The sequence below is a fragment of the Gorilla gorilla genome, chromosome 20 (assembly GCF_029281585.2).
Source record: "Gorilla gorilla gorilla isolate KB3781 chromosome 20, NHGRI_mGorGor1-v2.1_pri, whole genome shotgun sequence".
Classification (NCBI taxonomy): domain Eukaryota; kingdom Metazoa; phylum Chordata; class Mammalia; order Primates; family Hominidae; genus Gorilla; species Gorilla gorilla.
This window is the reverse complement of record NC_073244.2, coordinates 58,652,260-58,780,147: the sequence shown is the minus strand read 5'-3', so window position 1 is coordinate 58,780,147 and position 127,888 is coordinate 58,652,260. Positions and strand designations below refer to the sequence as shown.

The window sequence follows — 127,888 nt, the reverse complement described above, 5'->3', positions numbered from 1 at the left end:
ACCCAGGAGGTGGAGCTTGCAGTGAGCCAACACAGTGCTACTGCACTCCAGCCTCGACGACAGAGTGAGACTGTCTCAAAAACAAAAAACAAAAAAAAATTAGCCGGGCGTGGTGGTGCACGCCTGTGATCCCAGCTACTCAGAAGGCTGAGGCAGGAGAATCGCTTGAACCCGGGAGGCAGAGGTTGCAGTGAGCCGAGATCACGCCACTGCACTCCAGCCTGGCGACAGAGTGAGACTCCATCTTAAAAAAAAAAAAAAGGAAATAACTAAAGTCAGCATATTTTAAAAAGTAATAATAATAAAATAAAATTAGCCAGGCATGGTGGCACATGGTCCTAGCTACTCAGGAGGCTGAGGCAGAAGGATTGCCTGAGCCAAGGAGGTCGAGATTGCAGTGAGTTATGATCCTGCCTTTACACAGTGAAAGACTCTGCAACACTCAAAGTGATCAATCAGCAGGGTGCAGTGGTGCACCAGCACTGGGGAGGCCAAGGTGGGAGGATCACTAGAGGCCAGGAGTTCAACGCCAGACTGAGCGACAACAAAGTGAGACCCCTGTCTCGAAAGGAAGGAAGGAAGGAAGGAAGGAAGTCAAGGCTGGGCACAGTGGCTCACACCTGTAATCCCAGCACTTTGGGCGGCCGAGGCAGGTGGATCACCTGAGATAGGGAGATCGAGACCAGCCTTGGCAAAATGGTGAAACCCCATCTCTACTAAAAATACAAAAATTAGCCGGGTGTGGCGGCACTGGGCCTGTAATCCCAGCTACTTGGGAGGCTGACTCTGGAGCCTGGGCAACAAAGCCAGGCTCTGTGGGGAGGTGGAGGGGTGGGGGGAAGAAAGAAAGAAAAAAAAAAGGAAAAGTAAACAAGAACATGCATGAATCTTGCAAACATTAGGCTGCATAACAAAGGCATACAGACACCAAAGAGAACATATTTCATGGTCCATTTATATGAAATTCTAAAACAAGCAAAACTAATCTCTGGTGTTAGAATTCACGATAATGATTACCCTGAGGGTAATTAGGGTAATCAGGGTCAGGAAATGGGGCTAAGAACGTTCTGTTTCTCCACCTAGGTGCTGGTTACATGGAGTTCTGCACTTAAGAGTTTGGGAGGGGCCAGGTGCAGTGGCTGACTCCTGTAATCCCAGCACTTTGGGAGGCCAAGGAGGGTAGATCACTTGAGCCCAGAAGTTTGTCACCAGCCTGGGCATAATAGTGAGACCCCTCCCATCCCCATCTCTATTAAAAAAAAAAAAAAAAAAAAAAGCTGGGCGCGGTGGCTCAGGCCTGTAATCCCAGTACTTTGGGAGGCGGAGCTGGATGGATCACGAGGTCAGGAGATCGAAACCATCCTGGTTAACATGGTGAAACCCCATCTCTACTAAAAAAAAATACAAAAAATTAGCCGGGCGTGGTGGCATGCGCCTGTGGTCCCAGCTACTCGGGAGGCTGAGGCAGGAGAATGGTGTGAACCCAGGAGGTGGAGCTTGCAGTGAGCCGAGATGGCGCCACTGCACTACAGCCTGGGCGACAAAGCGAGACTCCATCTCAAAGAAAAAAAAAAAGTACCCACCTTGATCCTGAAAGAAAACAAAACAACAGCAAATCAGCAATAGAACAATCTTGAGCATGGAAAACCAGACTCCCTGAAGTCAGTGTGAATGAAGCTGAGATCAACCACATTAAACATTTCATGTGGCCGGGCACAGTGGCTCACGCCTGTAATCCCAACACTTTGGGAGGCCAAGGTGGGCGGACCACATGAGGTCAGGAGTTCAAGACCAGCCTCGCCAACATGGTAAAACCCCGTCTCTACTACAAATACGAACAAATTAGCCGGGTGTGGTGGTGGACACCTGTAGTCCCAGCTACCCAGGAGGCTGAGGCAGGAGAATTGCTTGAACCCAGGAGGCAGAGGTTGCAGTGAGCCGAGATCGCACCATTGCACTCCAGCCTGGGCAACAAGAGTGAAACTCTGTCTCAAAAACAAAACAAAACAAAAGTTGTACTCACTTTTTTCCCACATTTATATGGAATGAAAACTTGCCAATTTATTCTGGCCCTAGGTCTACTGCCAGTATAGCATTCTTTTTTTTTTTTTTTTTTTTTGAGACAGAGTCTCGCTCTGTCACCCAGGCTGGAGTGCAGTGGCGCGATCTCGGCTCACTGCAAGCTCCGCCTCCCGGGTTCACGCCATTCTCCTACCTCAGCTTCCCTAGCAGCTGGGACTACAGGCGCCCGCCACACCCGGCTAATTTTTTGTATTTTTAGCAGAGACGGGGTTTCACCATGTTAGCCAGGATGGTCTCGATCTCCTGACCTCATGATCTGCCCGCCTCAGCCTCCCAAAGTGCTGGGATTACAGGTGTGAGCCACCGTGCCCGGCCTAGTATAGCATTCTTACATGTTACGTATAGTGGACTTGTCATACTTAATATGTGAACAGAATTTATTGGCAGTGTGGCAAATATTATAAAACCTAGTGTTTAATGTACTTGCGAAGAGTTTCCTTGTAGTAATAACTATAGAGTTTAATAATAAGTAAACTCCCCTTAACAAAAACCTCAACCTTATTACTATCCCATTAACGACAAGCAAATACATTAAAAAAAAAAAAAAAAAAAAAAGCTGGGCGCGGTGGCTCAGGCCTGTAATCCCAGAACTTTGGGAGGTTGAGGCGGGCGGATCATGAGGTCAGGAGATCGAGACCATCCTGGCTAACACAGTGAAACCCCATCTCTAGTAAAAATACAAAAAAAAAAAAAAAAAAATTAGCTGGGCGTGGTGGCGAACGCCCGTAGTCCCAGCTATGTGGGAGGCTGAGGCAGGAGAATCGCTTGAACCCAGGAGTTGGAGGTTGCAGTGAGCCAAGATCACACCACTGCACTCCAGACTGGGTGACACAACGAGACTATTTAAAAAAAAAAAAAAAAGGCCAGGTGTGGTGGCTCACACCTGTAATCCCAGCACTTTGGGAGGCCGAGGCGGGTGTGGGTCGCCTGAGGTCAGGAGTTCTAGACCAGCCTGGCCAACATGATGAAACCCTGTCTCTACTAAAAATACAAAAATTAGCCAGGCGTGGTGGCGTGCGCCTGTAATCCCAGCTACTCGGGGGACTGAGGCAGGAGAATCACTGGAACAGGGAGGCAGAGTTGCAGGGAGCCGAGATCACACTCCAGCCTGGGGGACAGAGCCAGACTCTGTCTCAAAAAAAAAAAAAAAAAAAAAAGAGGGCCAGGTGCGGTGGCTTATGCCTGTAATCGCAGCACGTTGAGAGGCCAAAGCAGGTGGATCACGAGGTCAGGATTTCAAGACCACCCTGGCCAAGATGGTGAAACCCGTCTGTAGTAAAAATACAAAAAAATTAGCCGGGCATGGTGGCGGGCGCCTGTCATCCCAGCTACTCAGGAGGCTGAGGCAGAGAATTAGAGAATTGCTTGAACTTGGGAGGCAGAGGTTGCAGTGAGCCGAGATCACACCACTGTACTCCAGCCTGGGCGACAAAGCGAGACTGCGTTTCAAAAAACAAAAAAAAGAGTCTGGGAGCTTCAGGACTTCAAGGCTGCAATGAGCTCTGATCGTGCCACTGCATTCCAGCCTGAGCGGCGAGGGAGACCTTGTTCCTAAAAAAAAAAAGCATTGGGGGGCTTTAGAGAAGTGTGTAACTTATGCTACAGCTTAAATAATGGTCTCAAGAAATCAAAAAATAAATTTTACAAGTTCTAAAATAATCATAAAAAATACTTTGTGTTTATCTGTGAAATGGAGTTAAATTCTACGGTTAGTACGCAGTGGCTAAGGGCGGACTTGAAGATCTCCCAGGAAATTTGATAATCACGCCGGCGGACACGTTTCCCACTCTCCACCAGGGGGCGGTGCGGCGCACTCCCTGCCGCTTGAGACAAACGGGCACGCATATTCATTCAACAAACCTGAACCCATGAGAACCTACTTTGTGCCGGGCCTCCTTCTAGTTTCCCGATCTGTGAAATGGGAATTAGAATGTCCCTGCCGCCATGGAGCTCACTTTCTCCAGAAGACAGACAACAAACAGCTAAATAAAGGAATAGGTAGAGGCCAGGCGCGGTGGTTCAGGCCTGTAGTCCCAGCACTTCGGGAGGCTAAGGCCAGAGGATCGCTTGAGGCCAGGAATTCGAGACCAGCCTGGGTAACATAATGAGACATCCCCCCCCATCTCTACAAAAAAAATTAAAATTAGCCAGGCGTGGTGGTGTGCACCTGTGGTCCCAGGTACTTGGGAGGCTGAGGAAGGAGGATCATTTAAGCCCAGGAGTTGGGCACCTGGGCAACATAGTAAGACCCTCTCTTTAAAAATAAAATAAATAAAATAAAATAAAATAAAATACAAAATAAAATATAAAATTTAAAAAGGCCTGGAGTGGTTTGAGACCAGCCTGAGTGACATGGTGAGACACTGTCTCTACTAAAAATACAAAAATTAGCCGGGCATGGTGGTGCAGGCCTGTAATCCCAGCTACTCAGGAGACTGAGACACAAGAGTAACTTGAACCCAAGAGGCAGAGGTCGCAGTGAGCTGAGATTGTGCCACTGCCCTCCAGCCTTGGCGACAGAGCAAGACTCTGTCTCAAAAATAAATAGAACAAAATATAAAAGAAATTAAAAAGAAAAAAATTAGCAGGGCATGGTGGCACACACCTGTGGTCCCAGCTACTCAGGAGGCTGAGGTGGGAGGCTCACTTGAGCCCAGGAGGTTGAGATTACAGTGAGCTGTGATCACACCACTGCTCCAGCTTGGGCAACAGAGCAAGACACTGTCTTAAAAAAATAAGGCCATGTATAGTGGCTCATGCCTATAATCCCAGCACTTTGGGGGGCGGAGGCAGGAGGATCACCTGAGCCCAGGAGTTATAGACCAGCCTGGGCACCATAGGGAGACCTCATCTCTACAAAATAATATAAAATTAGCTGGCCATGGTGGCACAAGAAGGTAGTCCCAGCTATTCAGGAGGGAGGCTGAGGTGGGAGGTTTGCTTAGGCCTGGAAGGTTGAGGCTGCAGTGAGCCATGTTCACACCACTGCACTCCAGCCTGAGTGACAGAGTGAGACCCTGTCTGAAAAAAAAAGAAAAAGGCTGGACACAGTGGCTCATGCCTGTAATCCCAGCACTTTGGGAGGCCGAGGTGGGTAGATCACGAGGTCAGGAGATGGAGACCATCCTGGCTAACTCGGTGAAACCCGTCTCCACTAAAAATACAAAAAATTAGCCAGGCCTGGCGGCATGTACCTGTAGTCCCAGCTACTCAGGAGGTTGAGGCAGGAGAACGACGTGAACCCAAGAAGTGGAGCTTGCAGTGAGCAGAGATCATGCCACTGCACTCCACCCTGGGCAACAGAGCAACAAGACTCCATCTCAAAAAAAAAAGGGGGGGCCAGGCGCGGTGGCTCATGCCTGTAATCCCAGCACTTTGGGAGGCCGAGGTGGGTGGATTATGAGGTCAGGAGTTTGAGACCAGCCTGACCAACATGGTGAAACCCTGTCCAACATGGTGAAACCCCGTCTCTACTAAAAATACAAAAATTAGCCGGGCATGGTGGCACGTGCCTGTAATCCCAGCTACTCAGGAGGCTGAGGCAGGAGAATCGCTTGAACCCAGGAGGCAGAGGTTGCAGTGAGCTGAGATCGTGCCGCTGCACTCCAGCCTGGGCAACAGAGCAAGACTCCATCTCAAACAAACAAACAAACAAACAAAAAAAAAAAAAAAAAAAAAAATATATATATATATATATATATATATATAAATCTTGAATCCTACCACAGCTCTTGTCTCTGCTTCCTGGATCTATGGATGGTCATAAGGATGTAACCAGGTCATGTATGTAAAGCTCTAAATCGGCACGGAGCCTAGCACACAGTAGATGAACTCAGAGAGCTGCCATGATGATGATGATGACAATTGGTCTCTCAGAACCTTCATCCTTCTGGCTGCCCCCTAAACTCCTCTCTGTCCCTCACATCCACATCCAGTACCTCAGCCAATCCCATCCGCTCGCTCTCTCTTTCTTTCTTCTCTCTCCTTCCTTCCTTCCTTCCTTGCTTTCTTGCTTTCTTGCTTGCTTTCTTTCTTGACAGACTCTCGCTCTGTCACCCAGGCTGGAGTGCAATGATGTGATCTCGGCTCACTGCAACCTCCCACTTCCAGGTTCAAGTGATTCTCCTGCCTCAGCCTCCCAAGTAGCTGGGATTACAGGCATGCACCACCACACCCAGCTAATTTTTGTATTTTTGGTAGAGATGGGGTTTCACCATGTTGGCCAGGCTGGCCTCGAACTCCTGTCCTCAAATGATCCTTCTGCATCGGCCTCCCAAAGTGCTGGAATTACAGATGTGAGCCACCGCGCCCGGCGGCAAATAGCACTTTTTCAAAGACACCATCCCTCAACACTCCTGACGGCCCTTCCCTGCTTCCTTTTTCTACTTGAAGTTTCGCTTTGTATTGTTACTGTGTTCTCGTGGTGTGTGGTCTGCCACAGACCAGAGTGTCAGTCCCATGAAGGCAGGATTTGTATGCGTTTTGCTCACAGCTGTATCCTCATGCCTACAACTGCACCAGCGCCTGGCACAGGGGAGACTCTGTTGTAATTGCTGAATAAGTGGATATAAGAATAAATGGGGCCAGGCGTGGTGGCTCACGCCTGTAATCCCAGCACTTTGAGAGGCCGAGGCGGGTGGATCACGAGGTCAAGAGATCGACACCATCCTGGCCAACATGGTGAAACCCTGTTTCTACTAAAAATACAAAAATTAGCCAGGCATGGTGGCAGGCGCTTGTAGTTCCAGCTACTCAGGAGGCTGAGGCAGGAGAATCGCTTGAACCCGGGAGGCGGAGGTTGCAGTGAGCCGAGATCGCGCCACTGCACTCCAGCCTGGGCGACAGAGCGAGACTCCGCCTCAAAATATATATATGTATAGTCCATCTCCCCTGGTGGTTGTGAGGATGAATTGGGTTTGTATTTGCAGGCTTCCTGAGCTGGCGACATCGTCTGGTGCAAAGGTGGGCTTTTTGCGCGGCGCCTGTGCTTCCGCCTTCTGCCGCTCGGGGGCAGCAGGCGTCCGGCGGATTCGCCCGCGCGGCCGGGCCGGGAAAGGAGCGGGGGCAAGTCCGCAGGAGGAAGCTGATGAAATCCTGGCCAACTCGCAGTGAGCTCATCCCGCCTGGGCGCCTCCGGAAGCCACGGGGCCGCCCGGCCTCCGCCTGGCCCTAGCGATAAAGCTCTCGTGCCGAACCAGGGCGGGAAGTCCTTCCTGAAGTCTGCCCTGCGTGGGGCCTGCTGCCAGAAGCCTGGGCCGGAGGGGAGGGGCGAGGACGAAGTAGCGAACCGTCCCCTGGCTGTCTTAGAAGGATGAAAAGTGAATTCTGAGCCTGGCTGTGGGAGTAAGAGAGAGGGCATCGGGGAAGGGGGGGGGAGACAGAGACAAGAGGTGGGAGAGACGACAGGAAGAAGAGACAAAGGTGGGGAGACTGAGGCAGAGGAGGGAGAGAGAGAGAGACAGAATCCAGGAGGGACAGCTGAGAGAGTCAGATGGAGCGACAGAGACAGAGATGGGGGAGACAGAGACACGGAGAGATAGAGATGATGGAGACAGAGACTGGGAGAGACAGAGATGATGGAGACAGAGACTGGGAGAGACAGAGATGATGGAGACAGAGACAGGGAGAGACAGAGATGATGGAGACAGAGACAGGGAGAGACAGAGATGGCAGAGACAGGTAGCGGAGAGAGACTAGGAGAGACAGAGGTGGTGGAGACAGAGACGGGGAGAGACAGCAGTGGTGGAGACAGATGGGAGAGACAGATGGAAGAAACAGAGGGGATATAAGAGACAGAGACAAAGGCAGAGAGATCTACAGGGAGACAGAGACAGGAGAGATAAACATGGGAAAGAGAGAGACAGAGAGACCCAGCGAGTGGCAGAGATAGGGGAGTCAGGAGCGACGCAAGGGCGTGGGAGATGGAGTCAAAGTAGGGGGTCAGAGGTGCCGAGCTGGAGGTGGGGGAGACGGGGCGAGGGGGCCGGGGAGGGGCGCTCGGGGCGGGCCTGCGAAATCGGGGCGGGGAGGGGAGGGGAGGGGCAGGGCGGGGAGGGCGGGGAGGGGCCCGCCCCGCCCTCCCCGCCCACCCAGCCCCCAGCCCGGAGCCCCGCGGCTGCGGCGCGGGCCGAGTCTCCAAGTTACCAAGTTACCGCAGGATTCGGGAGCTTCTCACTGGCGCGGCCGCGGCCAATCAGAGAGCAGCGCCGCTGTTCTCGGGCAGGAGGCCTGGAGACACGCGCACCTTCCCCCGACACCCAGCGAAGCGCGCTGACATACAATCACAGCGGCGCGCACACACACACACACCGTCCCAGGGACGAGCAGCGTCGCCCGCCGCACATACACAATCACAATGACACACACAGCGACAGACACACAGGTCCCAGGAACACGCAGACACACAGCATCACAGAGACACACAAAATATCAGTGACAGCCGGGCACGGTGGCTCAGGCCTGGCACGGTGGCTCACGCCTGTAATCCCAGCATTTTGGGAGGTCGAGGCGGGTGGATCACTTGAGGTCGGGAGTTTGGGACCAGCCTAACCAATGTGGTGAAGCCCCGTCTCTACTAAAAATACAAAATTAGCTGGGTGTGGTGGCATGCACCTGTAGTCCCAGCTACCTGGGAGGCTGAGGCAGGAGAATCGCTTGAACCCAGGAGGTGGAGGTTGCAATGAGCCAAGATCGCTGCCACTGCACTCCAGCCTGGACAACAAGAGCAAAACTCCGTCTCAAAAAACAAAACAAAACAAAAAAACAACAACTCAGTGACACAGACAGTCCCAGGACACATAGCACTCCCCAGACCCACAACCACAGGCACACACAGTGCTGCCCAGGCACACGCAATCTCCATGAGGTATGCACAGGCCCTTGAACACACAACATCACCCTGACACACACAGTATCAGTGACATACAATCAATACAGTGACACTCATAATCCCACAACCAATTGGTCCCAACACACTCACTAGATCACAGTGATGCAATCGCAACAGTGACACATTCAAGCACAGTGAGAGACAATATTGCATACACACAATCTATTAGACACACAGTTCCATGGACACACAACATCACCCTGACAAACACAACCACAAGGACACACAACCACAGTAACACACAGCATTGCACATGCACATACTGTCGGTGATACACAGTCCCACAGACAGGCATTTCAGACACAGTCATAATGTCACACACACACACACACAATCCCACCGTGCACCACATTGTCCAGGCACACACAATAACAGTAGTATGTATGCACATCTTCCCCTGACACCCAGCACAGCACATGGGCATACACTATCACAGTGATACATACACAGTCCCAACACCCACAAGACAAGTACCACTGACACACTCAGTGACACACACAATCCCATATACACACAGCATTGTATACACGTACACACCATCACCATGACATACACACACAACCCCAGTGACACACAGCATTACACAAACACATCCAACCATGACAACAGAACAGTACAGTGACATAGCACCTTCACAGATCTTCCCCCAACACATCACTCTGACACATACACGATCCCAGCGTCACGACACAATCACATGGGCACACACATCTCACTGCCAGACCAGCATGCTGCACAGAACCACACACATCATACCATCATGATCACACACAGCACACCAGAACATCACACAATTGTACACTGACACACAATCACATTGTCACAGCAGCCAATGACATGTAGCATTGTGACAAATGTAGCATGCTGACACACCATCACACTGACACACAATCCATCAAGTGACACACAATAGCACACACTGACACAACCCCACCGTAATGTGTGAACCCCCTAACACAACAGCACACTGACACAAATCCACAGAGGACTCCAGCACACACACACGTAGTCACACAAACACCCAACCCCCGCACCCCTGCCCTTGCCCCAGGAAGCTGTGTTAGATGTGGGACGGTGGGGGAGGGATGCGCTGTGTGTGTGTGTGTGTGTGTGTGTGTTTGTGTGTGCGCCAGCGCAGGCTGTGCCTCCCCCTCCCAGCCCTTCCCCGGGGGCGGGGCCGTGCGGCAGCCGCTGTTACCGGGTAAACTTCCCCGCCCCCCCCCCCCAGCGCGGCCATTAGTCAACCCCCCCCAGGATGATGTCATCGCCTCATTCTGGAGGCTGAGTAATCCTCAACTCCGCCCCGCCAGGTACCAGGGTAGGGGCGGGCCGCACCTGGGCTCACCAAGTCTGGAGCTGGGGTCTGGAGCTGCAGGCGGCTCTGCCTTGGGTCTCCCGGGGAGGGAGGGGACTGAGGAATTGGGCCTCTCTGAAGTGGCCCAGCCATGCACGTTACGGTCTCTCGAGGCTGGGGGCTCCCAGTCTGGATCCACGGGGCCAAGTAAAGGTGCTGCAGGGCTGGATCTTCCAGAGCTGGGGGTCTGGGACTGGGGAGGGCCCCTCAACCTCTCCACTACTCCCTCCTCCCCGGCCACATCACTGTGAGGGGCTGGGTCGCTTGGCCAGGTGTCTGGGGAATCAGAGACACGGGGCTTGGACTTCTGGGGTCCTTGGCACTATGAGGCCTGGGACCCTGGCGCAGGGTGGGGGGTCGGTGCCAACAGGTAAGGAAAGCGGCTCTGAAGTCAGATGCCCACGTCCTGGGAGATCAACCACCTGGACCCTGGGGAAAAGGGCTCAGAGGGGTGGGAAGTGGGCAGGTCTGCACCTTGGAGCTGGGCAGGTGGTCCCACCTAGGTAAACTGGACACCTGAGGGTCTGGTGACTGTTAGGGACAGGAGTGTCTCCCAGCATCAATGTGGTGAGGGCCAAGATGCCCAGGAGCTCTGTAACATCTCAGGGTCGGGAGCCCAAAGGCCTGAGTCCGTGTTTCTTGTGGGAGTGGGATGTTCAGCCCTAGTTTTCCTGGGATCAGACATGACTGTGTCCCCTTCTGGGGGGACCCTGAGTTCTTGTGTCCCGGGGCTTGGACATCTGCATCTCCTAAGAGGAGGGGGCTCATATCCTTGTTTTCACGGGTCCAGGCATGCCTGGGTCCTTTGGGGGTGCAGTGACACCCCTATTTTTATAAGGCCAGGACGCCTGGGTTCTTTTCTGGGAGGGAACTTCAACCGTTATGTTCAAGAGCCACGATACCTGCGGGGCGGGGAGCGGGGGGGGCGGGAAACAACCAGTCCTTGTCTTCACGGAGTCAGGATGCTCAGGTCTCCTTGTGGGAGGGGGACCCTTGGTGGCACAAGGCCAACTCCAGGGTGCCATTCTGGGGGTAGGAACAGAATGCACAACCCCGTTTCCAGCCCATCCCAACTGCCCATCCTCACCCGAGAGTGCGGGACAGGGGAGCAGGGAGGTGGATGGTGCACAGCCCGGGTATCACCCCAGCCGGTCGCAGGTTTGCAGGCCGCGCGCCCGGCAGCTCCCCGGGGCCCGGCTCCCCGCCCCCCGCGCCGAGGGCTCCCCCAGATCCGGGCGGACGCGGCGGTGGCCAATGAGCGCGCTCGCCGTCTCCGGGAGCTGGGCCGGCTCTGCCCGCCTGGCATTGGGCACGCGGTGGGCAGCGGCGGGCGGGGCCTGGGGGGTCCTCGCGCCTGGTTGGGCCAGGCTTGTTGCTGGGTAACGGGGCGGCGAGTTTCCCCTGGCAACGGCGGCGGGTACCGCTCACTGGCTGGCCGGGAAGGAGGGGGGGCGCGGGCGCAGGCAGGCCCCGCAGACCCCAGCAACAGCGCGCGGCCCCCGCCCCGCCGGGAAGCGGTAACCTTCACACGCGCGCCGGCCGCTCGGACCCTGCGGACGCCCGCGCCCCCGCCCAGCCCCCACCCGGCCCCGGTCCAGCCTCCCGGCCTGCAGGGCCGGCCACACCGAGGGGACCTGGGAGACCCCTTCCCCACCGCGGAAAGCCAGGACTCAGGCCCTGCGGTGAAAAGTTAAGTCCTTCCCAACTCCCTCTCCCCAGGCTGCGAAATCTACTTGCCCAGAATGGCAGACAAGATCTTGGAGACGAGACGGTTTTAGGTCTGCAGTCAACCAGCTCTATTTTGTCTCACCAGCACTTCACATCCGGCTTACTACCTCCGGGCACTATTCTAAGTATGTTACAAATACGAACTCATTTTATCTTCACAATATTTTTGGTCCTGCCTGTGCAGATCCCTTTTGGACAGTGAGGGAAACTGAGGCACAGAGCGGAGAAGCTGCTTGCTCAAGGTCATCATTTGAACCCATGTCGGAGTTATCGTTCCTCTGTGCTGTGAGCCCGTGGGAGAGGCATTAACACTCAAAATACGAAACTGCAGAGAGTCAAGAAAACACACTCGTGGATGGCCTGCGGACCACCAGTTTGAGACCCCAGCCTCAACATGAGCATCTGTGCAAATAGACACGAACTGCCCTCCTCCCAGAAGTAGACCTGGGCATCCTGACCCCATGAACACAGGGACTTGCTGTCTCTCCCCAAACTGGATTCAGGCATCATGGCTTTTGAACACAGGGCTGATGATCCTTCCCAGAAGAGAATGCAGGCATCTTGGCCCCATAAAAATAGGGGTCCTGGGCTGGGCTCAGTGGCTCACGGCCTGTAATCCTAGAACTTTGGGAGGCCTAGGCCGGTGGATCACCTGGTGTCAGGAGTTCAAGACCAGCCTGGCCAACATGGCGAAACCCTGTCTCTATTAAAAATACAAAAATTAGCCGGGCATGGTGATGCACACCTGTAGTCCCAGCTACTCAGGAGGCTGAGGGAGGAGAATCGCTTGAACCTGGGAGGCATAGGTTGCAGTGAGCCAAGATCGCACCACTGCACTCAAGCATGGGTGACAGGGCAAGCAAGACTCCATCTCAAAAAAAATAAAAATAAAAAATAAAAATAAAAATAAAAATTAGCCAGGCATGGTGGCACATGCCTGTAGTCCCAGCTACTCAGGAGGCTGAGGCAGGAGAATGGCTTGAACCAGGAGGAGGCTGAGGCAGGAGAATGGCTTGAACCAGGAGGAGGCTGAGGCAGGAGAATCGGGAGGCATAGGTCGCAGTAAGCCGAGATCATGCCACTCTGCACTCCAGCCTGGGTGACAGAGTGAGACTGCGTCTCAAAAAAAAAATAGGGGTCCAGGCCGGGTCCAGTGGTTCATGCCTGTAATCCCAGTACTTTGGGAGGCTGAGGTGGGAGGATCACTTGAGCCCAGGAGTTTAAGACCAGCCTGGGCAAAATGGTGAAACCTCATTTTTACTAAAAATACAAAAATTAGCTGGGCGTGGTGGCACAGGCCTGTAGTCCCAGCTACTCAGGAGGCTGAGGCAGGAGGATCACCAGAGCCTGGGAAGCGGAGGTTGCAGTGAGCCAAGATCACACCGCTGCATTCAAGCGTGGGTGACAGAGTGAGACCCTGTTCTCATAAAAGAGGCGGAGGGGGCCTTAGCTAGAGGTTTCCTTGCTTGGATTCTCAGAGAGTCAACGGACTCCCACACTGGTAATAGTAATGACAAGTAACATATATTAAACATCCATCATGCCCCAGTACTTTTATTGTTTAATTTTTTTGTTTATTTATTTATTTATAAAACAGGGTCTTTTCATTTTATTTATTTATTTTTTTGAGACAGAGTCTCGCTCTGTCGCCCAGGCTGGAGTGCAGTGATGGGATCACAGCTGTCTGTGGTCTTGTCCTCCTGGGCTCCAGCCATCCTCCTTCCTCAGCCTCCCAAGTAACTGGGTCCACAGGTGCACACCACCACGCCTGATTATTTTTTAAATTTTTTGTAGAGACGGGGTCTCACTATGTTGCCTAGGTTGGTCTAGAATTCCTGGGCTCAAGCAATCCTCCTGCCTCAGTTTCTCAGAATGCTGGGATTACAGGCATGAGCCACTGTGTGCCTAGCCGTGTTTTATCTTTATTCACATTCTGACTGCACATCCTATGAGGTAGGGACCTGTGCTGTCTCAACTCACAGATGAGGAAACTGAGGCACAGAGCTGTGACCACTTCCCCAACATCACCCACAGGTGGCAGAGGGTATTCTAAGTCAGGCCATCTGGACTCACAGCCCACAGTCTTTCATGAGGGCTGCATGCGGGCTTAGGAAACCAAGGCAGGCGAATGGGTTCAGGCCACGAGTTCGAAACATGCCTGGGCAGGCAACACAGTGAGACCTCATCTCTACAGAAAATTTAAAAATTAGCCAGGTGTGGTGGTGTGCACCTGTAGTCCCAGCTACTCGGGAAACTGAGGTGGGAGAATTGCTTGAGCCTAGGAGGTGGAGGCTGCAGTGAGCTGTGATCATCAGCTGTGATCATGCCAGTGCACTCCAGCCTGGGCAACAGAGCAAGACCCTGTCAAAAAAAAAAAAAAAAAAAAAAAGAGGCAGCCCTTGACCCACCCACAAACTTCTTTTTCTTGCCCACAAGGGTTTTGTGTTGTTGTTGTTTTGGGGGCGGGGGTCGGTTTTTAATTTTTGAGACGGAATCTTGCTCTGTTGCCCAGGCTGCAGTGCAGTGGCGCGATCTCGGCTCACCACAACCTCCGCCTCCCGGGTTCAATCAGTTCTTCTGCCTCAGCCTCCAGAGTAGCTGGGATTACAGGCATGTGCCACCACACCCAGCTAATTTTTGTATTTTTAGTAGAGACGAGGTTTCGCCATGTTGGCCAGGCTGGTGTTTTGTTTTGCTTTTGAGAAAGGGTCTTGCTCTGTCGCCCAAGCTGGAGTGCAATGGTGCGATCACGGCCCACTGCAGCCTCAACCTCACGGGCTCAAGCGTTCCTCCCACCCCAGCCTCCCCAGTTAGGTTTCCGCATGTTGCCCAGGCTGGTCTGGAACTCCTGGGCTCAGGTGATCCACCCATCTCGGCCTTCCATGATACTGGGATTACAGACGTGAGCCACCACGCCCAGCTGTGGGGAGGATTTTGACTAGTGATAACGCTTATGGCCAAACAGACTCTTGGCCTCTCCCCATCTTTTCTACCTCCAGCCACCAAGCCAGATTCCCACTATCCTTCACACTCATTTTCTTCTCAAAAGAACATTATAGGCCAGTGTGGTGGCTCACACCTGTAATCCCAGCATTTTGGGAGGTCAAGGAGGAACGATTGCTTGAGGTCTGGAATTTGAGACCAGCCTGGGCAACATAGTGAGACCCTGTCTCTACAAACAAACAAACAAATAAAGAACATTCCGGGGCTGGGCACGGTGGCTCATGACCATAATCCAGGCACTTTGGGAGGCCAAGGAGGGAGGATCACTTTAGCCCAGGAGTTTGAGACCAACCTGGGCAACATGGTGTGACCCCATCTTTACTAAAAAAAGAAAAGAAAAGAAAAAAGAAGAAGGAGAAGAAGGAGGAGGAGGAGGAGGAGGAGAAGAAGAGAACATTCCAGGCTGGGCGTAGTGGCTCATACCTGTAATTCCAGCACTTTGGGAGGCTGAGGCAGGTGGATCACCTGAGATCGGGAGTTCGAGACCGGCCTGGTCAACATGGTGAAACCCCGTCTCTACTAAAAATACAAAAAAAATTAGCCAGGCGTGGTGGTAGGTGCCTGTAATCCCAGCTACTCAGGAGGCTGAGGCAGGAGAATCACTTGAACCCAGGAGGTGGTGGTTGCATTGAGCAGACATTGGGCCACCACATTCCATCCTGGGTGACAGAGCGAGACTCTGTCTTAAAAAAAAAAAAAAGAACATTCCAGTACATCTGGCCTCCAAGTATCTACCCTGCAATGGGCAGTCTGGACATTGATCAGTGAGTGAGAGGTGTGAGGTACAGGTGGGACCATGAGCTAGCAGAGGGCTAGAGACTGCCCCTCTCTCAACTTCATCACTGTCAAGCAACAGGAAATACTGACAATAATTAGTTATACAAGTGATAATAGTTAACACTTATTAGGCACTTACTATATGTCCAATACTGCACTAAATGACTTCCAGTGTGATCTCATTTAATAAGTGTCTAAAGCAGCATTTCTCAAACGTCTTTGAACTCGATCTACGGCCAGAAAAATACCTTCCTTGTAACCTAATATGTATTCACTATACATCAATAAAATTTCCACAAAATATTACTTTCCGTTGACTTCATAATTTTTCAAAATTATATTTTGTTTTGTTTTTTTAAGAGGGAGTCTGGCTCAGCACCCGGGCTGGGGTGCAGTGGTGCGATCTCGGCTCACTGCAACCACCGTCTCCCCGGTTCAAGTGATTCTCCCATCTCAGCCTCCTGAGTAGCTGGGATTACAGGCATGTGCCATCACACCCGGCTAATTTTTGTATTTTTAGTAGAGACGGGGTTTCACCATGTTGGCCAGGCTGGTCTCGAACTCCTGACCTTAGGTGATCCACCCACCTCGACCTCCCAAAGTGCTAGGATTATAGGCGTGAGCCCCTATGCCTGGACTCAAAATTGTATTTTGTAGTGGTTTTTTTTTTTTTTTTTTTGACAGAGTCTTGCTCCGTTGTCCTGTTTGGAGTGCAGTGGCACGATATCTGCTCATTGCAACCTCTGCCTCCTGAGTTCAAGTGATTCTCCCGTCTCAGCCTCCCAAGTAGCTGGGACTACAGGTGTGCGCCACCAATTTTTGGCCAACTTTTATATTTTTGGTAAAGACGGGGCTTCACCCTGTTGGCCAGGCTGGTGTCGAACTCTGGACCTTAAGTGATCCACCCGCCTCGGCCTCTCGAAGTGTTAGGATTACAGGCATGAGCCACCGTGCCCAGCCTGTAGTGTATTTTTGTTGTTGTTGGCGTTTTGAGACGGAGTTTTGCCCTTGTCGCCTAGGCTGGAATGGAATGGCGTGATCTCGGCTCACCGAAACCTCCTTCTCTTGGGTTCAAGCAATTCTTCTGCCTCAACCTCCCGAGTAGCTGGGATTACAGGCACCCACCACCATGCCCGGCTAATTTCTGTATTTTTAGTAGAGATGGGGTTTTACCATGATGGCCAGGCTAGTCTCAAACTCCTGACCTCAGGTGATCCACGTCCCCCGGCCTCCCAAAGTGCTAGGATTACAGGTGTGAGCCACCATGGCCGGCCTGTGGTGTATTTTTTTTTAAACTCTGGTCAAAGCAGTCATGCACACCTATAATCCCAGCTACTAGGGAGGCTGAGGTGGGAGGATCGCTTGAGCGCAGGAGTTTGAAACCAGCCTGGGTAACACAGCCAGAATCTGTCTCAATTAAAACAACAACAAAACCTCTTGTCTAGGTCAGTAAAATTGCAGGTAGAAGTTGTGGTAATACAAAATTGTGTACTTTTATCACCACTTACACACCAGACACCTAAAAAGAGTGAATATTCTTGTGTCTAAATACATCTCAATAAAGCGCAAGTTGGTCAGGATGTGAATGCATCTTACTGAGTAAAATGCATTAAGTCAGCCAGGCATGGTGGTTCACACCTGTAATCCCAGCACTGAGGGAGGCGGAGGCAGGAGGTTTGCTTGAGCCCATAAGGTCAAGACCAGACTGGGCAACATAGCGAGACCGCCCATCTCTACAAAAAAATAAAAATTAGCTGGGCGTGGTGGTTTACACCTGTAGTCCCAGTTACTTGGGAGGCTGAGGCAGGAGGATCTCTGGAGCCCAGGAGTTTGAAGCTGCAAGGCTATTGTACCACAAGGCTATCTATTGTGCCACTACACTCCAATCTGGGCGACAGAGTGAATCTTTTATCTAAAAAAAAAAAGGCTGGGCCAGGTGCAGTGGCTCACGCCGTAATCCCAGCACTTTGGGAGGCCGAGGAGGGTAGATCACGAGGTCAGGAGATCGAGACCATCCTGGCTGACATGGTGAAACACTGTCTCTACTAAAAAATACAAAAAATTAGCCAGGCATGGTGGCAGACGCCTGTACTCCCTGCTACTGGGGAGGCTGAGGCAGAAAGGCCTGAACCTGGGAGGCAGAGCTTGCAGTTTGCCGAGATCGTGCCACTGCACTCCAGTCTGGGCGACAGAGCGAGATTCCGTCTCAAAAAAAAAAAAAAAAAAAAAAAAAAAGCTGAGTGCAGTGGCTCACACCTGTAATCCCAGCACTTTGGGAGGCCAAGACGGGCGGATCCCGAGGTCAGGAGTTCGAGACCAGCCTGGCCAATATGGTGAAACCACATCTCTACCAATAATACAAAAATTAGCTGGGCATAGTGGCGCACACCTGTAGTCCCAGCTACTAGGGAGGCTGAGGCAAGAGAATTGCTTGAACCCAGGAGGCGGAGGTGGCAATGAGCTGAGATCGTGCCACTGAACTCCAGCCTGGGCGACAGAGCGAGACTCTGTCTCAAAAAAAAAAAAAAGTAAGATCCATGTTAAGTGATGTCATATGTCATAATCCATGGTTTACTCATGACCCACAGTTTGGAAAACACCAGGAAGAAGGAAGGGAGAATGAATAATCGGGGAAAGCGAAAGAGGGGGGAAAGTGAAAGAGGGAGGAAAGCTGAGGAGTTCCCAATGTTGCAAATGGGGAGATTTCATGTGAGATATAGATTACCTGCATTTCTTGGGGGAGCTAAGAGTGTGTACTTGGAGGCAGTCAAGTTTGAGAAGTCTGACATCGTTACTCAGCCAGCCCCACGCTAGGCACTGGAAGGTGAGTCACTCTGGTGAGGCGATTGCGATTGGGTGAGACCCAGCAAGGATGGAAAGTGTAGAGGAGGAGACAGGAGTCCACGGCTTTGGAAGAAGGAAGGACAAAACTCACCAAACCAGAGCAGGGCAGGAAGTAACAATGAGAAACTGAAAAAAGAAACGGAATGGAAAGCTATGAGACAGGATGAAATTTGGCATGGGGTCTGCCCAGGCATGTCCATGCCAGGTGCCCAGGGCTGCTTCCGCGACGTGGGTCCCCTGCCAGATTTGTGGTGAGTGCGGCCAGGTGTGCATGCTCCGACGTGTGTGCAGTGGGCCAGTTAGCAAGAAGCTGTCACAGGTGTGACTTTGTGACATGTGTCGGTGGTCAGTTTCTTCTATGTCTGATTTGGTTTGTGTCTCTGAATGTCAGTTTCTTTCCTTTATTTTTATTTTTATTTTTATTTTATTTTATTTTTTTTATTTTTATTTTTAAGACGGAGTTTGCTCTTGTTGCCCAGGCTAGAGTGCAATGGCACTATCTCAGCTCACTGCAACCTCCGCCTCCCGGGTTCAAGCAATTCTCCTGCCTCAGCCTCCCAAGTAGCTGGGATTACAGGCATGTGCCACCACGCCCGGCTAATTTTGTATTTTTAGTAGAGATGGGGTTTCATCATGTTGGTCAGGCTGGTCTCGAATTCCTGACCTCAGGTAGTCCACGCACCTTGGCCTCCCAAAGTGCTGGGATTACAGGCGTGAGCCACCGTGTCGGGCGAATGTCAGTTTCTGATAGTTTTAATGTGTTAGCTGTGAAATTGTGTGAGTGCATTTGTGTATGTCCCTGTGGGAGTGTGATTTGAATTTGGCCGTGTATCCAGGTATCCCTGTAACAGGTGTCTGTGTGTATGTGTGTGTCCCCTGTGCCTATCAGCAAGTTTGTGTTTCCTGATAAGCACTCCGCCTATGTCTGTGTGGTTGCACCACCGTGTGTGGTGTGGGTGCCTGTTCGGTAGGGTTGTTTGTGAACACAGTTTGTGGGCCCAGGTGTGATCATCAGTGTGGGTGTTTGTGCAACTGTGTGTGGCCCTCTCATTGTGTCCGTCTGCTTGTCCAGGGGACCCTGTTAGTGAGTCTGTGCATTTCCGTCTGGGTGTGTGTGTGAGCCCCATCAGTATGTGAGTGTGTGTGCTCATGCCCCTGTCCATGGTGTGGATTTGCGAGACTGTGGCCTTGTGTCTGTGAGTACATCCTCTGGGCTCTGCCTGCACGTGACTTTGTGGACCCTGGAACGCCCGTCGGTCGGTCTGTGTACGCATCGCTGGTGGTGTGGATCTGTGGGTCCCAGTCAGTGTGTGTGTCCGACTGTCCCGGTGTCTGGGCGATCTCCCCACACCCCGTCGCACAGAGCCTGGGTCCTCCTCGCCTTGGGCTAGGCCCTGCCCCGTCCCCGGCTGCAGGGAAACCCCCGGCGCGGAGGTAGGGGGGGCGCGGCGCGCGCCTGCAAGTCCTGACTTGTCCGCGGCGGGCGGGCGGGACCGTAGCGTCACGCGGGGGCGGGGCGTGGGACCCGCCGGGCGGGGGCGGGGCGGGGCGGGGCGGGGCGGCTTTGGAGCGGGCCCGGGATCCGCCGGGCGGCCTGAGACGCGGCGCGAGCCACATGCGAGCGGGCGCCTGGCGGCGGCGGCGCTGGCACCAGCGATCCCAGCAGCGGCGGCCACGACGCGGACGCGCCTGCAGCCCGGGGAGCGGCAGCAGCCACAGCCACAGCAGCCGCCACTGCAGTTAGAGCGGCAGCAGCAGCGACAGCTACAGCAGCAGCCGCCGCGGAGAGCGGCGCTTGGCGGGCGCGCCCTCCTGAAGGAAGCCGCCCGCCCCCCACCGCCGCCCCCTCCGGCGTGTTCATGCCCCCGGGGTGAGTGTGCGCGCCCCGAATCCTCTCCGGCGGCGATCGGCCAGGCCGGGTGGACTCCCTGGAGGAGGTGACAGGAGTGCAGGCGGAGAGCAGTGTGGGCGCCCTGCCTCCCCACACCGCGCCTCTCCAAACCCCGCGAGGGACCCTGGGCTAGGGTCGCCGGGTGAGAGGCGGCTCGGCGTTGGGGCGCCGGTCTGGGCGCACAGGTGCCTCGGCGGTCTGGCGGGTTTGTTTACAAACAATGGGGTGCGGGCTCGGCAGCGCCCCCTGGCGGCCAGTGCGGTCCCGGGGAAGAGGGTCGACCCCCGGGGTGCCCCAGCCCCCAAAGTCCGGGAGGGGCGGGGGGGCGGCACGGAGGGGCGGCCACACCCAGGGCGCGCGCCCGCTGGGGGCGGCGACGGGGGGCGGCTCGCGGGCCGTGGAGTCTGCGGCTCCTGCGGGCGGGGGCTGCGCCCCAGCAACAGCCGGTTATTGGCCCCGCGCTCGCCTGGCGGGCGGGGCGGGCGCACGTGGCGGCGGTGGGGGGGGCTGTGACAGCGGAGGGGGGTGTCTGGGACCGCCGTGGGAGCGCGCGTGTGCGGGGTTGTGGATCTGCAGGTGTCTCGCCTGGGTGTGTGCGCGTGTCTGGCTCCGAGTTTGTGCTGGGTTCTGCAGGGAGTGGTGGTGTCGATCCGGAGGAATGTTGGGGTTTCTGACCCGTCGGGGTGTCTGCGTGAGTCCCCGCGCCTGTTTGTGTGGGGTTCTGTCTGTGGGTGCCCTGCTTGTGGGGTGGGTGGACCTGCGTGTGTTGTCGGTGAGAGTTGTCTGTGTGTGCTGTTCCGGGGTGATACTGGGGGTCTGTGTTGCCTGCGTGTGCTGGGGTGTGGAGGTTGTAGTGTGTGTGTGTTGCTGGAGTGAGCTGTTTGTGTGTTTATGTGTGTGTCTTGCCCGAGCGTGCGGTGTGTGTGCTTGTGTCTTGCCTGTGTGTTTCTGTCTTGGCTGAGGCCGTCTCTGTATCTCCGGGGCATGTGTCTTTTGCCCAGCGTTTGTGATGCTACGCCTGCTAAATGCAAATGTCTGTTTTCTGTCCAGGTGTCTGTGTGAGTTGTCAGGTGTGTGTGCGTGTGTGTGTGTGTGTGTATGTGTGTGGTAGGGGGTTGTTTCGGTCTGGGTTTGGCTTCTGTGTCTGGCATCAGCGTCTGGGATTTGAGGACCCAGGATCTGTGGGGTCTATGCAGTGTAGACGGTGGGTGTTGCTGGCAGCCTCTGGATGGGGTTGTGTCTGAGCCTCTGTGTGTGTGTGTGTGTGTGTGTGTTGGGTCTGAGGGGCTTGTCACTGTGATCGGCTGGCTCATGTGTGTCATGTGGGCTGCGTGTGTGTAGTGTTTATGTCAGTCACGTGAGACCAGTGTTTTCTGTGGGTGCGCTAGGTGTGTGTGCTGCTGGGCTGTGTGAGATTAGAGTTAGCTGTAGGGTTTGTGTGTGTGTGTGTTGCTGACAGTTGGTGATGATGTTTGAGGGTTGCGTGAGGAGGGTGGGTTGGTGTCTGGTGGTGTGTTGAGGTCTGATGGCATGTGTCTGTGTGTGCCTGATTTACGTGTGTCCTGAGAGTTGGTGACATGTGGTGTGTTTTGGGGGTGTTGATGTATGTGTGTCCGTGGGTGTCTGTTTTGTGTTGATATGTGAGTCCAGAGGTGTGCAGGTCTTATCTCTGGAGTGTGTGTGTGTGGAGAGGGGCATGTTTGGGAACTGAGGCAGTGCCTAGCTTGTGTGTGTGTGTTTGTGTTTGCAAAGGCTGCATTGTGTTTGCATGTGCCCCTGGGCATATCAACAGTGGGTCAGTGTGTGAGACTTTGACAGTTTGGATGTGTGGGGATGGATTGTGCCAGCCAGTGTGCGCAGTATGTAGAGTGCTTGTGATGGTCTGTCTGGATGCTCCTGCTTTGGTCGGGGTGTGTGTGTGTGTGTGTGTGTGTGTATTGTGTGTACTGAGTAGTGATGTCCGAGACTGGGGCCATCTCAGTGTTTGTGTGCAAGTGGGAGGTGGGGTGGGCGGTCAGGCTGGCCAGTCCCGTGTGAGTCCTTGTGTGTGTGCTGTGGGGGCCTCGCTGTGCCTCACTGCCCTCCCTGTGTGCCAGTCGCTGTGTTGGGAAAGTTGTCCCCACCAGCCCATGCTGTGAGTCCCAAGTGGAGTGAGTTTGTGTTGTGGGACTGTCACAGCCCTCATACACACACCTGCTAGACCCCTCCATCCGTCCTGTGTGAGCCCTGTCCTTGCTGTGAGAGCCGTCCTGTGCCCCCTGTCCCTTCTGTGTGCCCATCACCGTATGCACGGGAGGCTCTCCAGGCCAGCCAGGACCCGGTGGTGTCATCCCCCGGCTGGGCGTGTCTCTGTGGGGCCATCACCCCCTCCGCATGCACACACACCTCCACTCTTCTCCATCTGGGTCCTAACCCCGGGTAGGCTGGAGGTACAGTGGGCCCTGGTACTTCCCTGCTGACCTGCTCCTCCTCCCGTGTCCCGCAGGCCCCAGGGAGCGCCATGGCCCGCGCACGCCAGGAGGGCAGCTCCCCGGAGCCCGTAGAGGGCCTGGCCCGCGACGGCCCGCGCCCCTTCCCGCTCGGCCGACTGGTGCCCTCGGCAGTGTCCTGCGGCCTCTGCGAGCCCGGCCTGGCTGCCGCCCCCGCCGCCCCCACCCTGCTGCCCGCTGCCTACCTCTGCGCCCCCACCGCCCCACCCGCCGTCACCGCCGCCCTCGGGGGTCCCCGCTGGCCTGGGGGTCCCCGCAGCCGGCCCCGAGGCCCGCGCCCGGACGGTGAGTGCCCGCCCCGCCCCCGGGGTGATAGGAGCCGGGAAGAGAGAGGGCTGGAGACTCGGAGGAACTGGAGAAGTGGGAGAGGACGGGGGGAGGTGGCGGGCCCAGCCGGGCCACTGGGAGGGTGTGGCCAATGTGGTCTTTGTGTTGCAAGAAGCAGGAAGACGGAGGCTGGGGGTGGAGGGGGAGGTCAAGTGGGAAGTCCCTCCTGGAATCTGACTGCAGTCCCCGAATTGCAGCCCACTGTCTCTTCCGGGCCTGGGGCAACAGCTGCATCCCAGCTCCCCTCCCCCAGTCTGGGTCCTCTAGACCCCCTGGAGGATTCCTGTTGCAGGGAGAGTGGGCCGAGCGGGAGGACTGTCAACTCTGGCCTCTGGGGAGGGGTCGAGAGGCCTTTTGCCTTTATTTGCATCTCTTTGGCCAGCGCTGTCCTCAGCAGTCCCGGCGGAGGAAGGAGAGGGGGAGGGGCCATTGTGTTGGGAAAGTCCCCTCGGGGAGGTGGGGGAGTCTTGGGGAGGGAAGGGTTAAAGGTCCCCTGCCTGATGCGCTGTTAACCCTGTGGTGCCCGTGGAGCCCCATCCCTGCCGGCAGGCGCTGTAGGGAAAGTGTGTCCTGGTTTCCCATCCCCCATCTTGTCCCGGCAGCCCAAGGGGAGCGAGGAAAGAGAAAACTTCCCTAACTCAGTTCCTGGAAGCCCTGGAAGGGGACACCGATTTCAAGGCCAAGGTCACAGATGTGGAAACTGAGGCCCTGGCTGTAGGCCTTAGGGAACCCTCAGGCCAGGACCTGGTGGGACGGGAGGGCAGGAGCCTCCTAGGGCGCTCAGAAGTGGGGGCGGGGGCAGGAAGGCATCTCCCGCGTCCCAGCCCCCCATGCCCGCGCTCTGAAGCTGCCACAGTCTCTGGCCTTCTGGTCTCTAGGCCTCTGCCACATCCGGAGGTGTGGCTTCCCTGTGGTTGGACACGAGAGGGCAGGAGACCTGAGGCTTGTGATCTGGGTGGGGTCAGTCACTGTATCCCTGTGTGACCTTGGGATACTCCCTAAGGGCGGGCCTCAGTTTCCCTGCCTGTCACATGGAAAAGGCAAAATGTGGCCCCTTTGGGAAATAGAGGTCGTTAAGCCTGACCACCCTCGGGGTCACCTGTCTGGCCGTCTACCTTCCACACTGACAAGAGCCGTGGGGACGTAGCTGGCCAGACAGGTGACCCCAGAGCGGCGTCCCCAGGTACTTCTTGCTTTCTGGTGCCTGTGGAGGAGAAGCTAAGAAATTGACTCACCAGCGATGGGATCACTAGAAATGAGGCGGGGAGCAGTGGCTGGGAAAGAGGGAAGCAGGCCGGGACACCTCGAGGCCTGGAGGGGTGGTGGGTGCTGACCGCGCCCCTCTGCCTCTCCAAGGTCCTCAGCCCTCGCTCTCGCTGGCGGAGCAGCACCTGGAGTCGCCCGTGCCCAGCGCCCCGGGGGCTCTGGCGGGCGGTCCCACCCAGGCGGCCCCGGGAGTCCGCGGGGAGGAGGAACAGTGGGCCCGGGAGATCGGGGCCCAGCTGCGGCGGATGGCGGACGACCTCAACGCGCAGTACGAGCGGCGGGTGAGTGCTGGGGGTGGGGTAGACGGCAGGTGGGACTTCCCGCCGGAGGAGGGGGCGGCAGGCGGCCCCCGCCAGATGTGCGGCAGCTGCTGCCCTGCGCGGCTGGGTCCCTCCGCGGACAGGCAGGTGGGGGGTAAGTGGGTGGGGGGGAATCGCGCGCCCGCAGAGCCGCCCAGGGACTCCGCGCCGCGGCTGGCATAGCCGGAGCCTGAGCCAGAGCCAGGGCCAGGGCCAGGACCGGGGACTAGGCCGCCAAGGAGTGGAGCTGCGCGCCCGTGGCCCGCGGCCGCGGGGACTGAGGGCGGCGCTGGGCGGCGCGGCTCATATATCCCGGGCTATTTATAGCCGGTGAGTCAGCAGCCGCGCCGCGCCCGCCCCCTGCCGTCCCTCTCGCGCGGCCCGCGGCGCCACACAGTTTCCCGGGCGCCGGGGCGGGCCGGGGACCGCAGGGGTGGGCTCGCAGCCCCGCCCCGCGGGAGGCCCCGCCCCCCAGCCCCTGGCACGGCCTCGATTTTTTAAAACAAATACTCGAAGCCCACAGCAGAGAATGGGAAATCACAAACATCATGCGCCCACCAGCCAGCTCTGTTCAGTTTGAACATTACACCCGCATTGCTTGCTTATTAAGAAACCAAACAAAACCGCAGAAACCCATGTGGTGAAGCTCCTTACTCTCCCCATCCCTTCCCCCTCCTTGCATCCAAAGGAAATCTCTCGAGTTGGCCTCTCTCAACCCCTGCAGGTGTTGCTTTTACTCCGTATTTACCAGGCCAGAACCAGGGCTTAGAATCATGGGGCATTCTTAGCTTAGCGTATATGACATAATTTTTGTTTCTCCCCAGAATTCCTTTTTCCCTCAATATTAGGCTTCAGATTCACCATATGGGCAAAAGAGCTTCCATTCATCTATGTTCAGCCAGGCACTGTGGCTCACTCCTGTAATCCCAGCACTTTGGGAGGCGGAGATGGAAGGACGCTTGAGCCCAGGAGTTCCAGACCAGCCTGGGCCACATAATGAGATCCCCGTTGCTACAAAAAATACAAAAATTAGCCGGGTGTGGTGGCGCGGGCCTGTAGTCTCAGCTACTTGGGAGGCTGAGGTGAAAGGGTCCCTTGAGCCAAGGAAGTCGAGGCTGCACTGAGCCATGAAGGGTCACTGAACTTCAGCCTGGGGGACAGAGCAAGAAAGACCATCTCAAAAAAGAAACAACAAATACAGCCATTTTCGGCCTGGTGCAGTGGCCCACGCCTGTAATCCCAGCCCTTTGGGAGGCGGAGGCAAGTGGATCACTTGAGGTTGGGAGTTTGAGACCAGTCTGGCCAACATGGTGAAACCTCGTCTCTACTAAAAATACAAAAATTAAGGCCGGGCGTGGTGGCTCATGCCTGTAATCCCAGCACTTTGGGAGGCTAAGGAGGGCGGATCACCTGAGGTCGGGAGTTCGAGACGAGCCTGACCAACATGAAGAAACCCCGTCTCTACTAAAAATACAAAATTAGCCAGGCGTGGTGGCGCATGCCTGTAATCTCAGCTACTCGGGAGGCTGAGGCAGGATAACTGCTTGAAACCGGGAGGCAGAGGTTGCGGTGAGCCGAGATTGTGCCATTGCACTCCAGCCTGGACAACAACAGCAAAAATCTGTCTCAAAAAAAAAAAAAAAAAGAAAAAGTAGCTGAGCATGGTGGCGCATGCCAGTAATCCCAGCTACTTGGGAGACTGAGGCAGGAGAATCTCTTGAACCCAGGAGGTGGAGGTTGCAGTGAGCTGAGATCAGGAGATCATGCCACTGCACTCCAGCCTGGAGGACAGAATGAAACTGTCTCCAAAAAAAAAAAAAAGTCATTTTCACTGCTACATAGTATTCTGTTGGATAAACATAGTATCCTTATTCATTTTCTCATTGATGGATATTTAGGATAGATATGTATTTTTATGTTTAGAGACAGGGTCTCACTGTCTCCCAGGCTGGAGTGCCGTGGTTCAATCACAGCTCCCTGCAGCCTCCAACTCCTGGGTTTAAGGGATCCTCCCGCCTCAGCCTCCCAAGTAGCTGGGACCACAGGCAGGTCCACCATGCCTGGCTAATTTTTATTTTATTTTTTTGTAGAGATCAGGTCTTTTTGTGTTACCCAGGCTGGTCTCAAACTCCTGGCCTCAAGTGATCCTCCTGCCTTGGCCTCCCAAAGTGCTGGAATTATGGGTCTGAGCTACCTCACCCAGACTATTTTTAAATATATTTCAGATTTTATTTTATTTATTTATTTTTTGAGACAGAGTTTCGCTCTTGTTGCCCAGCCCAGGTTGGAGTGCAATGGTGCAATCTCGGCCCATTGCAACCTTCACCTCCCGGGTTCAAGTGATTCTCCTGCCTCAGCCTCCCAAGTAGCTGAGATTACAGATGCCTGCCACCATTCCCAGCTAATTTTTGTATTTTTAGTAGAGACGGGGTTTCACTATGTTGACCAGGCTGATCTTGAATTCCCGACCTCAGGTGATCCACCCACCTCGGCCTCCCAAAGTGCTGGGATTACAGGTGTGAGCCACTGCGCCCGTCCATTATTTATTGCCTTTTTTCCTCTCCCAATCATGCATATTTCCGGGTGCGCTCTTATGTTTCTAGAGTAGGTACCTGGGCGGTCTGCCCACCATCCACCTTACTAGGTGATTGCTAGCTTTCTCACCAGGTGGCACCCACAGCAGTGTGACAGTGGTGGGTTTTGTAACTTACGCCAATCCGATGTGCCTCCTTTGCCACCATCTCCTGGCCCCAAGAGTTGCTAGGGAGTGTTGAGGAGGCTGGGCTGGTACCAGGCGACTCACTACCAGGTAGCATGAGGATGATGAGGATCATTTGACCTTCTGTAAAATGAGTTTCTCCTTCCCCTGCACCTGAAGGGAAGGAGGTTAGGTGGTCCCCACTTAGCACAGAGCCTGCCTGTGGAGCTACAGGGAGTGGCAGAGGATTGCAGCTCTCTGTACACTTTTAAAAAAAATTTTTTTTGACACGGACTCTTGCTCTGTTGCCCAGGCTGGAGTGCAGTGGTGCAATCTTGGCTCACTGCAACCTCCGCCTCCCGGGTTCAAGCGATTCTCCTGCCTTGGCCTCCCGAGTAGCTGGGAATACAGGTGCGTGCCACCAGGCCCAGCTAATTTTTGTTGTTTTAGTAGAGACGGGGTTTCCCCATGGTGGCCAGGCTGGTCTTGAACTCCTGATCTCAGGTGATCCACCTGCCTTGGCCTCCCAAAGTGCTGGGATTACAGGCGTGAGCCACCTTGCTCAGCCATTTTTTTTTTTTTTTCGAGACGGAGTCTCGCTCTGTCACCCAGGCTGGAGTGCAGTGGCGCCATCTCGGCTCACTGCAAGCTCCGCCTACCGGGTTCACGCCATTCTCCTGCCTCAGCCTCCTGAGTAGCTGGGATTACAGGCATGCGCCACCAAGTCCGGCTAATTTTGTATTTTTAGTAGAGATGGGGTTTCTTCATGTAGGTCAGGCTGGTCTCAAACTCCCGACCTCAGGTGATCCGCCTACCTCGGCCTCCCAAAGTGCTGAGATTACAGGCGTGAGCCACCGCGCCCGGCCTGTATTTTTAATAAAGACGGGGTTCCACCATGTTGGCCACACTGGTCTCAAACTCCGGACCTTAGGTGATCCTCCCGCCTTGGCCTCTCAAAGTGCTGGGATTACAGCTATAAGTCACTGCGCCGGGCCTCTGTACTCTTTTTAGTATTGCCTTTAATTTTTACCAGTCGGGAGCCTTTCCTAGGACCTAGCCTCCTGCCTGCCCACTTCCTAGGATGTTGGAGCTAAGAGGGTCCTAGAGACCACCTTGTTTTCATCCTGCCACTGGAGAGAGGGCAGGGGTTTCACTCGGCGTTGCCTAGAGGTGCTTCTGTTGAAGCCTCTGCAATGGGGGGGTGAACTCTTCCCAGTTCTCCTCCTTCCACAGATTGTTCTAGAACTGCCAAGACTGTGGGCACCCTGCTCCTTTCTCCTCATCTTGCCAGCCCTGCAGGGAGGGGCAGGATAGGTTGCAGTCCATCCTTCAGCCCCTTGGAGGATGTCTTTCCCAAATGTACAACAGGGACGGGGCGGTCACAGCTAACGTGCCACGCACTCGCTTGGTGCCCACCTCTCTGCTGAAGGCATTCCGTGTTTGTCCTCTGCCTCCGGGTCTCATGTCCTGGATGAGGATGTGACCTCCGAGACATGGACATTAGCCCAGGCGGGGGGAGGAGCTGGAATAGGGTGGGCGAGACTGTCGCCTCGCTGCCCCTGGAGCTGACCATCCCCACTCCCATCACCATACTCAGTCCCCTGCTAACTGCCCCTTCTCTCTCTTTTCCCCAGAGACAAGAGGAGCAGCAGCGGCACCGCCCCTCGCCCTGGAGGGTCCTGTACAATCTCATCATGGGACTCCTGCCCTTACCCAGGGGCCACAGAGCCCCCGAGATGGAGCCCAATTAGGTGCCTGCACCCGCCCGGTGGACGTCAGGGACTTGGGGGGCAGGCCCCTCCCACCTCCTGACACCCTGGCCAGCGCGGGGGACTTTCTCTGCACCATGTAGCATACTGGACTCCCAGCCCTGCCTGTCCCGGGGGCGGGCCGGGGCAGCCACTCCAGCCCCAGCCCAGCCTGGGGTGCACTGACAGAGATGCGGACTCCTGGGTCCCTGGCCAAGAAGCCAGGAGAGGGAGGGCTGATGGACTCAGCATCGGAAGGTGGCGGTGACCGAGGGGGTGGGGACTGAGCCGCCCGCCTCTGCTGCCCACCACCATCTCAGGAAAGGCTGTTGTGCTGGTGCCCATTCCAGCTGCAGGGGTGACACTGGGGGGGGGGGGCTCTCCTCTAGGTGCTCCTTCACTCTGGGCCTGGCCTCAGGCCCCTGGTGCTTCCCCCCCTCCTCCTGGGAGGGGGCCCGTGAAGAGCAAATGAGCCAAACGTGACCACTAGCCTCCTGGAGCCAGAGAGTGGGGCTCGTTTGCCGGTTGCTCCAGCCCGGCGCCCAGCCATCTTCCCTGAGCCAGCCGGCGGGTGGTGGGCATGCCTGCCTCACCTTCATCAGGGGGTGGCCAGGAGGGGCCCAGACTGTGAATCCTGTGCTCTGCCCGGGACCGCCCCCTGCCCCATCAATCCCATTGCATAGGTTTAGAGAGAGCACGTGTGACCACTGGCATTCATTTGGGGGGTGGGAGATTTTGGCTGAAGCCGCCCCAGCCTTAGTCCCCAGGGCCAAGCGCTGGGGGGAAGACGGGGAGTCAGGGAGGGGGGGAAATCTCGGAAGAGGGAGGAGTCTGGGAGTGGGGAGGGATGGCCCAGCCTGTAAGATACTGTATATGCGCTGCTGTAGATACCGGAATGAATTTTCTGTACATGTTTGGTTAATTTTTTTTGTACATGATTTTTGTATGTTTCCTTTTCAATAAAATCAGATTGGAACAGTGGATACTCTTTCTGCTTGCCTTCCCTGCAGCGTGGCCTTGGAGAGGCTTCTGATCGGGGGCTCTGCTCTGTGAGCCCTGCTTGTGAGTGGGTGGGAGAGGTGGGCCCTGGCAGTTGTGGCTCCATCAGAAGAAAGGCTAAGGGGCCTGGGTTCCTCCAGACCGGGACACTCCTAGCCTTCATCATCCCCATTCCTGGTAAAAGTGAAGCTTGGCCTGGTGCCATGGCTCATGCCTGTAATCCCAGCACTTTGAGAGGCCGAGGTGGGTAGATCTCTTGAACCCAGGAGTTCAAGACCATCCTGGGCAACACGATGAAACTCCGTCTCTACAAAAATAAAAAAAAAAAAAATTAGCCAGGCATGGTGGTGTGTGTCTGTAGTCCCAGCTACTCAGGAGGCTGAGGCAGGAGGATCACTTGAGCCCAGGAATTGGAGGCTGCAGTGAGCGATGATCAAGCCACTGCACTCCAGCTTGGGTGACAGGGTGAGACCCTGTCTCAAAAACAAAATAAAAAGTGAAGTCCCCATGAGGTGTTGTAGGGGCGCTTGATATTTAATGGATGAGTGAATGACCCGTAACATATTCAGAGGCACCACTGTGATAAGTGCTTGGGATAGAGTCATGAGACAGACCTCGTTTCTGCCCTCACAGAGACAGAAAGGGACATCTGGCCTTGCACTGTGATCAGCCGTAGGCTGCCTCTCCAGCTGGAGGAGCACCTGGAGCTAAGATCACAGTGAGTCTCTGCACACTGCCCTGAGGCCTAACCAGGCTGGTCATAAGCGGCTGTGTTGAGTAAATGTAGAAAGGGTTGCTCCTACTGCCATCTTCTGCAAACAGGGCCATGGCCACACACTGCCCTTGAGCCCTTTCCCTGTGCTGATACCTGACTGGCAGAGACCTCAATGAGAAGCAGGGAGGTAGGCAGATCACCTGAGGTCAGGAGATCGAGACAAGCCTGACCAACATGGCGAAACCCCGTCTCTACTAAAAATACAAAAATTAGCTGAGCGTGGTAGCGAGTGTCTGTAATCCCAGCTACTGAAGAGGCTGAAGCAGGAGAATTGCTTGAACCTAGGAGATAGAGGTTACAGCGAGCCAAGATCCTGCCATTGCATTCTAGCCTAGGTGACAGAGCAAGACCCTGTCTGGAAGGAAGGAAGGAAGGGCATAATCCCAACACTTTGGGAGGCCAAGGTGGGCGAATCACCTGAGATCAGGAGTTCGAGACCAGCCTGGCCAACATGGTGAAACCCTGTCTCTACTAAAAATACAAAAATTAGCCAGGCGTGGCGATGCAAGCCTGTAGTCCCAGCTACTCGAGAGGCTGAGACAGGAGAATCCCTTGAACCCGGGAGGCAGAGGTTGCAAGTGAGCCGAGATTGCACCACTGTACGCCAGCCTGGGTGACAGAGGGAGATTGTCTCCAGAAAAAAAAAAAAAAGGAAAGAAAGAGAAAGAAGCAAGGTATAGGCCAGGTGTGGTGGCTCACACCTGTAATCCCAGCACTTTGGGAGGCTGAGGTGGGAGGATCACTTGCAGAGTTCAAGAACAGCCTAGAAACATAGCAAGACTCCATCTCCACACACACAAAAATAATTTTTTTAATTCGCTGGGCATGGTGGCACATGCCTATAGTACCCACTACTCAGGAGGATGAGGCAGGGGGATCATAGCTTGAGCCCAGGAGTTGGAAGCTACAGTGAACTATGATCATGCCACTGCACTCCAGGGCAACAGAGGGGGACTCTGAAGCAGGGTATATAATTACATAATATTTACAGACACAGGGTCAGTCCCAGCTCCACCCTTTCCCAACTATCCTTGCTGCTAAAGGGACACTAGGGGAAATGGCCCATCTGGATGGCCAGGGTGTGGTAACTGGGAACAATCACTTTGGAGAAGCATTTGATAAAACCGTGTGTTGGGATACGAATGCGTCCCCCAAAGTTCTTGGGTTGGAAATTTAACCTGCAGTGCTACAGATTTTAGAAGTGAGACATTCAAGAGGTAATTACGTCACCAGGGCTCTGCTCTCAGAAATGCACTAATGCCATGACCATGGAAGTGAGTTGAGTTTTCACGGGAATGGATTCCTTATAAAGAATGAGTTCACCCCTCTGTCTCAGATGAGATGCCTTCCGCTATGTTACAAGGAAGCCGGAAGACCCTCACCAAATACCAGCCCCACCATCTGGGACTTTTCAACCTTCAGATTTGTGAGCCCATAGATTTCTCTCTTTCTTTTTTTTTTTTTTTTGAGAGGGAGTCTCGCTCTGTCTCCCACAGAATCTCACTCTGTCTCTCAAGCTGGAGTGCAGTGGCACAATCTCAGTTCACTGCATCCTCCGCATCCTGGGTTCAAGCGATTCTCCTGCCTCAGCTTCTCTAGTAGCTGGGATTACAAGCATGCCCCACCATGCCGGGCTAATTTTTTTGTAGAAATGGGGTTTCACCATGTTGGCCAGGCTGGTCTTGAACTACTGATCTCAAGTGATCCACCTGCCTTGGCCTCTCAAAAGGCTGGGATTACAGGTGTGAGCCAGCGCGCCCAGACAGATTTCTGTTCATTACACGTTTCCTAGTCTGTGCAATTCCGTTACAGCAAGACAAAACAGACTAAGACATGGTGTCAAGATGAGAATGCACATACCTTGTGGCAGCAATAGCTTTTGTGGGCGTCCCCCTTAGAGGAACACGGGTGCATACAAGTATCCAAGTACTGGCAATGCACAAAACCATGTAAGTATCCAACAGCAGTTGGTAGGGTAAATAGTCCCATGTAGTGGCCAGGCCAGGTGGCTCACACCTGTAATCCCAAAATTTTGGGAGGCCGAGGTCAGGAGTTTGAGACCAGCCTGGCCAACATAGTGAAACCCCATCTCTACTAAAAATACAAAAATTAGCCAGGTGTGGTGGCATGCGCCTGTAGTCCCAGCTACTCAGGAGGCTGAGGCAGGAGAATCGCTTGAACCCGGCAGGTGGAGGTTGTAGTGAGCGGAGATTGTGCTACCGCACTTCAGCCTGGGCTACAGAGTGAGATTCCGTCCAAAACAAAAAACAAAAAACAAAAAACAATAAAAATACGGCCAGGCAGCCAGGCGCAGTGGCTCATGCCTGTAATCCCAGTACTTTGGGAGGCCAAGGCAGGCGGATCATGAGGTCAGTAGTTCGAGACCAGCCTGGCCAACATGGTGAAACCCCAGCTCTACTAAAAATACAAAAATTAACCAGGCATAGTGGCGGGCGCCTGTAATCCCAGCTACTTGGGAGGCTTAGGGAGGAGAATCGCTGGAACCCAGGAGGTGGAGGTTGCAGTGAGCCGAGACCGTGCCATCGCACTCCAGCCTGGGTGACAGAGCGAGACTCCATCTCAAAAAAAAAAAAAGAAGAAGAAAGATCGGCCGGGCGCAGTGGCTCACGCCTATAATACCAGCACTTTGGGAGACCGAGGCACGTGGATCACTTGAGGTCAGGAGTTCAAGACCAGCCTGGCCAACGTGGTGAAACCCCATCTCTATTAAAAATACAAAAATTACCCAGGAGTGGTGGCAAGCACCTGTAATCCTAGCTACTCGGGAGGCTGAGGCAGGAGAATCGCTTGAACCCAGGAGGAGGAGGTTGCAGTGAGCTGAGATCGTGCCATTGCACTCCAGCCTGGGCAACAAGAGCAAAATTCCATCTTAAAAATAAATAGGGCCAGGTGTGGTGGCTCCCGCCTGTAATCCCAGCACTTTGGGAGGCCGAGGCGGGCGGATCACGAGGTCAGGAGATTGAGACCGTCCTGGCTAACACGGTGAAACCCCATCTCCATTAAAAATACAAAAAATTACCTGGGGGTGGTGGCGGGCGCCTGTAGTCCCAGCTACTTGGGAGGCTGAGGCAAGAGAATGGTGTGAACCCGGGAGGTGGAGCTTACAGTGAGCTGAGATTGTGCCACTGCACTCCAGCCTGGGTGACAGAGTGAGACGCAAAAAGAATAAAAAATAAATAAATAATAAATAAATACAAAAATTGGCTGGTGTGGTGGTGGGTGCCTGTAACTCCAGCTATTTGGGAGGGTAAAGCAGGAGAATTGCTTGAACCCGGGAGGTGGAGGTTGCAGTGAGCCAAGACCACGCCACTGCACTCCAGCTTGGGCAACAGAGCGAGACTCTGTCTCAAAAAAAAAACAAAACTTTTTTTGTCTGATGTAATCACACAACAGAATAGTATACATCCATTAGCGGGAATGAACTAGAGCTTTACCAACATGAAGAAAAACAACAGATAATGATGAATAAAAATTGCAAGTGGCAAAATAGTGGGTACATGGGTATTTATTAGAACATTTAGCTGAGTGAGGTGGCTCCCGCCTGTAATCCCAGCACTTTGGGAGGCTGAGGTGGGTGGATCACTTAAGGTCAGGAGCTCAAGACCAGCCTGACCAACATGGTGAAACTTTGTCTCTACCAAAAATATAAAAATTCGCTGGCAAGGTGGTGGGAGCCTATAACCTCAGCTACTTGCTGGGAGGTGGAGGTTGCAGTGAGCCGAGATCACGCTACTACACTCTAGCCTGGGTGACAGAGTGAGACTCTGTCTCAAAAAAAAAAAAAAAAAAAAAAAAATGTAATCAAATACTTCAAGAGAAGGCAGGAAAGGAGAAACAGGGGAACAAAAGTGGGACAAATGGAAAGCAAATGGTAGACCTAAATTCAACCATGTTAATAATTCTAAGACATATTATGAGAAAGGGGAGCCAGTTATGGGAAGATGTCTCATCCTCTACCAAGGGATGGCATGCACTGCAGTGAAGGCGAAGCAGGGCGTTGGTCCGGGTGTGAACACTCTCTGCATGGCCTTTGCCCTGCTTACAAGTATTTAAGCATGGAGACAGAGGTTCTTTTTTTTTTTTTGAGACAGAATTTCGCTCTTTTTGCCCAGGATGGAGTGCAGTGGCACGATCTCGTCTCACCACAACCTCCGCCTCCTGGGTTCAAGTGATTCTCCTGCCTCAACCTCCCAAGTAGCTGGGATTACAGGCATGTGCCACCTTGCCCGGCTAATTTTATATTTTTAGTAGAGACAGGGCTTCTCCATGTTAGTCAAGATGGGGCTTCTCCATGTTAGTCAGGCTAGTCTCAAACTCCCAACTTCAGGCCTTGGCCTCCCAAAATGCTGGGATTACAGGCGTGAGCCACCACACCCGGCCTCCTTTTTTTTGAGACTGAGTCTCGCTGTGTTGCCCAGGCTGGAGTGCAGTGACATGATTCTCACTGCAACTTCTGCCTCCTGGGTTCAAGCAGTTCTCCTGCCTCAGCCTCTTGAGCAGTTGGAATTACAGACATGAGCTACTGTACCCGGCCACCTAGATGTTTTTTCTAAACATGATATTCTTCATGTTTATCCAGTTTGGGATTCACTGAGCCTTTAACATCTGTTTTTTTTTTTTGTTTTTTTTTTTATTTTTTATTGATCATTCTTAGGTGTTTCTTGCAGAGGGGGATTTGGCAGGGTCACAGGACAATAGTGGAGGGAAGGTCAGCAGATAAACAAGTGAACAAAGTTCTCTGGTTTTCCTAGGCAGAGGACCTTGCGGCCTTCCGCAGTGTTTGTGTCCCTGGGTACTTGAGATTAGGGAGTGGTGATGACTCTTAAGGAGCATGCTGCCTTCAAGCATCTGGTTAACAAAGCACATCTTGCACCGCCCTTAATCCATTCAACCCTGAGTGGACACAGCACATGTTTCAGAGAGCACAGGGTTGGGGGTAAGGTCACAGATCAACAGGATCCCAAGGCAGAAGAATTTTTCTTAGTACAGAACAAAATGAAGTCTCCCATGTCTACCCCCTTCTACACAGACACGGCAACCATCCGATTTCCCAATCTTTTCCCCACCTTTCTCCCCTTTCCATTCCACAAAACCGCCATTGTCTTCATGGCCCGTTCTCAATGAGCTGTTGGGTACACCTCCCAGACGGGGTGGTGGCCGGGCAGAGGGGCTCCTCACTTCCCAGCAGGGGCGGCCGGGCAGAGGCGCCCCTCACCTCCCGGACGGGGTGGCTGGCCGGGCGGGGGGCTGACCCCCCCCACCTCCCTCCTGGACGGGTTGGCTGGCCGGGTGGGGGGCTGACCCCCCCCACCTCCCTCCCGGACAGGGCGGCTGGCCAGGCGGGAGGGCTGACCCCCCCACCTCCCACCCAGACGGGGCGGCTGGCCGGGCGGGGGGCTGACCCCCCACCTCCCTCCCGGACGGGGCGGCTGGCTGGGCAGAGGGGCTCCTCACTTCCCAGTAGGGGCAGCCGGGCAGAGGCGCCCCTCACCTCCCGGACGGGGCGGCTGGCCGGGCGGGGGGCTGACCCCCCCACCTCCCTCCCGGACGGGGCGGCTGGCCGGGCAGAGGGGCTCCTCACTTCCCAGTAGGGGCGGCCGGGCAGAGGCGCCCCTCACCTCCCGGACGGGGCGGCTGGCCAGGCGGGGGGCTAACCCCCCCACCCCCCTCCCAGATGGGGCAGCTGGCCGGGCAGGGGGCTGACACCCCCACCTCCCTCCCGGACGGGGCGGCTGGCCGGGTGGGGGGCTGACCCCCCCACCTCCCTCCCGGACGGGGCGGCTGGCCGGGCGGGGGGCTGACCCCCCCACCTCCCTCCCGGACAGGGCGGCTGGCCAGGCGGGAGGGCTGACCCCCCCACCTCCCACCCAGACGGGGCGGCTGGCCCGGCGGGGGGCTGACCCCCCACCTCCCTCCCGGACGGGGCGGCTGGCCGGGCAGAGGGGCTCCTCACTTCCCAGTAGGGGCGGCCGGGCAGAGGCGCCCCTCACTTCCCCGACGGGGCGGCTGGCCGGGCGGGGGGCTGACCCCCCCACCTCCCTCCCGGACGGGGCGGCTGGCCGGGCAGAGGGGCTCCTCACTTCCCAGTAGGGGCGGCCGGGCAGAGGCGCCCCTCACCTCCCGGACGGGGCGGCTGGCCAGGCGGGGGGCTAACCCCCCCACCCCCCTCCCAGATGGGGCAGCTGGCCGGGCAGGGGGCTGACACCCCCACCTCCCTCCCGGACGGGGCGGCTGGCCGGGTGGGGGGCTGACCCCCCCACCTCCCTCCCGGACGGGGCGGCTGGCCGGGCGGGGGGCTGACCTCCCCACCTCCCTCCCGGACGGGGCGGCTAGCCGGGTGGGGGGCTGACCCCCCCACCTCCCTCCCGGACGGGGCGGCTGGCCGGGCAGAGTGGCTCCTCACTTCCCAGTAGGGGCGGCCGGGCAGAGGCGCCCCTCACCTCCCGAACGGGGGCGGCTGGCCGGGCGGGGGGCTGATCCCCCCACCTCCCTCCCGGACGGGGTGGCTGGCCGGGTGGGGGGCTGACCCCCCCACCTCCCTCCCGGACGAGGTGGCTGCCGGGCGGAGACGCTCCTCACTTCCCAGACGGGGTGGCTGCTGGGCGGAGGGGCTCCTCACTTCTCAGACGGGGCGGCTGCCGGGCGGAGGGGCTGCTCACTTCTCAGACGGGGCGGTTGCCAGGCAGAGGGTCTCCTCACTTCTCAGACGGGGCGGCCGGGCAGAGACGCTCCTCACATCCCGGACGGGGCGGCAGGGCAGAGGTGCTCCCCACATCTCAGACGATGGGCGGCCGGGCAGAGACGTTCCTCACTTCCTAGATGGGATGGCGGCCGGGAAGAGGCACTCCTCACTTCCTAGATGGGATGGCGGCCGGGCAGAGACGCTCCTCACTTTCCAGACTGGGAAGCCAGGCAGAGGGGCTCCTCACATCCCAGACAATGGGCGGCCAGGCGGAGACGCTCCTCGCTTCCCAGAATGGGGGGCGGCCGGGCAGAGGCTGCAATCTCGGCTCTTTGGGAGGCCAAGGCAGGCGGCTGGGAGGTGGTTGTAGCGAGCCGAGATCACGCCACTGCACTCCAGCATGGGCGCCATTGAGCACCGAGTTAACGAGACTCCGTCTGCAATCCCGGCACCTCGGGAGGCCGAGGCTGGCAGATCACTCGCGGTTAGGAGCTGGAGACCAGCCCGGCCGACACAGCGAAACCCCGTCTCCACCAAAAAAATACGAAAACCAGTCAGGCGTGGCGGCGCGCGCCTGCAATCGCAGGCACTGGGCAGGCTGAGGCAGGAGAATCAGGCAGGGAGGTTGCAGTGAGCTGAGATGGCAGCAGTACCGTCCAGCTTCGGCTCGGCATCAGAGGGAGACCGTGGAAAGAGAGGGAGAGGGAGACCGTGGGGAGAGGGAGAGGGAGAGGGGGAGGGGGAGGGGGAGGGGGAGGGGGAGGGGCGAGCCTTTAACATCTGTAAATTTCTGGCCGGTAGTGTTGGCTCACACCTGTAATCCCAGCACTTTGGGAAGCCGAGGCGGGTGGATCACTTGAGGTCAGGAGTTTGTGACCAGCCTGGTCAACATGGTGAAACCCTGTCTCTACTAAAAATACAAAAATTAGCTGGGTGTGGTGGTGGGCACCTGTAATCTCAGCTACTCAGGAGGCTGAGGCAGGAGAATTGCTTGAACCCAGGAGGTGGAGGTTGTAGTGAGCCAAGATCACATCATCGCACTCCAGCCTGGGTGACAAGAGTGAAACTCCGTCTCAAAATAAATAAATAAAAAGTAAAAAAATTACAAATTAAAAAATTAGCTGGGCGGCGTGCACTATAATCCCAGCTACTTGGAAGGCTGAGGTTGGAGAATTGCTTGATCCCGGGAGGCGGAGGTTGCAGTCAGCCGAGATTGTGCCACTGCACTACAGCCTGGGCGATAGAGTGAGACTTCATCTCAAAAAAAAAAAAAAAGAAAAGAAAGAAAAGTACCAGCCAGATGTAGTAGCTTACATCTGTAATCACAGTACTTTAGGAGGCTGAGGTAAGAGGATCACTTGAGGCCAGAGTTTAAGCCTGGGCAACATAGTGAGACCTCATGGCTACTAAAAATAAGTATATATATTTTTTGAGATGGAGTTTCGCTCTTGTTGCCTAGGCTGGAGTGCAATTGCTTGATCTCGGCTCACTGCAACCTCCACCTCCCGGGTACAAGCGATTTTCCTGCCTCGGCCTTCGGAGTAGCTGGGATTACAGGCATGTGGACCACACCTAGCTAATTTTTGTATTTTCAGTAGAGACGGGGTTTCACCATGTTGGTCAGGCTGGTCTGGTGACTCCTGACCTCAGGTGATCCAGCCGCCTCGACCTCCCAAAATGTTGGGATTACAGGCATGAGCCACCGCACCCAGCCAATAATTTTAAAAACATTAGCCAGGGGGAACATGGTGAAACTCCGTCTCTACTAAAAATACAAAAAAAAAAAAGGACGGGCGCAGTAGCTCACGCCTGTAATCCCAGCACTTTGGGAGGTCGAGGCAGGCGGATCACGAGGTCAGGAGATCGAGACCATCCTGGCTAACATGCTGAAACCCTGTCTCTACTAAAAATACAATAAATTAGCCGGGCGTGGTGGCGGGCGCCTGTAGTCCCAGGTACTCGGGAGGCTGCGGCAAGAGAATGGCGTGAACCCGGGAGGTGGAGCTTGCAGTGAGCTGACAGCATGCCACTACACTCCAGCCTAGGCAAATGAGCAACACTCCAACTCAAAAAAAAAAAAAAAAAAATTAGCCGGGGGAGAAAATTAGCCAGGTATGGTGGTGCCTGCCTGTGGTCCCAGCTACTCAAGAGACTGAGGTGGGAGACTCACTTTGAGCCCTCAAAATCAAGATTTCAGTGAGCCATGATTGCACACCACTGCACTCCAGCCTGGGTGGCAGAGTAAGACCCTATCACTAAAAAAACAAAACAGGCTGGGCACGGTGGCTCATGCCTGTAATCCCAGCACTTTGGGAGGCTGAGGTGGGCAGATCATCAGGTTGGGAGTTCGAGACCAGACTGGTCAATATGGTGAAACCCCGTCTCTACTAAAAATAGAAAAATTAGCCAGGCATGGTGGTGGGCGCCTGTAGTCCCAGCTGCTCAGGAGGCTGAGGCAGAGAAGTTGCTTGAATCCGGGAGGCAGAGGTTGCAGTGAGCTGAGATCACGCCACTGCACTCCAGCCTGTGCAACAGAGCATGACTCTGTCTCAAAAAACAAAACAAAATAAAAAACAACAAGAACCAACTCCTAAAATGCATTTTTATACTTGCTAACCCTGGAACTTGGCTTTGGGAAGTCTTTCCTAAGTGTGCACAATGTCACTCAGCAGCAGACTGATTCAATAGTTAATGGTTCACCTGTTTTGGTTATGGAATTTGATGCATGAAATACTGACAAGGATCTCCAAGACATATTGAGAAAAAAGCACATTGGAGAAAAATAGTTATTTATGAATATGTAAAATAGCAGCTAACATTGAGCAATTTTGATTCAAAGACTGATTTTTTAATCCCCACATATGAGGAATGTGCCACTATTCTACCCATTTTAGGGATGGGGTAACAGAAAGTAGTGTAGCGAGGGTCACATGGCTGAGTGGTAGAGTCTAGGTTTGAACATGGCAGTCTGGAAGGATTCACTCTCAACAGTTAACAGTGGTGACCTCCGGGGAGTGGATATGAAAGTGGATACAGCTAGGCTGGGCACGGTGGCTTACACCTATAATCCCAGCATTTTGGGTGCCAAGGCAGGTGGATTACTTTAGGTCAGGAGTTCGAGAGCAGCCAGGCCAACATGGTGAAACCCTGTCTACTAAAAGTACAAAAATTAGCTGGGCATGGTGGCGGGGGCCTGTAATCCCAGCTACTTGGGAGGCTGAGGCAGGAGAATTGCTTGAAACCAGGAGGTGGAGGTTGCAGTAAGCCGAGATCGCACCACTGCACTCTAGCCTGGGTGACAGAGCAAGACTCCGTCTATTAAAAAAAAAAAAAAAAGAAAGAAAAAAAGAAAGTGGATACAGCTAACATGTCCAAAAAGCATCTCATATTTCTCTCCAAAATGCAGTTTAGCTGTGAAGTCAGCTGCTCTTATTATGTGGCCAACATTGTGCTGACAGGCTGTGCCCTGCAGCGGAGAGGAATCTTCTCTTTATGCTTGTATATTGCTTGAATATTTTACAAGCTTAGGAACCAAATCCACCCACCCTTTTGGACCTAGTTGAAGGCCCTCTTTTATGAAGGCTAACATGATGTTTTCCAGTGACTACTGGTTCTCAGGGACTTGTGAAGGGAAGCCCAAAATCTTGTTCTCACTGAGCAAACAAGCCGTGCCACTACATGAATCTCTACTGAGTACCCCGCATCGCAGCTTTCCCAGTCAGCGCCATTTCCATCTCTCCCTTGCTTGTGAAGTGAGGCTGTTTTCTTATCTCCAGTATGGGTAGGAGAACAGCATCTATCCCCATGGGGTTGCTGTGGGGATTCCAACTCAAAGAACAAGGATTCTGAAAAGTACCAGGCAGGTTGCATGGGTATAATGACCATTAGCTGTTATCATTAAACTTACCACCTGCAACCTAAGCCATCTCTTCCACACCTGTAATGAGCTAATAGAACATATGTCAAGATAACTTTTTTTTTTTTAAGATGGAGTCTCGCTCTGTTGCCCAGGCTGGAGTGCAGTGGCACGATCTCGGCTCACTGCAACCTCCGCCTCCCAGGTGCAAGCGATTCTCCTGCCTCAGCCTCCTGAGTAGCTGGATTACAGCCACGCGCCGCCATGCCCAGCTAGTTTTTGTATTTTTTTTTTTAGTAGAGACGGGGTTTCACTATGTTGATCAGGCTGGTGTTGAACTCCTGACCTTGCGATCCACCCGCCTCGGCCTCCCAAAGTGCTGGGACTTTTTTTTCGAGACAGTGTCTCGCTCTTTCACCCAGGCTTCAGTGCAGTGGTGAAATCCAGGTCATTTCAGCCTCAAACTCCTGGGCTCAAGTGATCCTCCTGCCCCAGTCTCCCAAGCAGCTGTGACCACAGGCACAAGCCACTACGCTCAGCTATTTCTTTTTTTGTGGAGATGGGGTCTTGCTTTGTTTCCCAAGTTGGTCACGAACTCTTGGGCTGAAGTGCTTCTCCCGCCACAGCCTCCTACCATGCCTGACTAACTGCAGATGTTGAGATGGAGTGTCACACTGTTACCCGGGCTGGAGTGCAGTGGTGTGACCTCGGTTCATTGCGACCTCCGCCTCCCAGGTTCAAGTGATTCTCCTGTCTCAGCCTCCCCAGTAGTTGAGATTACAGGCACCCGCCACCATGCCCGGCTAATTTTTGTAATTTTAGTAGACAGGGTTTCACCATGTTGGCCTGGCTGCTCTCAAACTCCTGACCTCGTGATTCGTCCGCCTCAGCCTCCCAAAACGTTGGGATTACAGGCGTGAGCCACCACGCCTGGCCTTTTTTTCTTCATTTTTATGATTAATACAAACATCATGTGGCAGTTTATGAAATTTGTAGAAACTAGACATTTCTTGCCTGGGGCTGGCAGCTTTCCCCTCGATTCCTGAGGGGTCCTCTGGGTGACTTAATCTCTGCCGTTAGAGGTACAGGGTGGAAAAGTTTGAAGCTTCCGGGACGATTCTACAATTTTGTTTTTATCAATCCAGACCCACCTGCTCCCCCTTGTGACCAAGGCTGCACATTACAGTCAAGAGTATAATTAGCTCAGAATTTAAAGACCATGTGAAATTCATGCAGCAATGTAACTGCTGACCCTGACGCCACTGACTTGCACTAAAGGTGGCCAGACATGGATCCTTTCCGAAATGCAGCCCCTGTCCCACCTCCGGTGGGAGCAGGTGATGCAGGGTTGAGGAACAGAGGCCCTCCTGTAGTGAAGACCACTTTTCTCCCCGACTAACTGCTGCAGGATCAGAATAGGAAAGAGACTGATTTATTGAAACATCACACAATTTACATAAAGAAGAAACACAAGCAAGAGTGGGGTGAACTGGAACGCACTTTGGCTGCATCAAGGCAAACCTGGTCTTCCAATAAAAGCTCTGACCCGTAGCGGCTGTGGGACTTTTGGGGCATACTAAGCATCACTTTTGACTTCCCTTTATTATTATAATTCTTGCCACTGAAAATAGCCACTATTTAGCTGAATTATCCATCAGACAACTGGAGCCAGGAGCTTCTACACATTCTAGAATGTGAACAATTTAACTCTTGCTGCATCACCCAGAAAAAATGGTGGCAGGAATGGTGAGAGAGAGGAGGAATCTCTTGAGTTAGAGCCTCAGGTCTGAAAAGGCAACTGGTAGGATCATCCCATTCCCTCTCAGAAGCTTCTGAAGTGGAAGAAAAACAAGCAAATCCTAAAGCAAGTAACTTTATTATCATTCCTTTAAAAAGAACCAAAGAAAATTCACAACATATGTGAAACACAAACAGGTGTGGTTTAGGAGGTAAACAAAGGACCAACACAGCCCTGAAATGCAACAGCCTCTGAGTGACTTGGGCCGCATGTGACTGGGATTCTGTTAAAAGGGCAGGCTCCTCCCTCCTAGCCCTGAAGCCCCAGGAACCTGCCTTGAAAGACAAGCTCTCTAATACTCAACTTGCAGGGTCTCGCCCTAACATCCAAGACTTGGTAGCATCTCCTTTCTCCCAAAACCCAGCTGGAACTCAACTAATCCTAAACGAAAACTCAAGAACAGCACACCAGATGCCACCTGTTGTTTGTCAGGGTCTCAAACTCCAGAGGAAATGCATTTGCCTGTCATGGTTTTCCTCTCTAAGGGCACCTGTCTGAACTTGGAGCTGTGCTTCCACTGGTGCCTCATGGGGCCTGGGCCTACTCTCCACCTGAATTCACACTTTTCTCTATAAGATATCAGGTGGGGAATAAGTCCAAGAAGGTGGCAAGAGGCTCCCGAGCAACAGAGCGTGCTCATTCCTGGCAGGCATCTCCCACAATGCCCCAGAGGGCTGGCGAGGCCAGGACAGCATAAGGACAGAGAAAGGGCAGAGGGGTGCTTGGAAGTGCTCATCACTCAGGGGAGTTGGCAGGCCCAGGATGACAGGCAGCCTGAACAGTGCTGGAACAAAGACCCTGCACCCCTTGTCAAGCAGCTGCTGGTGATGGGAAGCAGCACGTCGGCACCACCTCCTTCGTTGCAGGAAATGTTTTGTATCGGGCCAATGACTTCAGTTTTCCTTGCCTGGAGATGCCTTCATGAAGGAAGGGGACAGAGAATACAGGCGGGCATGCTGCAGTTGGCATCTCTGGGGCTGCCAAGTCTTGAGTTCACTTGGGGCCAAGGCACTCCACAATCCCGTTCCCCTTCATGCCATCGAAGAAGAAGAAGTTGTTGTGAGGAGGGTCCCGCTGAGACAGGGCCTGGGGAGAAAAATGAAAAGAGGGTTTAGCTCAAGTGCTTTAAGAGGAATGGGGGAAAAAAAATTCTAAAAGCAGTCTAGGGCAGTGGTTCTTAACTGGGGTCGATTTTGCTCCCAAAGGGCTATTTGGCAATGTCTGGAGACAATTTTGATTGTCCTATCTCCTCGCTCTGTCCCTTACAAGCTGTGTGTCCATGGGGAGATTATTTAACCTCTCCAAACATTACCTTATTTTCCTAACATGAGATTAAGAAATGTATTTGCCTGGGTTAAACTATGTATCTCAAAAATGTAAAACAGGCCAGGGCCAGGCACACTCACACCTGTAATCCCAGCACTTTGGGAGGCTGAGGTGGGAGAATCACTTGAGCCCAGGAATTCAAGACCAGTCTGCGCAACATGGTGAGATCCCGTCTATATGAAAACTAAAATAGGTGGGGCGCAGTGGCTTACGCCTGTAATCCCAGCACTCTGGGAGGCTGAAGTGGGCGGATCACCTGAGGTTGGGAGTTGGAGGCCAGCCTGGCCAACACGGTGAAACCTGTCTCTACTAAAAATACAAAAATTAGCCGAGTATGGTGGCGTGCTACTTGGGAAGCTGAGGCAGGAGAATTGCTTGAACCCAGGAGGCAGAGGTTGCAGTAAACTGAGATTGCGCCACCGCACTCCAGCCTGGGCGACACAGTGAGACTCTGTCTCAAAAAAAAAGAGAAAAAGAAAAATGACATAAATTAGCCAGGTATGGTGATGCATGCCCAAGGTGCCAGCTACTCGGGAGGCTGAGGTGGGAGGATCGCTTGAGCCTGGGAGATTGAGGCTGCAGTGAGCTGTAATAGTGCCACTATACTCCAGCCTGGGCAACAGAGTGAGACCCTGTCTCAAAACAAAAAACAAACAAACAAAAAAAACCTTAAAACTAAAACAATGACTAACACTGTGTTGCACCACCATTGGGCAAACAGCAGAAATAATTATTCATGACTATTCAACTGAGAAAGGTGGCAGTTCTTAGGCTGTGGCCTTTATCACCTAAGGGGACACATTTAATCAAGGAACACACTGATGCAGAAGGGGGCTATTCCATGAGGACATAAAGTCGCTAGGCTTCCACAGGGTGGGTCAGGGCTGGGATCCAGAGGGCCTGGACAATGCTATTTAGCAACGGCAATGGTGATTATCTTGTGGGGTTACCAGACAGAGCACTTTAAAATACAAGAACCGGGCTGGGCTTAATGGCTCACACCTGTAATCCCAGCACTTAGGGAGGCCGAGGAGGGAGAATCACTTGAGCCCAGGTGTTCGAGACCAGCCTGCGCAACATGGCAAAACCCCGTATCTACAAAAAATAAAAAAATTAGTTGGAAGTGGTGGCGTGTGCTTATAGTCTCAGTGCCTCAGGAAGCTGAGGTGGGAGGATCACTTAAGTCCAGGGAAATCAAGTCTGCAGTGAGCTGTGATGGCGCCACTGTACTCCAGCCTGGGCAACAGAGAGCGAGAGAGAGGAGTGGGGGTGGGAAGGAGAGTGAGCACGTGGCCTTGTCTTTTGAGGCAGGGTCAGCCCCCGAAACAACATACTGAGTCTTGTATGCACATACATCTTTCTGAGAAAGGGTTCACAATTGTCACAAATTTTCAAACAGGTCCTTAACCCAGAAAGGATTGAAATTTCACCACAAGCTACCATTTAAAGAGGAAGACATCACCTAGGCAAGCTGCCAGGGCAGGGTTTAACGGTTCCCAGAAGCACCGTCCCATCATTCAAGAGGAAGGTGGGGCTACACATCCTGAACTGCTCCTCTTCAAACTCAGCACCAAACCCTTTTCATTTCTTCATCCATAAAACGGGGACAATCACATCTACCATATACAAATAGTGTTAGTCAGCTATTTTTCCAGGGAAATTTTATTTATTTGTAAATGTTTTTAATTTTTTGAGACAGGATCTTGTTCTGCTGCCCAGGTGGGAGGCACATTCTCGGCTTACTGCAACCTCCATCTCCCCAGCTCCAGATATCCTCCCACACCCTCTCGAGTAGCTGGGACTTTTGTAGAGATGAGGTCTCCTCATGTTGCCCAAGCTGGTCTTGAACTTCTAGGTTCAAGCAATCCTCCCAAAGTGCTGGAATTACAGGCATGAGCTACTGCACCCAGTCAAGGGAACATTTATTAAGCATCTACTCTATGCCAGGTATTCAGCTAGACATTAAGGATTCTGAGAAGGTCTCTGTCCACATGGAGCTTGGATCAGAAAGAAGTTTGCTTCTCTGGGCAAATAGGCAAATAAAAAGCACCTGCCTGCTAGAGTTTTGGTGAGAATGAAATGTGACTAGCCTTGTAAAGTGCCGAGCACATAGTAAATTCTTAGTAAGTAGGAGCTGCTATTAATAATAATAGGGCCAGGAGTCCTTTACCAATACTGGGGATGCCACCAACCTAGCCAGGTGGAAGGGTCCAACAGTACACAGGTGGAACTCTTAGACCCTCAAACCCAAGATACAGGAGATGGTACGTGTTTTACCATGAACCTGGGATGGCTGCTGCTTTCACTATCACCTCTCTTACCATAGACAGGGAGACCTGCCGTGGACGGTGGGGATGGAGAGAAAGGAAAACTGCTTTAAACCCAAGGAAGTAGACATGGATATAAAATAGGGTATCTAGAAGGACGTAAGAAAGGAAAGACGCAGAAGATGATTCCAAAGGAGCAGACTTGCGCTTGACCCATCTCCTAGTGTAAGCTTTCCATAGGTGCTCAGACAGTGCCTCAGGAGAGAAAGGTGAGTCTGAGGCCCTTGGACTGCAGGCCCCGCCTGCCAGCTGGCTGAAGGCTGACCAGTAATAAGTATGAAGGAGTACTGGGGATGAGAGCAGGGCATGGGGTGAACATGGGGCAAAAGGTAAAGTGCTTCCCAAGCAAGATGGGGTAGGAGGAGATTCCAAACACACCCAGCAACCAAGAATGCAGAGTACTCTGGCTATCTGGGATAAACAGAAACAAGATGCTGGGCACCAGCTGTCTCCAGCAGGCAGGAAGGAGGGGGCTGTGTGAGGATGGGGATGTGAGAAGCTACCACCAACAATGGGGTCAAGGCTACCTGCCCCAACCTCCAGTCTCCATCCCACATGAAAAATTTAGGGGGAGCCCCTCAATGGGATGTGCAGAAGTGAGGCTGACAATGCAAGGGCAGCAGCCCTGGGGTCCATGCAGTCTCTACATGATGGTGCCATTGAAGGCAACACCTGACGCATGACTGCCCCGTGGTGAAGAGGACAGGCTCAGAAACCAGACTGCCTGGGCCCACATCCTGGCACCACACTCACTAGCCTGGGCAAGCATCTTCTTTCCTGCACCTTAGTCTCTCTTTTATAAACCAGGGATCACAGGAGTTCCTACTTCATAGGGCTGGTGGGAGATGAAATGAGTATCCACGTAAAAAACACTGTCTTTGTGTGGCAGACAGTGGGCTTTCAGTAAGTCTTGTCTATTATTGGTGGTGTCGTCATTTTAGGCTACAAAAATATGTACATTCCCATTCTCCACTTAGAACATTCCCATTGCTGCACTCTTTCCTGCAGTTTGTCTACAGGGAGCCTCAGAATCCTGCTCAAACAGTCCTCTGGGTGGCCATTACCCTCTTCTCAGATTGGGCATATAAACTGTAATTTTCACATCACTCTGGGCTATGTATAAAATGTGAGCAAGGAAAGAGGTATGGCCATTGCACACTTTTCTTTCCCCTCCAAATATCTCCTCAGTGCCCATCACATAGAAGAAAGTTAGATTTGATCAAAGGAAGAATTTAGACCAGAGAGAAGGATCAGAAAAAAATAGACCAAAAAAAAAAAAAAAAAAAAAGTAGCCTTAGGAAAATGGTGTGACTAACAAATTGAGCCAAATGTCTCCAGAATTTACAGACCCCAGGAGAAAGTGTTAAGGGCTGGGCCTCCAAATTGTCCTCCTAAGCTCAAACATGACATGTACATGGACATGGCCAATCATTTAACCAGGCACGACTCTGCTCCATAAGAAAGAAGGAAAAAGCCTCACCGGAGTCCACTAAGGCAGCCAAGAACCTGCAAAAGGCAAATTTAACATCTTTGGGCAAATAGCAAAGTCTGCAAAGAATGTACAATATATTTGGGGGTATGGTATAGTTTTAGCAACCCAAATGTTCCAGAAGACCCTCAAAAGGCTGTGCTAGTTACTGGTTATGTGACCCTGTATGAGATGCTTCCCTTCTGAGAGACACACTAACATCTACCTAACAGGGTCACGGGTCATCATGTACAGAGCCTTGAGGGGCTCCTGGTGTGTTCATGGGGACACAGAAACTGATTTCTCTACAAATACCTACAGTGTGTAGTTAAAAAGACAGGGGCTTGGCCGGGTGCGGTGGCTCACACCTATAATCCCAGCACTTTGGGAGGCTGAGGTGGGAGGATCACAAGGTCAGGAGTTGGAGACCAGCCTGGCCAATATGGTGAACTACTAAAAATACGAAAATTAGCCTGGTGTGGTGGCGGGAACCTGTACTCTCAGCTGCTCGGGAGGCTGAGGCAGAAGAATCGCTTGAACCCAGGAGGCGGAGGTTGCAGTGAGTCAAGATCATGCCACTGCACTCCAGTCTGAGAGACAAAGTGAGATTCTGTCTCAAAAAAAAAAAAAAAAAAAAAAAAGCTGGGGGGGGCGGGCGGCTGGGTACACTGGCTCACGCCTGTAATTCCAGCACTTTGAGAGGCTGAGGCGGGCAGATCATGAGGTCAGGAGATCCAGACCATCCTGGCTAACACAGTGAAACCCCGTCTCTACTAAAAATACTAAAAATACAAAAAAATTAGCTGGGCGTGGTGGCGGGCGCCTGTAGTCCCAGCTACTTGGAAGGCTAAGGTAGGAGAATGGCGTGAACCCGGGAGGTGGAGCTTGCAGTGATCTGAGATCGTGCCACTGCACTCCAGCCTGGGGGACAGAGCGAGACTCCATCTCAAAAAAAAAAAAAAAAAAGGGAGGGCTTTGATGTCATGGTGATGAATAGAGATAAACTGTACAGAGGTTAAGAGCACAGGTTCTGGAGTCCCTTTCATGGGCCCAAGAGTCTTCCTCTTAAGTGGGGATCATGATAGTACTCACTTATAGAGCTATGAGAAGCAGAATCCCTGACCAATACAACAGGCACTGGATAACTAATACAGTTAGGGGAGAGCAGATCACACCTTCGAGGCACTATGGCCAACTGTGAGCTGAGCACAGAGCAGGCACTCCAAGGTCATTTGCTGAATGGCACCTGGATGGGCCAGAGAAAATGGGATGAGGTGGAAATGGGGACGGCATGAAACAAAGATGAATGGGGTGAGAGAAAGCAGGCAGCTGTCTAAGACAGTTTCCATTCTCTCTGTCAGCACATATACAAAGTCATGGTTAGCAATTTTCTGCTCCACAGTGATGTTTTACCTTCACAATTTCCTGTGCCAAAATCCCTCCAACCACCGCACACACTGGGGCCATCTCGGAGAAGCAGTACCTAAAAGAGAAGAAGACAAGGAAAATGGAGCACTGGGAACAGAATTGTGACCATGACATCTGGAGAAATTCAGTAGTAGGCTCTCCTGAATAAAAACAACTTCAAGCAGGAGGGCCCGATTCAGATAGCAGTGTTAATGCTGGCATCTAGGCATGAAAATGAAATCTGAGTCAGGGATTCATAAGTGGTTGGAAAAGACCTTTGAACTTTGGCAAGCAGAAATTCTTTCACAATACTTTTATTTTTACAAGTTAAAGGAAAGACTATATCTGTGCTTCCTATATCTGTCCTAGAGATATCAGATGTTTCAGCGCCCTGGTCACATTCTCGCAATTCTCTTCTTACCCATAATGGCCAGTGGGTTCTATATGCTATTCCCAGACAAATGTCAGGGAGCAGGCCTGTGTTAACATGTAGGAGGCAAGGGAAATTTGAGGCGTGAAATTAAAGTATGAGGGCAGAAAAAGTCTTCACAACCCACATAGAAACCAGCCCTTCTGGGCCAGGATGGGGCATCCAGAGGACAAATTTTAGATGACACAGTCACCTGCCCCTCCAAGTTACCCATCCTAGTAAGCAAATCACTTAATTCCACCACTTCCCCAAAGGAAGTGTGCTCTGCCAGCTTCTACTCCTGAACACAATGCTGTGTGCTCACCAAGCAAACTGGAACACAGACAAGTGAAAGGGAAAGCCTCCCTACAGAACTACCTCCAATCTCCCCAGTGTGGTGCACATCCTTCTAGACTTTTTTTGAGACGGAGTCTCGCTCTGTCACCCAGGCTGGAGTGCAGTGACGCGATCTCGGCTTAGTGCAAGCCCCGCCTCCCGGGTTCATGTCATTCTCCTGCCTCAGCCTCCTGAGTAGCTGAGACTACAGGCACCCGCCACCACGCCCGGCTACTCTGAATTTTTAGTAGAGACGGGGTTTCACCATGTTGGCCAGGATGGTCTCAATCTCTTGACCTCGTGATCGCCTCGGCCTCCCAAAGTGCTGGGATTACAGGTGTGAGCCACTGCGCCCAGCCCCTTCTAGACATTTTTAAAAGTGCACAATCTAAACGGGTATAATTAGGGCGGGCTCAGTGGCTGATGCCTGTAATCCCAGCACTTTGGGAGGTCGAGGTGGGCGGATCACAAAGTCAAGAGATCGAGATCATCCTGACCCACATGGTGAAACCCCGTTTCTACTAAAAATACAAAAATTAGCTTGGTGTGGTGGGGTGAGCCTGTAGTCCCAGCTACTCAGGAGGTTGAGGCAGGAGAATCGCTTGAACCTGGGAGGCATAGGTTGCAGTGAGCTGAGATCGCACAACTACACTCCAGCCTGGTTACAGGGCAAGACTGTCTCAAAAAATAAATAAATAAATAAATAGGTATAATTTTAAACCCAAATATTATCAACTATTACTCTTCTGTTCTATAACCTATTGAGGGACATTTAAGCTGTTCAACACTGTAATCATACATCTTGACAAAGACACAGGCGTGGAAATAATTCCTTAAGACAAATTTCTAAATATAGCAATGCTAGTTTTTCATATGTATGCCAAAATGCCCTCCCAAAAGGCTGTATCCATTCCAATCCCAAGAGCTGTGTCCAAAAGCACCTCCGGCTCCTTACGCCCTGGCCAGGACCAGCACATTCCCATTTTGTTCATCCAGGGGTAACATCTTCCTGCTTATCAAGGTCCACTACAGAGCTCTAAAATACATGGAGAACTAGGGCTGGGCACGGTGGCTCACATCTGCAATCCCAGCACCCAAGGCGGGTGGATCATTTGAGGTCAGGAGTTCGAGACCAGCTTGACCTACATAGTGAAACCCCGTCTCTACTAAAATACAAAAATTAGCCGGGTGTGGTGGCGGGCGGCTGTAATACCAGATACTCGGGAGGCTGAGGCGGAAGAATTGCATGAACCCAGGAGGTGGAGGTTGCAGTGAGCCGAGATGGCGCCACTGCACTCTGGCCTGGGTGACAGAGAGACTCCCAATAATAATAATTAAAAAACTCCTCCCATTGCTGGTAGAATCTCATTTTGGCCGTGTTGGAGGAATAGTTCAGTCTGGCCAATATGGTGAAACCCCGTCTCTACTAAAAATACAAAAATTAGCTGGGCGTGGTGGCACGTGCCTATAGTCCCAGCTACTCCAGAGGCTGAGGCAAAAGAATCACTTAAAGCCGGGAGGCAGAGGTTGCAATAAGCCGAGATCACGCCACTGCACTCCAGCCTGGGTGACACAGCGAGACTCTGATTCAAAAAAAAAAAAAAAAGGAACCAGATAACAGGCCAGGTGCAGGTGCAGTGGCTCATGCCTGTAATCCCAACACTTTCAGAGGCCAAGCTGGGTGGATCATGAGGTCAGGAGTTTGAGATCAGTCTGGCCAATATGGTGAAACCCCATCCCTACTAAAAATACAAAAATTAGCCGGGCGTGGTGGCACGCGCCTGTAGTCCCAGCTACTCAGGAGGTTGAGACAGAAGAATCACTTGAACCACAGACCACAGAGGCAGAGGTTGCAGTGAGCCGAGATCGGGCCATTGCACTCTAGCCTGGGTGACAGAGTAAGACTCCATCTCAAAAAAAAAATTAAAAAAAAAAAAAAAATAGCTGGGCATGGTGGCGTATGCCCGTAATCCCAGCTACTCAGGAGCCTAAGGCAGGAGATTCACTTCAACCCGGGAGGTGGAGGTTGCAGTGAGCCGAGATCACGCCACTGCACTCCAGCCTAGGTGACAAAGTGAAACTTTGTCTCAAAAACAAACAAACAAACAAACAAACAAAAGAACCAGATAATAAAATATTTTCAGCTTTATGGGCCATATGGTCTTTGTTATAACTATTTAACCCTGCTGTGGCACAAAAGCTGCCACAGATAATATATAAATGAGTAAGTGTGCCAATAAAACTTTATTTACAAAAAGAGGTGGCAAGCCAGTTTGCCAAGGGCTATTCCAAATTAAAAGAGATACAAGTGGCTCACGCCTGTCTATCCCAGAAGTTTTGGAAAGCCAAGGCAGAAGGATGGCTTGAATCCAGGAGTCTGAGAACAGCCTGGGCAACAGAGTGAGACCCCCGTCTCTACAACAAAAATAAGTAAGTATTAATTATCATTTAACTCAGGCAGATGTGCTTTGTATACTCTCTTGTTATGCGGTTCATAACTTTAAAAAATAGGAAACAGCCTGGTGAACATAGTGAGACCCTGTCAATACAAAAAAAAAAAAAAAAAAAATTTAGTCAGTCTTGGTGGTACAAGCCTATAGTCCCAGCTACGCAAGAGGCCGAGGTGAGAGTATCGCCTGAGCCCAGGAGGTTGATGCTGCAGTGAGCTATGATGTGCCACTGCACTCTAGCCTAGGCAACAGAGAGAGAACCTATCTTAAAAAAAAAAAAAAAAAAAAAGTCTGGGCGTGGTGGCTCACACTTGTAATCCCAACACTTTGGGAGGCCGAGGCAGGCGGATCATGAGGTCGAGAGATCGAGACCATCCTGGCTAACACAGCGAAACCACATCTCTACTAAAAAATACAAAAAAAATCAGCTGGGCGTGGTGGCGGGCGCCTGTTATCCCAGCTACTGGGGAGGCTGAGGCAGGAGAATGGCGTGAACCTGGGAGGCGGAACTTGCAGTGAGCCAAGATCATGCCATCGCACTCCAGCCTGGGGGACAGAGCGAGACTCTGTCTCCAAAAAAAAAAAAGCCATCATCTAAACATAGGCAGCAGTTTACAAGGTGCCTTTGTAACATCAGCACCGTGAGGTCAGCGGCTGATGACACTGTACAGGCTTGGATCTCATGGTAACTCACTGGGGCACTCATCTCTTGGTGGAGGAATGACCAGTTTGTGAGAAGCAAGTGTTTCCTCTGCTGTGCTTCGCAGCAGGAAGAAGGACTGGGTCATGCAGGGCTTCAGTTCCAATAATCCCAGCCAGGCAGCCAGTGGCAAGCGGCAGCCGCTGAGCATACCTGGGGCTGGGTGCTGGGCCGTGAGTGTGCAGCCAAGTGACTATTTGGGCATTCAGAGTGATGAACGGTCTGGCTCTGCATCACCGGCCAGCAGAGTTGAAGGCCCTGCTTCCTAGAAGAGGAAAGCCACAGCCTAACGAGCTGCTGGCTGGTTTTCTCTCCAAAGTGGTTCCTTCCCTGCCCACCCTCTTTGGGGAAACCGCTTTTCCATGTCTCAGTCTCGTGTGCTCAGGCACTGCCACTCTATTGCTGCCTTTTTTTTTTTTTTTTTTTTTTTTGAGAAGGAGTCTCCCTCTCGCTCTGTCGCCCAGGCTGGAGTGCAGTGGCATGATCTCAGCTCACTGCAACCTCTGCCTCCCGGGTTCATGCCATTCTCCTGCCTCAGCCTCCCGAGTAGCTGGGACTTAGGCGCCCACCACCACACCTGGCTAATTTTTTGTATTTTTAGTAGAGATGGGGTTTCACCATGTTAGCCACGATGGTCTCAATCTCCTGCCTCGGCCTCCCAAAGTGCTGGGATTACAGGCGTGAGCCACCGCGCCCAGCCTTACGCTATATGTATTGAGACACGGTCTCTCTCTGTCACCCAGGCTGGAATGCAGGGGTGCAATCTTGGTTCACTGCAACCTCTGCTTTCCTGGGCTCAAGCGATGCTCTAGCCTCAGCCTCCAGAGTAGCTGAGACTACAAGCACCAGTCATCGATGCCCAGTTAATTTTTCTATTTTTTGTAGAGACAGGGTTTCACCATGTTGTCAAGGTTGGCCTCAAACTCCTAAGCTCAAAGCAATCTGCCTGCCTCAACCTCCCAAAGTGCTGGGATTATAGGTGTGAGCCACTGTACCAGGACAATCATGGCTTTTTGGGTCAGGGCACCACAGGTGCTTCAAAGACCACTGCTGGCCCTAAATGGAGTGGGGTTTGCTGTTGCTCACCTGAAGTTCCCAGCAGGAAGTCAACAAAGAAAGGACTAGGGACTCTGGCAGACCTTACTGTTGATAAGAAACCAAGGTAGCATGCTGCTACTAGAGCAAGCACTGTGATGATACCTGGGGTGGGATCTGGGTTGGCTACTTACTACCTGATGCCTAGTACATAATAGCTGCTCAGTAAACTGCAGCCATCATTATCACTGCTACAAGCTGGAGGCACTGCAAAGCCGAGTTTAGGAAGCCTCTCAAGACATGGAAAGGGAATTAGGGTGTGTACATGATCCCAGAGCTGCTTGGAAGGAGATGTGGATGGAGCGCGTGGTGGCTCACGCCTGTAATCTCAGCACTTTGGGAGGCCAAGGTAGACGGATCACCTGAGGTCAAGAGTTCAAGACCTGCCTGGCCAACATGGAAAACTCCATCTCTACTAAAAATACAAAAAAAATTAACTGGGCGTGGTGGCAGGCACCTGTAATCCCAGCTACTCAAAAGGCTGAGTTAGGAGAATGGCTTGGACCCAGGCGGCAGAAGTTGCAGTGAGTCGAGATTGTGCCATTGCACTCCAGCCTGGGCAACAAGAGCGAAACTCTGTCTCAAAAAAAAAAAAAAAAAAAAAAAGAGAGAGACAGAGATTGTGACCTAGTCACTATGTGGTCTTCTCCAATCAAATCCTAAGCCTGTTTATGAGAGCAAAAAGGTAGTCACGTAAGGTGAAAGCATGGAGTGTCCAAGTGAGAGGATGCTGGGAACACGGGTGGTTTTGCTGCTGGGGGTATGAATTGATAGGATACCAATGGAGGCAAGGTGGCAATGCTGACCAAATGATAAATTACATCCTTCTGACCCAGCAACTCCCTTCCTCCTAATTATCCTGCAGTTGTACCTGCACACGTACGACACAAGGTCACACACTGCAGTGTTACGCAGTTAGAAAAGCCTGAACACAACTTGAGTGTGCAGGCAACTGGTTCAATAAACTCCATCGCTTCACACGCTAGAATACTAAGGAGCTGTGGAAAAGAGGGAGCAAATTATGTACTGATCTGGAGATGTCCCCAAGACATAACAAGATCACATAAAGTGAAAAAAGGTAGAGAATAATGTTTACAGATCTTACATTGCCTTGAATTTTGAACCACGTGAATATAAGATACTTACGGTAAAAATCAGAATCTGTCCCCTCTTTATTTTTTATATATTGCTATTCTAGTGGAGAGGCAGAAGTCTACAGGAGCGAGCAGAATGTGGCAGGGTGCTCTCTGAAGGGTTTCTAATAAAAGAGCTCGTCAAATTAAGGCAAATCCTGAAAACAAACTTTATCTGTCCAGACTAAACAGTGATAAATACTGACACCAACCTGACAAAGTCCTCAGGAAGCAGGTCAGGACTAATACCCAGTGAGTCAAGCACATCATTTCGTATCTGGAGCAACAACTCAGAATCTTCCTCATATGTATCAGAACTGGGATCTCTTCCTTTATCTGTACGGAACTTTAAGAGCACTGGGAATAAGAAAAAGAAGGCAGGTTATAAAGCCACTTTTTTTTTTTTTTTGGAGATGGAGGCTCACACTGTCACCCAGGCTGGAGTGCAATGGCACAATCTTGGCTCACTGCAACCTCTGCCTCCCGGGTTCAAGCGATTCTTCTGCCTCAGCCTCCTGAGTAGCTAGGACTACAGGCACGAACCACCATGCCTGGCTAATTTTTGTATATTTAGTAGAGACGGGGTTTCACCATGTTGGTCAGGCTTGTCTCAAACTCCTGACCTCGTGATCCGCCCGCCTCGGCCTCCCAAAGTGCTGGGATTACAGGTGTGAGCCAAGGCAGCTGGCCACTTTTTTTTATTTATTCAACAAACATAGTCAGAGAGGCAATCCAATAATTATAAAAGCAATTTACCTTACTGTGAAAAGTGCTGTGACAGCATAATAGGGCGTCTGACACCCTCTGTAGGGTGGTATCAGGAAGGCTTCCCCGAGGAAACAATTCAATGAAGTATATATGAGTTTGAAAGGGGCAGAAAGCAGTGGAAGCTTTCAGTAGAGGAAAAAGGCTCTATTAAGACCTGGAAGAGCCGGGTGCGGTGGCTCACAGCTGTAATCCCAGCACTTTGGGAGGCCGAGGCAGGTGGATCACAAGGCCAGGAGTTCGAGACCAGCCTGGCCAACATAGTGAAACCCCGTCTCTACTACAAATACAAAAATTAGCCAGGTGTGGTGACACGTGCCTGTAGTCCCAGCTACTTGGGAGATTGAAGCAGGAGAATCACTTGAACCCAGCAGGCGGAAGTTGCAGTGAACCAAGATTGTGCCACTGCAATCTAGCCTGGGTGACAGAGTGAGACTCCGTCTCAAAAAAGTAAAATTAAAAAAAAAAAAAAAAAAAGCCAGGTGCGGTGGCTCACGCCTGTAATCCCAGCACTTTGGGAGGCCGAGGTGGGAGGATCACGAGGTCAGGAGTTTGAGACCAGCCTGACCAACATGGTGAAACCCCGTCTCCACTAAAAATATAAAAAAAATTAGCCAGGCACCTATAATCCCAGCTACTCGGAAGGCTGAGGCAGGAGAATCGCTTGAACCCAGGAGGCAGAGGTTGCAGTGAGCCAAGATCGTGCCACTGCACTCCAGCCTGGGCAACAGAGTGAGACTCTGTCTGGAAAAAAAAAAAAAAAAGACCCAGAAGAGGCAGAGTGTGATGGCACACATCTGTAATCCCAACACTTTGGGGGGCCAAGGCGTGAGGATCGCTTGAGCCCAGGAGTTTGAGATAATCCTGGGCAACATAGTGAGACCTCACTGCTACCAAAACAAAAACAAAAACAAAAACAAAAAATTTAGCCAGGTATGGTGGTGCCTGTAGTCCCAGCTACTAAGGAGGCCAAGGCAGAAGATCACTTGAGCTCAGAAGGTCAAGGCTACATGAGCAGAGATCTCATCACTGCACTCCAGCCTGGGTGACAGAGTGAGACCCTGTCAAAAAAAAAAAAAAAGAAGAAGAAAAAAAGGAAAGCAAAAGGAAAAAAGGGAAGGAAGAAGCGAAGGGGAAGGGGAAGGGAAAGGGAAAGGGGAAGGGACCCAGAAGAGAGATAAGGAGTGGGAGGTACACATTCTAGGCAGGACCAGTTTAAAGGCTGCTTTAGCCAGAAGGGCCAGCCATATACTTAGACCCATCAAACAGGAAGGTCATTACAAACAAAACTTCCTTTACTATGAAAACTATCTCAATCCCCATAAACGGATGTTTAATTTTGGTTGTGGTTCAGATGATGGCTGTGAGTCAGAACTACTGTGTAAGAAGACCCCAACAAGGCTATAACTTTTATCCCAAATAAAGACAAATAGGAGCAAAAGACTAATTAGGCTGGGTGCAGTGGCTCACGCCTGTAATCCAAGCATTTTGGGAGGCCAAGGCGGGTGGATCATCTGAGGTCAGGAGTTTGAGACCAACCTGGCCAACATGGTGAAACCCGGTCTCTACTAAAAATACAAAAATTAGCCAGGCGTGGTGGCAGGCACCTGTAGTCCCACTTACTCAGGAGGCTGAGGCAGGAGAATCACTTGAACCCGGGAGGCAGAGGTTGCAGTGAGCCGAGATCGTGCCACTGAACTCCAGCCTGGGTAACAGAGCGAGACTTCATCTCAGAAAAAAAAAAAAAAAAAAAAAAAAGACTGGCCAGGTGTGGTGGCTCACGTCTGTAACGTCTGTAATCCCAGCACTTTGGGAGGCCGAGGCAGGCAGATCACGAGGTCAGAAGTTCGAGACCAGCCTGGCAAACACGGTGAAACCCCGTCTCTACTAAAAAAAATACATAAATTAGCCAGGCATGGTGGCGCAAGGCTGAAGCAGAAGAATCACTTGAACCTGGGAGGTTGCAGTGAGCTGAGATCGCGCCACTGCACTTTGCCTGTGCGACAGAGCGTAACTCCATCTCAAAAAAAAAAAAAAAAAAAAAAAAAGACTGATTAACATACCAACACCTTCTAACTGCCCACTACACCTTGTCCACAGGTAACCCGCCTGCGGGTGGGCAGGCATTCTTGTTCCCTACATGCTGCCCAAGGAAAGGGCACAGCCAGTCTCGAGCCTTGTCTCTAAGGACAATACTCTTTCTCCCACATCACACAGGCTATTTCAGAACAGACATAGAGACATGGATCAGCTTCTAGGCCCAAGCCCTGAGTGCTTTACACCTGGAGAGGGGGCTTTACAGTTTGTCAGTTCTTTCATTGATATCTCTTCCATATATGTTGATTGAAAAAGTAGACTTATTCAGCAAATTATACTCTCTACCAGGACAAGGGTTCCTACATAAAAATTAAGGTAAATTGAAAACTACTAGGAGTTGCTGTGAGGCTCTTTAAAAAATGCAATATTTGGTACCCACCCCAGACTGAAGCATCAGAGTCACACTTTTTAAAGACCAAATAGTTTTGGTAATGAGCAGCCTGTGTTGAGGACCATTCTCTAAGTAGAATTCATTCACTCCACCAGCCTGGCACTTACTTTGTGCCAGACAGACCTGGGTGCTAAAGGTCCAATGGCGAGTGAGTGAATCTTGGTCTCTGCATCTGTGAAGGCAATGGGTGGGAGAACAACTGAGGAGGACACAGTTTTAGAAGCTACAACAGGTGGCTCCACTGAAGCCTGGGAGACGTTCAGAAATGGGTTATAAAGTGTTCCAAGAAGATCTCAAACCACAGATGCCCAGGTTAAAAAAAAAAAAGACACACCCTGCTTCTGGGCTATGCTTTCCTCAGTGCCAATGTCAGACAAAGGCCCCTGGCCTGTATTTCTCTGGTAACTTCCACCTGTCCAGTATAGACGGGGTTCTGCATATCAGAGAAGAGGTAATTTCTTTTTCTTTCTTTCTTTTTTTTTTTTTTTGAGACAATCTCGCTGTGTTGCCCAGGCTGGAGTGCAATGGCGTGATCTCAGCTCAATGCAACCTCCACCTCCCGGGTTCAAGCCATTCTCCTGCCTCAACCTCCCAAGTAACTGGGGATTACAGGTGCCTGCAGCCACACCCAGCTAATTTTTTGTATTTTTAGTAGAGACGGGGTTTCACTAAAAATAGAAAAATTCCTGGTCTCAAGTTCCTGACCTCAGGGGATCCTCCCACCTTGGCCCCCCAAAGTGCTGGAATTACAGGCGTGAGCCACAGCACCCAGCTGGTAATTTCTTTAAAAAAAAAAAAAGGAAAGAAAAGAAAAAAGCTCCAGAACACCCATTGACTCTTCTGAATACTGTTTGCTTTCTGAGAATGTTACTCTCTTCTCTTTTTCAAGAACACAGCTTCTGCAACCCTCAATGCTACCTCAACACTTGGCAGTCAACTCAAAGCTATAACAATTGGCCAGGTGTGGTGGCTCATGCCTGTAATCCCAGCACTTTCAGAGGCTGAGGCAGGTGGATCACCTGAGGTCAGGAGTTCAAGACCAGCCTGGCCAACACAGTGAAACCCCATCTCTACTAAAAATACCAAAAAAATTAGCCGTGCATGGTGGTGGGTGCCTCTAATCTCAGCTACTCGGGAGGCTGAGGCAGGAGAATCTCTTGAACCCGGGAGGTGGAGGTTGCAGTGAGCTGAGATTGTGCCACTGCACTCCAGCCTGGGCGACAGAGCGAGACTCTGTCTCAAAAAAAAAAAAAAAAGGCTGTAACCATCTAGATGATCTGGATGCCAGAGAGCACTGATCTGCTACCACCCAATACTTCTACTTTTGTAGATGTGCTGCTGGCATTCCGATTGTAGTAAATAAATGCAACTGAGTAACCATTTTGGGGCAGGGTAGAGAAATGACTGCAGAAGTGGCAAGTACTGCCTGTTTGGACCAAGCCTCTTTTCAAAAAATGTCCCATAAAATAAAGGAGGCCAGGTGCAGTGGCTCACGCCTGTAACCCCAGCACTTTGGGAGGCTAAGGTGGGCAGATCACTTGAGGTCAGGAGTTTGAGACCAGCCTGGCCAACATGGTGAAACCCCATCTCTACTAAAAATAGGAAAATTAGCCGAAAGTGTGGTGGGTGCCTATAATCTCAAGTACCTGGGAGGCTGAGGCAGTAGAATTGCTTGAACCCAGGATTCAGAGGTTGCGGTGAGCCGAAATCACACCACTGCACTCCAGTCTGGGATACAGAGAGGCTGTCTCAAAAAATAAATTAAGTAGCCGGGCATGGTGGCTGATGCCTGTAAATCCCAGCACTTTGGGAGGCCAAGGCGGGTGGATCACGAGGTCAGGGGTTCAAGACCAGCCTGGCCAAGATGATAAAACCCCATCTCTACTAAAAATACAAAAATTAGCTGGGCATGGTGGCAGACGCTTTTAATCCCAGCTACTCGGGAGCCTGAGGCAGGAGAGTCGCTCAAACCCAGGAGGCAGAGGTTGCAGTGAGCCGATATCGTGCCACTGCAATCTAGCCTGGGTGACAGAGCCAGACTGTCTCAAAACAACAACAACAACGACAACAACAACAACAAACCAGTAGGAAGGGTGATAATAATTACCCCCTCACCAGGTTATCGTGAAGATCACATGAGTGCTAAGCCATGTGAAATGTTCAGTATAGTGCCTGACACATAGTAGGCACTATAACGCTTTGGGCTTTGGTGCTCCCACAGCTATATTTTCTTTCCTTCTTTTTTCTTTTTTCTTTTTTTTTTTTTGAGACAGAGTCTCACTCTGTTGCTGGCAAGCTCCGCCTCCCGGGTTCACGCCATTCTCCTGCCTCAGCCTCCCTAGTAGCTGGGACTACAGGCGGCCGTCACCACGCCCGGCTAATTTTTGTATTTTTAGTAGAGATGGGGTTTCACCGTGTTAGCCAGGATGGTCTCGATCTCCTGACCTTGTGATCAGCCCACCTTGGCCTCCCAAAGTGCTGGGATTACAGGCGTGAGCCACCGCGCCCGGCCTATTCCCACAGCTATGTTTTCAAACCAAAAGATGAAAAGCTTTGTGGTAACAGCTGAAAAAAAAATCACCTCCTCTTGTTGGTCCCTTGTGACAGTTGGTGCTTGTGTCCCAGTGACAAAGAAATAAGATCGCACAAGAGTCATCTAGCACAGGGTTCCTGCCACTGTCCATCACCTTGCACCTGGAAAGCAGGCAGCCTCAGTTTCCACGTGACTGCTGCAAGGCCTCAGACTGTGCCCTATAAGCAGCCCATGCACAGCTTTGCCTCCATCTGCTCAGGCAGTGTTGATACCCTTTCCGGGTCTTGTTGCCCTGTTCTCTCAGGAGTGACTGACAGGACTAGCATTTGACATTTGATGCAATATCCTCTGCTTTGGCTATACTAACAGATGGCTGGATTCCTTTATTTTTATTCATTTATTTACTTGTTTTTTTCTTTTTTTTTTTTTTTTTGAGATGGAGTCTCACTCTGTCACCCAGGCTGGAGACGCCCACAACCACGCCCAAATAACTTTTGTATTTTTACTAGTGACGGGGCTTCACTATGTTGGCCAGGCTGGTCTCGAACTTCTGACCTTAAGTGATCCTCTTGCCTCAGCCTCCCAAAGTGCTGGGATTATAGGCATGACCCACTATGCCCAACCTACCCATCCTACTTTACAGATCAGGAAACTGAAGTTCAGAAACATTAAATGACTTGGTCACTGTAACTCCCAAGTACTGGAGCAGAAATGTAAACTCAAATCTAGCTTCAGAATTTGTGCTTCTTAACCCTAATGGAATCCAAAAGAAACAGCAGGTCCATACAGGGACACAGCACCTAGGATTCCAAGTGGTCTGGTTCTTTGCCACCCACCTCAGGGGATCCCCCATTTGATCAAGTTTTTGTCAAATGCATTTTTCCAGATGGGCCTCGCCTCTGTTAATTTCAAGCTGTAAGTTCAGTGGGTGAGAAGTGGAGACAGTGGTCATACAAAACTTTGCCCATCAATCTTGAGAGAGTAAACCAGCTTCATCTTAGGAAGAAATAGGACAGCATTAAGAGCAGGAGCAAAGGCAGCAGCAGCTGGCCCGCTGTTTCTCTGGGACCCTTGCCTGTTCCTGGTGCAGTTCGGCTGGACGAGGGCCGGCAGGCTGGCACCGTCCACATACCTCGCTGACCACATCTGAAGTCCTTGCAGGGCCTCTGGGAAGGGGGCCAATCAGTCCAGCCACTTATTTGCAGCAAAACAAACAGAAGCTGTCTTTTTTCACTCTTTCTTGAAGGTCAGACTCCAGTTAGCAGCAGTGGAGGGGGGCAGGAAGAAACCCATGTTCTTGACAGGCAGCAGCCTCAGAACTGACCCTAGCCCCTGACAAGTTCTCGCTTATTAAATTCTCCTCTTTGTTCTGCTTTCCGCCCCACCCGAAGAGCCAAACACGCACACATACCACTGTTGACTCTGCATTTCTGAAGAGCACCTCCCACCAGTTTACACATTATAAAACTGTTCCATTAAGATCAAACACTGTCAGGGATAGAGAGGTGCTCTACCAAAAGATGACTCATCAAATCGTATCAAAACACTGCACAAAATTAGAGTTCCAAACTTGATTAAGTTCATCTGAACCTTTTAATTAACTCAGGATGCTGAAGTCTGGGGGGATGACATTCATTGCTGGAGATGATGGGCTAGTGTCTCGGCTTAGGTTCAGGACTTGCCCATGTAATGGAAAAGGCAAACTTTGGAAAAGAGAAACCAAGCACGGTTTTCACGTTATTTATAGAAAAAACTGTGGATTTGTGAATATACAACCACCTTTACAAAATAATGTAAGCACTCAAATTCAAATTTAATCTCAGTTCATAACATCAGGTTAGCGCTATAACGGGAATCTGGACAGCAACATTATTAATCACTGTTTGTTACATAAACTTCTATTACATTTAACTATTATGCCTGAATCTAATCACCAAGGCCACCGAATAAACCAGTACTTTAATAGGAAGAAAATAAAGTCACTGTCACAAATTAGCCCCTAATTGCTGGCCCCCAAAAACAGTTCAATTGTGGGGGGCAGGGGAGTTGAATCTATATCAAAACTTCATTTACCTGAGAGAGGCCCAAAGCTTTTCTGTGCCAGACACCTCGGTCCCAATTCCCTGGCTCCCTGCAGCTGAACGTAGACTCCTCCCCAGGGTTGGCTCACTTTTGTTTTTTTTTGTTTGTTTGTTTTAAGACAGAGTCTCGCTCTGTCACCCAGGCTGGAGTGTAGTGGCGCGATCTTTGCTCACTGCAACCTCCGCCTCCCAGGTGCAAGCGATTCTACTGCCTCAGCCTCCTGAGTAGCTGGGATTACAGGCACGCACCACTACGCCCGGCTCAATTATATATATATTTTTTAGTAGAGATGGGGTTTCACCATGTTGGTCAGGCTGGTCTCAAATTCCTGACCTCGTGATCCGCCTGCCTCAGCCTCCCAAAGTGCTGGGATTACAGGCGTGAGCCACTGCGCCCAGCCCCAAGGTTGGCTCACTTTATGGAGAGTCGCTATCTCTGGAAACAGCCTGGTAATCTGCTCCACTCCCAGGTGACATAAATTTCCAGAAAAATCGCAAAGTATGGTAGTACTACCTCTTATCCAACAGCCTATTTCCTAAGGCAAAGCCCTGGGCCTGACATTCAGTCAATTGTTCATTCAATAAATATACACTGAGCAATGACTGTGCCAGGTGCTGGGCTGGGCAGGCGAGGGCAGAATGGATGGTCTACCCTCTCACAGCATTTCAGAGGGCAATCAACAAAAACTACACAGGAGATAACAATGTCCTAACTCGAAAAGGGGCTTTGAGAGAGCCTCAGGGGGTGGTGCAATGAGGTGCCTTGTCAAGTGACCAGGCCCTCCACAGTTGGCAGAACCACCTCAGTCCTCATAGTCTCTGAATATTTGCCTGTCCCGTCCTCTGTACCTTCTCTCTGCAAAGCCTGTCCCTGGCCTGGACAGCTTTCCAACTGGAGGGCAGCAGCGAAGAGCACAGCTCTAGACTCCCTGTTCTTCCACTTACTGTGACCTTGGGCAAGTGACAAGGACCCTGAGCCTCCTCTGCAAAATGGGAATCCCAAGGGCACTTTTGGGGTTTAAAGATTAAATGAACCAATACATGTAAAGCACCCAAGAGTGCCTGGGGCAATATCTTCCAGGTCTGTCACTGCTCTTAAGCAAAGTCCAGAAACCCAGCTCACACTCGCCCTAGAAAAGCCGATACACTTGCTGTGGTGACCTGTGTCACACAGTAGCTCATTTACCTGCATTACCATTAATTCAGCTGTGGGCTCTGGACACGATACTGCCTCAGATCTCCCTGTCTCCTGACATTCACTCCCAGCACAGTTTTTTCCCTTAGATACCTTACTCACAGTTTGTGATTATTTTTTTCTTTTTTTTTGAGACATGGCCTCAGTCTGTCACCCAGGCTGGAGTGAGCAGCACAATCTCAGCTCATTGCAGCCTGGACCTCCTGAACTCAAGTGATCCTCCTGTCTCAGCCTCCCAACTAGCTGGGACTACAGGCATGCACCACCACGCCTGGTGGTTCATTTTTTATTTTTTTGTAGAGACGGGGTCTCACCATGTTGCCCAGGCTGGTCTCAAACTCCTGAGCTCAAGTTGTCCACCTGCCTTGTCCTCTGAAAGTGCTGGGATTACAGGCGTGAGCCACCATGCCCTGCCCAGTTTGTGGTTTTATATTCACCTGTGGAAATGAACTAGCACAAGGACTGGCTTGTCTCCTCCATTAGATTTTTATGCTCTGTGGGGCAAAGGCCATGTCACTACTCTATACTGAACACCTGGCACAGGGCTTGCCCCATAGCAGGCACTCAAAAAATATGTCACACAGGAAGCCTGTTTGAAGAATAAAGGATAACTAGGGGAGAAGGGCTCATGACAAAGTGACACAGGCTGGGCAATCCAGAGGCCGGGTGCGGTGGCTCACACCTGTAATCCCAGCACTTTGAGAGGCCAAGGCAAGCAGATCAACTGAGGTCAGGAGTTTGAGACCAGCCTGGCCAACATGGTGAAACCCCGTCTCTGCTAAAAACACAAAAATGAGCCGGGTGTTGTGGCAGGCACCTGTAGTCCCAGCTACTTGGGAGGCTGAGGTACGAGAATTGCTTGAACCCAGGAGGCAGAGGCTGTGGTGAGCTGACATTGCACCACTGCACTCCAGCTGGGTGACAGAGTGAGACCCTGGCTCAGAAAAAAAATAAAGTGACACAAGCTCCTGGAAATCCAAAGCAGACCTGGTCTGTTACTGACTGAACTGAAAAGTGTTCAAGCTATCTGGGATGGTTCTGTTTCTTATCAAGTGTTACAAACATGCTACACATGGAATACTCAGCAAGAAAAAAAGAAAAAAGCAGCAGCAGATACACAGGGCACCATGTCTGTCCTCAACAGGGAAACCCAATAGGAGTCCCACTTTCACCGTTGCATCTGAGGGCTAGGGTGCAGAACAGTCCATCGGTGTGAAGCTCAGAGGAGGGACATAGCTGGGCTGGGGGAGGAGGCAGGGACACTTCACGGAAGCCACTCTGATTCTGGCTCTCCTGGCCTCTAACCATTCACGGCATCTTGCCATCTGCTCAGTTCACCTCCACATTACTTTCCTTTGTTTACCTCATTCTGTTTTCCTCTTTAACCCAGAAACTTAAAAGTATGTGTGTGCATGTATTCAGTCATCCACTCTTCAAAAATCACTTCCTGAGCACCCGCCCTCCACCCCTACCCTATGCTAGCTGTGCTGGGGACCCAGAAGCGACCCAGACAGCCCCAGGCCTTGCCCTCACACGGGGAGCTCACAGTCTCTAGACGGCAGGCTCGTAAGCCTCTGTCTGTCGCCACAGCCACACAGTACTTTCATCTCTTTCTCTAGAAAACTTCACCTCCGGAGTGGCCACCCCTGAAGACTACTCTGAAATGCCCCTTTTTGTGCTCCAAAAGTCCTGCCCACGCTTTCGTCTTTGCAATGAAACCCAGTCTATGACCTCACCAGGCATCAGCTCAGAAGAGGGAAAGAAGCTGTGCCTCGCTATTTGCATCTCACTCTCTACTGAAGAGGTTCCGAGGCGCCGGATGAAAGTTGTTGATGGGGAAAAGGAGCGTGCACTTTCTCAGAAACGAGCTCAAAAACAAGATGCCATTTTTTGCTTACCAAATTAAAGACCAGGATGACTCAACCCAAGCAAGAAGGCTGAGGGACCTGCACCCTCACCCACAGCAGAGGGGAGCACGAATGCTCAATGAACCATGTAAAAATGTGGTATTGAGGATCCCTATAAAAGGTCCTGACCCTTACCCGCTGAATGAATTACCTATAAATGTTCACTGCAGTGTTGTTTACACAGGATGACAGGGAGCAGAAGTGTTTGAATTTTGGGTATTTTCAGATTTTGAAATATTTGCATTGTGCTTACCGATAGAGCACCCCAAATCTAAGAATCCCAAATCCAAAATGCTCCAATGAGCTTTTATTATTTTATTTTATTTTATTTTTTGAGACAGAGTCTCTCTCTGTTGCCCAGGCTGGAATGCAGTGGCGGGATCTCGGCTCACCGCAAGCTCTGCCTCCTGGGTTCAAGCGATTCTCCTGCTTCAGCCTCCCTAGTAGCTGGGACTACAGGCACCCACCACTACACCTGGTCAATTTTTGTATTTTTAGTAGAGACGGGGTTTCACCATGTTAGCCAGGCTGGTCTTGAACTCCTGACCTCAGGTGATCCACCCACCTAGGCCTACCAAAGTGCTGGGATTACAGGCATGAGCCACCACACCCGGGGCCAATAAGCATTTTTTTTAGTGTTATGTCGGCACTCAAAACATTTCAGATTTTGGGGGCTTGGTGCGGTGGCTCATGCCTGTAATCCCAGCACTTTGGGAGGCTGAGAAGGGTGGATCACTTGAGGTCAGGAGTTCAAGATCAGGCTGGCCAACATAGTGAAACCCTGTCTCTACTAAAAATACAAAAATTAGCCGGGTGTGGTGGCACACGTCTGTAATCCCAGCTACTCAGGAGACTAAGGCAGGAGAATCACTTGAGCCCAGGAGGTGGAGGTTGCAGTGAGCAGAGATGGGGCTACTGTACTCTAGCCTGGGAGACATAGTGAGACCCTGTCTCAAAAAAACAAAAATAGACTGGGCGCAGTAGCTCAGCCTGTAATCCCAGCACTTTGGTAGACAGAGGTGGGAGGATTACTTGAGGTCAGGAGTTCAGGATCAGCCTGGCCAACACCGTGAAACCTCGTCTCCACTAAAAATACAAAAAATTAGCCAGGCATGGTGGCGGGCACCTGTAGTCCCAGCTACTTGGGAAGCTGAGGCAGGAAAATCACTTGAACCTGGGAGGTGGAGGTCGCAGTGAGCCGACACACCACCGCACTCCAACCTGGGTGACAGAGCAAGACTCTGTCTCAAAAATAAGTAAACAAATAAAAATGAAAAATAAAAAAAAATTCAGATTTTGGGTTCTTGGATTTAGACGCTCAGTCTGTACCACATATAAAGACATATTGACAGAATGGAATATTACATGGCTATTAAAAAACTATGTTGAAACAGAGATTTTAGACACATGTTTTTTGCAACATTTAGGTTTTTTTAAAAAGCATATAATGGCCGGGCGTGGTACCTTCCAAGTACGCCTATAATCCCAGTACTTGGAAGGCCGAGGCGGGTGGATCACCCGAGGTCAGGAGTTCGAGAGCAGCCTGGCCAACATGGTGAAACCTCATCTCTACTAAAACTACAAAAATTAGCTGGGCGTGGTGGTGGGCACCTGTAATTCCAGCTACTTGGGGGCTGAGGCAGGAGAATCGCTTGAACTTGGGAGGCAGAGGTTTCAGTGAGCTATCACGCCACTGCACTCCAGCCTGGGGGACAGAGTGAGACTGTCTCAAAAACAAAAAACAAAACAAAAACAAAAAAAACCCCACAACCATGTCATATCCTACATTCAGACTGAGCTCTCCTACGTAAAAAAATACGACAGAACAAGGCCGGCAGTGGTGGCTCACGCCTGTAATCCCAGCACTTTGGGAGGCTGAGGTGGGTGGATCACCTGAGGTCAGGAGTTCAAGAGTAGCCTGGCCAACGTGGTGAAACCCCGTCTCTACTAAAAATACAAAAACTAAATGGGCATGGTGGCGGGTGCCTGTCCTCCCAGCTACTCGGGAAGCTGAGGCAGGAGAATCGCTTGAACCCAGAAGGTGGAGGTTGCAATGAGCCGAAATCACACCACTGCACTCCAGCCTGGGCAACAAGAGCAAGACTCCATCTAAAAAACAAACAAACAAACAAGCAAAAAACAAAAAAGACAGAATGAGGTAGGTACAACTGTTACCACCCTCATTTTGGTGGTAGGAAAACTGAGGCTTAGGAGAGGCTTATGGTCACGACGGATTTAAAAGTCACCACATTCTTAACCTCTACGTTATAGTGTCACCTTTGGAAAAGAGAAGAAACAGAAGACAAGCCAATTTTTACAAAAATCACTTTAAGATGGATTTGGCTCCCCTAACCCAGAGCCCATCAATTTAAAATAATACAAACCACCATTTCAGACTAGCCCCAGCCCAATATTCTATTCCTTTCCTTAAAAATGTCAGGCGATTCCAGAGCTTGTCTCTCACCTTTAAGGTGAAACATTCTAACTAGTATGAAAAAACTAATTTACAAAAAGAAAAAGGAAAAAAAAATCTAAAAGTCACAGGGAAATAATGTGGACAACAAGAATAAACTTCCATGGGCCCCTAATGCATTGCTTTGCCAACCACACCCTCTGGTCACAGAACTGTTCTGACAGAGCCCTCTACATTCAGAGCCACCCTGCCTGGTCACAAGCAGCAGGGAGAGAGGGTCTTGTCTCCAGCCCAGCACTTGAGCAGCACATGACCTTGACTCTAGGCATCTGCTGCTCTCTGCCAACCCCTCTTGCCGAGGGAAGATGGCACAGGACATTCCCGTGACTGTTGTCTGACAGTCAGAGAAAAGATGTGAGGCTTTAAACAAGAATTGCAGCTGGGCCTTGGGGCCTGTGAGCAGCTCAAACACAGGCTACTGCCAAGGGGGTGGGGGAGTGGGGGAGATGTGGGCCTGCTAAGAAAAAAAGCAAGGCAGGTTGCTGACAATGTTGCCCATTATTGTAATCTGATCTTGGTGGGCCTCAGTTTCCCATCTGCAAAAGTGGAAGAAAATGTCACGAGGTGCCTGTGAAGTTTAGACAAAATAATCATCATAATGGTATTATTAGTAATGCTAATAATTAAAGTCTGACTGAGCACTTTGTTGGGCGATGCTTAAACACAAGGCCCTGGGGATGACAGTGTGACAGCTCTGGCTCGTTTAGACTCTAACACTTACTGCGTGTGATGACCCTGGACAAATTACTTAGCCCTTCCAAGATTCAATTTCCTCATGTGAAAACAGGACAAGACCTGATCTAGTAAGGCTGTCATGAAGATTTAATATGATCACAATGCATGTAAAGTACGTGAACTGGTCAGGCACAGTGGCTCACGCCTGTAATCCCAGCACTTTGGGAGGCCAAGGTGGGTGGATCACCTGAGGTCAAGAGTTTGAGACCAGCCTGGCCAACATGGTGAAAGCCGATCTCCACTAAAAATACAAAAATTAGCCGGACGTGGTCGTGGGCACCTGTAATCCCAGCTACTCGGGAGGCTGAGGCAGGAGAATTGCTTGAACCTGGGAGGCAGAGGTTGCAGTGAGCCAAGATTGTGCCACCGCACTCCAGCCTGGCTGACAGAACGAGACTGTTTCAAAAAAACAAAAAAAGAGACAGGGTGTTGCTATGTTGCCCATGTTGGTCTTGGACTATTGGCCTCAAGCAATCCTCCCACTTTGGCCTCCCAAAGGGCTGGGATTACAAGCCTGAGCCACCACACCCCGCCTGTAACCAGTAACTATTAATTCACAATGTGTGCCTGGCCTTCATCTAATCCTTCCAGTACTGTGTGGTATAGACTTGGTGCTGAACCTCTCTTGCAGACTGAGGAGCAGAGTCGGTGACTAACCAGTTCTGTTCTCTCATGAGCTCTCTGCTGTAAGGCACTGAGCCGCATTTGTGGGTCACCTCTGCCCTTCCCCTCACCTCTCCTGTTTCCACGGTGGTGCCTTCTTCCTTTCTGAATGACTGTGGTCTGCATTCTCTACCACTGATAAGGCAGTGGTGCATGCGCGCGCACACACACACGCACGCACGCGCACACACACACACAAAACTACGCTTTTTTCTTTTTCCTTACAAATTATTTTTAAACATCTGCGGTCATGACAGCAGCAAATCAACAAGCACTCAGCTGCTGCCCCATTATCGGAACCCATTTCCCTGTGGCTGTCTCTTTCTCAGCAGTTTTTGTCATTACTGGACACCAAAAACCCACTGGGGAATGTCATACCCAAATAGCGATGGCTGCCTATGGCCTGCTTTGCAAAGGTTACAAGTTCTAAAATAAGAAGTTTCTTCTGAAGAGAACTAATCACCAAATCCAGCAGGCATCCAAAGACAACGTCATTTAAAAATCACAAAACAGGAAAGTTGGGAGTGTGAATGAGGGGAAATTGAAGAATGAGGAAAGAAAATTTTCTAAATTATCTAACAGGCTGGGTGCAGTGGCTCACATCTGTAATCCCAATGCTTTGGGAGGCAGAAGTGGGAGGATCACTTGAGCCCAGGAATTCAAGACCAGCCTAGGCCATGGAGTGAGGCCTCTCTACAATAAAATTAAAAAATTAGCCTACAATAATCCCACCTACTCAGAAGGGTGATGTGGGAGGATCGCTTGAGTCCAGGAGGTTGAGGCTGCAGCAAGCTGTGATCATACCACTGCACTACAGCCTTAGAGCAAGACTCTGTCTTAAAAAAAAAAAAAAATTCTGTAAAATTAAAAAAAACAACAAAAAAAAAGAGGCCAGGTGCACTGGCTCACACTTATAATCCCCGCACTTCAGGAGGCTGAGGTGGGAGGATCACCTGAGGCTAGGAGTTCGAGACCAGCCTGGCTAACATGGCGAAACCCCATCTCTACTAAAAATACAAAAATTAGCCAGGTGTGGTGGCGGGCACCTGTAGTCCCAGCTACCTGGGAGGGGGAGGCAGGAGAATGGCGTAAACCTATGAGGTGGAGCTTGCAGTGAGCCAAGATGATGCCACTGCACTCCAGCATGGGCGACAGAGCGAGACTCCATCTCAAAAAAAAAAAAAAAAAAAAAAAGGAAAAGAAAAAACAAGAAAAACAAAACAAAACAAAATCCATTCTCTTACATAACCATGAGACAATTATCATAACTGTAAAAATAAATAACACGGAAACAGTACTGCTATCTAACCTACAGACCTTTTTATTTGTTTTTTATTTTATTATTATTATTACTAATTTGAGATAGAGTTTCGCTCTTGTTGCCCAAGCTGGAGTGCAATGGCGCGATCTCGGCTCACCACAACCTCCGCCTCCTGGGTTCAAGCGATTCTCCTGCCTCAGCTTCCCGAGTAGCTGGGATTACAGGCATGCGCCACCACGCCTGGCTAATTTTGTATTTTTAGTAGAGACGGGGTTTCTCCATGTTGGGCAGGCTGGTCTCGAACTCCCGACCTCAGGTGATCCACCTGCCTCGGCTTCCCAAAGTGCTGGGATTATAGGCGTGAGCCACCATGCCGGGGCCTCTTTTTACCAATTGTTCCACTCATGTCCTTTAGAGCAAAAGAAAAAAAACCTTCCTCTGTTCTCAGATCCAACCCAGGGTTACATATTCCAAGAGGCATGAGGTCTAACTGTCCATCCCTAGATTGTTAATTTCATCACTCAGCTGAGGTACAACCTGCCAGGGTTCTCCAATGTCTCTCCATGTAATTCATTTAAAAGCATCTTCTTTTTCGGGGGAGACAAAGTCTTGCTCCCAGGCTGGAGTGCAGTGGTGCAATCACAACTCACTGCAGCTTCGACCTCCTGGGCTCAACCAATCCTCCCATCTCATCCTCCTGAGTAGCTAGGACTACATGCATGCACCACTGTATCTGGCTAACTTTTGCATTTTTTGTAGAGATGGGGTCTCGTTTTGTTGCCCAGGCTGGTCTCAAAACTCCTGGGTGCAAGTGATCAATTTGCCTCAGCCTCTTGGGATTTATAGGGGTGAGCCACCAGGCATAGCATAAAAGCATCTGATAAGGAAACATCTACACTGTTTCACCGCAAACTGTTCCCCATTGATTTTAGCACCTTGATTCTTGATTGAAACAATTGTTACTACTATGGTGATAGTCAAAGATAGACTTTGTTATCTTCATAATTCCTTGTTTACATTAATTGATTATTCTTCTTGTTCTTTTGACATGCCCCTATCATTCTTAGAGCACTTCCTTACTTTCTGGCATAGCAGGATATTCCAAGCTCAGCTGTAATTTTCCTACCCCAGATCTGGAAATAGCCATTTCTCCAAGGAACCCTGGTTTCTCTTTAGTGAGGAAAGGTATTAACATCTTGGCATGAGTGCGTTCAGTGCTTCTGGGATGTCTGTGGGCATAAACCCTCTCAACAATTCTAGGAAATAAACACGTGTAAAAGTGGATATGCATACACACATACATCTATTACTACATCTACGTATAAGAAACCATGAGTTCATCCAGATAACTTCAATTCCAATCCAATACCACATGGCTCCTTCTAGCCTTTCCCACTGTCCACATTCATAGGAACACCCTTTTCTGACAATAAGAAAACTTGATTCTCATTATTAACACTATACTTACCTATCTGCTCAATCTTAGGAGAACAGTAAGTAGTTTCAGAATTGCTAACCCCTATCACTGTGAAAAACAAACCTACTAGGCCAGGCAAAGTGGCTCACACCTGTAATCCCAACACTTTGGGCAGGAGGCTCACTTCAGCCCAGGAGACAGAGACTACCCTGGGCAACACAGTGAAACCCCGTCTCTACAAATAATACCAAAATCAGCTGGGTGTGGTATTGCATGTCTGTAATCCCTGCTACTTGCCTATAATCCCAGCTACTTGGGAGGCTGTGATGTGAGGATTGCTTGAGCTGGGAGGGAGAAGCTGCAGTAAGTTATGATCGTGACACTGCACTCCAGCCTGGGGTACAGAACAAGACCTCATCTGAAAACAAAATCCCTACTAAGCAGAGTTCAATATTTATTTAGAGTTTTTCTTTTTTTGTTTTTCTTAAGATGCTCTGTCACCCAGGCTGGAGTGCAATGGAGCAACCTCGGCTCACTGCAACCTCTGCCTCCAGGGTTCAAGCAATTCTCCTGCCTCAGCCTCCCAAGTAGCTAGGATTATAGGAGTGTGCCACCATGTCTGGCTAATTTTTTTTGTACTTTAGTAGAGACAGGGTTTCACCGTGTTGCCCAGGCTGGTCTCAAACTTCTGAGCTCAGGCAATCCACCTGCCTCAGCCTCCCAAAGTGCTAGGATTACAGGCGTGAGCCATCGCGACCGGCTAGAGATTTTTCTTTCTTTTTTTTTTTTTTGGAGACAGAGCCTTGTTCTGTCGCCCATGCTGGAGTGCAGTGGTGAGATCTCGGCTCGCTGCAAGCTCTGCCTCCCGGGTTCACACCATTCTCCTGCCTCAGCCTCCCAAGTAGCTGGGACTACAGGCGCCCGCCACCACGCCCGGCTAATTTTTGTATTTTTAGTAGAGACGAGGTTTCACCGTGTCAGCCAGGATGGTCTCGATCTCCTGACCCTGTGAGCCACCCGCCTCAGCCTCCCAAAGTGCTGGGATTACAGGCATAAGCCACCGCGCCAGGTGAGATTTTTCTTTACTTTGAGGGTATGCAGTCAAAATACTATACTGAACAGCTACTTGGGTTAGCTCCTTTTTCCTCCCTGCTTCAGTGCACAAATGTAATTTGAAATACAGTACTTAACACATTTTAAAAGAAAAACGCAGGCTATGCGCGATGGCTCATGCCTATAAACTCAGCACTTTGGAAGGCCGAGGTGCATGGATCACTTGAGGTCAAGAGTTCGAGACCAGCCTGGCCAACATGGCGAAACCCCGTCTCCACTAAAAATACAAAAATTAGCCAGGCATGGTGGCGTGTGCCTGTGATCCCCACTACTTGGAGGCTGAGGCAGGAGAATCGCACGAATCCAAAAGGCAGAGGTTGCAATGAGCTGAGATTGCACCTGCAACTCCAGCCTGGGCAACAAAGCTAGACTCTGTCTCAAAAATAAAATAAAATAAAATAAAATAAAAACATAAACGAGTAAGCAAAGGCTTTGACCTGGGAAATGGGCTTCCCTTTCCTATGACAGTACTTTCCCCTAGCTTGGCTGGTTTGAGAAACCTGGGTGCTATAGAAAAATGCGGACATGCAAGTCACTCCTAGCTATCTGGATTCAGTAATGTGAGCTACAAGCAGGGACTCCGCATTTTTCAACGGTTTCCTCGGTGATTCTGACTGATAGATAGATAGATTTCTTTTTTTTTTTGGAGATGGAGTCTTGCCTTGTCGTCAGGCTGGAGTGCAGTGGCGCGACCTCAGCTCACTGCAACCTCTGCCTTCCAGGTTTTCAAGCAATTCTCCTGCCTCCCCCTCCCAAGTATCTGGGACTACAGGCGCACACCACCATGCCCAGCTAATTTTTGTATTTTTAGTAGAGATGGGGTTTCACTATGTTGGCCAGGATGGTCTCGATCTCTTGACCTCATGATCTGCCCGCCTCAGTCTCTCAAAGTGCTGGGATTACAGGCGTGAGCCACCGCGCCTGGCCAGATTCTGATATTCTATCAATAGGGAAACCACTAGCCTGCTCTCTCCAAGCTCCAGTCCCCTCTGAGGCTCAGCCTCTATCCTGCTGGCCCTGTGCATGTGTTGCTCTGCAATATTCTTCCCTCTTTCCCACCTGGCAAATACCTGTTCTGAGAAATACAGCTCAGATCTCCCCTCCTCTGTCAAGACTTCACAACTCCCCAAAGATGGTCAGACCTTCAGTTTCCTAAGTTCCCATAATAAATTACTTTGATTATTATGGAATAATGCAAATGTATTTAAAAACAGAACAACGAGCCAGGCAGGGTGGTGCTTTCCTATAGTCCCTCTTTGGGAAACTGAGGTGAGAGGATTTCTTGAGGCCAGGAGTTCAAAGCCAGCCTGGGCAACATAGCAAGACCTCCCTGCCCCAACCTGTACAAACAGATTTTTTAAAATAGCTGGACATGGTGGCACATGCCTGTAGTCCCAGCTACTTTGCAGGTCGAGGTGAGAGGATAACTTGAGCCCAGGAGTTCAAGGCTATAGTGAGTTATGATTGTGCCACCGCACTCCGGCCTGGAAAGCAGAGCAAGACCCTGTTTTGGGGGGGAAAAACAACAAACAAAAACCAGGAACAACACATGATAGTTTCTGTAGCCCTCTGTTATAGCTGTCCTCACAAGGAGTAGAATTATTTGTTTGTCTTTCACATTGGCAAGAAGACTTATTCTATTCCTCTTCCTCTGATTAGTCCCAGCTATGAGATCTGGTACATAGCAGGTGCTCACAAAATGTTTGGTCTAAGAATATTTTCAGCTTCAATTCTGTGGCTCAAAGATGGTCTAAGTACTTTTCCATAACTCATCAGAACAGAGACTGAGCAAGTTAAGATTGCCAAGAATTCTCTGATAAGTATTCTCATCTTGAGATGAAGTCCATTTCTTCCTGCTCTAGGCTAAACCTGTATGTTATTGTTCATGCTGGTAAGTGAATGCTGTTTCCATACCAGACTCGGTATTTTTAGCACTCCTGTTATGATAAACTCACAGTAACCTCAAAAAGAACAAATCAAAGTCATTTTTTTGCCACAGGAAACCAGCTCACGCTTACTGTTTTGCAACATGCCATGGGAGAATAATAAAAAGAAGAGACCTTTTGCTCACAGATGGCGAGGCCAACTCTCAAGACAGTGGAAAAATGCAGCAGGAAGCGTACAGTCTGGCCACTAACTTATTAAGTAAACTGGAAAAACACCCAATATCTAAACATGGCAAGCACATGCATGCAGACAGCAGGTGGCTGAATTGTGAATGGGGCAATAAAAAACATCTACCTGTGAGTGAGAGCCCAGGGCAACATTGGAATCAAAAGCCTGATGGGTGCCACAGGGGCAGGCATGCAGGCAAAAGGACCCTGTGGGGACTCCAGTGGGCACACTGCTCTCCCTCTACAATAGGGCAAATGACCAGACAAGCAAAAACCACTCATGCAAAAAATATTTATTCATTGAGCATCTACTATGTGCGCCATTAGGCAATGGTGAAACAAAATCAGGTTTCTTTGTGAGGTATTCTTAGATATGCATCCCAGCCAAGCACCTTGTCCCCACTAGGAATTCCTAAGGCATAGTCAGTCACATTAGTCATGTTCCTAGAAACAATTTTGGAAACAAATTCCAAGCACTGGGAAAAATGGAAAATAAGCATGCCTTTCAAGATGAGACTGGTCATAGATGACGGTACATCCAAAGGAATATAACATTATGCTGCCAAGAAAGCAAAAGAGGCCACTTTTGTATGTATGCTTTTCCCCTATCATTTACGCCATCAAGTGTAAACAAGCAAGTTCCCAACCGGTGTTTCACAGTTTGATTACATAAACACAAATGATTATAATTGTTAACCATTGTTCAACAAGATACTAAAAAACTTAACAGTAGTTCTAGAAATTTAGAAGACAAAAAAATGGGAAGGGTTTAACAAAGAAAACTTTTTCTGCCTTCAAAAACTTTGAAGACTTTTTACTATGATGCTTATCTAACAGAAATACAATTCAAATGTTTCTTGGGGAAAAAGAAGACAATTATCTGGGCCTGAATTCAGATAATCTTTGTGTCTAAAACTATCTGCACCAGAGTTTTTTCTAGTATGGTGGTGATCCTGTTTCCCTAACTCACAGAACTCCAGATCTGAAATTTAATGAGATATATTAGTTTAGAGATATTTTATTTATTTTATTTTGAGACAGTCTCGTTCTGTTGCCCAGGCTGGGGTGCAGTGGCATGATCTCGGCTCACTGCAACCTTGCCTCCTAGGTTCAAGAGATTCTCTCACCTCAGCCTCCCAAGTAGCTGGGACTACAGGCGTGTGCCACCATGCCTGGCTAATTTTTGTGTTTTTTAGTAGAGATGGGATTTCACCATCTTGGCCAGGCTGCCCTCGAACTCCTGACCTCAAATGATCTGCCCACCTCAGCCTCACAATGTGCTGGGATTACAGGCATGAGCCACCGCGCCCAGACTACAGATATATCTTAAATATGTTGAAAACTAAGTCCACAGGTAAAACAAACCTCATGGTCTAAATTCTGACTGTCTATAAAACCACGGATATGACTTTCAGCAATCACAACCATGCTCAACCTTGGTCTCCTTATAGGAAAATGGGATAACAACTATACTTCAAAGATTGTCACAAGACTGTGAGAAAATATATCAACTTAGGTGCCAGGAACATGGAAACAAGAGTAGTGCCTACAAAGTTTACCACTCAACTTGGATATCCCCCAAAGCCACCCTGCATCCTGAAATCAGAATGTTACTGAGGCTTGACTTTACAGTAGGCAAAAAAAAAAAAAAAAAAATCAAGGCCACTTTTAAATTATTTCCACTTCTAATGTGCTAACTTTGATCTTAAAAATCCTTCCTGGTGCTACACAATATGTGATTGTAAATGTTCTCACTGCCGGGCACGGTGCCTCATGCCTGTAATCTCAGCACTTTGGGAGACCGAGGCAGGAGGATCACCTGAGGTCAGGAGTTTGAGACCAGCCTGGCCAACATGGTGAAACCCCGTCTCTACTAAAAATACAAAAATGTGGCCAGGCGCAGTGGCTCACGCCTGTAATCCCAGCACTTTGGGAGGCTGAGGCAGGCGGATCACGAGGTCAGGAGATCGAGACCATCCTGGCTAACATGGTGAAACCCCGTTCTCTACTAAAAATACAAAAAAATTAGCCGGGCATGGTGGCGGGCACCTGTAGTCCCAGCTACTCGGGAGGCTGAGGCAGGAGAATGGCGTGAACCCAGGAGGCTGAGCTTGCAGTGAGCCGAGATTGCGCCACTGCACTCCAGCCTGGGCGACAGAGAGAGACTCCGTCTCAAAAAAAAAGAAAAAAAAAAAATGAAAAGAAAGGAGTCAACTGGCCTTTGAGTTTAGCATAATCCAGTGGTTCTCAACTGGGGACATGTGGCAGTGGTGTCTGGAAACATTTTTTGATGTTAGAGCTGGGTGGGGAGATATTACTGGCACCTAGTGAGTAGAGGATAGGGGTGTTACTAAATATCCCACAGTGCACAGGACAGTCCCCCGTGACAGAGTTATCCAGCACAGAATGTCAGTAGTGTGCTGAAGTGAGGAAATCCTGATTTTATCCTCTGCAGTTTCCAGAGTATTTTCTCATTCATCTCAACATCACAGGGGTCATTGAACTGAGGGGACAAAACTGATATCTAGGAGCAAAGTGAATATTCAGTGCAGGTGCTACTGGACATCAGCATCAGAAGTTACGGGGCTGGAGGGGTGGATAGGTGGTTGAGGAAGAAACAGTAGCTTTATGACTTCTGTGGCAGGCAGTGGTGCATGGTTGTTCCGAACAAGATTTTGGGCCGGGAACGGTGGCTCACGCCTCTAATCCCAGCACTTTGGGAGGCCGAGGCAGGCGGTTCACGAGGTCAAGAGTTCGAGACCAGCCTGGCCAACACGGTGGAACCCTGCCTCTACTAAGAATACAAAAATTAGCTGGGTGTGGTGGTGCATGCCTGTAGAATCGCTTGAACCCGGGAGGCAGAGGTTGCAGTGAGCCAAGATCACCCCACTGCACTCCAACCTGGGTGATAGAGCAAGACTCTGTCTCTGGGGAAAAAGAAAAAGAACAAGACCTTTGGAATCAAAACAGACCTGGCTTCCAGTGGGCACTGCCATTTTGTTTTAGATGGGTGATCTTGAGCCACTGACTTTAAATTCCCTGAGCCTCAGATTCCCCTCTGTAGCTGGTGGTGTTAATAGCACTTGCCTGAGGGCCTTTGTGAGATGAAGGTGATATACATGGGAAACGCCTGGCACAGAGCAAGTCCTAGAGAACTCTGTCATCCGTGAAGATATGTGCTTTTTTTCTTTTCTCTTTTTCTTTGGCGTGTACACTTTTCAACTCTGGAGTAGATGATTTGTGATTGACTCTGTTTCTCCCCCTTTTTTTTTGGAGATGGAGTTCAGCTCTGTCACCCAGGCTGGAGTGCTTTGGCATGATCTCGGATTCTGCAACTTTTGCCTCCTAGGTTTAAGTGCTTCTGCCTCAGCCTCCCGAGTAGCTGGGATTACAGGCGCACATCACCTCATCCAGCTAATTTTTGTATTTTTAGTAGCCCAGCCCAGTTGACTCCTTTCATAAGCAGCAGTTAGAGATGCTCAAGTCAAACCCAAACCTTGGCAAATTAGCGCCATTGTTTCCTGAGGGCTTTCTATGTGCGAGGCAGTGAGCAACAAGCTTCTCCCAAAGGGCCCAGGCACTGTTCCCACATGGAAAAGACTCTGCTCTTACTGCTGGTGCCTCTTCCACACCTGATCCCACTATCAAGAGGAGGCATTTTCTGAGTGCAGCCCACTCACATGCAACACTCATTCCTGCTCAACCCATTTATTTCTACACAAATGGATATTCGGGACTTTCAAACAGTTCATCCAGCTGAGCGTGGTGGCTCACGCCTGTAATCCCAGCACTTTGGGAGGCCGAGGCAGGTGGATCATCTGAGGTTGGGAGTTTGAGGCCAGCCTGGCCAACATGGTAAAACCCCGTTTCTACTAAAAATACAAAAATTAGCTGGGTGTGCTGGTGGGCACCTGTAATCCCAGCTACTTGGGAGGCTGAGGCGGGGAAACTGTTTGAACCGGGAGGTGGAGGTTGCAGTGAGCCGAGATTGCACCACTGCACTCCAGCCTGGGCGACAGAGTGAGACTCCGTCTCAAAAAAAATGCATAAATAACATTAAAAAAAATACTTTTTAAAAAATTACCATGCCTGTAATCCCAGCACTTTGGGAGGCTGAGGCGGGTGGATCACCTGGGGTCAGGAGTTCAAGACCAGCCTGGCCAACATGGTGAAACCCTGTCTCTACTAAAATACAAAAATTAGCCGCAGCCAGGTGCAGTAGCTCACGTCTGTAATCCCAACACTTTGGGAGACTGAGGTGGGCAGATCACCTGAGGTCAGGAGTTCGAGACCAGCCTGGCCAAGATGGTGAAAATACAAAAAAAATACAAAAATACTAAAAATACAAAAAATTAGCCAAGCGTGGTGGCAGTGCCTGTGATCCCAGCTACTCAGGACGCTGAGGCAGGAGAATCGCTTGAACCTGGGAGGTGGAGGTTGCAGTGAGCCAAGATCACGCCACTGCTCTCCTGGGCAACAGAGTGAGACTCCATCTCAAAAAAAAAAAAAATTAGCTGGGCATGGTGGCGCCCGCCTGTATTTCAGCTACTCGGGAGGCTGAGGCAGGAGAATTGCTTGAGCCTGGGAGGCAGAGGTTGCAGTGTGCAAGATCGTGCCACTGCACTCCAGCCTGGGCGACAGAGCTAGACTCCGTCTCCAAAAAAAAAATTAAAATAAAAATTAAAAGTGCCAGGTTTGCCAGGCACGGTGGCTCACACCTGTAATCACAGCACTTTGGGGGGCTGAGGTGGGCGGATCACGAGGTCAAGAGAGCGAGCCCAACCTGGCCAACATAGTGAAAACCTGTCTCTACTAAAAATATAAAAATTAGCTGGGTGTGGTGGCACACGCTTGCAGTCCCAGCTACTCGGGAGGCTGAGGCAGAAGAATCGCTTGAACCCAGGAGGCAGAGGTTACAGTGAGCCAAGATCACACCACTGCACTCCAGCCTGGGGACAGAGCGAGACTCCATCTCAAAAACAAACAAAAAAGTGCCAGGTACAGGAAGAACACTGAAAAGCCAACCAATACTTACTAACAGTCTCTTGACCACCAGCAAAGATGGACTGATAAGTAGTTCATTAATAGTAAGAGGAAAAACAACCCCACCTTTCATGAGCGTGAGGATGGTTTTGAGGCAGAGAAAGAATTCTGAAGAGGGGAACAAGCACTGGTGGCTTACGCCTTTAACTCCAGCACTTTGGAAGGCCAACGCGGGGATTTCACTAGAGCTCAGGAGTTCAAGTCCAGCCTGGCTACATGGAGAAACTTTGCTTCTACAAAAAAATACAAAAACTAGCTGGGCACAGTGGCGTGTGCTTGTAGTACCAGCTACTCAGGAGCCTGAGGCATGGGGAGCACTTAAGCCCAGGAAGTAGAGGCTACAGTGAACCATGATAGTGCTACTGCATTCCAGCCTGGGTGACAGAGCAAGACTCTGTCTCAAAAAAAAAAAAAAAAAAAGGGCGGGCGGGGGGAAGAGAAGTTGGTTGATCAGGCTTCGGATGGTGGCTCATGCCTATAATCCCAGCACTTCAGGGCCTGGGCATCATGGTGAAACCCCATCTCTACTCAAAATACAAAAATTAGCCGGGCGCAGTGGCGCATGCCTGTCATCCCAGCTACTGGGGACACTGAGACACCAGAATCGCTTCAACCCAGGAGGTGGAGGTTGCAGTGAGCCAAGATTGCACCCCACTGCACTCCAGTCTGGGTGACAGAGCAAGACTCTGTCTCAAAAAAAGAAAAAAGAAAAAAAAAGAGGTTTCTCAATCTGTGACCTGTAACACTATTACCATAGGGTCAACTTGACAGGGAGGTCATTTCAACAAGTAAAAAAAGCAGAAGTCATTAGAACCCAGAGCTCAATGGTAGACCTCACCCCCTTCAAGTGATCACCTCTTTCTCAAGTGATCACTGAGAACTAGCCAATGAAAAATGCCACCCAGGGCAAACATCACAAAACCATCTGGACCTTGCAACCACATTTGCAGAAATCAGAGCCAAAAGCTCTTCCAGGGTAAGTTGTGCTTTGAGACCTCACCTTGAAGGAGAAAGTAGTCGGAGGTCGTGCGCTTCAGAGCAGCCTTTGCTTTCTCACTGCTCCAGTCCACCTCCAGGGCTTCTTTAACAGGGCAGAAGACCACCTTCTGTGGAAAAAAGGCAGAACTGCTTAGGAATAACATATGCTGGCTTCCAATCACAAGGCAGTTGCTCTTCTCTATTGCAGAAAAATCTCATTATTTAAAGTTTACTGACCATTAAAAGAAGCAGGGGCCATTTGATCCAAGAAATGCTTATTGAACACTCACTGTGTGCTTCCGTAGAGGCTGGGGATGGACAACACAAACTCCCTGCACTGAAGGAAGACAGAGCCAAGCTTTCAAAGACCTGCTTCCACTCTGGCCCTTTAACTCTCACTGGGCCAGGCGCGGTGGGTCACACCTGTAATCCCAACACTTTGGAGACCGAGGCAGGTGGATCACATGAGGTCAGGAGTTCGAGACCAGCCTGGCCAACATGGTGAAACCCCCGTCTCTACAAATATACAAAAATTAGCTAGGCATGCTGGCGGCCACCTGTAGTCCCAGATACTTGGGAGGCTGAGGCAGGAGAATCGCTTGAACCCAGGAGGTGGAGTTTGCAGCGAGCCAAGATCGCGTCACTGCACTCCAGCCTGGATGAAGGAGTGAGACTCCTCAAAAAAACCAAAACAAAACTAAAAAACCTCTGGCTGTATTCATACTACAGGAATACTTCCACAATGAGGGGCAAGAATGTAAGTCTAACAATATTCTATAAAACGTTTTTGTAATAGTAAACAAAAACAAAAATTAAATGTTTCTTGGCAGAGGAATGGTATAATGATGATGGATGACAATAATAAATAACAGCAAGAGAAACAATAAAAGGGATGGGACAAAGCTCCAGGTTGTGGAAACAGGAACAGCATTTGCAAAAAGCCCAGTAATAGGCAGAAGGATGGCTAGGACCTACAAAGCTCAATCAAATTATCTTGATAAATGCAATGACATATATTTTACTTTGATATACCATTTACAAGTCCAGGCACAGTGGCTCACGCCTGTGATCCTAGCACTTTGGGAGGCCGAGGCAGGTGGATCGCCTGAGGTCAGGAGTTCAAGACCAGCCTGACCAACATAGTGAAACCCCGTCTCTATTAAAAATACAAAAATTAGTTGGATGTGGTAGCAGGCACCTGTAATCCCAACTACCTGGGAGGCTGAGGCAGGAGAATCGCTTGAACCTAGGAGGGGGAGGTTGCAGTGAGCCGAGATCGCGCCACTGCACTCCAGCCTCAGCAACAAGAGCGAAACTCTGTCTCAAAAACAACAACAACACATTTACGGCTGAGTGTGGTGGCTCACTTTTGTAATCTCAGCACTCTGGCAGGCCAAAGTGGCATGATCACCTGAGTCCAGGAGTCAAAGACCAGCCTGGGCAACAAAGTGAGACCCCAATCTCTACAAGTTAGCTGGGTGCAGTGGCATGCACCTGTGGTCCCAGCTTCACAGGAGACTGAGGCAAGAGAACTGTTTTAGCACAGGAGGTCGAGGCTGCAGTGAGCCAGATCGTACCACTGCACTCCAGCCTGGGTGACAGAAAAAACAGAGAGAGAGAAAAAAATACAGACTGAAATATTTGGAAATGACACATGTGGCATCATGCTGGGACCACTTTCACAAATGGTTCGCATATAAACACACATACAAAAAACCAGTTTTTTGTTTTAAACATTTTTTTTTTCCAGACAGTCTCCCCCTCCGTCACCCAGGCTGGAGTGCAGTGCATGATCTCAGCTCGCTGCAACCTCCGCCTCCTGGGTTCAAGTAATTCTCGTGCCTCAGCCCCCCCAGTAGCTGGGATTACAGATGCATGCCACCACGCCCAGCTAATTTTTGTATTTTTAGTAGAGACAGGATTTCACTATATTGCCCAGGCTATTCTCAAACTCCTGACCTTAGGTGATCTGCCTGCCTCGGTCTCCCAAAGTGTTGGGATTATAGGCGTGAGCCACTGTGCCTAGCCAGAAAAAAGCAGTTCTTAGAACTAGCTACCCTTAAGAAGTTTAAGATAGCCAAGCTGGGGGAACACTGTTAGATCCCGTCTCTAAAAAAAATTATTTTAGGCCAGGCGTGGTATAGACTCTGTGTCTCTATATTTTAAAAAGGTTGGTGGTGGGCGGTGGGGGGGGATGCAAATAATTTCAAACTTACAGAGGTGTCTTTCTTCCTCCCTCTCTCTCCATACCCTCCCAACCAGATATTTAAAGAACAGAGAGACAAGATGATAACAGCATAATTTGGGAAGCTAAGTGAACCAAGATCTATCAGTTACCAGGCAGTTTACAAAGCTTGCTAAGGATGCATATAGATTTGACAGATAAAAGTTCAAATTGTTGGCTGGGCGCAGTGGCTCACACCTGTAATCCCAGCACTTTGGGAGGCCGAGGTGGGCAGATCACAAGGTCAGGAGATCGAGACCATCCTGGCTAACATGGCGAAACTCCGTCTCTACTAAAAATACAAAAAAATTAGCCAGGCGTGGTGGCAGGCACCTCAGTCCCAGCTACTCGGGAGGCTGAGGCAGGAGAATGGCGTGAACCCATCGTGCCACTACACCCCAGCCTGGGGGACAGAGCGAGACTCTCAAAAAAAAAAAAAAAAAAAAAAAAAAATTATCAGGCCGGGTGCGGTGGCTCACACCTGTAATCCTAGCATTTTGGGAGGCCAAGGCGGGTGGATCATTAGAGGTCAGGAATACGAGACCAGACTGGCCAACACGGTGAAGCCCTGTCTCTACTAAAAATACAAAAAAATTAGCCGGGTGTGGTGGCAGGCACCTGTAATCCCAGCTGCTCAGGAAGCTGAGGCAGCAGAATCACTTGGACCCAGGAGGTGGAGGTTGCAGCGAGCCAAGGTCACACCACTACACTCCAGCCTGGGCAACAAGGTGAGACGCCGTCTCAAAAAAAAAAAAACAGTCATGTTTAGGTGGCTTTCCTTTAGGAGTTAAATCCATTGTTAAAGATAGTATACCAGATGTTTTCACTGCCCTTAAATCTTTTGGTCAATGGGTCTGTTTGACCTCAAAAGATAAGTCATGAAGTCGGCCTGGTGACATTTAATGCCTGCTATATAGACCACCAGGCCCTTCTCAACAAGTCTGAAAATACACATCAAGTCATTTGCAATATGGTCTGGGAATGCCATCAGAATGAGGAAACACAGTATTACCAGGCAGGTTTCAAAAATTACCAAGAGCTCAATTCGGAGTCTTTGTTGTTTGCCTGACTATAAGCAACGAACCAACTAATATGTTAGGCTACTATATGATGAAACGGAGTTGGGGGTGGGGGTTGTGTTTTATAATCTCAGTCCCAGGCAGGTCTTGCCTGTTAGCTAACACTTTCAGGGCCTGGGGCAAGAGTATGAATGAAGACCCATATATCATGTCTACATATTTAGTTATAAATCACACTAACAAGCTATTAAATGAAGTATATTGTATTATCCTGTCTTGACAAACACGCCTTCTTCATAACCACCTGGAAGGCCTGGATCAAATTTGAAATTTTCACACTCCTTAGGAGTTCTGTGCCAGATTAAGGCACATCGGGAAAGCTGGCCCCCATCCGTGCCCAATTCTCTTCCCATGCCTGGCTCTGTCCCACAATACTGGTGGCTCTGCACTTGAGTGTAGCTACCCAGCTCATCATTTCTCAGCAAACCCCCACGTCTCTGGCCTAAGCATTCAGACATTGTGACAAGGCCTGCGCTGCACAGGCAGAACAGGGAAGCAGCCCACAAAAAATCCTGAGAAGCTTGGGGTTGTCTGGGCAGGAGATTTCAGGGGTCCCAGGTACCCAGAGTGTGGTCTACAACTGAGGGAAGAAAGCCACAGGTGACAGCCAGAAGTGGGCACAGGGCCCCAACCAGGCCAATCAGATTCTCTCTCCTGGGAACTGAAAATGTGAAAGTTGGAATGCAGAGATGCAGACACACATAATGACAATGCTCTAAAGGGAAAGGCCACAAATTCCTAATGCCTCTGGGATTGCCCAGTGGCCCTGGTCTTTATTACTCCTCTCAGATAACAGTCGTTATTCAGTGTTTCTTACACTCCACTTAACAATCCTTTTGGTTCAAACTAACTCATAACAATTAAAAACAAAACAAAACTTAACCAAGCTGCCTAATCTGTAGCAGCAGATGCAAAAGGTGGTACCTGTCTTACCCACTCCACTGGCATTACGCTTATAAAGAAAAAATACACCCGACAATGCCTTCAGGGAATCAGGAGTCTTTCAGGTGAGGCACCCACAGTGTGTGCCAGGGAGTGGCATCCACTATCCACTGGAATGAACACCTGAAAACAGGTAACTTACATACTTCCTCTCCTCCACTTCCTCAGCTCAAGAATACCTCTGCCTAGAATGCCTGAGCCACTCTTTTCCACCATCCTTCACATACATTTCTGGGCTTAAGGACTTCAATCAACAATCTAGTTAAGACTAATAACAAGGCCGGGTGCGGTGGCTCACACCTATAATCCCAGCACTTTGGGAGGCCAAGATGGGTAGACCACCTGAGGTCAGGAGTTCGAGACCAGCCTGGCCAACATGGTGAAACCCCGTCTCCACTAAAAATATAAAAATTAGCCGGACATGGTGGCATGTGCCTGTAATCCCAGCTACTTGGGAGGCTGAGACAGGAGAATCGCTTGAACCCAGGAGGCTGAGGTTGCAGTGAGCCGAGATCACAATCAAACCACTGTACTCCAGCCTGAGCAACAGAGCAAGACTCCGTCTCAAAAAAAAAAAAAAAAAAAAAAAAAAACTTGGCTCATGCCTGTAATCCCAGCACTTTAGGAGGCCAAGGCGAGTGAATCACAAGGTCAGGAGTTCGAGACCAGCCTGGCCAATATGGTGAAACTCGTCTCTACTAAAAATACAAAAATTAGCCGGGCACGGTGGCTCATGCCTGTAATCCCAGCACTTTGGGAAGCCGAGGCGGGCGGATCACGAGGTCAGGAGATCGAGACCATCCTGGCTAACACGGTGAAACCCCGTCTCTACTAAAAATACAAAAATAAAATTAGCTGGGCGTGGTGGCAGGTGCCTGTAGTTCCATCTACTCAGGAGGCTGAGGCAGGAGAATCGCTTGAACCTGGGAGGCAGAGGTTGCAGTGAGCTGAGATCATGCCACTGCACTCCCGCCTGGGTGACAGAGAAAGACTCTGTCTCAAAAAAAAAAAAAAAAAAGGTGAATTCTCCACATAGCCCATCAACCATCAAATTTGTTGTCAGGAGCCATTTAGCATAGTAGGAAACTCCAATAACCTCAATAACCTCAATACAATAGGTGACTGGTAAAATAGATTATGGCTAGGCAAGAAGAGGAAAAATGACACAGACATTTAAAATCACGCGCTCCAGGCCAGACGTGGTGGCTCATGCCTGTAATCCCAGCACTTTGGGAGGCCAAGGCGGGCGGATCACGAGGTCAGCAGATGGAGACCATCCTAGCTAACACGGTGAAACCCCGTCTCTACTAAAAATAGAAAAAATTAGCCGGGTGTGGTGGCGGGTGCCTGTAGTCCCAGCTACTCGGGAGGCTGAGGCAGGAGAATGGCGTGAACCCAGGAGGCAGAGCTTGCAGTGAGCCGAGATTGCGCCACTGCACTCCAGCCTGGGTGACAGATCGAGACTCTGTCTCAAAAAAATAAAAAAAATAAAATAAAATAAAATCATGTGCTCCAAAGCAGATTTGGGGAATGCTTACTGAGTGAAAAAAGCAAAAGACAAAACCATGTACATATATATACACATATACAAGCCAGGCGCAATGGCTCACGCCTGTAATCCCAAAACTTCGGGAGGCCGATGTGGGCGGATCACCTGAGGTCAGGAGTTCAAGACCAGCCTGGCGAACAAGGTGAAAACGCCCTCTACTAAAAATACAAAACTTAGCCGGGTGTGGTAGCACAAGCCTGTAATCCCAGCTACTCGGAAGGCTGAGGCCAGAGGATCACTTGAACCTGGGAGACGGAGATCACGCCACTGCGCTCCAGCCTGGGCAATAAAGCAAGACTCTGTCTCTAAATAAATAAATGGCACGGTACTTGCATATACTCTACGCGCATCCTCCCATATACTTTATTTATTTATTTATTTTTGAGACAGAGTCTTGCTCTGTCGCCCAGGCTGGAGTGCAACGGTGCGATCTTGGCTCACTGCAACCTCTGCCTCCCAAGTTCAAGCAATTCTCCTGCCTCAGCCTCCTGAGTAGCTGGGATTACAGGTGTGCGCCACCATGCCCAGCTAATTTTGTATTTCTGTTAGAGATGGGGTTTCACCATGTTGGCCAGGCTGGTCTCCAACTCCTGACCTCAAGTGATCCACCCGCCTTGGCCTCCCAAAGTGCTGGGATTTCAGGCATGAGGCACTGCGCCTGGCCTCCCATATACTTTAAATCATCTCTAGATTACTTATAATACCTAATGGAATTGCTATGTAAACAGTTGTTATATTGTATTGCTTAGGGAATAATGACAAGAAAAAAAAGTCTGTACATGTTTGGTACAGATAGACGCAATGTTTTTTCCCAAATATTTTATTATTAACATAATTTCAATTTTCTTTTTTTTTTTGATGTACTCCAAGCACACTAAAGATTTTTGATCCACAGTTGGTTGAATCCATGAATGTGAAGCCCATTAATAAGGAGAGCTAACTATATATATTATCTGTATTAAACAGTGCCCCAATTTTGTTGTATATACATTAGAAAAATACTGAAAGGAAGGTTATAGTTATTATTTGGTAGTAGGATTAACATTTCATTAACTTGTTCTGTATTTTCCACATTTGGAATTATGAACTTATTTTACTTAAAAAAAAAAATCTTTTTTGAGACAGTGTGTTGCTCTGTCACCCAGGATGTACTACAGTGGCACAATCTCAGCTCACTGCTGCCTCCACTTCCCAGGCTCAAGCAATCCTCCCGCCTCAGCTTCCCCAGTAGCTGAGACCACTGGCACGTGCTACCACACCCAGCTAATTTTTGTATTTTTGGTAGAGAAGGGGTTTTAGCCACATTGCCCAGGCTGGTCTCAAACTCCTGGGCTCAAGTGATGTGCCCACTTTAGCTTCCCAAAGTGCTGGGATTACAGGCATGAGCCACTGCACCCAGCCTTATTTTACTTCTTAAATCAGGCCTAACAGTAACAGGTAATGTAATTCTGCATATAAAGATGAATATAAACCCCAGGTCCTACCCAATCAAAATTTCTGGGGTAGGGGGTGGGGAGGGTAGAGGGACCAAGAATCTTTAAAAAGCTTTAACAAAGTATTCTAACAAATGACAACCATAATCAAAACACATTTTTCACACTCAGCAGAATGGAAAAAAAACGCCTGAAGTTACCAAATGTTACTGATACATAATGTTGGTTCTAGAATATAAATTGATAAAACCACTTGAGAGTAACTTAACGGGGTCTGGTAAAGCTGAAAATGCCCTTATCTTAATTTTACTCCCAGGTATATACCCAAGAGAAATTAACACAATTGCCCAAGGAGATCATCTATACACACACAAACAAAATGCTTATGCAGCACAATTTGTAACAGCAAATTATGAGCATACCCAAATGCTTATAAATAGAAAAATGGATATATAAATAGTAATGTATTTACGCAATAAAGACTCTAGCAAAAAACAAAAACAAAAACAAAACAAAAACCAAAAAGAAATGCCTTGCAGGGCTGTCCAAGAGAACTAGCTGTGATGATGGAACAGAATGTAATCTGTGCTATGCAATACAGATGCCAATGGCCACATGTGCTTACTGGCCACTTGAAATGTGACCAGTGAGACTGAGGAACTAAATCTTTTATTTTATTTGATTTTAATTAATTTAAACAGCCAGCTGTGGCTAGTGGCTACCAAAATGGACAGCAAAGCCCTAGAACAACATATAAACAGATGGCCTCACAAACGTGTTGCTTCTCCTTAAAAGCAGGTGGCAGCATGCATACAATATAAAACCAATTTTTAAGAAGCTAAAAAGCATGCAAAGCAATTCTATGTATTGCTTGGAAATACATACATAAGTAGTAAGAAGAAATGCATAGGAATGAGAAACCCAACTGAGGAGGGTGGTAACTTCTGTTAGAGGGACAGCCAGAGGGCCTCACCATACCAGTAATGTTTGATGCTTCAAATTGAGTGGTAGGTCTATGATGGTGAGCTAAATCATTCTTAATTTATGCCTAAAATATTGTATAATAAGTTCCATGTCATTGTTTAGATTTATAAACACGTGATAAAACAGGAAGCCAAGCAGGGCTGTATCTGCCCCTTCCAGGTGTCTTTTTTAATCCACACAAATGTACCAGCAGCTCTGGGGTTACTTACCTGGTGAGGGTACAGGGAGAAGAAGTAGAAGATAGAGAAACAGCATACAGATTGGTACAAAAGTACCAAAAATATTTGTGTTTTTAAGGTGGATAGTGTTTGTTTTGTTCCATTATCTGCATTGATGCTGCATATCTTCTTTTGTGCATTAAATGTCACAATAAAAAAAATATAGGCTGGGTATGGTGGCTCATGCCTATAATCTCAGCACTTTGAGAGGCCAAGGCAAGAGGATCACTTGAGGCCAGGAGTTTGAGATCAGCCTGGGCAACACAGCAAGAGATCTCAAAAAAAAAAAAAAAAAAAAAAAAAAAACGAAAAAATTAGCAGAGCATGGTGGTACATGCCTGTGGTCCCAGCTACCTTGGAGACTGAGGTGGGTGGGAGGATCCCTTTTGCCCAGGAGTTCAAGGCTGCAGTGAGCTGTGTTTGTGCCACTGCACTCCAGCCTGGGCTACAGAGTTACATCCCATCTCAAAAATAAATAATATATAAAATTAAATATATATACAGAGATAAGCTAACATTGGCATCCCCCACCCCAACTAACTCTCCTACCTGGAAAACTTGCTATCAGCATTCCACCTCACTCTGCAAATTTACACCCCTCGTTGCCCTATTTCCACTCCTTTGAACCAAGTAGTTCTGATATTAATAATTAGCAGGATTGGCCAGGAGTGGTGGCTCACGCCTGTAATTCCAGCACTTTGGGAGGCTGAGGCGGGTGGATCACAAGGTCAGGAGATCGAGACCACCCTGGTCAACATGGTGAAACCCCGTTTCTACTAAAAATACAAAAATTAGGCTGGGCGCGGTGGCTCACGTCTGTAATCCCAGCACTTTGGGAGGCCGAGGTGGGTGGATCACGAGGTCAGGAGTGCGAGACCATCCTGGCTAACACGGTGAAACCCCATCTCTACTAGAAATACAAAAAAATTAGTCAGGCATGGTGGCGGGCATCTGTAGTCCCAGCTACTCGGGAGGCTGAGGCAGGAGAACGGCATGAACCCAGGAGGTGGAGCTTGCAGTGAGCTGAGATCGCACCACTGTACTCCAGCCTGGGCGACAGAGCGAGTCCATCTCAAAAAAAAAAAAAAAAATTAGCTGGGCGTGGTAGCACGCACCTGTAGTTCCAGCTGCTTGGAAGGCTAACCCAGGAGAATTGCTTAAACCCGGGAGGCGGAGGTTGCAGTGAGCCGAGATCGCACCATTGCACTCCAGCTTGGGTGACAGAATGAGACTCTGTCTCAAAAAAAAAAAAAGTGCAGGATTTTGAACCTCTCTGGCCTGAGGGTTCCAGTCCAGGCAACTGAGTGACTTACTTCTAAATATTTCTGGGCAAGTCAATTGTCTTCTTTGGTATTCTGTTCTCTCAGCTTAGTTCAAATAACCTAAACCGTGAGAATTAATATACTAGAAGGTTAATTCATTTCATTGGTAACAAAGGTTACTTCAATTATTCTTTTTTAAAATGGAAATAATCAGGCTGGAAGCTGTGGCTCACGCCTATAATCCCAGTACTTTGGGAGGCCAAAGTGGGCGGATCACTTGAGGCCAGGAGTTCGAGACCAGCCTGGCCAATATGGAGAAATACCATCTCTACTAAAAATCCAAAAACCAGTTGAGTGTGGTGGCACACACTGGCAGTTCCAGCTACTCCGGAAGCTGAGGCAGGAGAATTGCTTGAACCCAGGAGGCAGAGGCTGCAGTGAGCTGAGATTGTGCCACTGCACTCCAGCCTGGGTGACAGAGCAAGACTCCATCTCAGAAATAATAATAATTTTTAAAAATTAAAAATTAGCCAGGTGTAGTGGATGTCTGTAATTCCAGCTACTTGGGAGGCTGTAGTGAGCAGTGTTTGAACCACTGCACTTCAGCCTAGGTGACAGAGTAGTGAGACCCTGCTTCAAAGAAAAAAAAAAAAAGGAAGAAAATAATCTCCAGGGTTGCTGGATTATGCTGCAGTTAACAGCCACCAGTACACTGAACAAATATTCCGTGGATATGACTGTGCTAGACACTGGACTAGGAGTCTAGCAGTGAACAAGACTGCCTTCCCCCTATGGAGCTTAAAATGGAAGCGGGGAGACAGAGACAAGCAACCCAAGGGCCACCAGCAGTGGAAACCAAGGTACCACATGAAAGAAAAAGAACTCGACTGTTTCTTTAATGACAGGTGTAAGAGAGGATGAGAAGGCTGTCAACAAATTGCTCAGAAAGAGGGAGTCAAAAGAATGAATCACTCCTCAACTGTGGAATTTCTCAACTAATTCATGAAAAGAGTATTAATAGTACTCCAAATTAGTCACCTATTTCAGGAGCAGAGGTAAAATTAAATCTGTATTTCTAGTACAGTCAGGAACAAACCCTACTTTGTCTTTAATTTTTAAAGAGCTATTAGAGAGTAACCACTGTCAGGCATCTCATCATCTCTGGCAGCACCTAACACAGATAACTCACAATAAAGAAACGTGAACATGGGAGCATGACAGTGGCCTTTTATCCTAAAGGTTTTCCAGAATGATCCCGATGTTCACATATTTTATCCCACCATCCTCCTAATATGTCACGTTACCCTAGCAACTTCAGGTGTATCCCTCTTTGTAAATCATAGGGTGAGCCTATGCCCTTACCCACTGTCTATGCTCTCGCCCCTTCTTCCACAGCTGTGTGGCCTTGGTCAGGTCACTTAATTTCTCGTAGCTTCTTTATCAGCTATAGATGGGGACAACAAGACTGGATGTGATTCCCTGCACTCAACACGGTGCCTTGCACACAGAGTAGGCATTCTGCAACTCATAGAAGGAGCTGGCTGCGGCAGTGAGGGCAGCCACAGCAACTCTGCCCCTACGTCCGTCTTTCGGTTTATCCTACTTCCTCGGACAGAGCACTGCTCTTGGCTCTGGTGCCTGGAAAGCTTGTCCCTCACATGCCAACACAAACAACTCTTCCTCTGGGAAACCTTTTTGGGCACTTCCTCACCAACACCTCATTGCTGTCTCCTCTGTCTCCTGCATGTCAGTGTCCATGTGAGGCTTGTGCCCGAGACCTGATTGTGACGAAATCCGTCTCAAATCTTCTCCTGAGCACCAAAGGAAGCAAACAAACTACTGAGCACCTATTTCTGGGCTAGGCATTTTCCTAAGCCCTTATTTATCAGAATGGCACAGGTGCTAGAAAGGCCCACCAGCTTCCTAGAGGGTGTGAAAACCACAGGCTGTTTTTCCTTTTTGTTTTTTAACGTTACTAATTTAGGAGCACAAAGTGTACCTTGAAGCAAAAGTGGCTTTACAACCTTTGGTTAAACCTAGGGAAAGGGGGGAGGGGAAGGGAACCCTAACCAGAAAACCTTTCACAGGAAACAGGAAGTAGCTGCTTCCCCACCCCCACCCTGCACTCTCTGGGCACAACCCAACTAGTTATTCTGTACAATTAGGCAAAAGGGCAGCATCTGAATCAAGGAATCTTTGGTGTTGGAAGAGAACCTTGAAATCACAGGGCCATCTGTGCCAAAACGGAAGGAGGCATGTTATCGCAAGGTGACAAAGCCATGGCCAAAACCCAGTCCAGCCCAGTCGGTCCGCAGGGCCCTTGGTGAGGCTGCACAAAGGCAAGGTTTGGAATCCCAGGGATTGTCAGCAGGAATGCACTGAATGCCTCGTAACCTTAAGGGCTTGGGGTTGGAATCTGAGCCTGCATTGTTCAAGTGTAACAGCTGACTAACAATGTCAGCTGGGGAATATTTTGATACCTTCCAGCTCAGCTCCACGTAGGAAGAGGCTGCACAAAAACCTCTGTGCCTGTAGGGCCCTCCGGAATGGTAGGCAAAGGCCTGGGCTGCCTACATTCTCTTCATAGCGAGATAAAGTGGTTCCCAAAAGAGGTTTCCAGATCCACCCCAGTGGGCACCATCAGAACTGACTCCAGGGAAACTTCCAGCTGTGAATGGCTAACAACGCTAGGCACTCTCTCCATTTGAATGTGAAAGACCTGCCTCAATCAGAGAAGGCCCTTAAGCCATAAAACCCTTCACACCAAGGCCAAGTGTCACACTTGTAAGAGGGTGTGATTTATAAACTGACAGCACCCACAAAGCAGCTTTTGTACTCCTCCGTTTGTTAACAATTTATCTCCCCCCACCAAATTCATGGAGCTATTCAGATAAATCTTGACTGGGCCTCAAAAAGAAAGAAAGGCACCCAAGTTTTGGCCAAAACACTAAGGTTCACTCTGGATAATTATGGTTCTGTGAATAGACACTAAAATTAGGGCTTAATTCCTCTGTATCACACTTACAGCACCAAACTACTCCAACACAAACACAAAATGAGAAAGAAAATCTCCAACGCCGCCTTGCTGGAGAGTCTGAGAGTTCCACTTTTGTGGTTTTCTGCAGTCTCTTTTGTGGTTTCTGCACTCTTTAGAATCCCCTCGTTAGCGTAATTTAACTCAACATTCTGACCAGCTGTTTTTCTTTCTCAATATTTAAATCTACAAAGCAAAGAGTAAATATGGGCTTGGTCATGTCTTTCCTCTCAGTTCAATGAAACCAATTCTGGCCCCTTCATCTTGCTTTCCCCATCGTATGGTTCCCATCTCAGATTCCAGCACTAGCTACAGAAACCACCGTCTTCTGATCCCTTCTCCACTTCTTTCTATAAATGTAATTATTGCACCTAATCCAAATAGAGGCTGAGCCCCTAATATAAACTACATTAACAAATATGAATCTGATAACACCAGTTAACATTGAAGGATTTTTCTTATTAAAGGTTATTTGGCAAAAGGAAAAAAACAGGCAAAGAAAACTTTTTTTTTTTTGAGACAGAGTCTCGTTCTGTCGCCAGGCTGGAGTGCAGTGTCGCCGTCTCGGCTCACTGCAACATCCGCCTCCCGGGTTCAAGCTATTCTCCTGCCTCAGCCTCCCAAGTAGCTGGGACTACAAGCAATGCACCACCTTGCCCAGCTAATTTTTGTATTGTTAGTAGAGAAAACACAAAAAATTTTTTGTTTTGCTTTTTTTTTTTTTAGACAGGATCTTGCTAGGTGGCCCAGGTTGGGGTGCAGTGGTGTGATCATGGCTCACTGCAGCCTCCACCTCCCAGGCTCAAGCAATCCTCCCAGCTCAGCCTATGAGTAGCTGGGCCTACAGGTGCTCACCATCACGCCAGACAAATTTTTACATTTTTTTTTGTAGACACGGGGTCTTGCTACTGTAAACCAGGGCTGGTGTTTTGCTGCTTTAAAAAAAAAAGTTTTCTGGTCGGGCATGGTGGCTCATGCCTGTAATCCCAGCACTTTGTGGGGCTAAGGCAGGCGGATCACGAGGTCAAGAGATAAATACCATCCTGGCCAACATGGTGGAACCCCGTCTCTACTAAAAATACAAAAATTAGCTGGGTGTGGTGGCACACACCTGTAGTCCCAGCTACTTGGGAGGCTAAGGCAGGAAAATCTCTTGAACCTGGGACGTGGAGGTTGCAGTGAGCTGAGATTGTGCCATTCCAGCCTGGACACGGCAAGACTCCATCTCAAAAAAAAAAAAAAAAAAAAAAAGGGTATGGGGCCGGGCATGGTGGCTCACACCTGTAATCCCAGCACTTTGGGAGGCCGAGGCGGGTGGATCACCTGAGGTCAGGAGTTCGAGACCAGCCTGGCCAACATGGTGAAACCCCGTCTCTACTAAAAATACAAAAAAAAATTAGCCAGGGGTGCTACTTGGGAGGATGAGGCAGGAGAATTGCTTGAACCCAGGAGGTGGAGGCTGTAGTGAGCTGAGATCATGCCATTGCACTCCAGCCTGAGCGACAAGAAAAAATTCCATCTCACAAAAAAAAAAAAAAAAAAAAAGTTTGGGACAGAGCCTACAAAAGTTTGCATTTCTCATTGTCTTGAAAAATCCCATCTGGAATCACTGGGCCCACATTCCCTCACAGCAACAGCTGGCTGACACTAAGCTGTGGCAGCCTCCCTTTAGATGGGACAAGCACCCGCCCCACCCCTTCAAGAAGTGCTTGCTCTTATCCTTTTCAATCGTCATTGCCTGACCCCTCCAAGGCCCCAGGGTTTCTGACCTCTGCCCCCACGTTACACATACCTTTTTGACCATCGTTGTCTCAGAAGAATCAAGTTTTGCTCTCTTGGTGTCGGGCCCATCTTCTACTCCTTGGCTAACTTTGGCAACTTTAGTTTTCTCCCTAGAGGGTGACAAGGGGAGAGAATGTAATTTTACCCTAGGAATCATGTTATTGGAATCAAAAAAAGCCTCTCCAGGTCACAGATCGGGATGGTGGTTAAGGGCAAAAGCTTTGGAGTCAGATCTCGGTTCAAATCGAGCTCTGCCATTGATAACATGATGAGTCTGGTACACTGTTGGGCACTCAGGAAATTATTGTGGGAAAAACAGAGCAGCGTAAGTTGCTCAGCACACTGCTGGGCACACAGCTGCTCTCAATAAATCAAAGTGATTACTTTGTAAACACTCTACTTGAATCATGAAATAAATAGCCAAACTTGGCCGGGTGCAGTGGCTCACGCCTGTAATCTCAGCACTGTGGGAGGCCCAGGCGGGCGTGTCACCTGAGGTCAAGTGTTTGAGACCATCCTGGCCAACAAGGCAAAACCCCGTCTCTACTAAAAATACAAAAAACTAGCCAGGAGTGGTGGCGGGCGCCTGTAATCCCAGCTACTCGGGAGGCCGAGGCAGGAGAATTGGTTGACTCCAGGAGGAGGAGGTTGCAATGAGCTGAGATCGCGCCACTGTACTCCAGCCTGGGCAACTGAGTGAAAGTCTGTCTCAGAAAAAAAAAAAAAAAAAAAATAGCCAAACTTAATTCTGCCCCTCTGCTGTGGGCAGCTTATGTTAAAATAATCTGGATTGCTTCCCACTACTATAACTTCTTTATAATATACCCAAAGAAGCCAGGCATGGTGGCTGTAATCCTAGCACTTTGTGAAGCTGAGGTGGGTGGACCACCTGAGGTCAGGAGTTCAAGACCAGCATAGCCAACATAGTGAAACCCCGTCTCTGCTAAAAATACAAAAATTTGCCGGGCATGGTGGCGGGTGCCTGCAGTCCCAGCTACTCAGGAAGCTGAAGCAGGAGAACCACTTGAATCCAGGAGGTGGAGGTTGCAGTGAGCCAAGATCGTGCCATGGCACTCCAGCCTGGGTGACAAAAGCAAAACTCCGTCTCAAAAATAATAATAATAGCCGGGTGTGGTGGCTCACACCTGTGTAATCCCAGCACTTTGGGAGGCCGAGGTGGGTGGATCACCTGAGGTCCGGAGTTCGAGACCAGCCTGACCAACATGGAAAAACCCTGTCTCTACTAAAAATACAAAATTAGCCAGGCATGGTGACGCATGCCTGTAATCTCAGCTACTCCGGAGGCTGAGGCAGGAGAATGGCTTGAACCCAGGAGGCGGAGATTGTTCTGAACTGAGATGGTGCCATTGCACTCCAGCCTGGGCAACAACAGCAAAACTCCATCTCAAAAAATAAAATAATAATAATAATAATAATATGCCCAAAGAACTAGATTATCCTAAAGCCATAAAACACTAGAGTTAGGAGATGTCTGGAACATGACTGTCCTTCCCCCATCTTGATTTTACAGGCAAGAAACTTGGAGACCAGAGAAATTTCAGTGACTTGCCTGAGAGGCTGAACAAGAGAAGAGTTCTCAGTCTCTTGGTAGGAAGCTCCTATCTCACAGAGCCTGTCTTTCCCTCTCAATTAGCAAGTTGGAGGGTTTTGGAGGGGGTGGTCAGAAACTGCAGCCAAAATACCTAACTCATATAGTTTTACAATAACGTATCATCTGCCATCTTTCACCTAGAGACTACAAAGTCAAAACACGGCAAGTCCTGTCATGTAAGAATTACCAAGTTCTGCAGCCTCAGTGTTCAAAATGAGAGGATGAGGTCTGTTTGTTCTACCAGAGGAGTCTCTCTGGATATTGGACACCTTTTCCAAGGTAGACTTTGGCTGAATATGCCTCCAGAATCACCCAACTATTTTGTACTCATTTTACTATCTCTCAACTTGAAAACATGTCAGCAGACCAGGCGCAGTGGCTCATGCCTATAATCCCAGCACTTTGGGAGGCCAAGGTGGGAGGATCACTTGAGCCCAGGAGTTCAAGACCAGCTTGAACAACACAGCATAGATCCTGTCTCTACACATAAATAAGTACATAATTTAAAAAGAAAAGTATAAAAAGGAGAAAATGTTATGTTCTCCCCTCCTCTCCCAACACTTACTCTACAAACTCATGCTCTCCTAGATTGGCAAATGTGTATCCATGGTAGCCAAAAACATCTCCTGTAAAGAACTTGATGCTATTTTTGTGACAGATCTGGTCAACTTTAACTATGACATCCCTGGAGCAGCAAGTCAGACACACCTGCAGAAAGAAAGAAATTGGCTGGGTTTGAGTTTTGCAAACTGTGAATCACTGCCCTGATGTCTAAATAAATCTTAATGAACAGTCTCTCTGGGCATGCTTAAAGCACGTTTCAAACTGGTACAACAGGTTCTTTGGGCCCTATGGCTAGAAGACAAAAGAAAAGTTGCAGGTTTCAATGTGTAGAAAATATAAGTTATGAGACCGTCACGTTCTGCAGCCAAAATAAAATGTGTTTAGCTAAAAAGTAAAAGCCACTCAACGAATGTTTTCTGTAATCCACGAACATATACACATTTCATAGTTCTCATAAAAAAAAATAACTTAGCATGTTGTTTCTATACTGCTAAATCTATTAAAATCCAAATAAGCTACAGGGAGAAGCAAAACCAGTTTTTTAAATTGACCCAAAGGTCATGTTTAAATACAAGGGCTTTTTCCCCCCTCCTTTTGATTGATATGTTAAGATAAAGAAGATAAACAAGTCCTGTTGAGATCATTTTTCCAGAGATTGCGGTGTGAAACTTTATCTGAATTTAAGGACAAAAGAAAAGGTTACAGACCAAGTGACCTTCCATTCAGGCTTAGACAATGAACTGGTGATTCACTCAGTGGAATTATCAGTGTTGCTCTGGGGCCTCCAGGTTGTATTCCAGTAAGTCGAGGTATTGGAAATGGCTAAGTTCTACTGCACAAAATACCATCTTTTCGGGAGAAGCTTTGTGATCATGGTCAAAAGACAACTTCCAAATTGCACATGCTTTCTCCTGAACAAAAGGACATTTTCACTTGATAGACCCTCTTTGCTGTTGTCTAGCAGCCTGAATACCGAAATAACACTCACAGAGAAATGTGTTCCTTTGGTGTTTCAAAGAATGCAGCCACCCAAGGAAAAATCCCATCTAAAAAGTAAGAAATCCACAGGTGAACATGCAACCAATTGATCAAATGGAACCCTGCAGAGTCTAAAGTAACTATAAAACCTGCAAGGACCAGCCAAACACGGCCTGCAAGGCAGTCAACATGGCCCCATGCACACGCATTACACAATCAACTGGCCTCACACTTCAGTTTTAACAAACCCTCTAATTCTACAAGTTCAAGGGACACCTGGCATAAAATAAATGTGGTTACTACAGATAAGAAAATGAAGACTTATGTCCAAATGGAAAGTGTCCCAATACCTCAAGTTAAAAAATAGAAGGGACTAGGAAAAAGAAAACAGGACAAATGCACAGATGATCCATCCTTCCAAGCCCATATTTGAACAGATGCACATATGAAATAGAAAAGTGTAAAAACGGGAGGCTGAGGCAGAAAACTGCTTAAACCAGGGAGGCGGAGGTTGCAGTGAGCCAAGAGCATGCCACTGCACTCCAGCCTGGGCGACAGAGTGAGACTCCATCTCAAAAAAGAAAGAAAGAAAAGTGTAAAAAACAGGCCGGGTGCAGTGGCTCACGCCTGTAATCCCACCACTTTGGGAGGCCGAGGCAGGTGGATTACCTGAGGTCAGGGGTTCAAGACCAGCCTGACCAACATGGTGAAACCCCATCTCTACTAAAAATACAAAAAATTAGCCCAGCATGGTGGTGAGCACCTGTAATCCTAGCTACTTGGGAGGCTGAGGCAGGAGAATCACTTGAACCCAGGAGGCAGAGGTTGCCATGAGCCAAGATTGCACAATTGCACTCCAGCCTGGGCCACAAAAGCAAAACTCCATCTCAAATAAAAAAAGGTGCAAAAAAAAAAAACTACCCAACCCAAATTCTAACCTCTCATGTAACATACTGGGGCCTTTCATTTAAAAAACTAGTAGCTCATCTATGACTATTTCACATTTATCAAGATTTGTTAAGCTTTTCCAGAATGCAGGGAACTATGTCTGAAAGGTCGCAGACATTGACAAAGAATTTATCCTTTCACCTCCGCATAGATTTGGCAGTGAAACTAAATGAGGCTGGATATGCCTCATTTGGCTTATGACTACAGTGATTTTTCTCTAGTTATCCATGGCAACATGGTCAACGTGACTGTGAGAAACAGACAGACAGACATAGACCAAGATCAGGTGTGCTTTTCTTAAGACAAAACACAAGCTGTAGTTTGATATTTCTAACAAAAAAATGCCGCTGCCACAGAAATTAATCACCAACTTGTTAAGTTTTCGGAAGAAAACATTTGCAATAACATGGATTAAAGTTATGTGCAAAGATTCTGGAAGGAAGACAAAACACCAAAGACGAAACCTGGCTGAGGGAACATATGCCCAGAGAAGAAGCCAGCAGACAGCAAGTCACCAACAACTACAGCAGATGCAACAGACTGGACCTCTCTAGCAACACATTCACACAATATACTAAGCCTAAACAATAGAACAGCTTATACATTTTCTTGGGAAAAAGCTCAGAATTTGATATTTGAATGCTCTCAGATTGCTTTGGGATTTGAAAGTATATACAACTAGCACCTTAATTTGTTTAATTCCCACAGCAGATTTTATAATAAGAAACTTACAGCATCGAATTGAGTGAAAAATGACTCTGGTTTCTTCTCTATATCCTCAGTGTCCACCTTCACATCCACCATGGGGTTGAGATTCTGAGCTCGCTCCAAAGAGGCTTCAGCCCTATTTCGGCCAACAGACCCAGTACGAATCAAGAACTGAGCTCCGGGATCTTCTGGAGTTACCTAGGAATAATACACATATTTTTTTAAGTCTTGTATTTTTAGGGAAAATAAATCTTAAAGAGAATCTTTAAATTTTAAAGGATAGCTAAAATACCTACCACCTAAATTTTTTTATTTTTTATTTTTTGAGATAGTCTTTCTCTGTCGCCAGGCTGGAGTGCAGTGGCGTGATCTCGGCTCATTGCAACCTCCGCCTCCCGGGTTCAAATGATTCTCCTCCTGCCTCAGCCTCCCAAGTAGCTGGTACTACAAGCACGCACCACCACGACAGCTAATTTTTGTATTTTTAGTAGAGACAGGGTTTCACCACGTTTGCCAGGATGGTCTCAATCTCTTGACCTCGTGATCCACCCACCTCAGCCTCCCAAAGTGCTGAGATTACAGGCATGAAACACTGTGCACTGCCCTAAAATGTATTACTGTTCCTGTAGCAATTTGCCTTATGCAGGCTTCCTTCTAAGGCTTTAAAATGACTTTAAACTTTTTTTAAACTGGTCATTGATGGTTAAAGAGCACCCCCTTGTGTTTATAAAGAAAATTCACTGTCAACAAAAAAATCCATGCTTTCTTCTTCTATGCAAATTTGTAACTGCTAACAAATGACTGATTACCAGTGTCAAGAATTGACTAAATACTTAGCATGTGCCCAACTATAAGCACTTGGGGAAATACACAAGTAGTTTAAAGGATTAAATCTCTGTCTTCCAGTGGTTTAAAACTAGACCAGTGTGGGCAGGGCACAGTGACTCACACCTGTAATCCCAGCACTTTGGGAGGCCGAGGCAGGAGGATCACCTGAGGTCAGGAGTTTGAGACCAACCTGGCCAACATGGTGAAATGCTGTCTCTACTAAAAATACAAAAATATGCCAGGTGTGGTGGTGTGTGCCTGTAATCCCAGCTACCCAGGAGGCTGAGGCAGGAGAATCACTTCAACACGGGAGGCAGAGGTTGCACTGAGCTGCGATTGCACCACTGTACTCCAGCCTGGGCAACAGAGCAAGACTCCGTCTCAAAAAAAAAAAAAAAAAAAAAAAAGTAGACCAGTGCAGCCTGGCGCAGTAGCTCACATCTGTAATCCCAGCAATTTGGGACGCCAAAGCAGGAGGATCACTGCTTGAGGCCAGGAGCTCAAGACTAGCCTGGACAACACAGAGAGGCCCTCTCTCAAAAAACAACAAAAATTGCAACCTCATGAGAAAACTTTAAAAAAAAAATCAAACTTGTGCAAAAATCAGACACAATTAAGAATGCTTGAAATGAACTTTTAAAAAATATAGATAGACTATGGCCAGGCGCGGTGGCTCACGCTTGTAATCCCAGCACTTTGGGAGGCCGAGGCAGGCGGATCACCTGAGGTCCAGAGTTCAAAACCAGCCTGACCAACATGGTGAAACCCCATCTCTACTAAAAATACAAAATTAGCCGGACGTGGTGGCACACGCCTGTAATTCCAGCTACTCGGGAGGCTGAGGCAGGAGAATCGCTTGAACCTGGGAGGCAGACGCTGCAGTGAGCCCAGGTCGTGCCACTGCACCCCGGCCTGGGCAACAGAGTGAGACTCTGTCTCAAAAAAAAAAAAGAACTCAGAGAGGTGGAGAGATGAGTGGGGACTGGAACAGAGGAATTATTTCACCCCTAAGGCTGAACATCAGCAGAGCAGAGCCTCAAAGACAGGATAATATAATCCCCTAATAGCCACCAGTAAGATTACAGATTCCATACTGCTCTCAAAGTATTTCTTCACACATCAAACATCTAATTTAACCATTAATCTCTGCAAATAACCTTGCCACCTTCACCAAGACTAGGTACAACAGAAGTAATCTCCCCTCATCACCTCCTACCAACCATCCACAGCACACTCTCTATCTTACTACCTTCTCCTCCAAGAAAATGAGCTGGCACACTTCCCATTCCAGGCTAACCCTGTATCCTTGACCCATTCCATCCTGCTTCTTCAGGGATCTCATTATGTGCTGAGAAGCTGTACCACACAATGGTTAACAGTAAGGCTCTGAAATAATTCAGGCTGGATTCAATCTTTGATTCAAATCCTGGCTCAACAACTGTGTGAACCTCAGCAAGAATGTGGGAATCCCATATAAAACGAGGACATGGATAAAAACGTACAGTTGAGGGCCGCGCGCGGTGGCTCACGCCTGTAATCCCAGCACTTTGGGAGGCCGAGGCAGGCAGATCACGAAGTCAGGAGATCGAGACCATCCTGGCTAATACGGTGAAACCCCATCTCTACTAAAAAATACAAAAAAATTAGCCGGGCGTGGTGGCGGGCGCCTGTAGTCCCAGCTACTCGGGAGGCTGAGGCAGGAGAATGGTGTGAACCCGGGAGGCGGAGCTTGCAGTGAGCCAAGATTGCGCCACTGCACTCCAGCCTGGGCAACAGAGCGAGATTCTGTCTCAAAAAAAAAAAAAAAATACAGTTGAGGCTGGGCACAGTGGCTCACGCCTGTAAACCCAGCAGCTTGGGAGGCAGAGGTGGGCGGATCACTTGAGGTCAGAAGTTCGAGACCAGCCTAGCCAACATGGTGAAACCCCATCTCTACTAAAAATACAAAAATTAGCCGGGTGTGGTGGCACACGCCTGTAATCCTAGCTACTTGGGAGGCTGAGACAGGAGAATCACTTGAACCCAGGAGGCGGAGGTTGCAGTGAGCCAAGATCTCACCACTGCACTCCGGCCTGGGCAACAAGTGAGACTCCATCTCAAAAAAACAAACAAAAAAAACATATAATTGAGCCCAGAAAGTTCAAGACCAGCCTGAGCAACAATCATGAAACCCAGTCTCTACAAAAAATACAAAAAATTAGCCAGGTGTGGTGGCGTGCACCTGTAGTCCCAACTACTGGGAGGCTTAAGTGGGAGAATACCCTGAGCCCAGGAAGTTAAGGCTACAGTGAGCCATGATCGTGCCCACTGCATTCCGGCAAGGGTAACAGTGAGACTGCCTCAAAAAAAAAAACAAAAAAAAAAAACAACCCATACACATACAATTATCATTTCATCACTATCAGTCCACAGATCACACCTTCCTTGCTATGCTCTCCTCTCATGCTACACATTCTAGTCTCAATTTGGGCCCTCTTAGGTGTGGCTGTCCCCAAGCTTCCATCTCAGAATTACTTTTCACTCTGTATAGCTCCATAAACCAACTCAATGCCTCTTTCAGTTTCTACCAAAATCTGCTGTTATTTTTCAAATCACTCTTTCTGGTGCAGATTTCTTCCTGATCCACCTGAGTCTTCCCTACTGTACTGCCCACCAGCCATTTTCTCTCAGATATCCATAAACCCTACACGTCTGCCTGCTTCTGTGTGCTGTCTCCGGAGTCCACCAGCCACCCACCCAGTCACTCAAGCCGGAAGCCTCGTCTTCATATCCTTACTATTTCCATGAGAGTGGTCCATAGTGAGGTGGCTGAGAACATGGGCTCTGGAGTCAGATGCCTGGGTCCCGGCCGTACCACTAACTACTGGGGCCTTGGATGGGCCAGTACTTTTCTTCCTTTTACTCAGTTTTCCCATCTGTAAGACAGGGATGGTAATGGGTCCTTGATCTCAGATGTGTTGTGAGGACTCAATGAGATAATACAACTGCAGCTCTGAGAACAGTGCCTAGCCCCTTCAGTGTCAGCTGCTCTGGTTATTCCTGGCTTTCCTTAAGCTCCCATACACAGACCTCCCGATTCTACCACCTAAATCTATTTCTCACATCTGTGTGCTTCCTGCCATCCCTATCAGCAAGGCCACTTTCACCTCTCACCTAAACTACTAAAAACTGCCTTCTAAGTGGTCTTCTGCCCTGTATTTTGTGCCAACCATAGTTTATACAGTAATTAATGATCCACACATAAAGCCCAAAGCTAACCATGTCACCCTTCCTGTCATTTGAAACTCTTCAGTGAGTCTCCACCACCCAGAGGATTAAGTAAAAGCTTACAGTGGGGCTTCCTAGGAGCCCCTCCTGACTTGGACTTCACCAGCAACCTGTCCCTACCCACCACTTTGGGTCTCACACTCTAAAAACACCAAACTACTTTTAGCTTCCATTTCTACCACACTGTTGGGTGCCTTTGTGACACTGCTATGTCCCCTGACTAAAACACAGGCTCTTATCTTGACAAACCCTCCTTGTTCTTTAAGACTTAGCTCAGATCAGGACTCCAGGAAATCTTTCATGTACCACAACCTGAGTCAGGGAGCCTGCTATGGTTTCCGGGAAAAAAAAAAAAAAAAAAAAAACCTTGAGAATGGGAACCAAACCGTGAGCATCTTTCTATCACCAGCACCTAGCAGACTTCAGGGCACCCAGTAGGTGCTCTCAGATGCTTGTTGAATGTAAACTACATAATACGCTCTAAGATGGGTGCAGTGGCTCACACCTGTGGTGTCAGAATCGCACTGTTCTGTGATTGGCCTCCAATGTTGGATTCTTACAGCCAGATGAAGTAATTATGTAATCCCAGCTACTAGGGAAGCTGAGGCAGGAGAAGTGCTTGAACCCGGGAGGCAGTGGTTGCAGTGAGCTGAGGTTGTGTCACTGTACTCCAGCCTGGGCGACAGAGTAAGTCTTTGTCTCAAAATAAATAAATAAAATAAATAAAATGTCACTGAGGCATGGGAATGTAGAGAGAGCAGCACTTATTTTCACCTTGAAGATGAGCCTGGTCAGAGAAAGCTACATTGGAGTTGGGCTCTACCATTATAATATTAATCAAACAGCATTATGTCAGCAGGGAATGGTGGCTCACACCTGTAATCACCGCACTTTGGGAGGCCGAGGCCAGCGGATCACCTGAGGTCAGGAGTTCGAGACCAACCTGGCCAATATGGTGAAACCCCATCTCTACTAAAAATAACAAAACTTAGCCAGGCATGGCCGGGTGCGGTGGCTCATGCCTGCAATCCCAGCACTTTGGGAGGCCGAGGCGGGAGGATCACCTGAGGTCGGAGTTCAAGACCAGCTTGACCAACATGGAGAAACCCGGTCTCTACTAAAAACGTTAAATTAGCCAGGCATGGTGTTGCATGCCTGTAATCCCAGCTACTCGGGAGATTGAGGCAGAATTGCTTGAACCTGGGAGGCAGAGGTTGCAGTGAGCCAAGATCACACCATTGCACTCCAGCCTGGGCAACAAGAGCTAAACTCTGTCTCAAAAAAAACAAAAAACAAAACTTAGCCAGGCGTGGTGGTGTGTGCCTGTAATCCCAGCTACTTGAGAGGCTGAGGCAGGAGAATCACTTGAGCCCGGGAAGCGGAGGCTGCAGTGTGCGGAGATTGCGCCATTGCACTCCAGTCTGGGCATCACAGCAAGACTCATCTCGCAAAAACACACAAACAAACAAACAGCATGTGAGATCATTATTCCTAATTACTGGATACTTGTTAGGTTCAAGCACTATACAAAGCAGTCTGCCCACATTCTCTCTGATCCAGTGTTGTTTTTTTTTGTTTGTTTTTGTTGTTGTTGTTGTTGAAACGGAGTCTCACTCTGTTGCCAAGGCTGGAGTGCAGTGGCGTGATCTCGGCTCACTGCAAGCTCCGCCTCCCAGGTTCACGCCATTCTCTTGCCTCAGCCTCCCGAGTAGCTGGGACCACAGGCACCCGCCACCAAGCCTTGCTAATTTTTTGTGTATTTAGTAGTGACGGGGTTTCACCGTGCTAGCCAGGATGGTCTCAATCTCCTGACCTCATGATCTGCCCGCCTCAGCCTCCCAAAGTGCTGGGATTACAGGCATGAGCCACTGTGCCTGGCCTGATCCAGTGTTTTTTAAAGTGATGTCTGTGGACCATCTAAATCATAATCTCCTGAAACACCTTTTATTAATTTATTTCTTTTTAAGGCAAAGTCTCACTCTGTTGCCCAGGCTGGAGTGCAGTGGTACCATCTCAGCTCACTGCAAACTCCACCTCCCAGATTCAAGCTATTCTTGTGCCTCAGCCTCCCGAGTAGCTGGGATTACAGGTGCACATCAACATGCCTGGCTAATTTTTGTATATTGAGTACAGACAGAGTTTCGCCATGTTGGCCAGGCTAGTCTCAAACTCCTGACCTCAGATGATCCGCCTGCCTCAGCCTTCCAAAGTGTTGGGATTACAGGCATGAGCCACTGCGTCCAGCCCTAAAACACCTTTTAAATGCACATACTCCTGAGCTCGTCTCAGACCTAAATGAGAATCACTAGGGGTGAAAGCTAGGGCACCACGAAGCCTCCAGGCCACTCTGCATTTTCAGTTAGTCACTCAGGTCATTTTTAGGCACAAATTGGAAAAACGCTTCTCTACGCCTCCTCACAAGCAACCACCAAGGGAGATATTATTAACCCCATTTTACAGACAGGCAAGCTCAATGAGGGGATGTGAGTCTCTACTGCTCATCCAGCTAGATGTGGTGGAGCTAGAATTCAAACACAACAATAGCACCTTCAGTCTCCAGAGGCAATGGTTCATTAATGTTAGCCCTCCTTTCACAGCCCTTAAGGCACAAGTAGGAACTCACAAAATCTGCAGATCTTCATGCTGGAAAGGGGAGCCAGAGCAGGGGAGGAATGAGCTCACAACAGCGCACCTGTTCGTGATCCAGCATGGTCAGTCCTTTCACTCCTGCCAAGATGAGATTCTTGGCAATTTCAGCCCCAAGTCCTTTCAAGCCGACAAGAAGCACCCGAGAGGCCCGCAGCCTGTAAGACAAACATTGTTAACCTGATGATACAGAACAGTGAGCTTGCAGAATCACAGAAGAACAAAAAATACACAAATCATTTTGGTTTGCCAGGCACGGTGGCTCATGCCTGTAATCCCAGCACTTTAGGAGGCTGAGATAGGCGGATCACCTGAGGTCAGGAGGTCGAGACCAGCCTGACCAACACAGTGAAACCCCGTCTCTACTAAAATACAAAAATTAGCTGGGCGTAGTGGCAGGCGCCTGTAATCTCAGCTACTTGGGAGGCTGAGGCAGGAGAATCACTTGAAACCATGAGGCGGAGGTTGCAGTGAGCCGAGATCATGCCACTGCACTTCAACTTGGGCAACAAGAGTGAGACTCCGTCTCAAAAAAAAAAAAAAAAAATCATTTTGGTTCTAACTGCATTGAGGCATCACACCTCGAATCTAGGAAAGAGACAGGCTCCAATCCATACTGCACAAAACAATTCATTCAACAAATATTTATTGAGTACCTACTATGCCAGGCATCCTTCTATGGTGTGGAAATAAGGCAGTGAATCAGACATAGTCCCTGCCCTCATGAAAAAGTAGGAGACAGATAAACAAATAGATACATAATACGTGAAAAAGTGATGAAAATCAAGTGTGACAAGAATCAAGAATGATGGAGAACGCTATTTGAGACAGAAATCATACAAGCCTTTCTGAGGAGATGCCATATGAGCAAAAATCAAAATGAAATAAAGGACAAACACACAGATATTTGGCAGCAGAACATTCTAGATAGAGAAAACAGCAAATGCAAAAGCCCTGAAGCAGGAGTGCTTGGCATGTTCTAGGGACAGGAATGACAGAGAGGCTGAAAAGTTGGAACGAGGGGCCACATCATGAAGGCTCTTACATGCAATGGAAGGATTCTGGATTTTCTTCGAGGCATGATGGAAAGCCATGGGGGTAGGAAGATGTCACAGTTAAGGTGAGGGAGGATGATGGTGGCTCAAACTAGCATGACAGCAGAAGAGGTGCTGAGAAGAGGCACTAGGTAAGTATAGCACACAAGCCAAACACATGGTGGCACGAAAAGAGCATGTACACAGGAATTGCTTTTACCTTTTTTTTTTTTTTTTTTTTTAAAGACAGAGTCTCGCTCTGTTGCCCAGGCTGGAGTGCAGTGGTGCGATCTCAGCTCACTACAACCTCCGCCTCCCAGGTTCAAGCAATTCTCCTGCCTCAGCCTCCCGAGTAGCTAGGATTACAGGCGCCTACTGTCACGCCTGGCTAGTTTTCGTATTTTTGGTACAGACGGAGTTTCACCATGTTGTTCAGACTGGTCTCAAACCCCTGACCTCAAGTGATCCACCTGCCTCAGCCTCCCAAAGTGCTGGGATTACAGGCATGAGCCACCGTGCCCGGCCTTGTTTTTAGCTTTTTAAATCTGTAAAGTGACAGAAGATGAGGCTGAAAAAAGGCAATCAGAGGTCAGGCCATCCCAAGACTTCTCTGAGGTCAGCAGGAAGCAGAATAGGTCAACTATATCTTATCTGAAATCTCTTGAACCAGAAGTATTTCAAAGTCACAATTTTTTCAGATTTCAAAAAGGAAATATAGACTTTATATCATGTATTATGAAACAACTCATCAAGATCTTCGGCTGCATCACGTAACCAAACTCATTAATAATTCTGCAGCAAATGTATTATTCATACTGAAAAGGATTTAGTAATAACTAAGAATAATTTTCACACAATTTAAGTTCTGCTGGTAAGAGTTTGCTATTAATTTAATTAAAAATTAAATAAAATTTAATCACAACATTCCACCCTCGCAAAATGCACCATTTCTTCCTCTCAGTGCCTACCTACGCCTTTCCCCTTCAAAACCCAACTCCAATGCCATTTCCTCAAAAAAGCCTTTTTTATCATGGCTGAGTCAATACCAGCAAGCACACCCCCTCCCCGAACTCTTCCAGCAACAGCTACATATGAAAAGTCCCTGACAATAAATCTGCTCTCCACGACCTACATTCCTACATAGCTCTACAGACTGCTCTGCAGTTGTTTAAAATTCATTATTCAGCCGGGCCCGGTGACTCATGCCTGCAATCCCAGCACTTTGGGAGGCTGAGATGGGTGGATCACCTGAGGTCAGGAGTTCGAGACCAGCCTGTCCAACATGGTGAAACACCCTCTCTACTAAAAATACAAAAAAAATTATGGCCAGGCGTGGGGGCTCGCGCCTGTAATCCCAGCACTTTGGGAGGCCAAGGCGGGCAGATCACTTGAGTCCAGGGGTTCGAGACCAGCCTGGCTAACACGGCAAAACCGTGTCTCTACAGAAAATACAAAAATTAGCCGGGCATGGTGGCAGGTGCCTGTAGTCCCAGTTACTCGGGACAGTGAGGCAGGAGAATCACTCGAACCTGGGAGGCAGAGGTTGCAGTAAGCGGAGATCATGCCAGTCTGGGTGACACAGCGAGACTCTGTTTAAAAAAAAAAAAAAATTGGCTGGGCATGTTGGTGGCAGGCACCTGTAATCCTAGCTATTTGGGAGGCTGAGGCAGGAGAATCGCTTGAACCTGGGAGGCAGAGGTTTCAATGAGCCAAGACTGTGCCGCTGCACTCCATCCCAGGTGACAGACTCCGTCTCAAAAAAAATTAAATTAAATTAAATTAAATATTCAACTGCCATCAACACCAAATACCATGTTTACGTTTTGTTTTGTTTTATTGAAACAGGGTCTCATTCTGTGAACCCAGATTGAAGGGCAGTGGCAAGATCAGGGCTCGCTGCAGCCTCAACCTCCCAGGTTCAAGTGATCCCGCCACCTCGGCCTATTGAGTCCTGGGACTATAGGTGCACACCACTGCACCTGGCTAATTTATGGGGTTTTTTTTTTTTTTTGTAGACACAGGGTCTCACTATGTTGCCCAGGCTGATCTCCAGCTCCTGGGCTCAAGCAATCTTCCTGCCTCTGCCTCCCTCAAAGTGCTGGGTTTACAAATCCCGTCACTTTGGGAGGCCAAGGTGGGTAGATCACCTGAAGTCAGGAGTTCGAGACCAGCCTGGCCAACATGGTGAAACCCCATCTCTACTAAAATTACAAAAATTAGCCAGGCGTGGGCTGGGCACGGTGGCTCACACCTGTAATCCCAGCACTTTGGGAGGCCGAGACAGGCAGATCACGAGGTCAGAAGACCGAGACCATCCTGGCTAACAAGGTGAAACCCTGTCTCTACTAAAAATATAAAAAATTAGCCGGGCATGGTGGCAGGCGCCTGTAGTCCCAGCTACTCGGGAGGCTAAGGCAAGAGAATGGCGTGAACCCGGGAGGTGGAGCTTGCAGTGAGCCGAGATGGCGCCACTGCATTCCATCCTGGGCAACAGAACAAGGGTCTGTCTCAAAAAGAAAAAAAAAAAAAAAAATTAGCCAGGAGTGGTGGCAGGCGCCTGTAATCTCAGCTACTCGGGAAGCTGAGGCAGGAGAATCGCTTGAACCCAGGAGGCGGAGGTTGCAGTGAGCCGAGACCGCACCATTGCACTTCAGCCTGGGCGAAACAGCGAGACTCCGTCTCAAAAAAAAAAAAAAAAAAAAAGAAATACCCAAGTGGGCACAAAAATGATACACATTCAGCAGGGCACGGTGCCTCACGCCTATAATCCCAACACTTTGGGAGGCCAAGGCGGGCAGATCACGAGGTCAGAAGACCGAGATCATCCTGGCTAACATGGTAAAACCCCGTTTCTACTAAAAATACAAAAAAAAAAAAAAATTGGCCGGGAGTGGTGGCGGGCGCCTGTAGTCCCAGCTACTCGGGAGGCTGAGGCAGGAGAATGGCGTGAACCCGGAAGGCGTAGCTTGCAGTGAGCCGAGATCGCGCCACTGCACTCCAGCCTGGGTGACAAGAGTGAGACTCTGTCTCAAAAAAAAAAAAAAAAAAAAATGATACACATTCACAGCAGCATTGTCCATCTACTTCCCTCAACTTCCACAAACACCACTCTAGTCTGAGCCACCATCGTTTCTCTCCGACAAAACTACAGCAGGCTGGACACAGTGGGTCACACCTGTAATCCCAGCACTTTAGGAGGGCAAGGCATGAGGATCACTTGAGCCCATGAGTTCGAAACCAGCCTGGGCAACAAAGTAAGACTCCATCTGTACAAAAAAAAAAAAAATTAGCTGGGTGTGCCAGGCGCGGCGACTCACGCCTGTAATCCCAGCACTTTGGGAGGCCAAGGCGGGAGGACCATGAGGTTAGGAGATGGAGACCATCCTGGCTAACACGGTGAAACCCAGTCTCTACTAAAAATACACAAAATTAGCCGAGGCGGTCGGATCACTTGAGGTCAGGAGTTCGAGACCAGCCTGGCCAATATGGTGAAACCCCATCTCTACTCAAAATACAAAAATTAGCCAGGCGTGGTGGCACGTGCCTGTAGTCCCAGCTACTCGGGAGGCTGATCCTAGAGAACATCATCCTTGCTCCCATCCTTGCTCCCACCTTAGGACCTTGGCATTAGTGCTTCCCACTGCTTCTTCCCTCAACTTCTTGAGAGACACATTCTTTAGGTCTCAGCTCAATTGTCACCTCCTTAGAGAAGTCCATACTGGCCACCTAATTTAAAATAGGTCCACATCCTCTTCTATCTCGAATTATGCTATTTGTTTTTGTTTTGATTAAGACGGGGCCTGTGTTGCCCACTGTTTTGATTGAAATGGGGCCTCACTATGTTGCCCAAGCTAGTCTCAATCGCCTGGCTCAAGTGATCCTCCAACCTCAGCCTCGCCAGTAGCTGGGATCACAGCCACACACCACTGTGCTAAGCTACACTACTTGTTTATATGTTTACTGCCCCCTCCTCCATTAGAATGTAAACTCCAGAAACCACTGTATCCCTAGAACCAGTAACTTCCTTGGCATTTAGGACATACTGTTACTCAAAAGGCTGTGAATTAATAGACACACCAAAACAAACCTGTGTCCATCAGCAGAATTATAGAAATTTGGTACATAATAAAATAATAATGGCCAACATTTATCTAACACTTATTATGTGCCAAGCACTGTTCTACTAAGCTCTACGTATTATGTCATTTAATTCCCATGACAATCTAATGGGCTGGCACTTTGTTACCCCTCTTTTGCAGCTGAGAAAACAGGCACAAAGAAGGTAACTTCTGGCCAGGCGCAGTGGCTCATGCCTGTAATCCCAGCACTTAAGGAGGCTGAGGCGGGTAGATCACCTGAGGTCAGGAGTTCAAGACCAGCCTGGCCAACATGGCGAAACCTGGTCTCTACTAAAAATACAAACATTAGCTGGGCGCGGTAGCAGGCGCCTGTAATCCCAGCTACTTAGGAGGCTGAGGCAGGAGAATTGCCTGAACCCGGGAGGCAGATGTTGCAGTGAGTCTAGATCACGCCATTGCACTCCAGCCTGGGCAACAAGAGAGAAATTCCGTCTCAAAAAAATAAAAAAATAAAATACACACACATAGGCTGGGTGTAGTGGCTCACGCCTGTAATCCCAGCACTTTGGGAGGCCGAGGTGGGCGGATCACTTGAAGTGAGGAGTTTGAGACCAGCCTGGCCAACATGGTAAAACCCCGTCTCTACTAAAAATATAAAAATTAGCCAGGTGTGGTGGCACGCGCCTGTAATCCTAGCTACTCCAGAGGCTAAGGCAGGAGAATCGCTTGAACTCAGGAGGTGGAGGTTGCAGTGAGCCAAGATTGCGCCACTGCACTCCAGCCTAGGTGACAGAGTGAGAGTCCATCACAAAACACACACACACACACACACACACACACACACAATTAGCTGAGTGTTACGGCATACGCCACACACACACAAAATTAGCTGAGTGATATGGCATACGCCTGTGGTCCCAGCTACTTGGGGGCTGAGGCGGGAGAATCCCTTGAACCCGGGAGGTGGAGGTTGCAGTGAGCTGAAGATCACGTCACTGCGTCACTGCACTCCAGCCTGGGTAACAGAGCGAGAAAAAAAAATTTTGGTTGTAATTGTCAACTATCAATAAAAACTCCAGAAACTTGGCCTCAATTTAAGCAACCAAATCTGCTCTAGGAAGCTGCTTCTTTATTTTATTTATTTATTTTTGAGACAGAGTTTCGCTCTTGTCACCCAGGCTGGAGTGCGATGGTGTGACCTCAGCTCACTAAAACCTCTGCCTCCTGGATTCAAACAATTCTCCTGCCTCAGCCTCCCAAGTAGTTGGGATTACAAGCACCCACCACCACACCTGGCTAATTTTTTTTGTATTTTTAGTAGAGACGGTCACCATGTTGGCCAGGCTAGTCTCGAACTCCTGACCTCAGGTGATCCACCCACCTCGGCCTCTCAAAGTCCTGAGATTACAGGCTGAGTCACTGTGACGGCCTTTACTCTCTTTTAATCCACAACAGTCCCTTCACTTATTTTTCCCATGAAACTGACTTTTGGAAGAGAAGTAGGATAACTGTCTTATAAAATGCCCCACAATTTGTACATTTTATCAGTCTGCCCATTTCCAGGGCTTCTGTTTCATAAAGGAACTCCAGTCTCCAGAGTTCTCCTATCCCACCTAGAACCCTCCTATCCCACCTAGAGCCCTCTTAGAGGCAAGTCAATTTGCTCTGTGGAGCCTCCTTCCTCATCTGAACAGAGAAGGAAATCACTGCCCTTCCGACTCCAGAGAGCTGCTATAAGACTCAGGTGAAGGCCGGGGGCTGTGGCTCATGCCTGTAATCCCAGCACTTTGGGAGGCCAAGGCGGGCGGATCACCTGAGGTCAGGAGTTCACAGCCTGACCAACATGGAGGAATCCCGTCTCTACTAAAATACAAAATTAGCCGGGCATGGTGGCACACGCCTGTAATCCCAGCTACTTGGGAGGCTGAACCAGAAGAATTGCTTGAACCTGGGAGGCAGGGGTTGCGGTGAGCTGAGATCGCGCCACTGTACTCCAGTCTGGGTAACAAGAGCGAAACTCCGTCTCAAAAAAAAAAAAAAAAAGACTCGGGTAAAAATGCAATCCCACTGCTAGGTATATACCCAAATGAAAATAAATCAGGCTGGGTGTGGTGGCTCACACCTGTAATTGCAACACTTTGGGGGGCCAAGGAGGGCCAATCACCTGAAGCCAGGAGTTTGAGACCAGCCTGGCCAACACAGCAACCCCGTCTCTACTAAAAAATACAAAGATTAGCCGGGCGTGGTGGCAGGTGCCTGTAATCCCAGCTACTTGGGAGGCTTAGGCAGGAGAATCGCTTGAACCCGGGAGGTGGAGGTTGTACTGGGCTGAGATCGTGCCACTGTCCTCTAGCCTGGGCAACAGAGCGAGGCTCGGTCTCAAAAAAAAAAAAAAGAAAAAAGAAAAAAAACTGCAATAAATCCCATGTTTATTGCAGCACTCTTCACAATAGCCAAGATTTGAAAGCAACCCATATGTCTATCAACAGACAAATGGATAAAGAAATTGTGGTACACGAGGTCAGGAGATCGAGACCATCCTGGCTAACAAGGTGAAACCCCGTCTCTACTAAAAATACAGAAATTAGCCGGGCGTGGTGGCGGGCACCTGTAGTCCCAGCTACTCGGGAGGCTGAGGCAGGAGAATGGCGTGAACCCGGGAGGCGGAGCTTGCAGTGAACCAAGACTGCGCCACTGCACTCCAGCCTACTCCAGCCTAGGCGACACGGCGAGACTCCGTTTCAAAAAAAAAATAGAAATTGTGGTACAAAGGCTGGGCATTGCTGTTCACGCCTCTAATCCCAGCACTTTGCAGGGAGGCAGGAGGATTATTTGAGCCCAGGAGTTGGAGACTAGCCTGGTGAAACCCCACCTGTACTAAAATATTAGCTGGGCTTGTGACACGTGCTATAGTCACAACTACCGGGAGGCTGAGGTGGGAGGATCACCTGAGCCCAAGAAGTTAAGGCTGAAGTGAGTTGTGATCACACCACTGCACTCTAGTCTGCGCGACAGAGAGACCCTGTCTACAAAAAAAAGGGAATGATATCCTATCATTTACAACAACAGGGAGGGCACTGGATGTTATTATGTTAAGTGAAATAAATCAGGCACAGAAAGAAAACTTTGCACGCTGTCACTTATTTGTGGGAACTAAAAAAATTAAAACAATTGAACTCATGCAGATAGTAGACTGAGGGTTACCAGAGGCTAGGAAGGGTAGTGGGGGGTGGAGGGGAAGGAGGGATGGCTAATGGATACAAAAATATAATTAAATACAATGAATAAGATCTAGTATTTGATAGCATAACAGGGTGACTACAGTCAACAATAATTTGTTGTACATTTCAAAGCAACTAAAAGAATATAATTGGATTGTTTTAACACAAAGGATAAGTGCTTAAGGTGGTGGATACCCCATTTACCCTGATGTGATTATTACCCATTGTATGCCTGTATCAAAGTATCTCACATACCGCCAAAATGTATACACCTACTATGTACTCACACAAAAAAATTTTTAATTTCTAAAAACCTTGGCTGAAAATGGACAAAAAACACTTTAATAAACTCTCTAAGACTGTCTAAAAATAGAGTACAAATTACAAATAACCTCTTCCCTCCCTCCTGCAACCCCCAGCCAATCCTTTTCATGTTCTCCACCAAATTCGGTACAGCTCCACTCCCTCAGAACAATCCCTACCTCCCACAAATTCCATGCCCTGACCTTGACTTGTCCCTTAGGTCATCTCCCACTCAGAGGCCCCCATCCATTCTTCGCTGCTTCTCAGAAAAATCATCCCTATCCCTCTGAAAGTTCCCTAACTACATTCCAGTTTAAACCTCACCAACTTTGCCCCACTTCAAACAAAGCTATCTGCTGCCACAAACCCCTTCGATTAACCCTTCCAGTACCTTAGAATCCCCTCCCCAACCCTTTAGGATCTCAGAACACACCAAGCTTCCTCAAAGTTTCCTCCAACTCACATAAATCCTCTTTCCACTCCATCCAGAAAATAGCAGTCCCTAAAATCAGTGCAGTCCACCTATGTCCAGAGGCACATTCTCATCACTTAATTCCCAATCTATTCCAGGTGCCTTCAACCCTCCCACCAATATTAATGCCTCATGATGACATCCCCCCACCCCATCAAAGAAGACCCCACAGATCTGAAATGAGCCTGAGGTAATTCCCATCCCACCACTGCACCCTCTAAAACCTTCTGAAAGCTCCCACCCCCTCAAACTAAATTCTCCTTACGTGTCTGCCTCCCCAACCCCTCCATTAATTCTATACTCTGTACTCACACAATACCCACCATCACCCAAATTTTACCTCTGAACTCAACCCCTCACATATTTCTACTTAGTTGTATAAAAAAACAAATCTGAGGCCGGGCATGGTGGCTCACGCCTGTAATCCCAGCACTTTGGGAGGCCGAGGTGGGTGGATCACGAGGTCAGGGGTTCAACACCAGCCTGACCAACACGGTGAAACCCCGTCTCTACTAAAAATACAAAAATTAGCTGGGCATGGTGGCGGGCGCCTGTAATCCCTCCCAGCTACTCGGGAGGCTGAGGCAGGAGAATTGCTTGAACCTGGGAGGCAGAGGTTGCAGTGAGCCGAGACCATGCCACTGCACTCCAGCCTGGGCGCCAGAGTGAGACTCCGTCTCAAAAAAAAACAAAACAAAAAAAACAAATCTGAAACCTAAAAAAGAACTGACTCTTCCCTGACCCCACCAAAGCTACAGCTCTCCATATCTTTCAAAATGGCAATTCCATCGTTCCAGGTAGGTGCTCAAGCCAAAAACAGTGGTGTCATCCTGGACTTCTGCCCCAAATTCTGTTCCCTCTTCTACCTTCAAAATATATCCAGAATATATTTATTTGACCCCTTCTCTTGAGTTTCAAGCCACCAATATTTTTATCTCAACTGGATTACTGCAACAGTCCAGCCAGAATCTTTACTTCTATTTCTGCCCACTTTAACCTATTCTGGAGCGATCATTTTAAAACACAAACCAGGCCACGCCGCAGTGGCTCACGCCTGTAATCGCAGCACTTTGGGAGCCCAAGGCAGGCGGATCACGAGGTCAGGAGATCGAGACTATCCTGTCTAACATGGTGAAACCCCGTCTCTACTAAAAATACTCAAGATTAGCTGGGTGTTGTGGCACACACCGATAGTCCCAGCTACTCAGGAAGGTGAGGCAGGAGAATCGCTTGAACCTGGGAGGCGGATTCACTGCAATGGCAGTGAGCCGAGATCGTGCCATTGCACTCCAGCCTGGGCGACAGAGCAAGACTCCGTCTCAAAAAAAAAACAAACAAACAAAAAACAGATCATGTTACTCCCACACTCAAAACACTCCAACAGGTTTTCCCACACACTTAGAATAAAAGCTACTCCTCAAATCATTTGGTTCCTGCCACCTTATTTCTCTAATTTGACAATCATGCCTGGGCCTCTGGGAATTTGCACTTGCTGTTCTCTTAGCTAGGAAGTTCTCCCAGATGACCACAGGGCTCTTTCCCATATAAGTCTGAGGCTCAATGTTACCTCTTCAGAGCCCTTCCCTGGCCAACCTATCAAAACAACCCTCTCACTTCACCATCCTTCAATAACTGACACATATACACACGCTTGTGGATTTTTTTTTTTTTTTGGAGACGGAGCCTCACTCTGTCACCCAGGCTGGGGTGTAGTGGTGTGATAATGGCTCACTGCAACCTCCGCCTCCCAGGGGCTCAGGTGATGCTCCCACCTCAGTCTCCTGACTAGCTGGGACTATAAACTCATGTCATCATGCCTGGCTAATTTTTGTATTTTTTTGTAGAGACTGGGTTTGGCAACGTTACCCAGGCTAGTCTCAAACTCCTGGGCTCAAGAGGTCCCCTCCCCCCAACTCAGCTTCCCAAAGTGCTGGGATTACAGGTGTGAGTCACTGCGTTCAGGCTAAGTAAAAATATTGATCAATGACGCCAGGCATGGTAGCTCATGCCTGTAATCCCAGCATTTTAGGAGTCTGAGATGGGGGGAGATCTCTTGAGGCCGAGGATCGCTTGAGCTTGGGAGTTCAAGACCAGTCTGGGCAACACGGCAAAACCCCATCCTACAAAAAAAAAAAAAAAAAAAAAATTAGTCGGATGATGTGGTGGGGCACGTCTGTAGTCCCAGCTACTTGGGAGGCTGAAGAGGGAATATCCCTTGAGCCTTGGAGGTTGAGGCTACAGTGAGCTGTGATCCCACCACTGCACTCCAGCCTGGGCCACAGAGAGAAAAAAAAAAACAAGCTGGGCACAGTGGCTCACGTCTGTAATCCAACCACTTTGGGAGGCTGTGGCGGGCAGATCACTTGAGGTCCGGAGTTCGAGACCAGCCTGGCCAACATGGTGAAAACCCATGTCTACTAAAAATACAAAAATTAGCCAGGTGTGGTGGCGCGAGCCTGTAATCCCAGCTACTCAGAAGACTGAGGTGAGAGGAAGTCTTGAACCCGGGAGGCCAGAGGCTGCAGTGAGCCGAGATCACCCAACTGCACAAAACAGAAGACGTCCTGGCTCGGTGGCTCACTCCTGTAATCCCAGCACTTCAGGAGGCCGAGGTGGGTGGATCACTTGAGGTCTGGAGATCGAGACCAGTCTCGTCAACATGGCGAAACCCCGTGTCTACTAAAAATACAAAAATTAGCCGGGCGTGCTGGCGGGCCCCTATAATCCCAGCTACTCGGGAGGCTGAGTTAGGAGAATCGCTTGAATCCGGGAGGCAGAGGTTGCAGTGAGCCGAGATCGCGCCACTGCACTCCAGCCTGGGCGACAGAGAGAGACTATCTCAAAAAAAAAAAAAAAAAAAGAATTCCCTAAGCTACTCCACAATGCCCAAACTACGTCTCCTGTCCTATCAAGACACAGCCCCATACCAAACACAAGCAACCTTTTCGGGAGCCTACTGCCGTCCCCCTCCAGCCTCTCCGAGCCTCTCAAGATTCCCATTTGCGATAACTTGCTCCAGAACTCCTCAAAACCCGCATTCTTTCAGACTGGCCCGCCCCTGAGCTCCCACAAGAATGTAAGCTCCCGTCTGTCCGGTTGGCCAGTCCAGTCTCCCCCGTTGTGCAGCACGGAATCAGGTCCCATACCCTCGAATGAATGAACTACGTCCCTCACCTCACCCTTTCCACGTATCCCCAGCCCCTCTTATCCCCTAACCGCGATCAAACCCCACAATCACCGCTTTCGGGCCTCGGATTTCCTGAGTTTGAATTCTCCCGCTCTCTCAGGACTCCCCAACGCCCCCTTCAGAGCTCCCATCCTTCGGAACGGCCCTCCCAACCACTTCCCAGACCTTCCAGAAACATCCCCAATCAACTCCTCCAGTCCCCTCAAGACCGACACGATCCCAGAGCACAGAATTCCCTCCTCCTCCCTTCAAATCACACCTTCCCGCTCCTTCCGGGCCGCAAACGCCTCAGAATAGACGCCCCCTCCAAACCCTCGCGGCCTCAAGCCGCGCCGGCCCTGACCGTTTCTGGGCCTCCAGTCCCCACAGGCGGATCTGCCGGTCATACTGTGCCGCCTCCTCCTCGCTGATGCCGCCGCCAGCCTCCTCCTTCTCCACCATGGCGCCGGCTCTTCCTGCCTCAGCTCCGGTCGCGCTCACGCCAACCGCCCGCCGGACCCGCGCGCCGCCTACCGCCGCCGGCAGCACGCCCGGAGTGCTTCTGCGCATGCGCAGACCCTCCCACGCCTGCGCAGTACCTCGTCCGCGGAGCCTGGGACCAAAAGTACCTCACGAGACTCAAAGGCGGTGCGGCGACTGCGTGTCACGTGACGGAGGGTCCAACCAATCCTAGCCCCAAAAATGGCGCGGCTTAACGCCCCGAGGGCGTTGCCCACGTGGTCACTTATGTGGCACTTAAATTCTGCAAATATTTAAGGAGTGCATACTGAGATCCCAGCAATAGGGATGTTGTAAAATAACGGTATTGAGTAAAATCGACAAAGCCCTGTCCTCATGGAGTTTACGATCCAGTGAGAAAAGCCCGAAGAGAAATAAATATAAACCCAGCGATGATAAATGCTTTGGAGAAAAATGAAGCAGGACATGGGGCTACAGAGTAACAGGGGTGGTCAGGGAAGGCTTATCAGAGGTGACATTGAACTGTCAAATCTTTTTTTTTTTTTTTTTTTTTTTCATAGAGATGGGGTCCCTCTGTTGCCTAGGCTGGTCTCCAACTCCTGGCCTCAAGCCATCCTCCCGCCTCTGCCTCCCAAAGTGCTGGGATTACAACCATGAGCCACTGTGCCCAGCCTTTCATGTCCCTACTATGTGTTGCACTTTGTGCCCAGCCCTGGACATACAATAATAATAAAAATGAACACATCTCTGCCTTAGAGGCAGTCACGGCCCAGTGGGAGAGAGGAGCGTTAAGAAAACAGGAATAGGCCAGGCGCGGTGACTCACACCTGTAATCTCAGCACTTCGGAAGGCCAAGGCAGGCGGATTACTTGAAATCAGGAGTTGGAGACCAGCCTGGCTAACATGGTGAAATCCTGTCTTTAGTAAAAATAAAAAAATTAGCAGGGCATGGTGGCTCACACTTGTAGTCCCAGCTACTTGGAAGGCTGAGGTAGGAGAATTGCTTGAACCCGGGAGGCGGAGGTTGTAGTGAGCCAAGATCATGCCTCTGCACTCCAGCCTGGGTAACAGAGCAAGACTCGGTAAAAAAAAAAAAAAAAAAAGAAAGGAAGGAAGGAAGGAAGGAGGGAGAGAAAGAGAGAGAGGGAAAGGAAGGAAGGAAGGAAGGAAGGAAGGAAGGAAGGAAGGAAGGAAGGAAGAAAAAAAAAAAAAAACAGGGATGGCCCCAGGTGGGCAATATAGGGAAACGCCATCTCTATTAAAAATACAAAAATTAGCTTGGTGTGGTGGTACTGAGTCTATAGTCCCAGCTACGTGGGAGGCTGAGGTGGAAGGATTTCTGATGTTAGAATCATAGGCTTTTTGGCAGGGCACAGTGGCTCATGCCTGTAATCCCAGCACTTTGGGAGGCCAGGCAGGGCAGATCACGAAGTCAGGAGTTCAAGACCAGCCTGGCCAAGATGGTGAAACCCCATCTCTACTAATACTATAAAAATTAGCCGGGCGTGGTGGCACACACCTGTAGTCTCAGCCAATTGGGAGGCTGAGGCCAGAGAATCGCTTGAACCTGGGAGGCAGAGGTTGCAGTGAGCCAAGATCCTGCCACTGCACTCCAGCATGGATGACAGAGACTCCCATCTAAAAAAAAAAAAAAAAAAGCCACCATGCCCACCTAACTTTTGTATTTTTAGTAGAGACGGGGATTGCACCATGTTAGCCAGGCTGGTCTCGAACTCCTGAACTTGTGATCCACCCGCCTCGGCCTCCCAAAGTGCACGGATTACAGGTGTGAGCCGCCACGCCTGGCGGAATCATAGATTTTTATTTAAGAATTACTTAGGCTGGAGGTGGTGGCTCACGCCTGTAATCCCAGCATTTTGGGAGGCAGAGGTGGGCGGATCACGAGGTCAGGAGATCGAGATCAGCCTGGCTAACATGGTGAAACCTTGTCTCTACTAAAACTACAAAAAATTAGCCGGGCGTGGTGGCAGGCGCCTGTAGTCCCAGCTACTGAGGAGGCTGAGGCAAGAGAATAGCGTGAACCTGGGAGATGGAGCTTGCAGTGAGCCGAGATCGTGCCACTGCACTCCAGCCTGGGCAACAGAGCAAGACTCCGTCTCAGAAAATAAATAAATAAATAAATAATAAGAATTGCTTAAGCGCCCGGCATGGTGGCTCATGCCTGTAATCCATGCGCTTTAGGAGACTGAGATAGGAAAATCACTTGAAGTCAGGAGTTCATGACCAGCCTGGGCAACATGACAAGACCCCTGTCTCTACAAAAAAAAAATTTTTTTTAATTAGCTGGGTGTGGTGGTGCATGCCTGTAATCCCAGCTACTTGGGAGGCTAAGGTGGAAGGATCCTTTAAGCCCAGGCGTTAGAGGCTGCAATGAGCTATGATGGCACCACTGCACTCCAGCCTGGACAACAGACCTTGTCTCAAAAAAAAAAAAAAAAAGCTTAAGATATTTTTCAGATCCTGAATTCCAGCAAAACAGCTGATACCAACCAGTGTGAAGACGCCGCAGAGGAACCAAATCGACAAGAGAATAGAGTTTCTTCAACTCCCTGTTTCATTACTTCACCCTGCACACTTCAACCAACCAATGACCTCCACACTTCAACCCACTCCAAAACCCTTAAAAAGCCCCGAACTCCCTGGGGAAGTGGATTCATGGTTTCCTTCCATCTCCTCTCTTGGTTTTCAGTGGCCCTATGATTAAACCTCTTTCTCTGCTGCAACCTGGGGTCTCCTACTATTGACTTGCTGCAAGCCTGGGGGGAAGGACCTATTATGATGGAAAAACTTTCAATAGGCCAGGCACTGTGGCTCATGTCTGTAATCCCAACACTTTGAGAGGATCACTTGAGGCCAGGAGTTTGAGGCTCTCAAACACAGCCAGACCCCGTCTCTACAAAAAAATATAAAAATTAGGCCGGGCACAGTGACTCATACCTGTAATCCCAGCACTTTGGGAGGCATGGACGGGAGGATCACCTGAGGTCAGGAGTTAGAGACCTGCCTGGCCAACATGGTGAAACCCCATCTCTACTCAAAATACAAAAATTAGCCGGGTGTGGTGGTGTGCGCCTGTAATCCCAGCTACCCAGGAGGCTGAAGGCGGAGAATCACTTGAACCCAGGAGGTGGAGTTTGTAGTGAGTGGAGATCTTGCCATTGCACTCTAGCCTGGGCAACAGAGCAAGACTCTGTCACAAAAATAAATAAATAAATAAAATAAAGATTAAAAATTAAAGTTCTGATTCCAAAGTTTTTGCACTTTGGTGTGCCACTTCCTAATCTTGGGGGAAAATGCCAGTTACAAGATCAAATAACCACTTTGTGCAAGAAACGACATTTAGAATTCAGAGAATGACCCAGCTGCAAAGGGCTGTGTCAAGTATCTTTTAGATAAGCCTCTGAAAATAAACAGTCCTGTTTAGTTGCCTTATATTATTAAAGGGAAATGTACATGGATTATAGAAAGAAAAATAGAGGCCGGGCATGGTGGCTCATGCCTGTAATCCCAGCACTTTGGGAGGCCGAGGTGGGCGGATCACCTGAGGTCGGGAGTTCGAGACCATCCTGACCAAAGTGGAGAAACCCCATCTCTACTAAAAATACAAAATTTTAGGCGTGGTGCCACATGCCTGTAATCCCAGCTACTTGGGAGGCTGAGGCAGGAGAATCGCTTGAACCTGGGAGGTGGAGGTTGCAGTGATCCGAGATTGCGCCATTGCACTCCAGCCTGGGCAACAAGAGCAAAATTCTGTCTCAAAAGAAAGAAAGAAAGTAATCCTGGGCTGGGCGCGGTGGCTCACGCCTGTAATCCCAGGATTTTGGGAGGTCGAGGTGGGTGGATCACAAGGTCAGGACTTCGAGACCAGCCTGGCCAATATGGTGAAACTCCGTCTCTACTAAAAATACAAAAAAATTAGCCGGGCGTGGTGGCACATGCCTGTAATCCCAGCTACTCGGGAGGCTGAGGCAGGAGAATTGCTTGAATCCGGGAGGCAGAGGTTGCAGTGAGCTGAGATCGCGCCACTGCACCCCGGCCTGGGAGACAGAGCGAGACTCCGTCTCAAAAAAAAAAAAAGAAAGTAATCCTGGAGGTCCATGGCATATAGTAATTCGTAATTGGTTAGGGAGTGACCCAGTGACCCAGGTTCTTACCTGTGACTATGCCATAACTCTTGTGAAATGGTCACTTTGTTGGCCGGGCGCGGTGGCTCACGCGTGTAATCCCAGCACTTCGGGAGGCAGAGGCGGGCGGATCATGAGGTCAGGAGATCGAGACCATCCTGGCTAACACGGTGAAACCCCCGTCTCTACTAAAAATACAAAAAATTAGCTGGGCATGGTGGCGGGTGCCTGTAGTCCCAGCTACTCGGGAGGCTGAGGCAGGAGAATGGTATGAATCCGGGAGGCGGAGCTTGCATTGAGCCAAGATAGCGCCACTGCACTCCGGCCTGGGCAAAAGAGCGAGACTCCGTCTCAACAAAAAAAAAAAAAAGAAAGAAAGAAAAGAAAAAGAGCCCTGAAAATAAAGCTAATTGCTGCATAAATTATTTTCTCCTGTACTTGCAGACTCATTAAAGGTCTAAAAGTGTCTCCCTTTACTCTTTTCACTTCTACTTTTTATAGTTTCTGGGAAAAATTAAATGTGATGGTATAGTCTCATGTTTGGAAATATGCATCCTTTTTAAAAAACATTTTTATTGGCTGGGCCCGGGGGCTCACACCTATAATCCCAGCACTTTGGGAGGCCGAGGCAGGTGGATCACGAGGTCAGGAGATTGAGACCATGCTGGTCAACATGGTGAAACCCTGTCTCTACTAAAAATACAAAAAAATTAGCTGGGTGTGGTGGCGCATACCTGTAGTCCCAGCTACTTGCGAGGCTGAGGCAGGAGAATGGGTTGAACCTGGGAGGTGGAAGTTGCCGTGAGCTGAGATTGCGCCACTGCACTCCAGCCTGGCAACAGGTCAAGACTCCCTCTCAAAAAAAAGACATTTTTATTGAGGTGAAATTCACATAATATAAAATTAGACAGCATTTTGAAGTGCACAATTTAGTGGCTTTTAGTACTTTCACCATATTATACAATCACCACCTCGATCTAGTTCCAAAACATTTTCATTATCCCAAGAGTGGTGGCATAAGTCTTAAATGGCCAGGAGTCAACTATGATTTTGCTATGTAAACAATTTCAAAAGAACTGGAATAGTTCAGTGTTACAGCTTAGCATAATTTAGTATAAACAGTCCTTTCCCCACTTTTTAAGTGCTATCTGAACTTTATTCATTAGGTGATTATTAATTAGGAATGCTATATTGTAGAACATCTTGGCATGTCTGGTCCTTGTCCTCTAGTCCCAGTAACAAACCCTTCACCATTGTGACGATGAAAAAAGGTAAGTTTCCAAATTCTCCCAAGGAAGCAATACTGTTCCCTTGAGAACCAGATGACAACCAAAAACCAGTCGTTAATTTTCCTTAATAATTTCCAAAATGTCCTCTAGGGGGCAACATTATCCCTTGAGAACCAGGTAGACCAACCACTCCTCTTCCAGCCTGGATCGCAGGACCTCTCACCTCCTCAATGAATCTGCGATTGGATTAGCAAGGAAGAAAGGGAAAAAAAGCTATGGGTTGGTGGTCAGCAGGTTCCAACAAAATGGGAATGCCTCTCTTTGGCCAATGGTCTCCTCCTTTGTTCTCCAGGGGTTGGTGCCAAATGGTAGTGCTTCTTCCACACTCTGGAGGAACTTCTCTGTGAATGCCTCCTCACTCACAGTGTGCATAACCCTCCCTAGAGCCATCCCAGGAACTAGAGAAAAAACAGGTCTTTCATCAGCATAATTACTGGCCGGTCGCAGTGGCTCACACCTGTAATCCCACCACTTTGGGAGGCCGACGTAGGAAAATCAATTAAGGTCAGGTGGTCAAGACCAGACTGGGCAACATAGGGAGACCCCCTTCTCTAGAAAAAAGAAAAAATTCTGGCTGGGCGTGGTGGCTCATGCCTGTAATCCCAGCACTTTGGGAGTCCGAGGCAGGCGGATCATGAGGTCAGGAGTTTGAGACCAGCCTGGCCAATATGGTGAAACCCCATCTCTACTAAAAATAC

At 49.5% G+C, this 127,888-nt stretch overlaps 2 protein-coding genes across 8 annotated transcripts; one reads left to right on the top strand and one right to left on the bottom strand.

Moving 5' to 3' along the window:
- Nucleotides 1-18,534: 18,534 nt before the first annotated feature.
- On the top strand, nucleotides 18,535-30,376 carry BBC3 (BCL2 binding component 3). 6 transcript variants are annotated; one of them, XM_063701485.1, is made up of 4 exons: nucleotides 18,535-18,657; nucleotides 23,054-23,342; nucleotides 24,741-24,931; nucleotides 29,282-30,376. In XM_063701485.1, the coding sequence occupies exons 2-4, from the start codon at nucleotides 23,069-23,071 to the stop codon at nucleotides 29,396-29,398; spliced, it is 582 nt and encodes a 193-aa protein (XP_063557555.1). In that variant the 5' UTR covers nucleotides 18,535-18,657; nucleotides 23,054-23,068; the 3' UTR covers nucleotides 29,399-30,376. The 6 variants fall into 6 exon arrangements, with proteins under 6 accessions (XP_063557555.1, XP_030860535.1, XP_030860533.3 ...); XM_031004673.3 differs by lacking the exon at nucleotides 18,535-18,657 and adding an exon at nucleotides 18,791-18,928; XM_031004672.3 differs by lacking the exon at nucleotides 18,535-18,657 and adding an exon at nucleotides 20,412-20,547.
- Nucleotides 30,377-43,585: 13,209 nt separating this feature from the next.
- Nucleotides 43,586-121,916, bottom strand: SAE1 (SUMO1 activating enzyme subunit 1). 2 transcript variants are annotated; one of them, XM_004061043.3, is made up of 9 exons: nucleotides 121,641-121,916; nucleotides 109,048-109,159; nucleotides 102,285-102,458; nucleotides 99,628-99,770; nucleotides 97,461-97,560; nucleotides 82,966-83,071; nucleotides 56,390-56,534; nucleotides 50,061-50,130; nucleotides 43,586-44,612 (listed from the first exon to the last, which is right to left on the bottom strand). In XM_004061043.3, exons 1-9 carry the CDS (start codon nucleotides 121,844-121,846, stop codon nucleotides 44,520-44,522), a joined length of 1,149 nt encoding a protein of 382 aa, XP_004061091.2. In that variant the 5' UTR covers nucleotides 121,847-121,916; the 3' UTR covers nucleotides 43,586-44,519. The 2 variants fall into 2 exon arrangements, with proteins under 2 accessions (XP_004061091.2, XP_055225805.2); XM_055369830.2 differs by lacking the exons at nucleotides 43,586-44,612; nucleotides 56,390-56,534 and having other exon boundaries at nucleotides 50,063-50,130; nucleotides 121,641-121,837.
- Between the last annotated feature and the right edge of the window lie 5,972 nt (nucleotides 121,917-127,888).

Bases quoted from the DNA above. Each gene is read 5' to 3' on its own strand.
- SAE1 (XM_004061043.3), bottom strand. From the start codon at position 121,846: ATGCGCAGAAGCACTCCGGGCGTGCTGCCGGCGGCGGTAGGCGGCGCG. The intron at 102,459-109,047 runs GTGCGCTGTTGT...TATTATTCCTAG, and splicing joins CCATGCTGGATCACGAACAG to GTAACTCCAGAAGATCCCGG. The intron at 44,613-50,060 runs GTAAAACATCAC...TTTTCTCCCCAG, and splicing joins TGGCACAGGAAATTGTGAAG to GCCCTGTCTCAGCGGGACCC.
- BBC3 (XM_031004671.3), top strand. From the start codon at position 21,227: ATGTTGGGGTTTCTGACCCGTCGGGGTGTCTGC. The intron at 21,260-23,053 runs GTGAGTCCCCGC...CGTGTCCCGCAG, and splicing joins TGACCCGTCGGGGTGTCTGC to GCCCCAGGGAGCGCCATGGC. The intron at 23,343-24,740 runs GTGAGTGCCCGC...TGCCTCTCCAAG, and splicing joins CCGAGGCCCGCGCCCGGACG to GTCCTCAGCCCTCGCTCTCG.